Genomic DNA, 144,179 nt, shown 5'->3' with positions numbered 1-144,179 from the left:
TGAAAGTTTGTCATCTAAGAGAGCTTGGAACTCTTGCGCTTCTCTGGACATCCTCTCCTTCTCCTCTGAAAGGCTAGTAACCTCTGATTGAGCCTCGAGTAACTGGATCTTCAAAGAAGAGATCTCATCGCTTTGGGTGGCAACCAGTTGGGTTTAGTGTTCCATTTGCTTAAACAAATCTGCTAGGGTATCTTTAGCAGAAGCTAACTTGGATGTTGCCTTATGCAACTGGTCCTTAGACCGCATGAGTTCTTCATAAAAAGACGCCAGAGGTAGCAGGAATGGGCAGGAATGTCCAATGATCCTTCTCGATGTGCTCTGAACAGGTTATTACAAGTGAGATACCCAGGGAGATCACTGCCAGAGGTAGCAGGAATGGGCACTGAAGGAAGTACTGAAGGAGCTTTATCCGCTACCCACTTCAAGCGTTTGCGTTGGATGACCAGGGGAGGCGAAGAATCATCATCCTCTATGTTAATAGGTTCAGACTCATCTGAAGGTGGAGGAGGAGGTACTGGATCTGATGGAGGAGGTGGAGGCACAGTCTTTTGTAAACCTAAATAGGTCAAGAAGGCAGACAAATATGATCCATATGTGACATTGGTAACATTACCCCTGGTGACTTTGACGAAATGTTGATCCATTTTAGTGAGGAGGTAAGTGCTCCAATCAATAGCAACTCCTTTCAACACCATCTGGAAAGCTGTAAAAAGCTCTTTGGACAAATACTGGGATGGCGTTTTGGCAGGCATAAACCTGTCCTGGAGAAATTGACAGATCATCTTTCATACGGGATCAGTGATCATGGAAAAGGAAACTCCTGAAGAGTTGATCACCTTCTTAACATCCAGCATTTCCCTTGTTTGCTTTTGCAACAGCTTCAGAATCTCTTCATTAGAGAAAAACTGACGAGTGGTAACAAAAGGTTCACCTTTGGAGGGAAGAGACAGAGCCTTCCCTAAGCCTCGAGGTGTCAAAGTCATAGAAATCCCCTGGACTAGTCCTGTCTTCTTGCTGTAGGAGGCAAAAAACTCATCACATAATGACGGATCCTCTGGAAGCAATGGAAAAGAAGTAGCCACAAAAGCAGCAAGTCCCGCCTTCGTGAGAGGCTCAAAAGTGAGTAGGGAAGAGTAATCCCTACTAACTAATGGGACGTACTGGATAGGGGGAGGAGCGTGAGAAGGCGCCATTCAGATGGTTACATACACACCACAAACACAGACAATCAAGGAGAATGCCTGCAAAGCAACAAACAAAAAACCAAGGATAAGAGAACAACCAAAACAATAAAACGTGACTCGACCAACTAACCCCAAGCAAACCACAACCTAGAAAAAATTAGACATGACCTCTAGACAAATGCGACCGAAAGCTTCATGCTATGTATCAGACAAACACCGAGAACCCCGTATCAGGCAATAAAAGAAAAAACTACACACCGTACCCTTAACCGTATCAAAGACAGTAAACCAAAACAATACCACATCCGACATATATCAAGACTACATCGTTGATTAGCCAGTGTTTGACCATGGAAATGACGCTAATGATTGCGCATACTCATCCCATGAAACCGGTTCGTTAAAAAGAGAAATTAAGTGCAGTGAGGGGGAATTAATTGAATGAAGGGTTTATTTAAAGAAATTATTAAGAATGGGTGAATTTTTATTAAGTGATAAACCTTAGCAAGAAAACGGCGGTTCCTTCTTAAAAATTTAATTACCAATTATTAGGTGAAAATGGTGCGTTAATTCGAATCTCGGACTTCGATACCCAGACTGGGTCTCTAAATGCAAGTTCATTGATTACAAATTAAAGTGATGTGGAGGGATTTTTTGCCAGCGCGTGCTCTTGTGACGGCTGGTTTATTTTAATTAAAAATTAAAGTGCCTCTGTAGCGCACGTAACGCGTGCTAAGTGAACGACGGGTTTATTTTAATTAAAAAAAATTGTGTGTTTAGCGCGAATGCGTGTGAAAATTATGGGTGAATAAATAGATCATTTTAACAATTAATTTCTGATTAAGGGGGAAATGAAAATAAATAAAGTACATAAAATAAATACCTGGAAGGGGTGTGTATGTAATGGCCTAAATGCGCACGGAAGAGGCCGCCAACAGAAGTGAATCCAGTAAAAGAAAAGTAAAGACCACTGACGAAACAACAAAGACAACACACTAGTGGATGTGTTGAGTTTGAGTATGATTGTTAATTTATGTGATGATGTATTAGGATAGTGTTGAGTTTGTTTGTGTTGTTGTGTTGTTAAGTTTATTGTGTGTGGTTGGTATTTTAGGGAGTATTAGGTGTGGGGATTGGAATTATGTGTGTTGGTCTGGAAAATTTTTTTGTTTTTGAATAAATTGTAGGGGGTTGTGTTGTAAGTTAGTGTTTTTTTTTTTCAAAAGGAAGAATAATTACAAATGGAGAGGGGATGAAGGAAAAAGAAAATTTCAGCCAATGAGGAAATATCCACATTTGAGGGTATGAAAATAAGATGGAGATGTTTAAGGTGAAGTGTTGTGTGTTAGTCATATTTGTTTTCATTTGTTTTTGTATTTTTGTTTTGTTTTTGTTTTTTTTTTGTTTATTGTTTTTGTAAATATGGGTGCCATGTAGGAAAATATTTTAAAGTGAAAAATGAAGGAAAAAAGGTCAAGGGGATGGGTGGAAGTTTTTAGAAATTTTTATTATTTTTTAAGAATTTTAAAAATAATTTTAAATGAATTTTTGACATTTGTTGGGAATTTAGGGATAAATTGGGAAATATTGAATTTTCAAAAATTTTGGGGGTGAAAATTTCCAGCTGAAAAATTTCCAAAAATGGGAAAAAAGCGAAGGGAATTTTTAGAATTTTTTTTGAATTTTTATTGAGTGGAAATTAATTTATAAATTAATTAAATCAGTTAAATCAAGAAAATCAGCTTAGTTTGATAAGTAAGGTCAAATTAAGTCAGCTAAGTCCTGTTAGTCTGAGTAAATCATGTAAGTCAGACTAAGTCAAGTCAGGTTAGTCAAAGGAAACTAGGTTAGTCTAGGTGAAGTCAGATAAGTCAGTTAGGGGGACTAAGTCAGATTCTAGCTAACCTAAGGTAGACTAACTAACCTAGGGTGAGTGAGGGTAAGGTGGGGACTAACCTAAGGGGGGTTAGTTAACCTAAGTAGGGTTAGGGTTAGGGTAGGGTTAGGGTTAGGGTTAGGGTTAGGGTTAGGTAACCTAAGTAAGGTTAGTTGGTTAGGGGATGGGGTTAGTTAATTAAGTTCATTAAGTTAAAGCAAGGTAGGTTAACTGAATGCAAGTTAGTGTAACTAACCTAAGGGTTAGTTAGGAGGAGGTGGGAGAAGGGGTGGCGGCGCCTGGCGGCGGGCGGACGGCTTGGTGGCAACGGCGGCGGTGGTTCGGCGTCTGGCTCGGCAGGGACGGTGGCTGTTCGGCGGGGAGACGGCGGCGGTTCGGCGTCTGGCGAGGCGGCGATTCCGACGACGACGTGGCGTCTGACGGCGACGGGATGTGGCGGGGATGGCTTCATCTGCAGGGCGGCGGCTCCGACGACGACGGCGGCGACCCGGCAGCGACGTCAGCGACTCGGCGGCGACCTGGCAGCAACAGCAGCACCGAGGGGGGGAAGGGGGGAGGAGGAAGGAAGAAGGGGAAGGGAAGGCGGGCAGGCGAAAGAAGGCGGGGGAGGAAGGCGGGCTGGAGCAGGGGCTGGAGCAGGAGGCCGGGGGAGCCAGCGACGGGAGGAAGGGGCTGGAGCAGGCGGCCGGGGGAGGGTGGAGGGAGAAGAAGGGGAGAGGGCGATGGAGGCAATGGGGAGGGAGGAAGAGAAGGCGAAGGGAGACGGCGAAGACGGAGGGAGGAAGAAAGAGGGGCAGCAAGTGGGGGAGATGGAGGGGAGGGTTGGGGAGAGAGAAAGAGGGGTAGGAGAGAGAAAGAGGGGAGATGAAGAAGAAGAGAGAGAGAGAAAAGAGAAAGAGGGGGAGGGTGGTTGAGATTCGGGGGGGGAGAGGGTGTCCGTTGGGGGGATGGGTGGGGTCCATGGGCAGGGTGCCCAAAGGGTGGGAAGGGGGGTAGGGGAGGAAGATGGGCAGGGGCCCAAAGGGGGAAAATGGGCAGGGTGTCCCATAAAGGAGAGGCATACCCCCCCGTCCCGTGCGTGTGCGCGGGGCGGGGGTAAAAGAAATTTGCCGTAACGGGAGTGAAAGGGCGCCCGGATGCGGGGACGGAGCACGCGGACACGATCGGGGCGCGTTAAAACGCGTATAATTGAAAAAGGGCGCGTTCACATGCGGGACGGAGCGCGTAAAACTTAGAAAAATAAAGAAAAATTAATAACTCCCAATTCGGACGTCAAAAGAAAATAGCGTAAAAGCAAAAAGTGAACAGGAGGACAGGGGGAAGAGAGGAAAAATATGCAACGGAGATTTTGGGAGGGGTAAAGGGCGGTCACGTGCAAAAAACACAAAAAACGGATCAAAAAACACAATTAAAAATTAATATCGGAAGATCCTTGCATCGGAATGAGGTGTAGGAAAAAGAAAAACTGTGCAGAAAGGCGTGCACGACAATCCTATCTCTTCAAAACATAGTTTTGACTGAGATAAGATGCATTCACGTGGGAAAAACCCAAAAAACAAACCCGAAAATGGGATCGGAAATTAATATCGGACAAACCGTGCACCGGAATGACATGCAGTAAGAAGGAAAAATGTCCGCAGGAAGGAGTTGCACAAGGTTATCATGTTAAACGGCAGTTCTGGTGGAAATAGGAGGGGTTCATATGCAAAAAAACCAAAAATACGCCCAAAAACTCATTTAAAAATTAATAAGTAAAAATACGAAAGTCGAAAGAGGATGGAGGAAAAAGGAAAAAGGTAGGGAAAGGCAAGGAGGACACGGCTATCAAATCAAATTGGAATTCCGATGCAAACAGGGCAGGTTCACATGGAAAAATGTCAAAAAGACGCACGAAAAAGTTTTAAAAAACCAAAAAATTAATATTGGACAAACCGTGTATCGGAATGACTCGGAGTAAAAAGAAAAAATGTCAGGGGAAAAGTGGTTGTCAGGGCTATGACATCAGATCATGGTTCCGAAGCAAGAAAAGCACGTTCACATGGAAAACCGGCTAATTTACGTAAAATGCGTCAAAAATTAATAACTCGAAAATCGTGCACCGGAACAGAGGTAGGTTAAAAAGGAAAAATGGTCAGTTCAAAGGGAGAAACAGGGCTATAAGGTTGGATTGGGACTTTGGTGAACGTAGGGTGCATCCACATGGCATGACCTCAAAAGCAGGGAATGAAGGAAAACTGCAAGGGAACAGCCCCAAGGGTGGGTGGAAAATGAACGATCGGATGGGAAGGGACCCCATCAGGGTAACATCAAGTCATGGCATACATGCATGAGCAGGTTGAGGCATATGCCGAAGGGTATGCAATGTAGACGCGCAGGGACGCGTCCCCACACTTAAGACCTTAACGGATAGGGTTAACCGAGCAACAGGGACCTAGGACCACGCCACAGACCATCCACTAACGTCCCCATACTTAAAACATGAACGTCACTGAGAAATAGAAGTTGTAAGGTTAGAAAAACTCGGCCCATTTTGTTGAGGATCAAGGTTGATTGTCAATGGCACATCCGGTGTCGTTGTCGGCTGCTGGAGGTACCGAGGCATCTTTACAGCACACGTCCTTCATGGCAGGGACCACGCAGTAGCACCCAAGGAGGTGGCTGATGGAAGGAATCGCAGGAAATTCATCGATGATGAGGAATACTACACTCAACTCACAGTCACTCAAATGAAATGAAAGAACAGTCACTCGCCCCATGACTAATAGCACTCGAGGAAAAATTATTAAAACCCATATCACATACCCGATTTAGAAATCAACAGGGGAATGGTGCAGAAGGAGTATGCCAGGGTGCACAGTTGATAGTGCATTAGTGCATCCAACCCGTCTGGCATAAGTGCAAGGAGGAAGGCAAGGGAGCCTTACAATGCAGTGTACAGAATAGGGTGACGTGTCCTGTGATGACAATAGAGACCCATCCCGTGGATGCATAGGGAAACGGGAACATACCTAACTCCAAGTGTTGTAACGTCCCTCAATCTCACCTCTCGGTAATTGATTGAAGAAACTCCAGTCACACTCAGCCCACCCTTTGTCTCACGCTCTGTTGATAGATACAGGAGGGCAACCATGTCCTGAAACCCATTAATGTAATCCTCACAGTCACGTGTGCAAAGGTTGTATACCTTGTGCGCATTTGATGGTGCAACTGTGCGTCCTGCCCTGTGCTGGCATACAGTGCGAGAAGGAAGGCCAGGGAGCCTTATAATGCAGTGCACAGAAACAAATTGTGCTTTGTGCATTGAGAGGCCCATCCCATGCGTGCAACACTTCATTCACACTTCTCACCTCTCATTTGATTTGAAGGGAAAAGACTGGTCTCTCGGCCCACCCTCTGTCTCACACTCTGTTGATAATTACAGAGGGCAACCCATACTCACGTCCCCATCCGGTTAGGATGAAAGCTCACGTCACTCGATTGTGTGTCGATGAAGATTGCGTCGTCAGTTGAGTTGAAGAGGCGTACCCAGGGAGATAGCCATCAAATCGAATGTTGTGTTGGATAGGACATGTCATCTGCTAGAGGACAGTTAGACACTCTGCAGAGAGACCCAGGACATAGCGTACCAAGGGAGGTAGCTTCGGAATTGGATCCTGGAAATTTCAAGTGATGAATCCACTTTCTGGACTGCTGGGTATTACCACCTTTTCCACAGCCAGCTTCTCGCCCAAGGGTGTGTGCCACCTTTTCTTGGAACGAGGCCTGCTATGACAAGGAATTGCTTCCTTTTCTCTCATAACAGATTTGTTTTTCTTATTATTATTATTTTTTTCCTTTTTTTTCTTCTTTTTTTTAATTTTTTTGTTTGTTTTCCCCTATTCCCGAGGATGTTTCCACCTTTTCTCGAAGAATAGGTCGGCATGACAGGGACCTAAGTCCTTTTCTCCCATGACCGATATGTATAATTTTTCCTTTTTTTTAAAATTCTCTTCGAATTAAACAAGGGAATGGTAGAAAGACCATTTGTCAGAACCCACCTCGCCACTGTCGCGCTGGTGGAAAATAGAGGATAAGAGATCAAGGCTGGAAGGGGGGTTTGAGGGGACAGAGGGTTGCGTCCACTTCATCAGGAGTGGCTAAAGAACGGCTATCAGAAGTAGCATCATAAGAGTGATAGTGCCACGCCAACGGGGGAAAGGATCAAGTGACCATGATTGTCAAGATCTCCAAGGAGGGAAGTACTTCTTCAGGCGATATCCATTGATCTGGAAGGGATCATTAGAGGCATCAACGGTCTGCACTTGGACACAGCCATTAGGGTTGACTGCAAGTACCTTATATGGGCCCATCCACCGTTGTTGGAGCTTGCCAAGAAACTTGCCAAATTGTGAATCATAGGCTAGGACCAAATCACCTTCTTTGAGCTCCTTGTGCTTGATGAAGCTGTCATGGTAAGCCTTATGTCGAGCTTGCGTGGCTTCCATGCACTGTAGAGCCATCCTGCAAGTTTCGTCCAAACATTCTAGGTGCAGGAGACGGCGTTGCAGTGAATCATCGTCCCCCAAACGCTCTTTGATAGCCACTCTCAAAGAGGGTAATTCCAGTTCAACAGGGAAAACAACTTCTGTACCATACACCAGCTGGAAGGGTGTCTATCCTGTTGCTGCTTTATGGGAGGTTCTGTATGCCCAGAGGGCCTCTGTAAGTCGATCGTCCCAATCACGACGATGTGCGGCAATTGTTCTTGTCAGAATCGAGCAAAGGATGCGATTGGTGACTTCGACTTGGCCGTTGGCTCTGGGGTAATAAGGAGTGGACTTGCGATGGCGGATCTTATACAACTCTGTCAACTCTTCCATGACTTTGTTAAGGAAATGAGTACCTCTGTCACTTACAAGCTCTAAGGGACTGCCAAAACGGGTGATGATATTCTCGTACATGAACAGGGCCATGCTGTTACCATCGTCCCGCTTTAGGGCTTCAGCTTCACACCACTTTGTAACATAATCCGTACATACGAGGATGTATCTGTTTTGCTTCCTTCTGGTGGGAGGATCGATTGGGCCTATGAAGTCGATGCCCCACTTCTCAAACGGCTTCAAAGGAAGAATAGGCTGCAGTGGCATGGCACTTGTCTTGGTGGGTTTTCCCATTCTCTGACAAGCATCACATCTTTTACAGTAATTATAGGCATCCTTATGAATGGTAGGCCACCAGTAACCTGCTAGCATAGCTTTCCTGGCTGTAGCTTCTCCTGCAAAGTGGCCTCCACATGGCTCGTCATGGCAAGACTTCAGAACAATCCCAATCTCATCTCTTGTAACACATCTTCGAAGCGTATAGTTCCGTTCCCTATCAGTGACTTTTCGGCTTGCATAATAGATCGGTTGATCCAGCTTTGAGGAACCCTTCTGGCATAGGACTACGCCTAAGCCTTCAATCAGTGTGTACATGGAACTCTTTCGTCCAATCAGGAGGTTGCAGAATGGGTGCCTCAATCAGACATTGCTTCAGAGTGTGGAAGGCTTTGTCACATTCTTCCGTCCAAGTAAACTCTGCATCTTTCCTCAGAAGCTTGTGCAAGGAGGTTGCCTTTGTTGCAAAATGGGCTACGAACCTTCTGTAGTAACCCACATGGCCTAAGAATCCCCTCAACTGTTTGAGGTTGGTGGGTGCTGCCAGAGCTGCAATCTTTTCGATCTTTGCAAGATCCATTGATATCCCTTGTGCAGAGACAATGTGGCCCAACAGGACTCCAGAAGAGACCCCAAAGATGCATTTGTCAGGGTTGAGGGAAATCCCATACTCCCGGCATCGGTCAAAGCATTGTTCCAGGTGTTCCCAGTGTTCACGGATCAAACAATAGACACAGAAGTCATCCAAATATACCTCAATAAAGTCGTGCAGATGATTTTGAAATGCGGCCATCATGACTCGCTGGAAAGTAGCAGGGGCATTGCAAAGTCCAAACAGCATCACTCGATAAGCGTAGGTCCCCCATTCTGTGGTGAAGGTTGTTTTGGATTGGTCCTCTTCTGCTATCTGCACTTGGTTGTATCCGCTGAATCCATCCAGAAGGGAATAAAGCTCATGTCCTGCCACTGTGTCCAACAGTTGGTCTGTGAAAGGGATAGGAAAGTGATCCTTCTTCGTCTTGGAATTCAACTTGCGGAAATCCACACATATTCGAAGCTTGCCATTCTTCTTGGGTACAACCACGATAGGTGAAACCCGTTCACTATTTGCCATTGGATAGATGAACTTGGCTTCCAGAAGCTTCAGCAGCTCCGCTTTCACCAATGTGGAATAATTCGGATTCATACGCCTCTATCGTTGTCGTACTGGCTTGGCATCAGGCTCCAAGTCAATATGATGTTGACATATTGTGGGATCAATCCCCTTTAGGTCTTTGTAGGACCATGCAAACACGTCCAAATTTTCTTTCAACAAGTTATACAAGGTTGACAACTCCTCTTCTGGGAGGCTGCTACCCACCTTCAAGTGGCGTTCAGTGCCTTCTGCATCCACAAAGGTTAACTGCCTTTCACCTTCTACTTCACGAATGAAGGTCCCACGGACTGCTTCTGGATACAGATTCGACTCCTTCAAGGGGGTGGTGTCGTCTTCTGATGTCCCACTAAAACCAACTTCTTCTTTTGGTGGAGAGTTAATTTGCTCCTTGAGATGTTGGAATGGGATTAGAGCCGTTTCGAGTTTGGTTTCAAAATTAATTACCTCTTGGCTTGAAGACTCCTCTTCTGAAGATGACACATCCAGGAACGTCACATAACAGGGACCCTCTGATTTCTGTTGGGTTTGTGGGACTGGTGCTTGTTGGCACGGTGCATCATCATCATCTTTCTTTGGCAAGGATGGGTTAGGACGGCATGAGCCACTGTTGAAAGATGGCTTGGTCTTCTTAACCCATGTCTTATAAGGATTTTGCATATGAGAAGATCCATTTACCAAACCAAATGGTACCATCGTCATTCTATCCCATAGCACGAGCTCGTCTGCTTCTGATGCTTCTGGAACTTCTTCTTCAAATGTATCCTCTTTGGGTGGAATAGACTCTTTTGGCTCACTTTCATAACCTTCTTCGTCCATATCATATTCATCCTCTTCTGTCTCTATCTCTGGCTCTGCTTCTGCTTCTGCTTCTGTCTCTGCTTCTGTCTCTGTAGGAGCTCTGTAACAGAAGAACAGATTCTCTGTTTCCTCTTCTGCCTTTGTCTCTTTCTATGCTATGGCCATGTAACAAGGAGAGTAGTACATCCATGCTTCTATCTCACTGTCAGAAGTGATTTCGGAAATTGTTCCTGGTTCAGGCAGAAAGTATTCACCCATTGATAATGGCTTTGCATCTTTTGGAAGTCGGCTTACAGTATCCACTGTTAAGGAACGTGCCACTGTTTTCTTGGGAAGGATCTGTTTGACAGCATCTTCATCTGCTGATGTTCCATCTGTAGCCTCATTAGGGGAGTCAGAAGATAATTCCAAGGAGGTGGATCCATGTCCTTTTTGAGAACCATACAGTTTCAGCACCACTTTATTGGGTCCTCTACCTAAGGTCAAGGTTCCTTTGAACCAGTCCGTCCTTGCTCTGGCTTCAAAAAGCCATGGTCTGCCCAGTAACAGAGGATAGGATGTACCATAAGAATTTGGCTTCACCACCAGATAGGTTACCCAATAATCTTTTCCAGCCACTGTAGTCTTCACATATGGGAGAATGCCCAAAGGCTTGATTCTGCTCATCCGCCAGTCTGATGAGCCATTGGGTGGGTTGCACACCTTGTAGGCCTAGATCCTTCATTGTTACATCCGTCATAATGTTTACTGATGAGCCTCCATCAATCAGTGCATTTGCAATGAAACAGCCTTCTATCCACGCGCCAGTCTCGGGGGTACCCAGATCTAGGAAGGCGTTAGCCACGTCCACTTCTTTGACAGGCTCTGGAGCTTTGTTGGACTTTGTTGCTGTTGAGGGAGCAATCCTTAATCCACGTCTTCTTGTCAGTATACTTTTAAACCGCTTTCGGCAACTAGGAGACAACATCAATAATTGTCGGAATGTGAGGTTTGGTTTAAAGGTATCTAGATCTCTAACCAGATCGTATTCCTTAATAGGATCCACTGGCTTCTCTAACCGGTTAGGGAATGGGGCAACACCCATTTTCATTTTCCCTCTTTCTTCCAACAGGGGAATCATGGGAACTTCTTCTGCCACTTGTGGCACTTCCTCCTCTTCTGTCTCCTGGACCTCTGGTCCTGTCTCTGTAACTGTCTCTATAACTCTCTGTGGCACTGTAGTGCTCTGTACGGCACTGTCAGGCTCTGTTATGTTATTTTCTTCTGGTGGAAGATTGAACGTCACTGTTCTGGAAGGAGGGTTATTTTCTTTCTGGATAGGTGGTTTCTTCTTATTTGCACGCGTGATGGCAGCAACTTCCAATTCCACTAAATTGGAGGTAGGCTCTTGGGCCTTGGCCGGACTATCAGTAGCACTGCTTTTCACTTGGGCTGGGCTTGGACAGTCTTTTGCAGTGTGGCCTTCTCCTTTGCATCGACTGCATAAGGGCTTGTAATCCACTGACCTTCTGGGATTTGGACAATTTGGTGAGATGTGTCCCTTTTCTCCACATCTATAACACTCCACTTCTGATCTCTGACCACGCCAGACTGTCTTCCTCTGTAACTTTGAGAAGGAAATCTTCTGGGTCCGAAATTAGGGCCAAACTCTCTAGGCTTGGGTCCAATATCCTGTGTTGTCATTTTGGATTCCAGCAAGTTGAATCTTGCGTCTTCTTCCTTCCTTCTCCTATCATGCATCTCCTTCAGAGAGCAAATGTCCTCTGTATGGTTCTTCCGCAAACAGTAGGAACAGAAGGCTCCAGGAATGGTTGGTTTTCGTATACATTCAGTGGCTAAATGGCCTGCTTGATGACACTTACCACACCAAGTATTTGACCGCATCACATCTCTTCCTGCTCCTGTAACGTTGGATATGCGAGCGGTATTCACTTTCAGCGTCTGTAGCTGCTCTGTAATCACATCCATCAACTCCTTTTTTATGTTTGCAACTGAGTTGGATAAGTAATCCTTCAAGCTTTCTCCTCCGGAGGTACTGGCAGGAGGGTTTTGAGGAGTCTCTGTAATCATTGCATAAACAGGTTGGGATGGTGCAGAGGGATCCCTGTTCTGGTTCTGGTTCTGATTCAGAGCTCCTGTTTGAACTGTTGGTTGTTGACCCCAGTTGGTAGGATTCCATTGTTGCTACTGATTTGGCATTGAAGAAATTGGTTGGGACCATTGTTGTTGTGGTTGAACCATCATTTGAGGCATGGATTGTGGCCACTGTGGATTTGGTGCACTGTACTGTGATACTGGGGACATCTGTTGGTAAGGGTAGGGGACAGTCCCTGGGACTGCATTTGTTGGGTACATCATTCTTGGCATCAGAGGAGGTAGGACTCCTCTTCCTGGATTCATCGCCAATCTAGCTTCCACTTCATCGTACAGTTTTGCACCTTCTGTTGCAGCTTGCAGTGTGGCTGGTCTTTGCAGCTCCACAAACTTACGGACTTCTGGTTGTAATCCTCTGAGAAACACCCCCTTCTGAATACCATCATCTAAATTATGGTTAGTCCATCTCTTCAGGATGGATTCCATTCGTGAGACATAAGCTTCTACTCTTTCTCCAGAAGACTGACTTAGGTTCATAAATTCCTCTCGTATCTGCTCTTCAAAACCTTCACGCCTGAATTTAGTGAGGAAGGCCAACTTCAGGTCGTTCCATGTGCCAAAAGTTCCTACTGCTTGTCTCTCATACCATTGAAACACCGCGCCCTTGAAAGTGGCGGGGAATATTGCCAACCAATGCTCAGGGGTTCTGGCATTGTTAGCCACACATGCTACCATAAACTCTGCTACATGAAGATTGGGGTCTTCATTGTACTCTCCCTTCAAAACTAGCAATGGGACTACATTCGCTGGCCTGTCATCAATATTTCCAGGACGGATTTGGCTTGGAAGTGGACCTCCAGCAGGAGAAGGAAGGGCTTGATGTGCCATTGGGACTTCTGTAAAGAGTTCCGCAAGGGCGTCAAAGGCGGCTTCTACTGCGAGCTCGTTCTCAATCTTGATTTTTGCTTTCTCTCTTCTCACGTACCTCTGGACTCGTTCTAACGCTTGCCTCTTTATTGCATCATTCATCAGGGGGTTGGCTTCACTAGGTTGTTAGTGCTCCACAGAGGGTTAACAGAAGGCTTCAGTCTCTGGAGGATTCTTTTGCCAACATTTCTTCTACTTCTTTCTTTTCAACGTCCCTGAATTTTGCTTTCATTCCACTGCACAGAGGAAGGTATTCGGTTCTGAAGGTGTCAAAATGCATTCATCTAAGCATTGTGGTGGTTCCATCATAATAGTAATGCCAACTTCTGATGGTTTTAACAGTGTAGGTTGTGAAAAACACTCTGTCTACCAACTTCCAGTGGGTTGCCAATTGAACAAACAGAAGGTTATCAGTGCACCAAGCATCCCATGTATCTTGCTGTTGAGCATCCATGAACAAATTCCAACTCTTTTCCTTCTTGTCTTTGTGAATCTCCACAGACCAAGACTCCTGAAGCTTCTTCACAATCTTCCACTTGATGTTGTCTGGAAACTTCTCAATGAATGACAAATCTTCCATGGATGGTCATTCTCTCTGTTTCTGCTCTTCAGTTTATTCCCAAATAGTTTGCCACCAAGATGCAAGTTTCTGCTGCTTCAACAGGAAGAGGAAACTGTCCACCACATAGAGCATGCATCATGATGGTGATGTGTTTCCGCCATTGTGGGATGAACTTCTTGTGGAAAGTGGCTTTGATTATGAGGAATTCCAACTCTTCAGTGGAAGAAGGAACTTTACAAACATCCATTGAATTCTTCTCTTCTTGGCAATGCCATTTCCTTCATTTTCAGCCACTTCTGGTCCTTGTTGATGGCAAGCTTCCACGGCGGCTGCGCACCAAAAACATGGAGCCCCAAGAGGAACACCAAGGAAAAGGGAATTCTCTTGCAAGAAAATCTATCTTGTAACATCAACAAGCTTGTTTATCATGTTTCATATGACCACAATGAAGAAAAGAACACCAGGCACAACAAATCTTCATACAGCATCATGTAGATCTCCCACGGATTTGATAGAATCAACCATATTCTTCATATCTTCACAAAATCCATCAATAGAACAAAGAAAGTAAAGGAATACACCATCTTTGAATGGAAATACATCACATAGTATTCATCTTCAATATCTTCATAGTCTTCTCTCTCAATCTCTCATATACAATCACTCTGTTTTTGTAGAATTGGCTATCTCCGACTCTCTCTCTCTCTCTCCATCAATAATACATCATATCCTCACTACAATCTCTCAAAATCACTCTCAATAATCTTTCTTAGGTCGTGGATACCCCTCCCAAGAGGTATGTCTAATATGAAGGGTCACCAGAGCCACTACAGTGTCTTTTCATAACTCACTACTGTCACTTTACTCTAGTCTTCACTTGAGTCTTCAGTAGCTACTTCTTCCACTTCTTTCAGCTCTTTTGCACTTGTATTCACCTCTTTTCAAGGCTAGAAAACTTTCCCAAGCTACACTCTCATCCATCAAAACACATACAGAAGCATACAGAATAGTCATAGAACAGTACCAGAATAGCTACAGTACAGTACAGAACAGAACAGAGACAGAGGCTCTACAGAAGACCTACAGAAGATTACAGAAGGTCATCAAAACCACATAACTCATACTCAAACCATTACATACTCTCACAAACCATTCAATAAGCTTTCACAATATCTCAATCTTCATCAATCAATACTCCATCCCTCCTTACAGAAGACAATCACAACAAAACAGAACAAAACAGAAGGTATACAGAACCAATCAGAACCTATTAGAACATCACAGAACCACATATCTCCACTGATAAACATCATGAACTTCCAAATCACAATCAATATCATCCAAAACACTCTCAAACCACTTCCAAACCAATCAATCATCTCATAAAATCAACCATTCAACTCTCAAAAATAACAAAAATCAGCCAAAAAACAAGTCATTTCAACACTCAACAAACCAGGTGCAAGTGCATCCTATAGACAGGCATAAGGCCGCCTTTGCCACGGAGTGGGGCGTCTTTGCATACATAGTCATGCCCTTCGAGTTGACCAATGCCCCCACCACCTTTCAACGTCTCATGTGCACCATCTTTAAGGACATGCTTCTCAAGGAGTTAGAGGTCTTTGTCGACGACCTGTGTGTCCGTTCGATCTGGATCGAACACTTAGACAAAATCCGTGCAGTCTTTGAACGGTGCTGTGGCTTATATCGTCTCTCCTTGAACCCCTTGAAGTGTCAGTTTTGGATGAAGCACAGATGCATCTTAGGACACGTGGTATCGAAGAACAGCATTGCCACTGACTTTTGGAAGGTCAAGGTTATTGTTGACCTTCCACCCCCAATTAATTACAAGGGAGTTCAATGCTTCTTAGGTCATACAGGATACTATCGACGGTTTGTACTGAACTACGCGCTGATCACCAGACCATTGTACAAGCTACTGATTGTCTTCGAGGCATGCCAACGGGCATACAAAGAATTGAAAAAGGCTCTAACAACAGCACCAATTCTACAAGTCCCAGATTGGACCATTACCTTCCACGTGCACATCGATGCTTCTAAGTTTGCCGTGGGGGTAGTGTTGTGCCAACCTGGTGAGCATAACTTAGATTACCTAGTCAACTTTGCTATAGCAGACAACTCACTAAGATGGAGATGAATTACTCGACAATAGAAAGGGAGGGATTAGCCATGGTGTTTGCTGTGAAAAAATTCAGGCATTATCTATTGGCCACACCCTTCATCTTTTTCGTGGACCATTAAGCCCTTCTCTATTTAGTGAACAAACCTTGTGCTACAGGGCGCATAGCTCGATGGCTTCTCCTACTCCTAGAGTTTGATTTCTCTGTGGTGGTACGAAAGGGAAAACAACATTACATGGCTGATCACATGTCCCGTATACCCACAAGAGAAGCCGCTGGACAAGGCATCATTGATGAGTTACCTGATGCCCACTTATTCCACCTATCCAGCGAGAGAGATCTATTTAAGGCTGATCTAACGCCATACTGGGCAGACGACATAGTCCAAGTGCTCGAGCACGGACTACTTGAGCAACCAATAGAAAAGGCACGACTTAGATGCTTGATCCTGAAGATTCAGTCCTACCAGTTGATTGCAAGCCAACTCTATAGGCTGGGGCAAGACGGATTGCTGCGTAGGTGCGTGTGTGAGCATGAGATGCACAATGTGCTCTCGGAGGCGCAGAATGGCATCGCAGGAGGACACTTTAGCGGAGACACGACAGCACGGAAGGTGCTGCAGTCTCAACTATGGTGGCCCACACTTTTTCGCGATGCCAAGTGATTCGTCAAGCATTGTGACGAGTGCCAACGGACAAAAGTCCCGATTCGTAAGGATCAAATGGAGTTAACCCCAATTATTGCTCACCAACCCTTTGAAAAATGGGGAATTGACTTCATAAGACCCATCAGCCTTGCGGTGCAGTACTCACAAGCCAAGTACATCGTGGTGGCCACGGATTACCTCACGAAATGGGCAGAGGCAAGAGCCACATGAAAAAACGACGCTAGGACGACTGCCAAGTTCTTGTGGGAGCAAGTGATCTCGCGCTTCGGTTGCTCCATCAAACTGGTAGCGACCAAGCCACACACTTCATCAACGAAGTGATAGCACATCTCCTATCCACCTTTCTCATCATCCATCGCAACTCCTCACCATACTACCCTCAGGCTAATGGCCATACAGAATCAAATAACAAAATTCTTATCAACGTCCTGACTAAAGTAATCTCAGCCTCATGAAGCGACTGGGACAACAAGTTGATGGGTGGCAGTCTTGTGGGCCTATCGCACAGCTTATAAAACGGTCGTCGCGGCCAAACCCTCTTTAGGCTGACCTATGGATATGAGGCAATTCTACCGTTAGAATTCTTCGTCCCTAGCCTAAGAATAGCACTCTAAGAATGATGGGAAGGGAAGGAAGCATGGACGCAACGCCTGGTCGAGCTAGAACGCCTATCAGAGACTCGTCTTCTGGCCACCCACGCGCTTATCTGCGAGAAATCCTGACGCAAGAGCTGGTTTGACAAGCATGTCAAGCAACGCGAGTTTGAACAGGGTGACTTAGTGCTCCTCTACTCAGTTAAAGGACATAAGCAAAATATGAAATTCAAAGGTCTCGGACCCTTCAAGGTTCGGGCAATCTGCTGAACCGGCAATGTCGAGCTTGAGACCCTAGACGGTGAAGGAATAGGCTTCTTCAATGGCAGTCGTGTCAAGAAGTACTTCCCTCCCACTCATCCTTTGCATGAGCCACCAATGTTAGAACCGCGGTCAAAATACGAGCAACCACAATCACTGAAATCAATGAAGAGGATGAGGAAGCTATAGAACCCGCTTACCTCCGTGTCACGGTCACTGCCAAGCAAACATGCGCTTTCAATGCCTTGATCGATGAGGGAGCAGACTTCAATGTCTTAACCCACAAGCATTGGATCCAACTTGGCAAACCATTACTTCAACCCACAACTGCCAAATTGAGCCCATATGGGGCTCAATCTTACGCACTTCTCGGCAAGTGCAGAGTCACCATTTCTATCGAGTCTGAGACTGTTCCAATGCTTTTTTTACGTGTTGCCCAGTGCTACAGACTCTGGCATGGAGTCACTGCTCGGGCGAACCTTCAAAAAGCAGACTCACTGCAATGTTGATTATGAGTTGCAGTGCATCCACTTAGCAATCGACAACGTGCGCATTGTCACAGCTTTCAGCAAGGGCTGCACGACACCATCACCGTCCGCAGGGCCACCGATAGAAATATCCATAGGCAAGACTAAGGAGGGGAGTAGTGCGCGGCTGCCACTCCCCGACTTCCATAAACTGCAGCCCGCAGCGATCAAAGCAAAGACCCAACAGCCTCGCTTTCAATTGGTGCCTAAACAGCCCCGACAATCACCTAGGAGTCGACGCACCTATCCGCATAAGACCCAGAACTCTAAACCTAAGAGGCCAAGATGCAATCACAGGAAGAGCCACGTGATTAAGCAAAGATGGGTGCCTAAAGCCCTCTTGCATGCGTAAGGCTACTATGAGGGAAATGCCTCACTGTGGATCCCTAAGGCCCCCATAGCCAAAGGCACTAGTCACATGCCACCCTCAAGTTGGATTAGTCCACGTCCCCCAACACCTCAAAACCATAGACTGCAGTGCTCTCCAGAGCCCCAGCCATCCAACTTATATACGCTTCATCCCAAGAGAGTCGCATAAACCTATCGGCCCAAGCAACATCTACCGTCACAGGTGGCATCATCTGACCAAGTCAATCCGACCCTCCGCAGCAAAGCTGACTGCGGCAGCCCAGCTGCTGTGACTGAGCCTAACCCGCCCATCTTCCAAACAGCCCAACTGCAGGCTCAAGGAAACTCTCAACTGTAACTATGTATTGTTAAGGCCTCTAGTTCTAGCAAACCTCGACCACCCGTTGGCCTTACGCCCTCCTATGAACGAAAATCATTTCTAGCACTAGTCGCTAACCTTGTCGAGGACACCGGCGATGATGTGGTGGACTGCATTAAACGACTCGATGCCACCTTCCTGTCGCTCGCCCTGAGCTATGACCTCTTGGACTTGGGTCTATTAGAAGAACCCTTTGCGATGGAAGTGCGCAATATGCCTTGCTCTTGGGAGACTTTTGAATTCGCATTTGCAAAAGCTTCTTGCTCTGCTGCTGCTGATTTGCTCAGCAGTGAGATCTCCAAAGAGCAAGCCATTAAACAACGTCTCATCACATCCTATGATCAGCGAACCACTTCGGCTATCACTGATCAGGAAATCACCGAGTTATCCAAGCTCGCTGATATAGACTCCACGTTTTTGAAGCGTTGATACACTCTTCGGCTGCAATGGGAAGTTGAGGGGTGCCGCATAATGACCAACGCTGAGCAGCGCCGCATAATAAAAACAGCAGAATACGACCCCACCTATGTTGCGCTAACCTCTTATCGAGTATTAACCACTCTCCGTGGCCAACCCATGGACGAGCACATCAAAGGGCACCCCTACCTTGACTGCCTCTTAATAGAGGAAGAGCTCCACATTGCAAGTTGGGTCGATTCTGGCAATCTCCTAACTGATGTTCTGACATACATCACGCATGTCGGTATTCGCCCATTCGAATTAGACATGGAAGCTCAGCTAGAATATAACCCCAACTTCTATGCATGGCTCCTACACAAATAGACTGACACCCTTTATGCTGAACGCCCTTGGCCTCTCAACCTCCAATCCTGGGATGGATTCTTCTTGTTCCAAAGGGAGAAGGGGCAATAAGGTGGAATGTAAAAAATAAACAAGGTGGAATCTAAAAAGTAAACCAAGTATGAAACGCCAGTTAAATTTGAAATGCAAGGGTAAGATGTAATGGTAAAAGGCTGAAAAGAAAAGTTAAGGCTATGTTCAATAAAAGTTGCTATGCTTTTATTCTTCCAACAAATTAGTTGTCAAAAAGCACTAAAAGTGGAAATGGCTGAACTTGCAGGTAGCGATCATGGCAAGCCAGGACAAAGTGGGCAAGCTCCCCTTCTCGGAGGAGGAGCAAGCGAAGTACGGACTCACGGTGGAGACGAGAGCCTTCAACCAGTTGAAGTTCCGTCACATCTTCAACCTTGAAGACGTGGCCATCGAAGAGCCGGCAGTGCGCCAGCTCATAGATCAGTGCCACCTGTAGAAGTACCTAGACGCAGTGGGCCGAAGGGTGGACTACACCCAGTGCGCAGACTTCTTGCGCACCTTCAATAGGAACAGAGGCACCATCACGGTGTGTGACAATGAAGCCACCAGACAAGTGCAAATCGAGCTAACCCATGAGTTGGTGGAAAGGGCACTAAGGCTACCGAATAAGGTGGAAAGAAAGCCAAAAAGAGACATCTACACCATGTTGGGAATGGACAAGGTAAAGGTCCATAACAATGATGGGATTAGCCTGGCAGAAGTGTTGATGTCCAAATTGCACAGCATTCAACCTGCATATACATAAAATGACCAAATGCTGCACAAATTTTGCCCAAATCGCAAAAGCCCCAAATTGCACGGGGTCCAATGTGCCTCAATGTCGAGAAATTGGGTTAATTTCAGCCCAATTTGTGCATGTACATGAAAAGCCCCAAATGTCGGGGACAAAATGTCACAAATTCCTGCAATTTCTGAGACAAATTTACTTGTCCTGCATCAAATTTCCCAAATCTGGGAAAAGCCCCAAATTTCTGGGCTAAATATTAAGAAATTTCACTCAGATAAGCAAAATTTCAACAATTTTGGCGAAATCCCAATTCAAATGCGCACAACGTCTACAATTCTGACGCAGATGCCTCAATTTTTCACGAACAATGCTCAGTCTGGCAAAGCCCCAGCTTTCTAGGCCGAAATTTTTGTGTGGTGCATTGTGTGTATGCTAGTGGGATGGAGCTTAGGGTGACAGGTCTAACCACAGGGGAGTGTTACCATCCTGGGTGTGTCCTGCCCTTGATGTGCCCTAAGCGTGACATGGGGGGTCAAAATGAGGCTAGGGGGTTAGGGACAGAGCCGGCCAATTGAAGCCACCGAACGCACCTAGCTTGAGGACCCCTAAGGTGCAGTGGCCGTGGTGGATGTGCAACTTGCAGTGGCGACACGTGATATTTTTTTCTTTTTTTAATAATATTCTTTTCTTATTTTCTATTTTTATTTCTTTTTAAAATAATAATAATAATAATGTTACATAGTCGTGACAGAAGTTTAATCTTCGTCATCGGAGTGAGGTGGAGAAGGGGGCTTAATAGATTTACTAAGGAATCAATAACTTTGGAGATATCCCTTGAGGTTTAGGCGGACTTGAAGGGTGGTGGTGGAGAGGAATGGATGATTGCGATGGGCGAAGCGGCTATCATTCATGTCCTCTAGTAGAGTTAAGCAAAATGAAGGCAATAGAGTGGCTCATATCATTAGCCGAGCCATCACACAACTATCTATAGCATTAAGATCAAAATGGAGCACTGGGAGGCCGCGCTCCTGGGGGGTGGGGTCTTGCCTAAGGAGTATCCTAAGCAATCTAAGGTAATTGCAAGTGATAATAAAGGCGAGGTCAGGGCATGAAGAGAATTGGTTAGTAAATTGGATTTGAGTATCATACAAGTTTTCTGATGTGAAGACGAGGGCATCTTCATATGTAGTACAGTGAGGATTATAGATTACAGGGAACCCATGACAGCCGTGGACACTGGAGTCAAAATCAACTCCCACCCTTCGAGGGTAAGGCATAAAGGTTGGGTCATTCCGCTCGAAGGATTAAGTGTTGCAAAAGGCCATCCAAGTGTCCAGGTTGGTGTCGCATACCCTTCTTCTCCATGTAGATTGGCATTTGTAGTCGGACACTGACCGTACTGGTACTTCATAAACTTTATTTTGCCAAAATTCAACATCTTCTATGGCCCATAATGTGGGATTCTACTCTCTCTCTCCTCCAACCATCTATGTTTGAATCTGCTTCTGATGTTGATTACCTCCTCCACCACCTTGATAGGTAACACTCTACATAGGGTGGTGGGGAATTGGAAGTTGTGGTCAAAGGGGATCCTAGCCATTTCTTGCCTCTCCCAGATTATGAGCTCAGTGTGAAATCTTTATCGCGTGTCATCCACACATGGTGGGATAGGTGCCTGGGGTGCCCTCACTCCCCTGGCATTCCATTTTCTCCTTGTCTCCTCCACCATTTGCTTTCTTCTTTCTCTTAGTGCCACCTTTCTTTTTGCTAAGGTGTCTGCATGTTGTTGCTCTTCAGGCCCGGGGGAAGGAGGCGATGGGACAAGCTCGTCTTCGTGTGGTCCCATTTCAAAGTTCACGTCACCTCCCTTTTCTGGCTTGGCTCTTGCTACTCCTCTTCAAGGAACCCGAGTGCGTTCACTTCCTGTGAGGTTAGCCCTGCCAATAGGAGATAATGGCTTTGTTCTTCCAGTTCTGGGCCAACTCCACTAGGTTGTGGCGGCATCTACAGTCCAAGCCTTCAGTGCCCTGCGAGCCATTTTGAGTTTCTTTTTCATTGCCTCCATGTACTCTCCCTCCTTTGCCTGGGTGACGTCCAATAGGGTTTTTAGGAAGGTGCATTGTTGGGTGTGGAAGCGTGGCCATGATCATGCTCTTGTTATATGACGTGATGAGACGTTGTTTGGTTGCTTGTTCCTTGGTTACCTTGATTGCAATTAACTCCGCAACTACTTCGAAAGCTTTAATGAATACGAATTTCGACTCCCCACAAGAGCAAGGGAGCATTTGCACTTCCATTGTTGTAGGATCTTCCAAGAGTCCTAGATCTAGTCCATCATAGCTTTTAGCCAATGTCATAAAAGTAGCGTCCAAGCATCGAAGGCAAGCAACCAAGTCATCCCAGTATTTTCAGCTAAATCTACGTTCAAGGTAAGAATTGAGCACTGCTCATAAGAGGGTCTAAGCCTGGCAGGTGGTTGAGGTTTGACAGCGCTAGAGAGGTCAGTAGCTAATGGTTGTCGCTTGGTTTGCTCATGAGTTTGTAGCTTGGTCTTATGTTCGATGGGCATGGTTGTGGCTGTAGGGGACGCACTACTTGGTGCATTTGAGGATTGAGGGGGGGGCATCACTGGGACTAGATAGGGTCAGTTTATTAGTAAAACAGGTTGCAGTTTTGGCCGATATATTAGTTTATGCCCTGTTGAGCTAGGCTTTAGCGGTTCCATGGGTTTAATGGCTTGAGTCGCTTGTGGTTTGAGTGGTTCTAACAGGACGTTTCGTGTGGGAAAACTTGAGGATGGTGTTTCAGTAGCGCCTTTGGATGTTTGGGCTAAAGGCAATCAAATCAGGTGTTACCCACATAGTACCCTTGTGTTTGCAACAAGGCCTTGGGGACCCATTGTGGCTTAATCATATGTGGATGTTTATAGTTTCGTCTCCGCCTCCTAGGTTTCAAGTACGAATCCTTAGCCCTTTGAGGCCATGGGTTTCTATTCCTAGGTTGCGCTCTCTGTTTAGGTACCCATTTAAACTGGCTTTCTATTCCTAGGTTGCGCTCTCTATTTAGGTACCCATTTAAACTGGGGTTCATGGGCTTCAGTGTGGATTCTAGTGGGTTTTTGGCCTCAAGGCTGGGTAGGTTGTGAGAAGTCCCGACCCCCCTCCTAAGACTTAGTGATGGGTTTCTCTCTACCGGTGGCTCTATGGACCTGGAAAGAGTCACACTACCCTTTTTGAAAGTTATAACTATGCGGACGTTACCCCATGGCTAGGTGATACACTGTGATTCATAGTCTACATGGCAAGAGGCTTCCTTCTTGAAAGTTCATCGTAACAACGATTCCATACCTGCATTCTTAGTGTTGGGCAACACATAGAAGAGGGTGCTAGCATTGGGGACTCATGCAATGGGTGCATGGAAGGGAAATACTTCTTTATGTGGCTACCATTAAAGAAGCCTATGCCCTCACCCTCTAGGGTTTTCAGCTCGATGTTGCTAGTTTGGCTGACTGTTCGAACCTTAAAAGGTTCTAGCCCTTGAAATTTCAACTTTTGCTTATGTCCCTTGGCTGAGTACAACAGTACTACGTCACCCCGTTCAAAGCTGCACTGCTTGACATGCTTGTCAAACTAGCTTTTGTGTCTTGCCTTCTTGCATATGAGCGCATTGGTGGCTAGAAGCTGGGTTTCCATTAAAAGTGCTCAAGTGCAATCAAGCATTCCATCCATGCCCCCTTCCCATCCCATCTTTCTTGAATGGGGATCCTGAGGCTTGGTACGAAGAATTCCAAGGGAAGGATTGCCTTTGTATCATTTGTCAATCTAAAGGGGGTTTGTCCTACTTCCATCTTGTAAGCCATGCGGTAGGCCCACAAGGCCACCATCAATTTGTTATCCCAATCACTGGTGATGCAGAGACGACCTTGGTCAAGACGTTTACCAGGATTTTATTTATTGAATCGGCTTGACGTTTACCTAAGGGTAGTAATGTGAGGATTTCCAATGGATGATTAGGAAGAAGAAAAAGAGGTGAGCTATCACTTCATTGATGAAGTGTGTGCCTTAGTCGCTAACTAATTCGATGAGGCAGCCCCCGAATCATGAGATCATTTGCTTCCATAGGAACTTAGCGATGGTCCTAGCATCATTCTTTCTCGTAGCTCGTGCTTCTGCCCATTTGGTTACATAGTCGGTGGCCACAATGATATACTTAGCTTGTGAATATTGTGCCGCAGGACTAATGGATCCGATGAAGTCAATCCCCCATTTCTCGAAGGGTTGTCGTGCAATAATTGGGGTTAGCTCCATGCGATCTTTACAGATAGGGACTTTAGTTCGTTGGCACTCATCACAATGCTTCACAAATCGCATCGCATCTCGGAAGAGGGTAGGCCACCACAACTGGGACTGCAGCACCTTGAGGGCTATCACATCTCCACTGAAATGTCCTCCTACAATTCCACTGTGTGCGGAATATGTCATGCATCTCATTCTCACACACGCCGCATCTGTGTAGCAACTCGTCTTGCCCCAACTTGTAAAGTTGGTTAGCTATCAACAGATAGGATTAGATTTTTAGGATAAGTCACCTAAGGTGGGCCTTTTCTATCGGTCGTTCTGGTAGTCCGTGCTGAAGCACTTGAACTATGTCGTCTGCCCAATACGGCGTCAAGTCAACTTTCAACAAATCTTTTTCGTTGGATAAGCGGAATAGGTTTGCATTCAGCAGTTCATCCTCAATGCCTTGTCCAGATACTATTCCCGTGGGGATATGAGGTAGATGGTCAGCCATGCAATACTACTTTCCTTTACGCACTACCAGGGAGAAGTCAATTTTCAAAAGCAAAAGAATCCATCTAGCAATGCATCTTGTGGCACATGGTTTATTAACCAGATACAGCAAGGCTTGACAGTCAACAAAGAAAGTAAAAGGCGTAGCTAAAAGATAATGTCAGAATTTCTTCATGGCAAATACCATGGCCAAGCCCTCTCTTTCTATTGTTGAGTAATTCATTTCAATCTCAGTGAGTTGTCTGCTAGCAAAGCTCACTGGATAATTCTAGTTGTGTTCATCAGGTTGACACAACACAGCTCCTACGGCGAATTTCGAAGGATCACATGTAACGTGAGTGTCCAATCTCGAGCTCATAGTATTGGAGTGGTGGTTAGAGCCTTTTTTAATTCCGCATACACACGTTGGCACTCCGTGGTCCATTTGAATACAATCAACAGCTTATATAGAGGTCTAGCAATCAATGCGTAGTTTAATATAAACCGTTGATAGTACCCGATATGTCCTTAGAAGCACTGAACACCCTTGTAATCAGCTAGGGGTGGAAGATCGACAATGACCTTTATCTTCAAGAAATTTGTGGCAATGCCATTGTTTGACACCACGTCCTAGGATACATCCATGCTTCACCCAGAACTAGCATTTCAAGGGGTTCAATGAGAGGCGGTACAGCTGATATCATTCAAAGACTACTCGGAGCCTACCTAAGTGTTCTTGCCAAGTAGCAGAGTGAACGCACAAGTTGTCCACGAAGACTTCTAACTCCTTCTTCAGCATATCTTTGAATATTGTGCACATAAGTCATTAGAAAGTGATTGGTGCATTGGTCAATCCAAAAGGAATGACTATGTAGCAAAGACTCTCCCATTCAGTGGCAAATGACATCTTATGCCTATCGTTAGGATGCACTTGCACCTGATTGTATCTCGAGAAGCCATCCATGAAACTATAGGCCTCTTTGCCAATCACTCTCATTGAAGGTGTGTCCGTGAATTGATCAATCGCCTTGATGGCTTGTTCGTACTCCTCAGTATCTGAGAACGGTAGGTCGATGGTAGCCAGAATGTGCATCCAGTCTCGCTTGTCCTTAGGGCACGTGATATACTTGGTAAGGGCTCCATAGGATCCCCTAGTCTGTCCATCACCCTTCAGCATGGTGAAAATGGTGTCTAGGTCGACTAGGATAGTCTTCCAAGTGTGCATCTCCACTCTCACAACTTTTGTTGGATTGCCCAAGCACTTCCTTCATGACAATGAAGTCAACAGAGAACTGGATCGCTGCAATCTTTACTGGACAGTTTTTTAACACTCCGAATGGCTTCACCTTCCTTCCATTTTCCAGTGTGACGTTAAATCTAGTAGTCTCGACCAGCGGGTTACTCCAAGTTTGGAGTATCGTATGGCTTAGTACACTCATTCTTGCCCTTGTGTCCACAATCCCCTTTTTGGTGGCGTCTCCCAGTGCTAGGACTGGTAGGACTACATGCATTTCTGTGCCTTCCCAAAAGGCACTAATGTGCATGGATTTAGGTATGAAGTGCAGAGTCAGGCTCGGTATTTGGGTTTTTGCATCATTCTTAGGCAAGTCTATGGCAATTGGATCATTTGGTTCTTCAACCCACTTCTTAAGCTCTCGCCATACCATTGGGTGCTGCCTAAGCATGTTGCTTAAGCTTAGAGTTACTAGAGTGGGCGGTTCAACTTGTGGTTCCATTGCCTCCCTTGGTTTGGGTTATGGGGGAGAGATTGGGGCGCCTATGCTTGAGAGATCCTCAATCTTATTCTCCAATATGGGCTCAGCATCCTTTAGGTGCTCCTGAGCCTCCCTTACCCATTTTTTCACCTTCTTGATGGCTTCGAGTTGGCGCTTTGAGTTGGGGTGCTCCCCAACCTTAGCATTTTCCTTTTCATTCGTCAAAGGCACCGATTTCTCTTCTATTGTGTCAATGGCTTTCGCTCCAACTGGCAGAGTCATGGCACTTTCGATTTTGAGGGTGACCTTAGCGTCTGGTCTTCTCTTTCTTCGTCTTGGGCTCCTCTTTCCAATTGAGGTTGCGTCAAGGTTGCTATGCCCTAGCAATGATATGCCAACCTGCTTCATTTGCACATTGGTCATGACACACAAGAGGATAGGTGTGGCCTCCCCGTCGATTGTCTCAACACCGAACAACCCCAATGGAACCGACAGCTCATTTGCCGAACTAGAGGATGGTCTCTGCCTAGGGCAGTCGACAAAGAGATGAGTGATTCCACACTCAACACATCTCAGGTCAATCTTATATATGTTTGCTTGTTCCCTCTCGAGGCAACGTGAATAAAAATGTCCTGGGTGACTGCAACTCCAACACACGATTAGTTCTTGGGTTTTCCCTCCTAGGTCTCTGACCTCTTCCTCTACACAATGCCATCACGGGTATTGGTCGATAGTCCATGAGGATAGTGTTGCCTTCCTCATCGTACGACATGTATGGGTTTACATAAGGCTCATCGTTGCTAGGCTCGTCCACATAGTGGACTGGAGTGTCACTCGGTGGAAGGGTCATATAGGGTCCATGTGGTCTAGGGATGCCTGTAGGATTTATTTCATTCCTAGGGATGGTCAATTTAGCATCATTTGGTGCCAGAAGAGCCAATGGGGCTCCCATTCCAAATATGTTTGGTGGCTTGTTCGCAAGGTGGGGTTGCCCATGAAGCTATGGGTATGGGAGCCTCTAAGGTGATTGACAATGCATGGTGTCATGGCCGAACCTACCACAAGTAGCACAAGGTCATGAGCTAGGGTCCTGACACTCAGCTGGCAAGTGGTTTCAACCTCAATGCACACATTGGCAAGTGGATGCATTGGTCGTCTCATCATCCCCTGTAGTTTGGCTATGTCCATTCTAATCTCTACTAACTCTTGTCATGACTCAATTCCCTTCCCTTTGTCTTGAGTGCTTGAGTCTATTCTCTCACTCAGTGTTGACTCTCTCTCAAAACTTTTGGTGTTAGACTCTTCCTAATTCAAGCCTCCTGAGCCTCTTTCCTTGAGTTAGTCATCCACTCTAATAGCTTCTTCAAAGACCCTTGCTAGTGCATCTCACTACAAGCTTTGTAGAGATCCTCGCCCCATATTCCGTTGATGAATATCATGGAAACTGCCCTTTCAGTTGATCTCTCACCCAGGGGAATTCTCTTGAAGAGGCTCCTTACGTGGGTCACATAATCTTAAATGTCCTCTCTCTCTTTCTGCTTGACATTCATAAGACACACTAAGAGGTAAACGGAGTATCTAGGATCGGAAAATCTCTTAATGAAGACATTTTTTAAGCCATTGAAATCGGTATGCTCTGCAGCATCCAGACTTGTGTACTAGGTCTGACTCTTGTTGCCTAAGCATAGTCCAAAGTCTTGGGAGTGTTGAGAAGGATTAGTGAGGCCATTGGCTTCACAGACCTGCTCAAACTGCTCCATGAAGCTGTATGGGTCATCGGTAGCTTGGTATTTGTCTAGCTGCTTTGCTACCACAGTGATTTTTGATTGACTCTTAGAGCCTTGGTTGACTCCCAACCCCGTCAGTAGCAATGTTGCCAATGTTGCAGCGCTTTGTTCTGCAGCAGTGTTATCTAGTAGTCGCTTTGTCAGGAGCTTGCTTAGTGTGAGATCTCCTTCCAACGCTCTCTCACTCTCTGACCGATTCCTACCTGCTAAGGCTAGTCCTCTCTAGATCTCTCACATTTCTAAGCTCTAGTACAAGTTCCTGGTTTGCTGATCCTAGTTGTATGCATGCAGGCCTTGTAGAGCCCTACGGACCAGTTTTCTCTCTTCCTCTAGGTCTTCTATGATGTCCTCTACTGGCCTACCATGGTGTTCTAGCCGGATTTGAGCATCGTAGTGGTTCACTAAATATTGGATAACCTCAGGAAAGTCTCCTAGGTTAAGCTCCTCATTGCCTCTACGGCCTGAGCTTCCTCCTTCCATGTCTAGGACTTCATATTCTGCCAAGTTATTGACCAAGTTGATAAGGCCAGGTAGATCCACTTCTACGATATTGTCTGTCCTTGTTGTGTTCAGATTTTGGCTGTGTTCTCCGCTTGGTCCTACCTTTGGGGATTCGATATCCCTTTTATGTCTTTGAGTCTTCTCTTATTGGTGGGTTTCTTCAAGTCCTTAGGTCCAGGTGTATTCCTTGTTACTTACAATCAGCCCTCAACCTACCCTCACTTTGTGCGTGTGTGTGCTCTTTTCTATACACTGTGTGAAATTAGGCTTTTATCTTTCCTTAATTGAGCTTCGAGTGGTGGAATTTAGAGTGAGTGAAAAGAAAAAAAACAAAGTGTGCGTAGCTCCAATTCTCTTGTCCACGGGTTGGCTTGACATGGTCATGTGTTTAGTTCCTGCGCTATCTCGTTCGACGGTCTGTTTCGAGTTGGGCTCTTGTCCATAGGTTGGCTTGACAAGGTCGTGTGTTTAATTCCTACACTATCTCGTTTAGCTTGGTTTGGGTCGAGTTGGGGTCTTGCAATCAGCCCACAACACCAAACACCCTTTTAAACGGTTCAACCACAATCTCTAGGTTTGTAACTATGTGTGAGGCATTCGGTGGGTTCTTTCAGTGTGGGTCATGCTTCTCGTTAGCCGAGGTGTTGTCAATTTTCTAGATTCTCTCACTCAGGCTATGTCTGATCCACTAGTGTCCAATTTTGAAAATTGGACATCTGATTTATAGGTGTCCAATTCTGGCGATTGGACAGGCTCGGATCCGATTATCACAATCGGGCAGTTGTGTGTCTGATCGGACAACTGAAGCTGGTCTGATTCTGCCTAGTTCGATTATGGAATCGGACAAGATGGGTTGGTACGATCGTCACGATCAAGCGGTGCGAGTCCATGTGGTTTGATTTTCGTGCGTCCGATTTGACAAGTGTCCAATTTGGGAATGGTCCGATTTTGAAAATCAGAGCGAGTATGTCCAATCGGACAAGGCTGCTAGTTCGATTCTGTCATTCGAGCATTGCAATCAGATGGGTCGAGTGTTCGATCGGACAGGTTGTGTGTCCATTTATGAGTTGTCTGATTTTCAAAATTAGAGAGGGTGTCCGATCGGACCAGGTAGGGTTGTCTAAGTGATCCGACTTTGGGAATCAAATAGGTCACTCAGTCCGACTTTGGGAATTGGACACTGTGGGGGGCGTCCGATTCTACCGGCTGAAACATGTGTCGATCACTTATTTTTGTCCAAAAATCTAAATGTAGATGTTGCTAGTAGCTACCAGAACTTCCAGGAATCAAGGAGGAGTGTAGGCCAAGGGCCTTCCATACCTGAATGTCACTGAAAGTCCCGATATGCTCCAATCAATCTGACGCAAACCTGAACCTGCAAGCTCTCTCTCTATCTCTCTCTCATACACACCTCACACACACACACACACACACACACACACACACACACACACACACACACACACACACACACACACACACACACACACACACACAAAGCCAGAACTGTAAATGAGGTTTTCCCTGGTCACCCAGGACCTTAAGCTCTCACTGGCCTGCACCTTAGCCTTCCCAATCACTCGACCTTTGACTCCGACACATTTGAGTACTCTTTTGTTTTCATTTTTCCCTGTTATTGCCATGTTCAGGACTATTTTACGGCAGTGAAATTCAAGCTTCCCTCTTTGATTTCTCCTACCTATCCTACTCTAAATGCGACAAAAATCAAAAGCAAGGTACTGAATGGATTTCTCCTACTCAACCAATCATCAAAAACCATAAATACTTACCCAAAACCTCCTATCTATCTCAAGCTCTAGTTCGGGGGTGAAACCCTTACTTCAATGCTCAATTTGAAGCGCGCAAGTGCTCAAGCTTGAATTCGTTGGTCCCGACAAGGGAGCCAAAATGAAGGGAGACCCCCGAGACCTACAGACCACTTATTGTTCAAGCGTTCCAAGCAAGCACTAATGGCTACCTTTCACATAACCGACACACTATCCCTCTCTATGAGTGTAGCGAGCTTACCTTGATGCCCGATTGAGTTGCTTCCTCTCTCAAGCACTTCGATAACTCCAAGATTCTTGATGCAAGCTCAAGCATCCTCAAGCCTCCACCTCCAAGCTCCATCCTCCATAGCCACATACGAAACTGAGAAGAGAAGAGAAAGGATGGTGGAGAGCTTCATCTCCTTGATCCCTCACCCTCACACACTCACACTCTCGCACTCCCTCCCTCAAGCACACACAACCAAGCAAAGAGAAGAGAAGGAGAGAAGAAGAAGAGTCCACTTTGCCACACACCAAAGAATGAGCTCTCATTCCTCTTTTGAACTTTATATACAAAGTCCTAAATCCCATCTGGGCAATCATCCCCTTTTTACATGGCTAGCCATAGCCTAGGTCCTTCTTTCCATTGTTCTCCTATCTTCATGGTTTCCTTTCTACCGCCCATCTATATTTACAATTTGCACAGGTCAGAGCCCGATGCTCTTAAAATAAATCACGGTGCGCCTTGCACTCTTTTACAACAGTATTGACTTGCGCTTTTTCTTGACCGCCTGTCCTTGATTGAGGACTTTTTCACACTTCTTGTGTTTCTCGATTTTTCTTGGCATGCCTTCGTTCTCCAATCCGCATTTGCCTTGGCTCTGTCTTCTGCTTTAGATTTTCTCGATTGTCCACCTTGTTCATTTGAGGGTTAGCAACCACAAACATTGCATGACATCATAGTGGTTCATCTCCCCAGTAATAGTATCGCACATGGATTGGGGGGTTTAAAATCCATCATAGAACTCCCACATTGAGATGGAGTCAGTTGACATCATGCGTCTAGTTGATCTGAAGACATAGGGATGTGATTTTCATTGCTATAGTGCCCTCCATGGTGGAGCCTATTGTGCAGGTTGTGGAGGATAGGCATCGATGGATAGAGTGAGGGTGGAGATGTTGGGCCTTACGCATGACACAAGTTGTTCATATTGAGATTTCTATTTGTGTTGTTAAGGTAGAGAAGTGAGTGGTATTAAGTTACAATATTGCCATACGTGTTTCTTTAATACATCAAACATGTTAATATTTTTGCTTGAAATGCAAATACATGCATACATGTGTACATATGTCAATTACGAGGCAATTATTGCTTTGAAATTGATGAAAAATGATATAACTATGGATCAATGGATGCAAGATAAAACAAGAGCCTCAATGGGGTTGATATGAGTTCCATTGTTCTTAAACTAATGGAGAGCTATTGTTTGGGCTTCTAGTAAACTCCTAATATCTTAGTACAAATACCATGCGCTGTAAATAACATGCAATACGGTAAGATTTTTTGGAGTTCATTTTTGCTAACATACACAAAGGAAGGGGATGCTAAATTAGATTGCAATGTAGGGTGTGGTGACCTTGCATCAACAACGCTTGATCCTCAAAGATAGCTTATATACTTCTATTGCTCTACCAAAGAGGGGAGATTTTCAAGAGCGAAGGTAACATGTTTACATAAACCTCTATAATATCAAAATCACTTTTTTTCATACTTTAGCCCTACTACAATACTATTTGTGGATAATAGCATAAAGAAGATGCAAAGTAACCCACCTACCTCCTCTATATGCCTACCTATATTTAAGAAAAATCCCATGGATGCCATCCTCTTAAAACATATGCTTCCCTATTTGAGTGAGCTAGCAAGTTTTTATGGGGGAGTTTATGAATTCATTAGAGAACACCTATTCTACCCTCCAATAATGGAGGTATATTGACATTTGATGTTTGCAATAAATATGTTCATTTGCTTTTCTACAGTGATTCACTATCTTACAAACATAGTTGTGGATTTAGTGTAATTTTTTGTAGCAAGTTCATGTAATATAATGTGAAATATATTAGTGTATCAGAATATTTTATTATTGGAGTTTATATAGTCTTGGAAGGAATAATTGATATATGCAATGATACAATATGGAGCTACATTTTATAGATATTGTAAAGTAATTGCAATGATTATTATAAATGGATGCATAGCTTCAATCATGAGTAAGTCTAATCAAGTGAGGATGGGAGAGCACAAGAGAAAGAGGGGGACCAATGTTTGTGTAAGTGTATTTTATATGTGTATATGGTTTTGTTAATGTGTACACAATTAAAGTACTTAAACATCAAGATGTACATATAAAATACATGCAAATAATTTAGAGAGGAGGTGTGATACTAACATTTGATAATATTATAAAAAATAAGCACGTAAGCTTGATCTAGTGATGTGAAGAAGTTAAGAAGAGAGAACTAACTAACTAACTAACTAACTAACTAACTAACTAACTATATATATATATGGGGGGGGAGAGAGAGAGAGAGAGAGAGAGAGAGAGAGAGAGAGAGAGAGAGAGAGAGAGAGAGAGAGAGAGAGAGAGAGAGAGAGAGAGAGAGAGAGAGAGAGAGAGAGAGAGAGAGAGAGAGAGATGTAGGTATATGTGGTTTCGCTTATGTATGCACGATTGAAGTACTAAAACATCATGATGTAATTATAAAAATATGTGCAAACAATTGAGCGAGGGGGGCTGTGAATGCATATGTGAGTGTGATGTCACTTTTGTATGCACAATTGAACCACTAGCATTGTGATAGTATTATCCAAAATAACCACATAAGCTTAAATTAGTGATGTGAGAAAGTTAAAGAGAGAGAACTCAAATGCTCTATGCGTGTGTGTGTGTGTGTGTGTGTGTGTGTGTGTGTGTGTGTGTGTGTGTTGATAAACAAGAGAGTTGGGGGTGAAAAAGAGAAAGAGAGAGGGTGTTATTGAGGTGGAGGAGGAGAGGGAGATGCATGTCGTGGGTCCCCAATGTGTGTGTGTGTGTGTGTGTGTGTGTGTGTGTGTGAGGGGGGAAAGAGATGCTATTGAGGGGGATATCAAAGGTTGGTCCCCAATATATGAGAGAGAGAGAGAGAGAGAGAGAGAGAGAGAGAGAGAGAGAGAGAGAGAGAGAGAGAGAGAGAGAGAGAGAGAGAGAGAGAGAGAGAGAGAGAGAGAGAGAGAGAGAGAGAGAGTTGATACTTGAGGTAGTTAAAAGGGGGAGAAAGAGACAAAGTATTGGTGGTGTTTTTAGTTGTGAAACTGATGTGAGAAGGGGATAAGGTATGGTAGTGGTGGTGGCAGTGGAGGAGAAACAATGGAGACGATGGTGGTGGGGGGGATTGTGGTACAAGTTGTGCTTGTGGAGGAGGTGGTGATGGTGGTAGTGGTTGAGGAGGAGCAACATTGGTGTTTGATATATACCCACAAGAAAAAGATGTAATCGCCCCGAACAACGTAGTATGCTTAACAATTATGATATTCGCTTGTTTTCGAGATTTAATATAAAAGAGAATGAACACTTAAAGCTGAAAATGAAAATTACTCACAAAATTACAGCCATGAAAATGTAAAAGTAATGGAGACAAGATTGAGGGTTGAAGATGGGCAACCCCCCCCCCCCCCCCCCCGAAGGAATGTATTTCTGCTCAACCCAAGTCCCTTAGGGAAGAGCTCAGTTACAATCAACCTGAGAGTGAGGAGAAGTAATTCTCACTCTCACAAGATCATGCAAAGATGTACAAACACACATGCATTATCTATTATGCAATGATAAGAACTGATTTCTTTACAGTATGAGAGAAGAAAGAGGGAAAATCATCCTTTCTCCATCGTTGATTAGCAGTACATGGATAGGGCTTGCTTCTTGTTGCTAAAATGGAAGAAAGAGCTCGAGAAGGAGGTGCTGTAATGAATTTACAAGCTTGCTGTCCTGTAAAACAGCAGTGATAGAAGAGGGAATATGGAGGAATTTGATAATGGAGAAGTGGGGGATGATAATGGGGATGGATGGGGCCAGTTTCTAGCTATTTGTGGGTGTTGTACATGAGTTTACAGCAAAGAAAAATGATGTTGAATGAAGAAAAACGAGCTCTTATTTATAGGAGAGGGGAGAGCTAGTACAAAAGGGGAAAGTGGAGTAGCACAAGACAAGTGTCCAGCCACATGTCATGAGATGTGACAAGTGGTGGGACACTTGGAAACTTGTGTGACAAGTGTCTTGACACTTATCTCTTCTCTATGGCCTTCCTTTTTGGGTTGAATACTGTCAAGGATAGAAACAACCAAATTTAGTAAGCACAGTCAGAGTACAGAACTTACTATTTTTAGAATGACATCCCTGTTTTTTAGGACTAGCATTTTTAGGCTAATTCGAGGCTCCTAAAATTTAGGGATCTCCTAAAATTTTAGGGACCCCCCAATATGGGTGTCATATGAAAGATTTTTCCGTGTACATCGCAAAAATGGTATCCGAATCTTCATGTGACTTTCCTATACAAAGAAATGTGCATTTCAAGCTTTCAGCCCACACATGCACATTATACAAGCATTTCATGATCATGCCATCTTGTTGATTGTAACTGTATGTTCTGGTGGATCTAGCCCACACTTCAAGGCATCAATCCTTTCTGTGTGCGAGTCTAACCCTGATATGCGTGAGTTCTAGTCACAGGCGCCCAATCGGGCCATATAGGTGGAAGTGTGAACTATCTTTTCTCTAACCCACCGCGTGGGTCCACCATAACCTGTGACCACTCATCAGTGGCCAGCTCCAATGCACTTTTCTTTATATCTAATTAGTGCAAAGGAAATAAATTTAATAAATCATTATATAGACAAATTAATGAAAAAGGATACAAATTCTGTTTCTATAGAGTTGTGACAAAAGAGGACCAAGTAGACTATGTGGAATAGGATAGGAGGTTGTCAAAAAAAGCTCACTCCAAAAGCTTGCTTCTTGCACGCACCCCTCATACCAAGCCCGATATTCTTGCTTTAGATCATACAAAGCCTTTTCAAATTGCACACCTTGTTTTCTTGCCCCTTGTACACAGAATCACAAGGCTTAAAAAAATATAGTTCTCATGTAAATCACCATTTATAAATGTTGTCTTGGTGTCCAACTTATGTACCAACCATTATGAGTTATTAATGCAAAAATGCTACAAACACTTGTCACAAGACAAGTGGGAGCAAATGTGTCCACAAAATCAATGTGTTTTTGCTAAGCATAATCCTTTACCACAAGTCCATCTTTGTAGTAATCAATAATACTATTTGGCTTGTGCTCTAATACCTTGCATTCCACCAATGCTTTCCTTGCATTGGTGTCCATAATCAATGTGTTTTTGCTAAACATAATCCTTTACCACAAAATCAATGTGTTTTTGCTAAGCATAATCCTTTACCACAAGTTCATCTTTGTAGTAATCAATAATACTATTTGGCTTGTGTTTTTGCTAAGCATTGGTGGAATGAACCTACTCGGTGTCGATGGCCTTCTTGTGTCGAGAGATAGATCACTTAAGAATCGAGTACCATATTTGAAATAGCCTCATACTTATCTTGCATAGCAGCCATCCAAGTTTCTAAATTTAGTGCCTCTTCAAAATGCACAAGGTCATCCTCATCACACAAACTAGAAACAACCAATGCATAACAATGTGATACGTAAGAGGTACTACAAGAGCCCGAATGAGTACGACTAGCCAATAGTGCATCTAACTTACTATCATGTAATGTTTGCATCAACTATTTTGGTATAGTCCTAGACTACTCAATCTCTACTCTCTCATCAACAAGTTCATCATTCACATTTCCATAAAAAATAGGCCAATTTATGTTATCATCATGAGAAAGTTGTGTAGGTTTAAAAACTACCTCATTTGGTACTACATGTGACTACACACCATTCAAAAGAGGCAACAAAGTATCATGGATAACTTTTGAGCATATATTTGTCTCTTTTATACATGAGAGTAAAGATTGGACAGCATCTTCCGAGAAGACAACATATGGCTAACCAATATATGTTTACTTTATAGATAAAATAACTTATGCTTTCATAATTGTACCCAACTAACATACATTTTATAGCTATGTCATCCAACTTCTTGCATTGTTAAACTAATACCAAACCATAAACCAAGCAACCAAAAACATTCAAGTGATCTATAGATGGCTCTATACCATGCAAAGCCTTATACAAAGTGATAGATTACAAAGCCTTAGTGAGACACCTATTAAATACATAGGCTACACACAAAAAAGCTTCATGCTAGAAACTATGTAGCAAAGTTTGACACATAATAATGCATTATGCCATCTTCATAAGTGATTTATTTTTCCTCTTAGATATACCATTTTGTTGTAGTAGATATGGCATTGTATGTGACTGTTTTATCCCACGTTATGTCGAATATGCATTAAATTCCTCAGGCATACACTCCATCCCTCAATCAAAGCAAAGAGTGTCCACTTAACATTCGATAAATTTCAACCATATCAACGAACTAGTTGAAGCACAAAATACACTTTAGACATACCTTTTAAATCATGTATCATGCATGCTTGGAGTAGTCATCAATGAAAGTCATGAAGTATAAGTAGTTGCCAATATATATTGTTTGCATCAAACTAGAAACATAAATGTGTAAAAGTTGCAATTTATGAACATCTCTTACCGAACCATCTTTTGGAAATGAAGTATGTTGCATTGCATTTACCCAATATGAAGCCTTCACAAATGTGTCTTCCAAGTGCCTTTAGGGTGGATAATGAAAACATTATATCGAATTTCTATAGACATAATAAACTAGCAAAATCCAGATGACAATAAATGGATATAAAACTTTTGCATCTAAAACTAGCAGTGAATCTACAATAGCACATGATATGTCTTCAAGACATTTCCCATCATTATTGAGTTTATATAGCCCATGGCATAGTAAATCACATGCAATAATTGTATCAGCACAATAGAGATCATGAATTGTATGTTTGTTATCAATAAACTTCACAATGAAACCAATCTTAGCAAGTGCAAAAACTAACAACAAATTCTTTTTTATCTATGATACATACAAAGAATCCATATTTTGAAAGCACTATTGCTAATAGTAGGCAACAACGTTTTTCCAAACCTTTGATGGGATAAAATGAGTTATTTGCACAAGTCATAATATTGCCCTTAGGGATAGGCTTAAGAGAAGTAAATAGACTTCTTAGAAGTAATATACTTTGTGGCACAACTATTAAAGTACCATATATCTGAAACCATAATAGACATGCAAGCATCATGCAAAGAAGATCATAAGTACATTGGATACTAAATGCCCACTGTGTAACCTACAAAAGATTAGTAGGTTCTAACTTAAAAGGAGAGGTATCTCCAACAGCCATACTAGTATTTTCTTCTTAGCCTATTTCACTGCTAGTTTAGGATAGTCCTTAAAGATATGATCTTTTGTCTTATGATACCTAACTCTTTTTTTTCTTCTCATCCTTGTTAGCCTTCTTTGTCTAAGCAACATTCATAGATTTATGCTTACTAATAGAAGAGAAAGTTCTACCTTTACCTTTTTGACTAGCTACAAAATCTTGGTTTACAACAACATAATGGACATGTTTTGCCTAGATTGTTCTTCTTGCAACAAAATAGAAATCAACTCATCAAATGACAAATTACTGGGATTGCCTTTCATCATTAAATGAAGAGTAGATACAAAACTTTGATAAGAATTTGGAAGACTATTAAGAACAATCTGCATGAGTGAGATGTCTGGTAAAATCTCATATGCAACAATCAACTACCACTTAAGATCTTTAATCTTTGTCAAAAAAGTGCCCATGGAGTCACCTTCATACATCCATATATTCAATCTTGAACTTTTTATGTAGGTAGGCAACATGGGCCTCATTTCTTCCTTGATATGTTTGGTAAAATCTCATATGAAACAATCAAATGACACTTAAGATCTTTGATCATTGTCCAAAAAAGTGTCCATGGAGTCACCTTCATCCACATATACACTCTTTGACTTCTTAGGTGGGCAAGCAACATGGACCTCATTTCTTCCTTGATACAAACGTGCAAGAGTATCCCAAGCATCCTTAGCTATCTTACATGAGCAAATATGTAGGATCATGATACATTTAATAAACAATGTAATCAAAGCACAAACCTTGTCATCTCTATCATTCCAATGAATCTATTTAGGAGTAGGTTATGATGGTGCTCTAGCATCAACTAGAGTAAAATTAAGAGTTGTAGCATCTTGAATAACGCATGCTTCTACTACTTGTAATTGTAGCTTCTGAAACACCACTAAGATGTATTTCAAATTGATATGCAATGTTTCAAAGCCCCTTTGCAACTAATGCATGACCCATCATATAAGCCCATGGCAAATAGTTGGTTCCATCCAACTTGCCCTCAATAGCCAACATATAGAATGCATCATTATTTCCAATCATGGCCTTAGACTATACTTGATGCAAAAGTTGCCTATATAGAGAAAAATATGCACAAAACCAACACGTGCTATGCAACACAATATAAAGGAGATTGTAAGGGTTCTTACTGGTAGAAATAGTTAATGTTAAAAATTTTGTATAAAAGGACAAAATAGCATGTGTACTATTATCAATACTGTAAATGGAGACCCTAGTGAATCCAAATAAAAAATCTAATGACAACAAGCCCTTATGGGTTTCTCCCATAGGGTTTGTCGAGTTACAAACTCTTGTCAAATCTCATCCCAACCTAAGGAAATCAAGGAATAGTGTTGATGACTGTACCCAAGAGATCAAAGCCTACTCTACAGAATTTACAATTTTCTAGGAATACAAGTATGCAACTTGGAGAAGATGAGTCTAAAGTGAGCACAACTCAAAGTATATTGAGAGGTATCAATAAAGAAGATTTACAAGACTAAATATGTATATGTATATATATATATATATATATATATATATATATATATATATATATATATATATATATATATATATCTCTCTCAACCAATGTCTATGGCTTCAATCTCTTTCCAAAAGTGAGAACAAAATAAGAGGAGGACAATAGAAACAAAATAATGGGATAGAGAAGCCTCACCAATGTGAAGAAGATAAAGAAGCAAGGTTTTACAAAGTTGCACACACAAATTTGATCGTTCTATCCATCTTTAACATTGCAAGCATAGGATTTCTTTTTGAGTGGAAATCCTAAACCCTTCTATCCATCCCTTGTCCAGCTACAAGGACCAATCTTTAGTAGGCCTTTGTGACTTGCTTTTTACAAGATTTTACGCTGCACCATAGGATTATTCTATTTTGAGGGTTAAAAAAACTAAAGAATGCATACAAAATTTTAGTCCAAAGTTTACAAAATTTTAGTCCAAAGTTTACAAAATTATGAGTTTTTGCCTCTTACAAACCCCTAAGCATAGAGAAGTCCAATCTATGTGCTATACAAGTTTCTAAGAGGGACTTTACCAAACTAACAACAACAACCTATAATCAAGGCTATGGATGAGCTGTGGTTAAAGTCTAGTCTTGATACTAGTTATTAGCCTAAAAACCTAAATTTTTTCTCCTAAATTCCTCCAAGTTTTGATGGAGATCGAAAAAAAATTCAAATTATGTACTAATAGTCCCAAACTACCTCCTTGACGGGTCCATGGAGTCCATAGATGGAAACATAGCCATTATCAAATAAACTTCAATGTACTTAGCCCAAAGATAAGTAAATTTTAGTAAAAAAACTTGTGCATCATGAATGGATAACTCTAATCAATGTAGCTCTTTCAAACCCCAACAATCTAAGTAGTGTTGGCAATATGTGAGCTGGTCAAGCTCTATCAATATATCGTAATTGCCCAATAAGACATCACACAACCCTTATGCACAAAACTCTATCAAACCCTAAATATAGTGTATGATTTGGCTATAAAATTTGTTCACATACAAAGATTCACATGATAAGAGTAGCATTGGTCTATAATAGACTAGCTAATTTTATGATTTCATCTAGCTAGTTTAATGTTGTACCTAATGTTGTACCTATTCAGCACTTATGCTTATGTCAACAATAAACTAGTAAAAATAAAGGAATATTCAATAAATACAATTTTTAAAAAGTAATTATTGTCCTTAATTACTTTGTCTAAGGGCAAACATGAATTACCATGTAAGGGGGTCTACAAGTTGAAGGTGTCTCCACGTGATGCATTGCCTAAATACAAGGCAAGCTGGGTGGCCAATGGATTTAAGCAAGAGAAGGGGATTGAATTCGATGAGATCTTTTCACTAATAGTCAAGATGACCACCCTTTATATGGTTCTTTCTTTGGCTTCTAAGGAGGACATAGAGTTGGTTCAAATGAATGTAAATACCACTTTCTTGCATGGGACTTGCATGAGGACATTTGCATGCAATAGTCTAAGGAGTTTGTCATGGAAGGCAAAGAGCAGTTGGTGTGTAAGCTACATAAGAGCTTATATGGTTAGAAGTAGGCTCGTAGGGAGTAGTATCATAAGTTCAATGTCTTTATGTAGTCTTAGGGATACACTAGGAGTGAGACTAATTATTGCTTATATACGAGGAAAGATAGGGATGGTAGCCTTATGATATTCATTCTATATGGGTTCTATATGTGGATGACATGATGATTGTTGAAAAGTCCATTATGGATGTGAATTCTTTAAAGAAAAGGTTATATGAAATTATTGATAGAAAGGACTTGGGGAATGCTAGTTACATTTTTAGCATGCGCAAACTATGCAAATTTGAGACAAAAAGGTACTCTATTTATCCCAAAAGGAATAGCATTTCAATATGGAGATGGAGAAGGATATTAATGTTCAATTGCCTCCATGTTTGAAACTTAGCTAAAAGGACAAAGGGATAGAAGGATGAAATTTCAAAGATTTGTACACATCTACAATTGGTATCTTGATATATGCCATGGTTGTTGCACACCCAAACATTGCCTATGAAATGGGAGTAGTTAGTGGGTATATGGCAAACCTTAACAATAAGCATTGCAAGGTAGTAAAGAGTATCATGAGATACTTGAATGGCACTAGGTCAATGTGCATATGCTTCAAAATAAAGGATGTATCTATTCTTCGATATGTAGATGTTGATTTTGTAGGGTATAGACTCTAGGAGGTCTATTACATGTTTTGTCTTCACTTTCACAAGTGGTGTAATCTCTTGGATCTCTTAATTGCAGCCATGTATGGATTTATCTACTATCAAGGCAAACTATACTCCAATCAAAGACCTACAAGCTGGAAGTTATATGGCTTACTTATCTAGTGGGAGACTTGGGTAATGCAAGAGAGGTACCTATATTGCATTGTAATAGTTAGAGCGCCATTCATTTAACACAAAATAGTGTCTTTCATGCAAAAACAAAGCACATTGAGGTGAACTATTACTTCATTAGGGAGCTGCTTGAGGACAAGCACATTAAGCTTGTCAAGATCCATATAGATAGCAATCTTGCAAATCTCTCACAAAGACTTTACCTTCTAAGTACTTTACATGCTACAGAGTGCTAATGGGAATTGGATAGCATCTTCACTTTCCTCTTATATACCCATAAAGGCACATTGGCCTTTAAGTGGGAGGTCATAGGGGCAAAGGCCACTGGCCAATAGCTGGGTGGGCACCCCTTGTATATATACATGTTGTACAATCATATATAAGTGAAAATAACAAAGAATAAGGATACCATTCATTTTATACCCACATAACTTTCTTGTGCTTTTTTCTCTCTCAACCCTCTTGCACTCCATAGCTTCTATCTTGCATCCCACCGTTGCACCCTCTCGCACATTGGCATATGTGGATGTTAAACACTCTCTCTCTCTCTCTCTCTCTCTTCGTAAAAGGTAATTGTATTAATTACGAAAAAAGTACAAGTTTACTTGATTACAAGGTACATGATGGCACTAAGCCATCATGTAAAAAGGTTCCAGTACTAAGAGTTACAAAGTCATGGCAAAGATGTAGATGAAATTGCCATATGCCAGGGATGCAAGTCCTCCCGGGAGAGTAAGTCAAAATGCTGAAGAAGATCTATCTGCCAATACAAGAGACCCTTAAGCCTAGCAATATGCCGCTGAACATTACAAGCGGAATAAAAAAGAAACGCATTCCGAATGGTCCAGTTATGCCAACAGCCCCAATATCGAAGAAAGTGAAACATGAGCTTCATATGTGGCTGTGCCGGTGTTGGGTATTTGGGCTGCACAAAGACCCAATCAAAGGGCCTTAGCGAGAAACCAACCACCACTCTCCAAACAGCTGATAAGAACGACCATGTTTTCTTAGCAATAGGGCAAGAAATAAATCGGTGGCGGGCAGATTCAACACTGGTGGTGCAAAAGAAACAGTTGCCGTTGGATATTCGTCGCTTGGAAAGTGAGTTAATTGCTCGCAAGAATGAGAGCTTAGTTACACAAGAGAACATTGCCCTTGATGTGCAACTTACTTCATTAAAAGTTTATCTTAATAGGCTTTTGACAATGTTAACAAGTGGAGAAATGATGTCGCACTTGAAAAGTGAACTCAATGTTTGCAATTGCATTTGTTGTTGAAAAATGATACTCTTAAACTCTACCACTACATCGTCGAATTATGTATTGCTGTGTTACTCATGTTCTTCTACAAGGATCATAAAATGCTACAAAGGGAAAATAGTTTAAATACAAGTCTTTAGGTATTCGAGAAGTAGGTAATGACACACATGAGTTTGCAGCATTCCCACTTTGAAGCTTATAACAATAAAGAGTTTCATTAAGTCAATCATGTTGCACTTGAAAATTGAAGTTAAGGTTTGCGATTGCATTTATTGTTGAAAAGTCATATTCTTAAACTCTACCACTCCATTCTCAAATTATGTATTGCTATGTCACTCATGATGGATACAACTTTACTAAGGTGCTTTCATAACTTGGATTAGATACACAAAATAGTTGAAGCTTAAAAGTGTCGAGATACAAAAATGACTTGATAATGTGTTTTACTGTAATCCAATAAAACAAAAAAGGAATGTTGCAAGGTCTCACCTTAATCTACCTCATGATTAGCTAGCATTCTATTTGCTACCAAGATTAGCTAACGTATCAAGTGTGATACAGATGATAATGGTGGAATCTCTCACCTTAAGTCACCTCACGATGATCGTATTTAGGTTAAGCTTTTGCTTTAGAGAGGATGCTTTAGATTAAGCTTTTGCTTTAGAGAAAGAAAGTTATTCAGCACTGATAAACATTCATATTTCTCGACTATATTTAAATTTAAAGATTAGATGGATATATATAGTCGAGAAATATGAATGTTTATCAGTGCTGAATAACTTTCTTTCACATTACTAGGTATGCATGGTTATGCGAGAACTAATGTATTGCTATTCTTTCACTTTCAAGTCTCACACACCTCTCTATCTACTAAGACACATTTTTTCTTTCGAGAAAAGTGCTATGTACAAATGTAGATGAATGAACATCTGTAATTTTTGAGATAAATATTGTTGTATAAATAAGTTGAATATTTCATCAAGGCTCGAGCTCCCTCACATGAAAGTGTATTAAATTAAGCAACACCATAAGACTAGGATGCGAACTAATTAATATTTCAAGTAAAATTAAGGTCACTTGTGGTAGAAGCTTAAGGGAAATTGAGTGTTTTATTACCTTATGTGATTGAGCTCTCAATGTTTACATCATGGTTGTATAGGCCTCCATTAGCTTTGAATCTTCCTATTCTCCTTACTACCCATCAAATTTTGGTAGCTTATGCATGTCCATTGGGGTGTCATGATAATGGATGGCTCTAGGGTGATGGGAGAGGTTGACATGGGCGTGTTTGGCTATGACCTATGGCTTTTAGCTTGTGTTCCTCATATCCGTTCTTTCTTAGGCGGTGAAGTAGATCTTCATTAGTCTACTCTTCATTCATTAGAGTAATCTCCTTGATTCCTCCATGCTTTTGAGATCAACCCTAGCTAAGCTTTGAGTTCTTCTAAATCATCTATGTGTGGGGTATAGGCCATTAATGTTACTTCTTTAAAGAGCTCTTGATGTTTGGTCATTACAAACTTACAAGCCTCCAACTACACTATTTGCTAATTTTCACTAAAAAGTGCTATATCTAGATTATTGGAGAGATTCAAGGTTGTTTTGTATAGTCTTTATGTTTCATTCTCTACATGGCCAATAGCTCATATCAAGTTAGCAGAGATTGCCTCCTATAATCTTTCATTATGTACCCTTCCATTTGTCGTATGCCTGTTGATGCTCTATTGTCTACTTTTCATGTTACCTCATTTTTAGCTCTTTCTCGGTTCTCAACTCAAGGGAAGTCTTTGTCCATTTGTGGTTTATGTCCAATATCTGCTTGCATAGTTTCTCTCTATCTTCCACCTTGATTTTGAGTGCTTGATCTTCTTATCAAATCTTAAAGTCCTTCTCTTGTAGCTATGAGTCCTTTTCCTTGCTTTGGGATCAGAGGTGTGTCACTTGTTCTTCTAACACAACTAGAAACTTTGTGTAAGTTTCTTGAGTTTCATCCAATATTTTTTTTCAAATTCTAGCTACTATGGATTTATCTTGATCTCTTTTGAGCTCCTCACATAATAGTTCCAAAGCTTGCACCCTACTTGTTGCACTCTATCCTCCTATAGTAGGTGGTTCATGGGTGCTTGGAATGATTCTTTTGAGTGTGTTCTATGATGTAGACTTGTCATTGTGGTTTCCTTTGCTTTTGTGAGCTCATCAATTTGTGCTTTTGCCCTCTCCAAAAAGCGAGTCATTAACTCACAAAGAGTCCTTGACTCAAATGACGATGATTCTTTTGAGACTTTTCAAGATATGTGATACTTTTGCTAGGAGATTGATTAATCATTTTTGCATAAGACCTCCTCAAGGGAAGCTTTAATCGCACTCTTGTATCCGTCTTGGCTCTGTTTAATTCTAACTTCTAGCTTATTTAACTCTTTCTTTGATCTCCTCTTTGCAGCTCTTATGATTATCTATTGTTCTTTTGTTTCTCCTTCACTTCATTCTCTTGATGAAGATAATGAGCTAAGCTCAATCTTTTCTCTTTGATTCTTCTTTCTTTTTTTTGGCTCATCAACAAGATTTGGATTTTTAGCTTCCTTTCTCTATCTCTTATCCTTTTCCTATGTGCTACATTCACATGTGAGTCATCCCATCTTTGTATAATTTGTGGTTTTTTTTATGCCCTATTGTGTTTGCCTAACTTTTTTGTACTAAGAGTCTCTTCCATCAATTATGGACTATGCTAAAACTTTACTATCCTCTCCACATACTTATCATGTTGCTTTACAACATAGGAGAACATGTTGGATTTAGTTTCTGGATGACAAATTTTTAGAAAAGTTGAGCATGCCATAAAGGGAACATTGGTATTCATGGCCTCAAACATAGTTGGCTAAGCCACACTTGGCTATCAACTCCCTTGTAGTTTGATATGTGTTCATTAATCTTTCCAAACTGATTAAGATCTAGAACCTTATTAGTCATACTCTCCACATGCTTACTTGCATGACAAGATCCATCCTTTTTTTGTGTAGCGAACACTAAATTGCCTTCATTGAGGGGGTCTTTGATTGGTACTAGGCATGGAATGGGCAACATAAGAGGGAGAGGGTGTGCTGAGCTACCATATGCAACAAAGTACAATTCACTTACCAATTTTTACATGGTTAATCTTTTGCCACAAAAATCGATTGTAGATTGGTTCCTTCATGGTCAATTTTCTTGTCAGAGGAGTTCGTCATAGGATAACAGCTTGAAGCTCTTCCCCTATAGAAAATAATATAAGCTTTCAATATTTGAACTCAAGTCTAGTGTGTGTAAAATCTTTTGAGTTGTTTTGTAGCCAATAGTCATTCATATGTACCTCAGGAATGGTTTCATTTATTTACAACAAGAGCTTTGAGGATCCACCAATCGTAATAATCTAAGTTATAGGTGAGCTTGACTAATGCATCCAAGTCGACATGTTCAAAATGTTATGCTCACAGGTATCGATAGGACAGACTTGCAAGGGCAAACCATCTGTCAAAAAGTTCTTAGACACTTTTTACTTATACTGCGTATACATCACATGTTTCATATGTCAGGCTTGGCGAGCTTAACAATGTGGGATGCGCATAATAGATCCATAGATGGAGTCCATGAATGTGAGCATATTCATGTGCATGGAGCTACTTTGACTCTACGTTTTTAGGCTTTACACAAGAGCCAAGGAATCTTCGGCTCAGTCTTGCTTTGGATAGCATGAATCCATTTGGTCTCCGCTCAACTTCTTACACTGTGTGGCCAATAATCCTTGTTACCTACAACATTCTGCCATGGATTTCTACGAAGAAAGGAAACTTGATCCTTAGCTTGCTCATTCCTAGGAGCTACAAAGTCAAGGATATGGACATCTATCTCTGTCCATTAGTTGATGAGCTCAAGATTTTGTGGGAGAAGGGGGTCGTTGTGGAAGATATGAGTAAGCGTGATGGTCAATGGTCCCTGCCAATATACGAGCCATTCTCATGGTCAACAGTCCACCAATATACGAGTAAGCGCGATTGGTCAACGGTCCGCCAATATACAAGCAAGCGCAATGGTCAACGTTTTGCCAATATACGAGCCATTCTCATGTGGACTATGCATGACTTTTCGGGATTTGGGAAGTGCTCAGGTAAGTAGGCTTCCATTCTCGTTTGTGATATCTAACATAGCTCATTCAAGTTTGTGTTGACTAAATAGGGGTGTTGGCATATGTTTGGTTACCTCAGGTTATCATGCATGTCCATTGTGTGGTGGGTCATAATTAGATTCCCAAAGGTTAGGAACCATGAAGAAGATGGTATATTAAGGGCACGCCTCTTTCTTGCTAGAGGGTCATGAACCGAGGGAAGGTTTTCTTGGACAACCTTCAATATGAATGAATGCCCAAAGCTAGTATGAGTTGAAAATGGTCCTCCATATGGAGTCACATCCAAATGGAATGCAGCGGTTCTCGATTTTCTACAAGTTGTCGTCTTGGACCCGCTTAACAAATCAACCAATTGTTGGATCCCATGTATATTTTCAAGAAGGTGGGCAGCTTATTATGGGATCACATCACAAGAAAGACTACCTCGCACTCCTTGGGTTCTATCTATTAAAGAAGAGCATATTGTGAGGCAAATTATCATGTCTATCCGCATCCCGACGGGTATGATGAGTTCCCTCAGATCCACTTTTTCTAAAGACGACCAACTATCACGGCTAAAATCCCATGATTGGCATAAGATATGTCAGGTTTGTACTGGCCTCGATTGTAAGTGGCTTGCATATTTTTCTATTTAGTATGTAGTCAATGTTTGTAATGCTTCTTCATTTGTGGCATTTTATACTGCTGATCGCGATCGTGGGATGCCTCACTCCAAAAATACGTTGGGCGATTTACAGGTTGTCAAATTTAGTGCAGTGGATCTCACGAAAGGAGATTGAGACATCCTCTATTGAATCCACAAGGCGGAGAGCGATGGAGATGATCTGTCTCGTTGAGAAGTACCTTCCCACTAACATGCTTACGATACAAACCCACCTCCTAGTGCATCTTGTAGATGAAGTGGAGATTGCGAGACCCGTCCATATGCAATGGATGTTCTTCTTGGAGTGCTTTATGAAAACCCTGAAAGGCTTTGTGCAATAATGAGCTCAGCCAGAAGGTAGCATGGCTAAACGTTGGCTAATTTTGGAGGTGCTAGTGTATATTTCATACTAGCTACTAATGGTGGATTGAGACGACAATATGCTATAGTCGTTGAAGGATGATGATAGAATGACTGGAGATGTGGTGGTTAGAAATGGGGTAGAAGAAAGGATGGATGCTACAATGGAGGAGAAAGTGAATCATTTTTGTATCTTGCATCATGCATCCATGGAGATGCGCCTCGCTAGGTACGAGCAGGCTAGGAATGATCGAAAAGAAGCGCAATCAAAATTTCGACGCAATACGCACCATCGACCAATTTGATATCTTAAGGGCATGGAGAAGATGCCATAGTTTATGTCTATGCAATGGTTACATGGAGCTTTGATTGTAGCTTCTCACAAAGGGGTGGAGGTCTCTACTAAGGAGTGGGAATTCTCAAGGGGATGTAGTCCAAAGGTGACCGCATGTTTTATAAGCTATCGTATCTAGATTTTATATGTGACAACTAATCTAACTATTTCAATGTATAGTACAAAATCTAGAGTGTGACATGGTCACGTGAATAACATTTTCACGTTGAGCGCATGGACAAAATGCACTCCATAATGGATTGTGGTAACATGCCAAAGTTCGAGTAGGAGAGCCGATGGCGAGTCACGGATCCAAACACCATTATAAATTAGCTAGAGTATATTTGGGGACTTGCAAAGTGTTATCTCAGTGGATTACTGTAGCTTCTCCATGATCATATTCTATGTACATTGGTTTAAAGTGGTATTGGAAGGAGTTGAGACAACCGATCGATGAGGTCCATCTAGATTTTTAGAAATAGATTTCAAGAAAAGATGAACGGATCTGCATGACACATTTGTCTTGTCGGCCCAGTGTGAACATGTGCATGAACTGTTTTTTTTTTTTAATTTTCACCACACAAAACAATCACAAATGCTGGTGTGGGAGCTTTCGCTCAACCACCAAGACCCACGGATCGCTTATTGTTCAAGCGTTCCAAGCGAGCTCTAATGGCTATCTCTCGCCTAGCCGACGCGCCGTCGATCCTACGAGTGTAGTGAGCTTACCTTGATGCTTAATCGAGTACCCTCCTCTCCCGTGCACTCCGGTAGCTCCACGATTCTTGATGCTAGCTCAAGCATCCTCAAGCCTCCTCCATCTCCAAGCTCCATCCTCCATAGCCGCGCGCGCAAGAGAAGAGAAGAGAAGAGAAGAAAAGAGAAGAAGAGAAGAGGAGATGGTGAAGATCTTCACCCTCTTCATCCCTCACTCCCACACACACTCACTCCCTCACGCTCTCACACTCCCTCTCTCAAGAGCACACGCAAGCAAGAAGGAGAGAAGAAGAGAGGAAGAAGGAGACTCTTCTTGCCACACACCAAAGAATGAGCTTCTCATTCACTTTTCAACTTTATATACAAAGCCCTAAATCCTTTTTGGGCGGTCATCCCCTTTTCCCTCTTTTACATGGCCAGCCGTAGCCTAGGCCCTTTTTCCCATTTCCCACCATTCTAATTTATCCTATTCCCAACTAATGCGTACACTTTGCACAGGAGCGAGCCTGGCACTCTTTTACAAAGATTCAGGGGCACTCCCACATTTTCATGGTGTGCCCTTTTACTCTTTTGTTGTATCGGGGCGACACCGAGGCTTTCTGAGGGTCGTGCCTGAACATTTAAATTTTTCGGGGTCTGGTTACCGGTCAAGGCGCCTTTTTTTGCTTTTATCCTACGCCTTTTTTGCTATTTCCTTTTTTTTTGTTTTCCGCTCCTCTGTGCTGTGGGAAACACGGTAACATTACCCCCCTCCTAGCTAAGTGCCAATCCCATGGCACTACGGTGGGACGCAGTGGCTAGTTAGGTCGGCTGTTAGGCGGAATAGGTAGGTGGATGACACTGCTTCCAAGGTGGTTGGGTGAATGATAGGTGATGGAGTTTAAGAACGATGACCAGGAAAGATTCTGGCATGCTTTAGGCTCCATGAAGATACTCGGCATCTTTCACACTGTTGTGGCGCCCCTTATGTAGCCGGTCGTCCTTTGAGTATCAGAAACGCTTGAAGCAATAAATAATCCCTTAGGAGGATGGTATTGAAGGGATATATTCTGGAGAAACCCCCTGAACGTTGTTTGCCTTGAAAATTCGTGGCTTTGATTGAAGATCCTTGTCTTTGAGTTGAAGGTCTTCAAGCTTGTGGAATCAATAAGTGATCCGTGGATCTTGAGGCGTTGAACATGCATCTTTGGAAGATGAGGTTCCAAGATCTATGTCAATGGCAAATCTATCCTGGCTTGGTTCAATCATGGTAGCCATCACTAGGCAGATCGCTGGACACCGGTACGGGGAAAAAGTTTTGGTCATTAAAGGATGCCGTGGATGATCCTCTTCAGCGGAGTAGCCATTTCTTGAGACTTGATCATAATGTGTAAGAAAAGTTGTGCACTCCCTAGGAGGTGTGTCTACCTCGCCGTGGAGTGCGTGGTGTTCGTGGCACTGGAACTGGGAGATGGGTCTAACCTTGGGCAAGCCCTTGGTAATGTCCCACACTTGAGGACCCAGTTTGTGCGTCATTGGAGGTGCGGTGCAAGTCTTAGGGTGACAGGTCTGAAAGTCCTGCCCTTGATGTGCCCTAAGTGTGAAGTGGGGAGGGGGCTAGGGAGAACCCTAGGTGCGGTGACTGTGGTGCTTTTTTTTTTTTGAAATGATAAATAGGCCTAATTGTCTTCATCGAAATGAGGAGGAGAAGGGGGTCGGATAGATTTGCTCAAAAACTGGCGACTTTGCATGTAATCTTTCAGATTCATGCGGACATGAAGAGAAGTGGTGGAGAGGAAGGGGTGGTTGCACCTAGTGAATTGGCTATCGTTCATGTCTTCTAGGAGGGCTAGGCAAAAAGAGGGAAGGAGACTAGCCCTCATAATGAGACGAGCCATGGCGCAGTTGTCTATAGCATTAGGGTCAAAGAATAGGGGAGGTAGGCCGCGCTCTTATAGAGTCGGGTCCTGCTTAAGAAGTAGCCTAAGTAACCTAAGATAATTACAAGTTGTTACAAAAGCGGGGTCAGGACATGAGGAGAAATCCGCAAGAAAGTGCATCATCGACTCATCTAGGCTTTCTGTGGTAAAAAGAAGGGCATGCTCAAAGGATACTACAGTGGAGCTATAAATAATGGGAAAGTCATACCGCTCGTGGAGGGTGGCATCAAAATCTACCCCTACCCTTCGAGGGTACGCCATGTAGGTAGGGTTGTTCCGCTCGAATGGCAGGGTGTTACAAAACACCATCCACGCGAGCATGCTGATGTCGCATACTCGCCTCCTCCATAGGGGTTGGCTTATGTAGTTTTGTATAGTGTGTGGGATTTCAAAAACCTTATCTTGCCAGTAGTCGGCCGCTTCTGTGCCCCAAGAGGTCGGGGTCTTTTCCCGCTCTTCTAGCCATTTTTGCCCCAACCGACCACCGATCGCGATTACCTAGTCCATCACCTTGAGCGGCAAGACCCTCCGCAGACTGTTGGGTAGGACGAAACTGAAGGGGAATGGATCCTTCCCTAGTTCCTGTATCTCCCACAACACCAGTTCTGCATGGAATCCTGTGGAAAGATCATCAGGGCACGGTGGGAGAGGTGCCGACGATAGCATGGCTAGCTTGGCTCTCAGTTTTTTTCTGGCTTGTTCCACCAGCTTTTTGCGTATTTCCCTAGAGACGGCTCTTGAGACTGTGGCGAGGGGGGTTGTGGGACTACATCCTCCCTAAATCGATTCATATCGATTTCTAGTTCTGCTTCTTTCCCCCGTCATTTTGCGTGTGCTACTTCTTCCTTGAATCCGAGGGCGTCGATCTCCTGGGGGGTTAGGCCGGCCAACATTAGGTATTTTCGTTGTTCATCCAAGCTCAGCCTAACCTCCGCAGGTAATGGTGGCATCTGCAGTCCAGCATGTAGGGCTCTTCGTGCCATGCCAAGCTTTCTTTGCATCACCTCCAATGGCTCTCCTTGCGCTGCGTGGGTGGCGTCCAGGATGGTGTCGAGGAAGGCCTTCTATTGAGTGTGCTGAAGGCCACTTGGGCTGCCTTTGCCTTGCTCTCTGCGATGATTTTCTCCTTTTCTGTCAAAGCAAGGCGCCGCACTAGTGTCTTCACCCTCTTTTCATTGTGCGCAGCCCACTCCTCTCCTCTTTTGTTCATCACTTCCAAGCCCTCTCCCTGTTTTAGGGTTAGCATCATAAGTTTCAGCTCATAGTCTTCCAATTCCCTGACTAACCTCTCTTGTTCCTCTCTTTCAGAGGTCAGCTGGTAGGTCAGGCGCTAGAGTTCCTCCTGCTGTTCCTCCATGCCTCGTTTTCTTTCTTAGTCCCTGGCATTCAGCTCCACCACGAGTGCATCAATATGAGCAGATTTCGCAACAAGCTCCTAGTACTGCACTATTAGGAGCTTGTGCTCTCTTTGCATTTTTACTAACTCCTGTGTCTCGTTTTCGAGCAACTGCCTCCAGTGTTCCTCCCTCTCATCCCTAGCCTTCATTTCTTGTTTGAGATCTGCAATCTCCCGCTGCTGCAAGGCTATCATTCTTGTTTTGTCCATCTGGAAGGCAGCCACTGATTCGTTCTCGGCTACCAACTCAGCCACCATGGCTATCTTGCGTTCCTCCTTAGCTTTCTCCAATTGGGAGAGCAGCTCGGTGACATATTCATCGTAATTAGTCGATGGTGTCATCGTTGTGTGAATGGGTGAGGTTGAGGCTTCGACTTTTTGCTTTTTGGGCTCTTGCCTGGACTCTGCATCCGTAGCTGGCCTCTTCTGTCCTATGGTCGTGGTCTCTGTGCTCTGTCCCTGGCCCATGTCTTTGTTGATGAAATATGCATCCACGCCATGAAGTTTGACACATCTGCACTGGTTGGGATGCTGTGGGTGATGGTGGTGAGTTCCAGTGGAAGGCACCAGGAGGGTAGGAATCAGATGGAGCGGGGCCTTACCCTTGCCTTTAGGGACTAGAGGTGGCACAAACTCTGGCACCTATGTGCTAGACCCTGGCCCCTCTTCTCTACGAGGGCTCAGGCTCCTCAGTTCATCTGCTCGGCTCTGTTGTTCGATGGACCCGGCGGGTGGCTTCCGCCAGGTCCTCTTCCTCCTTCCTTCGTAGCTCTTCCTCTTCCTCGTCTGCATTTCTCTTCCTTTCCTCCTCCGCTTCTCTCTGCTCTTCCTTCTTTTTCTCTTTCTGTTCTTTTTCCCTCCTTTTCTTCTCTTCTGCTTCTTGTTTTGATGCCTCCTCTGCTTTCTGTAACTCCTCTTTTTCCCTCTCCTCCTCCTATCTCTTTGTCCTCTCTCTCTCTCCTTTGCTTCTTTTAGGGATTCTTTCTTCGCCCTTTCCAAGTCTTCTCTCTGCTTCTTCCTGCCTTCGTCGTTCTTCTTATTCCTCTGCGTCGTCTTCTTCTTGGTTTTCCTGATTGTCTTTTTGCTAGTCTGTCCCTCCCCTTCTTCTTCTATTTCAGTTCTGTCGGTGGACCTGTCTTTGTCCTGGTGAGGAGGCGACCTCTTTGGTGTTTCTCCTTCTCCCTCTTCCGCCTCCTGTGCTTCCTTTACTGCCTCCTGGATGAATGGAGTCAAGACTCCTCCATACCCAATGAAGGAGGCTTTGGAGGAGGCTTTCTTCCTTTCTGTAACTTTAGAAGCCAGAGATTCTCCTCCTATTGGTGCACTTCCTAGGGCTAGCGCTTTGGCCGCTTGATCAATCGTTTTTCGCACATACCCATTCCAATCTACTTTGTCTAGGGTATGGGCTGCTACATTTTCCACCACTGGTATGCTAATTCGATGCATTAAGGAATTGTAACGCTGGCTGGAGAAGAGCACATGTACCAACTTGGCCTACAACCTGGCTTCTGTGTCAGGGATCTCTTGGATGCTTATGCCGTCATTCGTGAGCACCTCTTCCTTCTTCATTTTCAGCATGGCATAAACATCCCTTTTTTGTTTCCTTTCTATCCTTGGTACCAATCCCAAAGCCTTCTTCACCAAGGCTGGATCCAACCGGACTTGTACCTGCTTTGCACCCTCTCCTCGGCCCACTGTTACAATACCACCTTCTTGGTATGGGTTGTATGTTCTGAGGAATTCTATGCACTTTAGGTGATCTGGCTCCTGCGAGAATTTTTCAATATACTTTGTGAGGTTGCATTATTCCATCACCCTCCTGGTTGCTTCCTCCTTGGCCACCATGACTTCTATGTTGTGGATGGTTCGGAACTTGAGCTGGCCGAAGGCGCGGTTCTCTAGATGGATGCGATACTGCTCCCTTTCCTTGTCTGTGAACGAGAGTCGATGGACATGGTCTTGCTGCAACATTTTATGCTCCTGCCATAATTCGTAACTTTTGTTAGCATTTTCCACATATCACTTCGCTGGTTGCGTGAGAATAAAAACTCTTGAATGAATTTCTTAGGAAGCCATTTTTTCATACTATATGCTTATGCTTTTCACTACCTTTACTTTATTATATCCCTTTTGATTCATTTCCCATCTGATTCCTTTCACCTTCACCACATACCCCCTCCCCTTCCATCTTAGAAAAGAATCCTTCCTAGGATTTGGGGTCAAAAGGTTAGGGGCTTTGGGCCTATTGGGGTAGGAGTTACTTGTGAAGGAGCCAAGTGTAGAAATTTGGATTGTATTCTAGTTGAGCGACGTGGTCCAGATCAAAGGGTCGAATTCCTACGTGTGTGACTTATGTGAGGACATATGTGAGGAACTCACCAGAGTCGACCCGACTTGCGATGTGGAGCTCTTCCTCTATTAAGAGGCGGTCAAGATAGGGATGCCCCTTGATATGCTCGTCCATAGGTCGGCCTTGAAGAGTAGTTAACACTCTATACGAGGTAGGCGTGACGTAGGTGGGATCATCCCCTGCCGTTTTGATGGCTTGGCGTTGCTCGGCGTTGGTCATTATGCGACATCCATCAACCTCCCATTACAACCTAAGAGCGTGCCATTGCCTCAAAAAGGGTGATCCAGTATCAGCAAGGTGGGATAACCTTGCGATCTCTTGGTCAGTGATAGCAGAAGTGGTCCGTGGATTGTATGACGTGATGAGACGTTGCTTAATGGCTTGCTCTTTGGAGACCTCGCTACCGAGCAACTCAGCAGCAGCAGAGTGAGAAGCCTGTGCAAAGGCGAATTCAAAAGTATCCCAAGAGCAAGGCATATTGCGCACTTCCGTTGCAAAGGGTTCCTCTAATAGACCCAAGTCCAAGCAGTCATAACTGAGGGCTAGCGACACGAAGGTGGCATCGAGCTATTTAATGCAGTCCACCACATCATCTCCAGTGTAGAAGTGTAGATGAGTCGGATGGCTGGGGCTCTGGAGAGCACTGCAGCCTATGGTCTTGAGGTGTTGGGGGATGTGGGTTGATCAAGCTTGAGGGTGGCGTATGACTAGTGCCTTTGGCCGTAGGGGCCTTAGGGATCCACAGTGAGGCATTTCCCTCATAGTAGCCTTGAGCATGCAAGAGGGCTTTAGGGACCCACCTTTGCTTAATCACGCGGCTCTTCCTATGATTGCGTCTTGGCCTCCTGGGTTTAGAGTTCTGGGTCTTATGTAGACAGGCGCATCTAGTCCTAGGTGGTTCTTCTCGAGGCTATTTAGGCACCCATTGAAAGTGAGGCTGTTGGGCCCTTGCTTTGGTTGCTGCGGTCTGTGGTTTATGGAAGTCGGGGAGCGGCAGACGCGCACTACCCCCTCCTTAATCTTGCCTACGAATGTTTCTATCAATGGCCCTGCGGACGGTGATGGTGTCGTGCAGCCCTTGCTGAAAGCTGTGACAATGCACACGTTGCCGATTGCTAGGTGGATGCGCTGCGACTCATAATCAACATTGCAGTGAGTCTGCTTTTTGAAGGTTCGCCCGAGCAGTGACTCCATGTTGAGAATCAGCAATCACACTCACTAAACAGCCTCTTTGTATAGAGCTTCAGGGCCAATGACATGCAGGCTAACCTATCCCATATGCACAATGGTGCCTACTGCAGTTTCCTACTTTCCTATAAAGCATTGTACTTGCTTCCTTTTCTTAGTGCAATGAGAGTACTCTTTTCTTTTCAGTGAAGTGTCAATGTCATTGTCCACATACACAAGATTGTGTTTATGAGTCCAAGTCTCAATCTTGGAACCTAATTCACTTGTGTAACAAACAGTGTCTTTATCTTCTTCATCATGAGTCCACACTTCTCCTTTCATCCACCATAACTCACTGCCATGCTCTAGATCCCGCATTTCTCACATGGTATCAGAGCACAGTTGGGCATGGCTCAGCTCGGCTTAGCTCTCCTCTGCTCTCTCTCAGCTCATGATAATCTCTGGTCAGCTTAGTTCCATCCCATGACTTCATCTCCCAACTCTACCCTCATTGAAGCTTCCATGGCAGCCATAGCCAGCAGTACCCTATCAGATTGAGCTGCTTATATCTCACTCCACAGGTCAAATCTCTTGGAGCTTCCTTCTGGAAAAGTATTTCCCAACTCACAAAGCTTCCCTGTATCACATCAATCCATGACATTTGGCTATTTGAAGCTCAGCATTGTGAAAATTCTCAATCTCTGCTCTGTGTCTGCCATAGCCAGACAGGACCTACCTCACTTGGAGCTTCCATAACTTCTCAATCAGGCCACTTCAGCTCATGATTCCTTCTAGGGGATTGTTCTCCTACTCAAGGCACTTCACCCTGGCATATCAATCGACCAGATTGTTGTGCCCTGACCCTGGCATTATGGAAATTCGTCATCGCTGTCCTGAATCGCGCCGTGTCTGATCGAGCTGTCTACGCGCGCCGTACTGCCTGCAATCTAATCGATTATCATGGGGCTTTGATAGACCATGAAGTAAGCTTCCTAGACATGTAAATTTTTTTGAAAATGATCAAGTATAGCTCCTGCAATCTGAGAAAAACCAGGCCCCTGTCTCAGAAACCCTAATTCCACCATAGCCAAAATCTCCCAAAAATCATTTTTCTTTCATTTTCTCTCTCCTGACACTCAACTCAACTCTTTGTCACTCTAATCCATTGACCCAGCATCAAATCAAGAAGGGGAAGGACCTGAGAAGATTGAAGAACAACCAAACGATCCCGAACAAGAAGAATCAAGCTCAACATCAACACTGACATAGTGTGTTTTCACATTGGCACTAACTTTGTCTCTTGACACTGCATTCTGCTCTTCTACTGATAAAATCTCATAATTCTGGTGTTGATTTGCTGCTGATCTTGCAACCTCAACATGGGAAAAGACTCTCCAAATGCTCGATTCAAAGGAGTTGGGTTTCACACCTGGCAAACCCGCATCAAGCTCATCTTGATGAAAAAGGGTCTCTGGGCCATCACAAATGGCAAAGAGAAGAAACCTCGGGACGCGGACCTTGCAACTACTTGGCAAAAGAATGATGTCAGAGCCCAGGCCATTATCAAACTGGAGCTAGACGACAGTTATATCCACCATGTGGATAACTGTGAGACCTCATAGGATACATGGAAAAGACTTGACACCTTGTTCGGTGCACAATCTAAATCATCAAAGTATGGTCTCCTGATTGAGTTCTTCAAGCTTGAAATGAAGTCCAGCACATCACTTGCCACACATCTCAATTACATGGAAGGACTCCTAACCCAACTTGCAGGAATCAACATTAAAATGGATGAAGATGTTTGCATCAGTGTTCTACTTAAGAGTTTGCCTCCTGAATATAATAATGTATCAACAACTTTAATCAACATGCCAAATCCTGAACTTGTTGATATCCAGGCATCACTGTTAGAAGAGGAAAAGAAGCTAAAAACTAAGGAAGAACCAAGTACCTCTAGAGATGAGCATGCATTATATGTTGGCAACAGGTACAAAGGCAAGAAGGATCAGCTCTTCTGTGACTTCTGCAAAAGGACCGGACACACCAAGAAGTTCTGCCACGCAAGAAAGAGATCCCAAAAGGCCTATCTAGTCACAGTCAAAGAAAAAGAAGAAAATGGAGCAAAGGAAGAAGAAGATGAAGATGAAGACCACCAGGATCGGAAGGACAAGACTCATTAGTCCTTCTACTCTCATAACTCTGATAGACTGTTTTAAAAGCCTTGTATTTCCTTGCCCTAATGCTTCCTGCCATAAGCTTTACAAACTCCTTATGTAACTTGGCATTACAGTCCGTGTACACTTTGTGAGGCCCCTGTTACAGCCTCTGGATGTCCATCATGTTTTGGTGCCCACACTTAGCCTTTTCTGCAACAACCTCTGGTGTCTACCATGTTTGTGGTGTGCCCACACTTTGCAAGAGGTTCTCATTACAGCCTCTACACACTTTGTGCCTTTTTAGTTGTGATTGAGGAGGGGTGTTGAGAATCAGCAATCACACTCACTAAACAGCCTCTTTGTATGGAGCTTCAGGGCCAAGGACATGCAGGCTAACCTATCCCATATGCACAATGGTGCCTATTGCAGTTTCCTACTTTCCTATAAAGCATTGTGCTTGCTTCCTTTTCTTAATGCAGTGAGAGTACTCTTTTCTTTTCAGTGAAGTGTCAATGTCATTGTCCACATACACAAGATTGTGTTTATGAGTCCAAGTCTCAATCTTGGAACCTAATTCACTTGTGTAACAAACAATGTCTTTATCTTCTTCATCATGAGTCCACACTTCTCCTTTCATCCACCATAACTCACTGCCATGCTCTAGATCCCGCATTTCTCACACTCCATGCTTGCGTCTGTAGCACTGGCCAACATGTAAAATAGCATTGGAACAGTCTGAGACTCGATAGAAACGGCGACTCTGCACTTGCCGAGAAGTGCATAAGATTGAGCCCCATATGGGCTCAACTTGGCAGTTGTGGGTTGAAGTAATGGTTTGCCAAGTTGGATCCAATGCTTGTGCATTAAGACATTGAAGTCTGCTCCCTCATCGATCAAGGCATTGAAAGCGCATGTTTGCTTGGCAGTAACCGTGACACGGAGGTAAGCGGATTCTACAGTTTCCTCATCATCATCGTTGATTTCAGTGATTGTGGCTACTCGGTATTTTGACCGGCGGTTCTAGTATTGGTGGCTCATGTAAAGGATGACTGGGAGGGAAGTAGTTCTTGACACGATTGCCATTGAAGAAGCCTATTCCTTCACCGTCTAGGGTCTCGAGCTCGACATTGCCGGTTCGGCTGATTGCCCGAACCTTAAAGGGTCCGAGACCTCTGAATTTCATCTTTTTCTTATGTCCTTTAACTGAGTAGAGGAGCACTAAGTCACCCTGTTCAAAGTCATGCTGCTTGACATGCTTGTCAAACCAACTATTGCATCGGGCTTTCTCGCAGATAAGCGCGTGGGTGGCTAGAAGACGAGTCTCTGATAGGCGTTCCAGCTCGACCAGGCATTGCGTCCATACTTTCTTCCCTTCCTATCGTTCTTGGAGTGCTATTCTCAGGCTAGGGACGAAGAATTCTAATGGTAGAATTGCTTCAGTCCCATAGGTCAGCCTAAAGCGACAGCCGTTTTATAAGCTATGCGGTAGGCTCACAAGGCTGCCATCAATTTGTTGTCCCAGTCGCTTCGTGAGGCTGAGACTACTTTATTCAGGACGTTGATAAGAATTTTGTTAGTTGATTCTGCTTGGCCATTAGCTTGAGGGTAGTAGGGTGAGGATTTGCGATGGATGATGAGAAAGGTGGATAAGAGATGTGCTATCACTTCATTGATGAAGTGTGTGCCTTGGTTGCTAACCAATTCGATGGAGCAACCGAAACGCGAGATCACTTGCTCCCATAAGAACTTGGCAGTCGTCCTAGCGTCATTTTTTCGTGTGGCTCTTGCCTCTGCCCATTTCGTGAGGTAATCCGTGGCCACCACGATGTACTTGGCTTGTGAGTACTGCGTAGCAGGCCTGATGGGTCCTATGAAGTCAATTCCCCATTTTTCAAAGGGTTGGCGAGCAATAATTGGGGTTAACTCCATTTGATCCTTACAAATCGGGACTTTTGTCCATTGGCACTCGTCACAATGCTTGACGAATCACTTGGCATTGCGGAAAAGTGTGGGCCACCATAGTTGAGACTGCACCACCTTCCGTGCTGTCGTGTCTTCGCTAAAGTGTCCTCGTGCGATGCCGTTCTGCGCCTCCGAGAGCACATCGTGCATCTCATGCTCACACACGCACCTACGCAGCAATCCGTCTTGCCCCAATCTATAGAGTTGGCATGCAATCAGGGTAGGGCTGAATCCTCAGGATCAAGCGCATAAGTCGTGCCTTTTCTATCAGTCGCTGAGGTAGTCCGTGCTCGAGCACTTGGACTATGTCGTCGGCCTAATATGGCGTTAGATCAGCATTGAATAGATCTCTCTCGCTGGACAGGTGGAATAAGTGGGCGTCAGGTAACTCATCAATGAGGCCTTGTCCAGCGCCTTCTCCTGTGGGTATGCGGGACATGTGATCGGCCATGTAATGCTGTTTTCCCTTTCGTACCACCACGGAGAAATCGAACTCTAGGAGCAGAAGGAGCCATCGAGCTATGTGTCCTGTAGCACAAGGTTTGTTTACCAAATAGAGGAGGGCTTGATGGTCCACAAAGGAGATGAAGGGTGTGGCTAATAGATAATGCCGGAATTTCTTCACGGCGAACACCATGGCTAATCCCTCCCTTTCTGTTGTCGAGTAATTCATCTCCGTTTCAGTGAGTTGTCTGCTAGCAAAGCTCACTGGGTAATCTAAGTTATGCTCACCAGGTTGGCACAACACTGCCCCCACGGCAAACTTAGAAGCATCGATGTGTACGTGGAAGGTAATGGTCCAATCTGGGGCTCGCAAAATTGGTGCTGTTGTTAGAGCCTTCTTCAATTCTTCATATGCTTGTTGGCATGCCTCGGTCCACTCGAAGACAATCAGCAGCTTGTACAATGGTCTGGTGATCAGCACGTAGTTTAGTACAAATCGCTGATAGTATCTTATATGACCTAAAAAGCATTGAACTCCCTTGTAATTAATTGGGGGTGGAAGGTTAACAATAACCTTGACCTTCCATAAGTCAGTGGCAATGCCATTCTTTGACACCACGTGTCCTAAGATGCATCCGTGCTTTACCCAAAACCAACATTTCAAGGGGTTCAAGGAGAGACGATATAAGCGGCACAGTTCAAAGACTGCATGGAGTTTGTCTAAGTGTTCGATCATGGTCGAATGGACACACAAGTCTTCGACAAAGACCTCTAACTCCTTGCGCAACATGTCCTTAAAGATGGTGCACATGAGAATGTGGCGGGGGCATTGGTCAACCCGAAGAACATGACTATGTATGCAAAGACGCCCCACTCGGCTGCAAAGGCGGTCTTGTGCCTGTCGACAGAATGCACTTGCACCTGGTTGTACCCTGAGAAGCCATCCAGAAAACTGTAGGCTTCCTTGCCTGCCACCCTCTCAAGCATGTGCTCGGTGTACGACAATGGATAGTTGTCTCTCTTCGTAGCAGCGTTCACCTTTTTGTAATTGACGCACACTCGGATTTTGCCGTTCTTCTTCATCACGATGACTATGGGTGATACCGAGTCTGTGTGCTCAATTTCGTAAATGAATCCAGCTCTCATCAACTTGTCAATTTCATCCTTGACAGCATGAGCGTGTTTTGGATTCATGGGGTACGGTCGCTACTTGACCAGCATTGCATCCGACGTCATGGGTATGTTGCGAGTCACAACACTCAGATCTACCCCCTGCAGCTCTTCTATAGACCAGGAAAATACGTCTATGTACTCCCGCAAGAGAGCGACAAGACTCAATTCTTCCTTACCAGTCAAGTCATCGGCAATGAGCACTGGTTGGGGTGTCTCCCCTTCCAGGGCTAGGTCTACCTCTTTGACCTTGGCTAGTCCTTCGATTGGTTCGCTTGTCTACCCTTGACGTTTGGCACCTAACAGAACCACTACCCTATCCCCTTTTTTGAATTTCGTGAAGTGTTTAGGGAGGTCCTGCGGCTTCCGCTATTCTTCTGATCGTGTATCCCTGGGGTGCTTTGCCTTATCTTGCCTTAACCGTCTGCTCCTTAGGTGGACGGGTAAGTCCCCCTTGGTGCGTCTGATCATGGGCGGCCTAGGGATCTCTGGGTCACTATTCGAAGTAACTTCCGATTCAGAGTCAAACCCTCCATCTTCGCTAAAAGAGGTGGTCTCCCCTGGTGGCCGCAGCTCAGATGGCGATTCGGTTCTAAGTATTGATGTCGTTCCTGGTTGGGCTAGGCATGCTTGCTCAAGGTCTATGGCTCCTATGCATTCCAACCAAGCACGATCACATTTCATGCGCATGACTCCTTGCTCCATTCTAAGGGCCTGCCTTTTCTGTGGCTTGGCGTCTGCTTGTATCTGCTCAATTTCTCGTCCTTCAGTGTCGTATTCTATGGTATCTACTTCACCCTCGCTCTCCATTGAAGGATTGGCAGTCTTCGTATTCGTCGCAGGAATCTCTCTTATTCGACTGCTCTCGTCTCCTAGGGCTTGGTATGCCTCGTGTCGTTGGTCAGGAACCAGGGCCTAGTTATACCTAAGGTTCAACTCGTGCACCCTAGTCCATTGCCACTTGGAACCCCCTAAGAGATCCTAGAGTGGTTTGAAGTTGGCAGCTGGGTTGCTAGCTAGCTGGTCCGTTAGGTATTCTAGTACCCCTTGGAATTCCCTTTTGTTGGATGGTACTTGGAAGGTGACAAGCTTAGGCTTTCCATGGAGGCTTGCTGCCATCATGCAGACTGGTGTAGAGAGTGCTTCGTTGGTCTTGCCGATCATTTTGATGGCATGGTCATACACCTCATGGTCTGAGAATGGCATGTCGATCGTAGCGAGAACGTGCATCCAATCCCGCTCATCCTCTGGGCATGGGATATACTTGGTCAAGGACCCATAGGGCTTCTTGACCTGAGTGTTCCCCTTGAGCATAGCAGAGATGGCGTCTAGGTCGACTGGTGAGGTCTTCCAAGTGTCCATCTCTATTCTTACGGCGTCCGTTCTATTGCCAAGGAAAATCAAGCCGTTACCCCAATCTTCGATGACTCTAGCGTTGCGCATCCAAGGTCAGCCTAATAGGACATCATAGTCCACTCCCTTCATGACTATAAAGTCGACAGAGAACTGGACACCTGCGATCTTCACTGGCCAATTCTTCAATACCCCGAATGGCTTCACTCTCATACCATTTGCTAGCGTGACATTAAACCTAGCAGCTTCGACAAGCGGGTTTCCCCAAGTCTGAAGCACTGCGTGGCTAAGCACATTCACCCCAGCTCTCGTGTCTACGATTCTGTTTCTTGTTGTGTCACCCAGGGCTAGGACCGGCAGGACCGCGTGCATCTCAGAGCCTTCTCAAAAGGCGTTGATGTGCAAGGATTTAGGCACGGAGTGCAGCGTCAAACTGGGCAATTGCATTTCTACATCCTGATCTCAAGGGTCTACCGCGACCTGCTCTTGTGACCCTTCGACCCACTGCTTAAGGTCTTGCCATAGGGTAGGGTGCTGCTTAAGCAAATCTCCTAGGCTAAGTGTTACAGGGGTAGTCACTAGCGTGGTTAGAAGATTGTTAGATACTCATTCTTCCCTCAGCCTAGATTGCCCGGGCCAATGGCCGCGGCTGATCTGCGGCTCTGTTGTGTCTAGGCTTGGTCTTAGCGGCACTGCTTGCGGCACAGTTGCTTTTGTCGGCCTAGGTTGAGGCGGTGATATTGGCGTGCTTACGCTGGAGAGATCATCGATCTTGTCCTCTATGATGGGCTCAGCGTCTTTGAGATGCTGTTGAGCCTCCCTCACCCATTCCTTCACCTTTTCTATGGCCTCTAATTGTCGCTTTGGATGTGGGTATTCCCCTACCTTTGCGCTTCCCTTTTCGACTGTCTTAGGGGCTGAAGTCTCTGCCTCCGCGTCTGAGACCTTCTTCCCCGTAGGTAGAGTTGTAGTACTCTCGGTCTTTAGTGCAACCTTAGCTTCCGATCTCTTCTTTTTTCGCTTGCGGCTTTTCTTTCCTATTGAGGTTGCGTCAAGATTGCTAGGTCCTGGCAGAGAGATGCCGGCCTGCTTCGTTTGGGCTCGGGTCATAACCCGTAAGGGAATAGGTGTGGCCTCCCCATCGGGGATTTCAACACCAAACAGCCCCAATGGGATGGATGGCAAGTTGGCTGAGCTAGTGGATGGCTTTCGCTTTGGGCAGTCTATGAAAAGATGGGTGATTCCGCACTCTGCGTACCTTTGGTCAGCCTTGTCCCTGTTTTGCTGCTCTCTTTCAGGGTAGCGTGATGAGACATGATCGGGGTGTCCGCAAGTCCAACAAGTGACTAGATCCTGCGACTGCCCTCCTAGGCCTCTACCTCGTCCTCGTCCTAACGCCATCACTGGCACGTGTCTATAATCCATGAGGACCACATTGCCCTCGTCGTCATGCAAGACGCAAGGGTATATGTAGGTCTCTTCATCATTAGGCTTCTCCACGTAGTGGACTGGAGCGTCGCTCGGTGGGTGGGTCACGTACGAACTAGGCGGTCTAGGAATGCCTGTAGGATTTATGTCCATTCTAGGGACGGCTGGTCTCATATCGTTAGGTGCGGGAAGAGCCAATGGGGCTCCCCTTCCGAAGAATGGCTGCGGCCTGTTAGCTAGATAAGGCTGGCCGTAGGGTTGCGGGTATGGAAGTTTTCTTGGTAGTCTACAATGTGCGACATCATAGCCGAACCTACCGCAGTTAGTGCAAGGTCTTGACCTAGGGTCTTGACACTCGACCGGCAAGTGGTTTCCGCCACAGTACATGCATTGGACATGCGGGCGCGTTGGTTGTCTCAACATGTCTTGTAGCTTGGCTAATTCCATCTTGACCTCAGCCAAGCCTTGGTCTGTCTCGGTGGCCTTCCCCTTATCTCTGGATGGTGGGATTGACTACTCACTAGAGGTCGACGTTCTCTCTAAGCTTCGCGGGTTAGTCTCTTCTAGATTTGAGCTCCCAAAGCTCCGCTCTTTCAGCTGGTCATTGACTCTAATGGCCTCCTCAAAAACTCTAGCCACCACGTCCCGCTGCAAGCGTGAATTGCCTCCCAATGCCTTATATAACTTCTCATCTCTAATTCTGCTGATGAATACAGTCGAAACTACTCTGTCAGTCGGTCACTCGCCTAGAGGGATTCTCTTAAAGAGACTCCTCACATGGGTCACGTAGTTGCGGATGTCCTCCTTCTCTTTCTGCTTGACGTTCATCAAGCGTACTAGCAGGTTATCGGAGTATCCGGGCTCGGCGAATCTCTTGACGAAGAGATCCTTGAGATTATCGAAGTTGGCTCGTTCCACGGCATCCAAGCTTGTATACCACGTCCTACCCTTGTCGCCGAGGCAAAGCCCGAATGCTTGCGAACGTTGAGTCCGGTCATTGAGGCTGTTGGCTTCGCAGACTTGCTCAAACTGCTCAACAAAGCTGTATGAATCGTCATGCGGTTGGTACTTATCAAGTTGCTTGGCAACAATCGATATTTTGGCCTGGCTCTTTCAGCCTTGGTTTGCCCCTAATCCTACAAGCAGAGACGTAGCTAGTGCGGTGGCACTCTACTCTACTGCGGTGTTATCGAGCAGCCGTTTCATGAGGAGCTCGCTCAATGTCAAGTCTCCCTCTAGTGCTCTCTCATGGTCCGTTCAGTTTCGGCCAGCCAAGTTCAGCACTCGCTGCACCTCATGCAGCTCCATGCTTTGCCTTTGGTTCCTAGCCTGCTGATCCCTATTATACTCAACTATTCCCTGCAGTGCCTTGCGGGCTAGCCTTCTCTTCTCCTCTAGGTCTGCAACAATGATTGTGTCTGTTGTCCTGCCGCAGTGCTCATATCGGGCGTGCGCGTCGTAACTGCTCACCATCTACTGGATAGCATCTGGGAATACACTCAAATCGAGCTCCTCATTAGACCGATGGTCTGAGCTTTCTTCCGTCATGGTCGAATTCTTGCGCCCCACCACTGCGCTATCGATCAGGTGGAATAGTCTTGACAGATCCTCGTCGTTGGCGCTCCTTGCTTGATCCTACCCTGCACTTCAATTGTTTGTCTATGTCTTGGGTCCTCTCCTATTGGTGGGTTCCTTGAGTGGTTTATCTAAGTAAGTTCCTTTGGTTATTGAATACAGACCTCAATTTATGGTCACTTGGTGAGTGTATCGTTCCTCGTGCACTTGTGCCCAATCAGGCTTTCAGCTTTCTTAAGTGTACTTCAAGTGCGGAAATTCAATGTGAGTGCCGCAAGCAATTCCTCAGCGTCTTACACACTCTCGCTTGTTTAGGCCTGATAGGCTTGTAGGTCCATTTTCTGGCTATTTTGTCAGGGTTTAGGGTTTCCTTGTATGTTGCCTTGTTCGCTTTCAGTCGATCAGGTTTCACGGCTCAGCGGCTCGCATCTACGTCCTGGGGTCTCGCAACTGCCCACTTCTAGCCGCTAAGCGGCTGCGCACTATAATTTCTCTTATCACGTGTGCCAGAATCAAGTTTTGAGCGCCCAAATGGTTTCGACACTTTGCGCTAATGCGTAATTGCCGGGTTAGGTCAACTTTTTGACAGATTTGACAAAAAATTGCACTCGGACTACTAGTTCGAATTGCAGGGTCCGAGTAGGTCACTAGGACGGGCCGAGGCACGGGGTCGAGGGCCGAATTTCCAGATTTGACTCAGACATTTTTTATTCGGACGGGCCGAATGGCGGGTTCGGATAGGGTAATTCGGACGAGCCTTGGCCGAGGGCCGAATTTGAGGCTCGAATGGGTCACTCGGGAATGTGCCACATGGCAAAGAGCTTTGACTCGGACGACCGAGTGGGTTGACTCGGACAGTTGTCTCGGACGGTCTGAGGGCCGACTAGGGTTTGGCCAAGTGGCAAGGGCCGAGGGTCGATTCTGGGACTCGGCCCAGGAGAGGCCACTCAGACGGGCCGAATGCGATGCACGTAACCCGCGGGAATGCGATTTCGATCGTTTCACCCAATGTAGGTCGGCGCCATGGTCATGCACTTCCAGATCCTTTCTAGGGAAGTAGAGGGAGATGTTTGTATACCTGAACGGGCCGGTAAGTGTGTCGGTGATGCGATTGAATCAACACGTGCTGGAGCTCTCTCTCTCTCTCTCTCTCTCTCTCTCTCTCTCTTTGAAATGGCACAAATGAGCTCTCTTTTGGCCTCCTGGCTCTTATATGCCTTCCCAAATGTGGTGTTGATGCCCCCAATCACTCATTTGCCGATCTTAGGCCTCATTAGCGAGCATTTTACACATTTTGCATGATTTTTCCCTGTTTTGCCCTGTTTTGAAACAGTAAACCCTACCCTTTTCCAGTTCGATTTCCTAACTCTAACCTACGCTAAATGCAACAAAGAACGAAGGCAAAAAACTGAAATAGATTCTCCATCCTTTCCAATCATCAAACAACCAAAATATCCCAAAATACTTACTTGTTTTGAAGATTAAAAACACCCAACTTCCTACATATCTCAAGCTCCGTTTCGGGGATGAGCACCCCACTTCGATGCTCGATATGAGGCGCGCAAGTGCTCAAGCTTGAATCCGTTGGTCCCGGCAATAGAACCAAAATGTGGGAGCTTTCGCTCAACCGCCAAGACCCATGGACCGCTTATTGTTCAAGTGTTCCAAGTGAGCCCTAATGGCTATCTCTCACCTAGCCGACGCGCCGTCGATCCTACGAGTGTAGTGAGCTTACCTTGATGCTTGATCGAGTACCCTCCTCTCCCTTGCACTCCGGTAGCTCCACGATTCTTGATGCTAGCTCAAGCATCCTCAAGCCTCCTCCATCCTTCATAGCCGCGCGCGCAAGAGAAGAGAAGAGAAGAAAAGAGAAGAAGAGAAGAGGAGATGGTGAAGAGCTTCACCCTCTTAATCCCTCACTCCCACACACACTCACTCCCTCACACTCTCACACTCCCTCTCTCAAGAGCACACGCAAGCAAGAAGGAGAGAAGAAGAGAGGAAGAAGGAGACTCTTCTTGCCACACACCAAAGAATGAGCTTCTCATTTACTTTTCAACTTTATATACAAAGCCCTAAATCCTTTTTGGGCGATCATCCCCTTTTCCCTCTTTTACATGGCCAGCCGTAGCCTAGGCCCTTTTTCCCATTTCCCACCATTCTAATTTATCCTATTCCCAACTAATGTGTACACTTTGCACAGGAGCGAGCCTGGCACTCTTTTACAAAGATTCAGGGGCACTCCCACATTTTAATGGTGCGCCCTTTTACTCTTTTGTTGTATCGGGGCGACACCGAAGCTTTTTGAGGGTCGTGCCCGAACATTTAAATTTTTCGGGGTGTGGTTACCGGTCAAGGTGTCTTTTTTTGCTTTTATCCTGCGCCTTTTTTGCTTATTATTCTTTTCCATTTTTCACTCCTCTGTGCTGCGAGAAATACGGTAAACAGCTGGATGATTTTTACATGTGATTTTGAACATGTAATTTTCTATCCAAACTCCAAATAACCTCGATGGTGGTATGTTGTGTCGTCAACTCCTCGAAGTGCGAGAGTGTATGGTGAAAGCAATGTTCCTAGCATAGATGAGGAGAGTATGCAAGTGGAGGGGTCAATATTTCACAAGGTGGAGGTCGAATAGGGCTTGGAGCATGTAGAGAAGGCAGATTTGGGTAACAATGATGGAAAGATAGGAGGCCAGGAATTCTTCGAGAACAAAGTGGACTCCTCCTTCTATGGTGACCTATCTATAGACCTTCCAATGTAGGCATAGTTATGCCAGGAGATTGACATGGGACCATAGGCTAGGTCATACTTGTTGCATCCGCCTACTCAATTCGTTGATGAATCACTTTTAAGGGTACTTTAGAATATGCATTTTAAATAGTATCATTTTTTTCAGAGTTATATTACTGTGAGATTAACGTGCTTTACTTAAATCTTTATATTGATTATGCTAATATCATTTTCTGTTTGTACAAGTTTCCTTTGACAGTATTTGGAGAGCAAGATGAGTTGAGGGATGAGCGACGAGGAGTTGCAGGAAATATTCACACGTGTATGTTAACCCTCAGACGAACAAGGTGGAAAATTCAGAAAATCTAAAGCAAAAGATAAGGGCAAGGTAAAAGTGAAACGAAAGACGAAGGCGCACCAAGAAGAATATGAAAACACATGAAGTGCAAGAAAGTCCTAAATCAAGAAGAAAGGTGCATAAGAAAAAGCGCATGTCAACACTTTTGTAAAAGAGCGCAAGGTGCACCATGATTTATTTTAAGAGTACCAGGTTCTCACTCGTGCATCTTGAGCTTGTGCTTGAGAGAGGAAGTGTGAGAGTGTGAGGGAGTGAGTGTGTAAGGGCGAGGGACCGTGGTGGAGAAGCTCTCCATCTTCTCCTCTCTTCTTCTCTTCTCTTGCTCGCAACAATGGAGATTTCTTGAAGCTTGCACTTGGATGGTGGAGCTACCGGAGTGCTCGGGAGAGCAAGCAACTCGATCAGGCATGGAGGTAAGTTCACTATACTCGTAGAGATGGATAGCACATCAGCTATGTGAGAGGTAGCCATTAATGCTCGGCTTGGAACAATTAAAACAATAAGGGGATAAGGGGATGACCACCCAAAAGAGGATAAGGGGATGACCATCCAAAAGGGATTTAGGGTTTTGTATATAAAGTTGAAAAGTGAATGAGAAGCTTATTTTTGTATGTGACCAAAAGTAGCTCTCTTATTATTATTATTATTATTATTCTTCTTCTTCTTCTTCTTCTTCTTGCTTGCTTGCTTGAGCTTGTGCTTGAGAGAGGAAGTGTGAGAGTGTGAGGGAGTGAGTGTGTAAGGGTGAGGAACCGTAGTGGAGAAGCTCTCCATCTTCTCCTCTCTTCTTCTCTTCTCTTGCTCGCGACAATGGAGCTTTCTTGAAGCTTGCACTTGGATCGTGGAGCTACCGGAGTGCTCGGGAGAGCAAGCAACTTGATCAGGCATGGAGGTAAGTTCACTATACTCGTAGAGATGGATAGCGCATTGACTATGTGAGAGGTAGCCATTAATGCTCAGCTTGGAACAATTAAAACAATAAGCAATCCGTGGATCTTGGCAGTAGAGCTTATGCTCGCCTCTACATTATGTCTCTAGATCAGATGGCACTATCTCAGACACCATTGGATTGTTCTGTGTGATCTACTTCGGCACGCTTTGATGCTTTGGTTTCTAGTAAACGAGGTCGATGCTCTGGACTAGACTTGGACAGAGGGAGTGGTTATCGGGGGTGCTACAAAGATGTGGATGCTGTGAGCCCACGATTAGCTTCAAATAGGAGTGCTACTCCTCGCTCTCATACAGGTTCTAGAGAGGGTGGCTCACGTGCGTGTTGTGTGGAGCACCAATGCAATGTCTCCGTCTTGTCATTGTGGTGGAGGCATGTCACCTCCAGGATTTGTCACGCCTATGGGAACATCTACTCCAGTGAATCCGGTTTTTGCTTAGCTGTCCCCAGGTGGCACCTGTATAGGTGTTACTCCGAGAGATACTACCCTATAGGTGGCACGCCTATGGGAACATCTACTCCAGTGAATCTGGCTTTTGCTTAGCTGTCCCCAGGTGGCACCCATATAGGTGTTACTCCGAGAGATACTACCCTATAGGTGGCACCCCTATAGGTGGGAGAGGACACACCTTAGAGGTACCCCAGAGGTACCCCAGAGGGGTATGAATACCTCATAGATGACAAGACAAGTATTGTGATCATGAACGATGAGGGGAGAAGGGTAATGTCTTGCATGAGAGAGTTGTGCCAATAAGTTTTTTTTGTACGTCTTGGACCATTGGAAGAATATACTCAAGGGAAGCAAGGACTATATAGTGGCATCCTTGCACGAGGAGTTTCCAATACCTATTGTGGAAGATAGGTTTCCACTAGGTAGATAATGGAGTATATGCGTGGATACATGTCGCATAGACGATCGGCACATGTAAGGCACTCAATAGTGGTGCCTCAAAGCTCGAGTGGCTAGATACAAATGATTGGTAGAGACTCAGGGAGGAGGCAGCAAGGGCACGATTGGAAGCATGTGTCATGCTTCATCTGGGGAGTGGCAGCCACAAGACTTATCTCAAGGACTTTATAAGTTGTTCTTTTGTTATTATTGCTTTCTTATTTGCAATATCACTTATACTTACAATCATGTTTCTAACTGTTGTATTATGTTTTCTTTGCAGTACTCCGTCACAAACCGCGATCCCACCGACTTGGAGACTCGATATGCAGAGAGAGGGTCTCACTACACTCATCGATAGACTATACGCATGCAATGGCCCAGTAAGTCAATCATTTTTCTTGTTTGTAGTTACTATTTTTTATTTTTAATGCATTGTGTATGGTGGACTCATGTGTAGTTGTTCATTTTGTAGAGTTTGTTCGATGCTCCTTTACATCAGGATGAGCTTTCTGATAGCAATGATCTATAGCTCGTGCTTGGATTTGTGGAGCACACACCCTCTTCTTTTTTGGTCCTGTGATCTGTGCAGACATCTTCCATGTACTATTCCTTAGATGTACTTATTATCCTTTGTATCTTGCGATAATTACACATAGAATTTTATGCTAGTTTTGGCTCTCCTCTCTCTCCATGGTTCCATGTAATGTCATGAGTTTTCATCAACGGTCTTGTACTTATTCTATGTATCAGTCTTGTGGGTTCAAGTGCATTTTGCACTCATCTTGACGACCATTGCGTACCCAATATGTAATTCATTTTTAGAATATTATATAGCACATGGTGCTATATGTCGCAGGGCAGCTTGCTGCCTTGGCACAATTATTTTTTTCTCTGTAACCGTCGCTAATTTCATGCATGCATTGCTATTTCCATCTTCGCTATATGCATCGCAAAAGCGACAAAAATAGTGATGCATATAATGACAATTTTTTAGAGACGCTTATATTGACGACGGGGATAATTTTTTGTATGAACATTTGCGTCTCTTTGAACATCGGTATGAAGCATGTATCTTATAGTGAAAATATATAATTGCTAATCCTTTATGTTCTATTACGGAGTAATTTATTTCAACTTTAGTGAGGTGTTTGTACTAGCAAAGCTCATTATACATGGAATGTTATTGTCCAAGTTAGGGCTCATCAAAGGGTGTAGTTCTAAGAGTCTTTTTTAAAGCTTCGTATGAAGCTTTGCATTCCTTTGTCCATTCCCAAACAATCAATATTTTGTAGATAGACCATGCTATAGAAGCATAGTTTAACACAAAGTAAGGAATATACCCAATATGGCCAAGGAAACATTGGATGCCTTTATGTGGCTAATGGGTAGTGGTAGATCCATTATCATCTTAATCTTGGTTGTATTCATTACAATGCCATTTTGAGATACCACATGGCCCAAAATGATGTCATGTTTAACCCATAATCAGCATTTCAAGGGATTCTGAGATCGGTGATAGTGTTGACATTGTTTGAAGACTAGACAAATCTCTTTGAGGTGTTCCTTCAGTTGGAGTGGACACAAAGGTTGTGCATAAATACTTTGAGTGAGCCAATGTTGGATATCCTTGAAAATAGTACACATAAGTTTGTGAAAGCTAGCTAGTACATTTGTCAAGCCAAAGGGCATGATAACATAGGCAAATACTCCCCATTTGATGGCAAAAGCGGTTGTGGGCCAATCATTTGGTTGTACTTATACTTGATTGTAGCACAAAAATCCATCCAATAATTTGTTCGCTTCCTTTCCCCCCACACTTTCAACCATGTGGTCCGCGTATGATAGTGGATAATGATGTCTTTTGGTTGCATCATTTAGTTTCTTGTAGTTAATGCATACTTGGGGTTTTCCATGCTTTTTCAATACCATGATGATGAGTGATACTTGGTTTTTATGCTCAATCTTGTAAATGAATTGTGCTTTTTGAATTTTTCTCAAGCCCTTATAGCATGTGGTGTGTGGCAAGGATTCATAGAATAGGGCTATTGTTTAATGGGCTTGGCATATTAATTTCAAAGGAATAGTATATGTCAATACTTGTGGTGGAATACCCATGAGATCAAAGTAATTCCAAGAGAACATATCATGATACTCCTTGACTAGATCAACTACTTGTTGTCATCTTCAACATTGAGATCCTTAGCTATATAGAATCATTTAGGGGCTTCCCTTAGTTCAATAAGGTTGACATATCATGATACTCCTTGAGTAGATCAACTACTTGTTGTCATCTTCAACATTGAGATCCTACGTAGATTGGTTTAGGGGCTCCCCTTAGTTCAATAAGGTTGACATATCATGATACTCCTTGAGTAGATCAACTACTTGTTGTCATCTTCAACACTGAGATCCTCAACTACGTAGATTGGTTTAGGGCCTTCCCTTGGTCTAGCAAGGTTGACCTTCTTGACTTTTGTTGGGCCCTCACTAGGTTTGCTAGTTTGTCCTTCCCTTTTTGCACCAAGCGACAAAATGACTATCACATAAATCAGTTAGGGAAATCATGTGGCTTCTTTAGGCTCTTAGTTTCTACAATCTTCCTAATGTGTCTACCATGTGTCTACACCTAAAATGAATTGCAAGTTTTGTTTAGGCCTTGCAAGTCTTGAATGGTGGTGGTATTTTAGAATCTCAATCATCACTCCCATTTGTTTCTAAGTCGATATTCTCTATTGGTGGAGCATCAAAGACTAGGTCCTTTTCATTATCAGTAAGAGTTGGCCAAGAGTATTTTGAAAGTGAGAACTCATTTGATGGGTTGGTATCCCATTCACTCATAGTTTAGTACCTCTAAGTGATCTAGCCATTCAATTTCAAATTGAAATTTGACTACACATCAATAAGCAAACCCTCTATTTGCGAGGGCTTTAGGTTAGTCAAGATTTGCTTTATCATTCGGCCATTGATATCACTTCCAGATGTGGAATTGTCAATTTCATCCTCAATGTCAACCCCCTACTTGCGCATTAGGGAGATGAAGAGGGCATTGTGATAATTACAAAATAATTGAGGGAGGTTTAAGTAGGGCTATTGTTGAGCAACTATTCAAAGATTAGGAGATTTGCTTCTAGTTTGCCATGGAAGCATGGCCACCACTAGCTCAACAACTTGTGTAGTTCAAGTCTATTCATTGAAATAGGATAAACCTTCATAAGAAATTGTGGTATTGAGTGATGGGCCATCGTAAAGAAAGGCACTAAGACACAATCTAATTGAGGATTAATTGTTTGGACAATGGGGTCTCGCACTCCTTATTATGACACATGTATTCATGAGCTTCTCAATATTTAAGTTTCTTCATGAGCAAAAAGTCTAGAGCAGCAAGTATATGCATCCAATCGTACTCGTCTTTGGGGGATTGAATGTAGTTTATGAGAGACTATTGGGCGGGAGGACAACTAGTATCTCCTCGTAGCATACCAAAGATTGCATCTAGGTCCATTGAATATGTTTTTCAAGTCTTCATTTCTATTCATGTTGTGTTCTTCTTATTCTCAAAGAAGACTAGACCATTGCCCCAATCCTCTATGAGTTGTGCATTTCACATCCAAGGTCATTCGAGAAATAGATCATAGTTGACCCCTTTCATGACAAAAAAGTTAATTGAGAACTATACCTTGGCTATTTTGACTAGCCAATCCTTCAATGTGCCTTGTGGATGGACTTAAATTCATTGATGAATAGATTTGGTTGGCACGAAGCACATTCTCGTTAACAATACTAGCTTTGATCCCATTGTCAAATATTCCTTTCATGGTAGTCTCTAAGCACTTCCACTTGAAGTACTATGTGATGTTTTGCCCCTTCCCAGGATACGCACAACTGGATAGTTGGATTGTGGATCCTAGTTTCATGGAGAAAAATTGGTACCATCCATCCAACTTTTGAATGCTTGCCATATGGTAGGCCTTCCTTTTAGAGTGAAATTAAAATGTTGGTGGATGTGACGATTGAGATTACACTTCACTCTATTTCTTGATAGTGAAATCTACATTATTCTCTATCACTTTGGAACTAGGGCTCTTGTTAGTGCATTCGTTGGCCAAGATAGAGTGAATCATGATGGAGTTCCCAAGGTTCAGGGGTTAAGCAAGTAGAGAGTTATATGAAGAGTTAGAGAGGCTGGGAATGCTCATGGTTTTCAAAATAGTATCTGATGATAATTCTTTCTATGTTACTTTCATCCATTCCTTGACCATATTGATCATAGTAGCCAATTGCACCAATTGCTGCTTAAGCTTAGGATATTCACCCACCTTCATTGTAGTGGCTTTCTCCATTTGAGATGTGGTCATTGCACTCTCTATGCTCCGTAGATGAGATGTGCCCTACTAAATGGTTAAGCCTTCACTTTTGAACTTGAGTTCAACATGCTTTTGCCTCCTCTTAGCATTCTTCTTGTTGTCGATTGTTCTGATCCATTTACTATGGTCAGTTCCTCGATGGTTATTCCAACTTTCTTACTTTGAAGTCTAGTAATAGCATTGTTTGGAATGGGGAGGACATCTTCATCCTTGATTATTTGAACAATGAAGAGACTCAAGGGCATAGAGGGTATGATTGCCTTGCCACTACTAGCTTTCCATATTGGAAAATCTTGATACATGTGAGATATTTCATATTCAAGGCATCATTGGTCTGCTTCATTCTCTTTAGGTTTTTTTTGCCTTTGTGGACAACATAAGGACATGTGTCCTAGTTATCCACAATTCCAATAAGCTATCACTTCTCTAGGTTGGTCATCCTCTTCCTTGTCCTGGCATCATGATAGGCACATGCCTATAATCTATCAAGATAGGGTGACCTTCTTCATCGTAGCAAACAAAGAGGTTGGTGTACTCCTTGTCCTTTGTCGATTCCTTAACATAATGGATGAGTAATGGCTAGGCATGGTGATCTAGGAATTCTCGAAGGGTTGATTCCAGCTTTGTTGTGTCATTTGTCTTTGGTCCTAGGGAGTTGATAGGGCTAGAGGTTGTGGTTGTCTTAGATAACTCGAAACCTCGCTTATATTGGGAATAGTCGAAGGTAGGATTAGGAATTGGAAGTCTTCACGAAGCTCTATGATAAGGAACTTCAAACCCAAAGTGTTCACAATTAGTGTATGTGCATACCGGCTTTGAGTACTCTGAAGGGAGGTGGTCTCCACCACAATGAATGCACTACATGTATAGATGGTAAGGTTAGGACAACTCCAAGTTCTCTACCATTTTTAAGATCTCTTATTGTTGTTTTTTCACAACAGCCATAAGATCACATGTGTCATTCACTTCACCTTTACCATGGCTTAGTCTAGGATATTGACAATTACCTCTTATCTCTACTTCTCTCTTAGTATAGATCATGAATGCTAATTGCTTCATCAAGTAAATTATTGATGCTAGAGAAATTGAGATGTGAGTTGCCATAGTTTCATAAATATTTTCATCATGGATTCTGTTGATGAATGCTTTGGTCACAACCTTGGCTGTGGATCATTGTGGGTCTTTTAGCAATTAGTATGCATTTAAAGAGGCTTCTTACTTTGGAGATGCACTCAATGCATCCTTCTTCTGCTCAATGTTCACTAGGCAAATGGTGAGGTTATCACCATAATTTGCCTTTGCCGAGCATTTGATAAATAGATCCTTAAGCATGATGAATTATGATTTTTTAATTGCATCCAACTTAGTAAACTAGGTTCATCTCTTCTCCCCAAATCTGCAAGTGGGTGTATAAAGACATATGTTGATGATCTCATCCTAACACTTATTCATAGAGAGAGAGAGAGAGAGAGAGAGAGAGAGAGAGAGAGAGAGAGAGAGAGAGAGAGAGAGAGAGAGAGTGTGTGTGTGTGTGTGTGTGTGTGCATGTGCACACATGAGAAGGATCGACAGAGAGAGTGAGAATGTGTGTGTGTGAGTCAGGGAACATGGGAAAAACCTCCACTCCATACTTGTCTTCTTCTTCTTCTTCTTTTATCAATGGAGCTTGCATAGATTGGCATGGAGGCAATGGAGTAATGATGTGTTAGAAGGTGCATTGCTTGAATCATGGAGTCATTGACAAGTCTGCAGGCTATACTACGAAGTTTAGACGGTGAGCTCACTACATCTTGTCTTTGATCTATCATTCTTGCTTCGTGGGAATGATGGAGAGCAGATGGATCAAAGAGAGAGACAATGCATCGATTATGTGAGATGTAGCTTGTCTGAGATGATGATCTTGAACTAATAAGAGTTCTATCCAACCTCCCACCATTGCAATTGCAAGACATGACGAGAAAAAGAGGAGAAAGCAAAGAAATAAAGAAAAGGAAAAATGTGATAGATGGAAGATTCACATGGAGAGAGAGAGAGAGAGAGAGAGAGAGAGAGAGAGAGAGAGAGAGAGAGAGAGAGTTTGGATAGAGCAAAAGATAAGGAATAATTCTAAGATTTCAAATTGCGAGATGTGGGTTGTAAAGCAACCTAGCAATCCTACTAATAAAAATTATTCAACCTGAGATAAAAATTTTAGCGCGACTCACCTCTTGGGAGGGTGGGGCAAACTAACAATTTAGATCACCCTGAACACCTTGAGCTCTTGCCAAGGTGTTCTCATACACAATGCCTATCTCTCCATTTTCCCACTGATGATTTGTAATTTGATAAGACTCTTGCATACCCCAGGCTCAAGGGTGAGCTAGTTTGACTCTATGGCCAGGAGGTAAGTTTGATGTTCAATTCCTTTATGTTTTGGATATAGCTTATAGCATGTGTCACATACATATTGAATCCTAGGTGGGTGCTTCATTGGTATTAAAGCATCAATCTACTACTTGGCATGATGCAATGATGTGCAAAAAACCACTTTTGCTCATGGCAATGTGTGGGTTCATGCATTAGAGATATGCTTTTATCTTGTTTAGAGTGGTATGGGACAATGCTGGAAGGAGAGGCCTACAAGGGGTGCATGTGTTGCATGTGGTGGGTACAACAAGATACACTTCTTGTCTAATACTCATGCTCAAGACTTGTGGTGAGGAGATGCCTTAGGCAAGTGTTTTCTGTTGTATTAACAACTGGGGACTAGGAAGCTACCACTTCGAGGCTATAGCAAATTGACATTGGTAGCTTAAGTCCTGTGATCAAAATGGTATCAATAAGTAGTTTGTACACGAGCATTTAGTATTAACAATAGCATTAAACTTGATGTTAATGTTATGTTCAAAATTTAGTAGATGTTTTTGTGATTAAGATGTCCTTACTTATGTTCATTTTATTGAAAAATTTCAATCATCTATGCTACAATGTAGATCAATATTTAAAAAATAATAATGTTGATACTAATTCAAATGTAAATAATAAATATTTGAAACCCATTCTACATGAATATTGGTTTAGCCCAAAAGAGAAAAATGCGATAGCTAGGCAACTTCACAATTACCTAGCCAAGGGTAGACTATAAGGGTTGTCCCAAAAGGTGTGTTTTGAATATGGTATGGACATTATTGATTTTTTATCCTACCTTTTGGATTAAATGATGCTCTTACAACTTTTCAATAGATGATGAATTGTTTATTTTGTCTCTATCTTGGAAAGTGGATGGACATTTTTTTCCAGGACATACTCATTTATAGTAAGTCATGAGCAAAGGAGCATAGGGATCACTTGCATATCATCTTATATCTCTATTTTTTGCAAAACTATCCAAGTGTAAAGTTTTATGTATGTAGCTTTTATGTCTTGAACATGTCATCTCGATTGATGACATCATTATTAATTCCAAACTTGATTCTGAATAGGTCCAAGTAGTGCTTGATTGGCCTATTCAAAGGACTATGAGGCAAGTAAAATCTTTTTTGGATTTTAATGGAGTCTTTCAAAATTTCATTGACTATGCTCATATTGTTGAACCCTTAACACATTTGCTTAAGGATATCCGAAGCAAGAAAATGCACATTAGTCTACTAATTGTTTGGATTAGCAAACTTGATCAATGTTTTCAAACATTGAAGTGGTTGGTTACTATTGCATCAATGTTGCTGACTATTGATTTGGATAAACCTTTTGAGGTCCATATATAGATGTGAGTGATTATGCTAGGGGTGTTGTCCTTTGTTAGGATGGTTGACTAGTTGCATTTGAGAGTCTTATCCTTATAGACACCTAAACACATTACACCACTCCAAAAGAAATAATTGTTGGTGGCCATTTGTGCACTTAAAATTTGGTACCATTATTTATATAGTGGTTGGTTCATTATTTGGATTGACCACCATTTGTTGAAATACTTCTACGAGATTAGCCAAATATCCATGTCCATGAGGTAACATGGACACAACTCATGCAATAATCTAACTTTGATATTCATTACTGAAAGCACACAACTAATATGGTTGCCAATGCCCTTAGCTAGATGCTAGAAGTTAATGCCTTATCCTTCTCTGAGATTTCAATTGATTCCTAACTTTCCCTTAAAGGGCATTCCCAAAACGATCATTACTTTGGCGAGATCTTGCAATTAGTCCAAGATGGATCTAGTACCCTAGGAAGCTTTGGTAGTTCAGATGCCCGAAAGCTAGCTATCAAGAGAAAGATGGCATAGTTGTATTCCATTCACAATGGACTACTTTTTAAACAAGGCAAAGTATGTGCACTTGATGATCAAGATACCCCCCAAAAAAATTTGTATGAGCATCATGACACGCTAGGTGTGGGATAATCCACCACACATTGGACTTTAGCCTTGGTTAGTCACTAGTTTTATTGGTCACACATGAAGACATTGGTTGTTATATTATTTACAAATTCTTGATAAGAAGTGGAGATAGGATCTCTATGGATCTTGTAGTTAGGATTATCTCGCATGAATTGAGGTCACGAAGCAAATTGGGTCATGATCAAGTGATTAATAACAATGGATCCATTCATTCCCAAAAAAACGACTGTGAAAAGGCACGGATTATTTGATCTCTTTTGTTGAGCATCTTTATAGACTTTATGGCTCAACCCATGAAACAATTAGTGACTGAGACCTTAAATTCACTAGCCATCTTTATAGACTTTATGGCATGACCCATGAAACAATTAGTGATCGAGACCCTAAATTCACTAGCCATCTTTAGCAAATGGTTTTCAAAAATGTGAAAACTCAATTGTCCATGCCATCCCTCCTCGAAGAATCTAGAGATCAATTTATAGACTGAGAGGACAATCAAACCATGGAGGATATGCTGCACATATATGTCTCCCATAGACAATTTGATTGAGAGCATCTTCTTCCTTAGATTGAGTTTGCTTATAATAATGCTAAGCATTTGGCTACTAGAGCTATAACCTGTTCGTGCTTATGTATGATTATGAGCCGAAACCACCAATTGTTGTTAGGCTCAAAGGGGTAAAAATACAATCAGTGGTCAACTTTCTACATGATATGTAGGAGATATTGATGATTTGTAAGAGAAAGTATTAAAATAGCATAGGATCGTGACACATTTTACGCTAACCATCATCCTACTCCTTGAGATCTTTAAGAAGGTATATAAATTTACCTTAAACTACCTAAGGACTTTGATTTAATGAGTACTAGCAAGTGTTATAAGCTATCTTCTTCGAGGTTTTGTGGTCCTTTTTAGATTACCAAGAAGATAGTAGCACATTATATGAGCTTGGTTTACCTTTAGAGTTTCGAGTTCATATTGTGCTCCATGCGAGTCATTTAAAAGAATGACCGAGACAAGGTGAATTGATAGTTTTGATTGAGGAAGTCTCATAGCTCGAGGACAATGCTTGATATATTCCACATTTGAATTTGAATTGGTTTTTGACCATAAGACTAAATGATCCCATCGGACCACTTATCTCGAATATTTGGCCAAATGGAGAAGGCATATGGAGTCAAGGCTACTTGGGAGTGGATACATTTATCAAAGAGTTGTTTTCCTCTCTTCCTTCATGATAATGTTGTTGAGGACAACAATCATTCATAAGGGGGGAACTGTTACATCCTTGGACATCCAGACTGGTGCTAGTAGCATTGGTCACAATGTTTATGAAGTGATTTAGTGCGAATGCATGAAGGATACTTCAAGGTTAGGGCGAACGAGTTCTATTTATAAGACTCAAGGCCCTATTGTGCATATCATTGTGTGATCACCACTCTTGGACTCTTGGCTTGTAGGGTGATGTGTTCGTACACCGGATAGATTGGTGGTCTAGGATGCTAGTCCTTGGGATGTGGCCATGACTTGGAGTGTTGCTAGTCCTCTAAGCTCGAGGGTGAGCCCCCATTTGGTATATTGCTAGGAGGTGAGTCTAATGTATAGTCTCGTTATGCTTTGTGAATATAGCTTGTGTCATGTCTGATGTGTAGGTTGGATCTTAGGTGGGCATTTTAATTTCCCAATAGAGATTGCAAACCACCTTGTTGTTAGTAAAATTGAAAAACTTGTATTCACATGTTTTTTTGTGGGGGCATAATTTTCTCTTGAAGGCGATAGATTGTATTTCAGACATTTAGAATACGATTGTAGTTGCAAACCGGCCCCACCAAATGATGCTATATATGTGTAAAAAACCAAACAAATAAATTTTACATTACAACCAACCAAATAATACTCTACATGTGTAAAAAATCCATGAAATGGGGACTTAAAAAGACTAATCCGTGTGTGTCTTAACGAGTTTGGCTGAGATGGAAGCATTGGAGTGGACCAAATCAAATCACCAAGGTCTTCCCTAATTCAAAAATTCAAAAATGTATAAACCCTATAAGCCCTTTCGATCCTTGCAGAGACGTACGACCATGGCTCGTTTTCTGACCAGGTCATGGAAGCAGAAGCTCCTCTCATCGGCGCCGGAACAGTCGCCATGGCCGCCATCCCGCTCCATCTCCACAGCCCTCGTCCAGAGGAAGAAAGACGCTGCCCTGGCTCCCAGAAATGCCCCCAGGCCGCCGGCACGGCTCAGGCAGCCCGATTTCAAGTCCCAGTTCAGAATGCCCCCGCTGGACCAAACCCTAGATCCATCCGTTGACCCTGACACTTTGCTTCTCTCGTTGCTTAAGCAAGACCTCAAGGCAGCATCCAAACTCATTCAGAAGTTCTACGTAAGTAATTCCTTTCCGACCATTTGTTTGGCTTTCTGCCGATCTTCCCATTTCGGGAAATCTGCAAATGCATAATAATTTTTCCTCTTGACTGAATTATGCATCCCACATAAATGTTCTGATGATCTTTTTCAGACCATTCGTTTTCTTAAGGCCGCTTATTTGATTATTCCTTTTCTGCGCAATTTGCAAATGCACCTTGTGTGTGCATGTGTTCGTGTGCATGTCCATGCATGTGTGTGTGTATGCTTTACTTACACAATCTGCAAATGCACAATAAATTTATCTCATGCCTGTATTCCACAATAATTTAGAATGCCATACATGTTCAGGACTTGTGTGCATGCATGTGCGCATGTGTGTGTGCTCATCTGTATTGCTCACATACAGACATGTTATATCATCCTTGCACTAGTGTCAATCACACATCAAGATTCACATTTCATGTGGTTTCTAACAGATTGACTTGGAAGGCACATACAAGCCTTTTGAATTCATTTCTGAAGAGGGTTGCAGTAATGTTGTTCTTCGCCGGCGAATAGGTAATGAAGAAATTACTGTCCAGTGTGTGCTGGTGATAGAGGAACCAGATGAGTCTCAGCTTGAGGAGCCCCAAGATGAGATCGAGATCACGGAGTCATTGAGTTTGAATGTTCGCATATCCAAACAAATAAAAGGCGTAGATGATCAAAATGATGGGTTGAGCACAACTGCTCCTTATCTGCAGCTCATGGGTTTTTACGTCAATGATAAAATCGTCATCCAAGAAGTTGCCTATGTTGACAAATCTGCTACAAATGGGGGAAGCTTTCCCTATTATGGCCCTGCTTTTGAGTAAGTATTTTGTGAAACATGGTGTGTGGGTTATGCAAAATGTTAGTAATTGATAGAGCAAAGCGGACATCTCTTAATCTGCTGTGCACAAGTTTTTTTACCTGTGGTGATCAGCCTAGATAGAATATACATGCATAGGTCACAAAGTAACTCCAGAACAAAAAGGAGCAATTCTGACCTTTCAGATTTTTTTGACCAATTTACATTGACTATTTAGGGTGTAGGTTACAAGGCATTCTATATGACAATTTGAGAGGTTTATATGACTTGGCAATTCTGTAAGCCCTTAGCCTTTGTTCAAGACATTTTTTAAGAAGGTATCAAATGTGTAGGAGCACTTTGAGTGAGAGAGTGCCTTTGGAAATAAGGTTCATGTTGTCATTTTCTTCAACCTCTTTGTTAGACTCAAAGAGTACAATGAAACCTTTTACTTGACTTTCTTTCCTTTCTTCTTATTTTTCTGTCCTTTCCTAGATGAATAAGCCACAACAGCACAAGTAATTGACATTGTGGGACCGATTCCTTGTCTTGGTCTTCTTTCTCCAAGATCACACGGACCAATCTCTCCCAAGTGATGGTGTTCTGTACACAAGAGGTGGGAAGATTGGATAGAATATGCCATACTTGGCCGAGGGAAGATGTAACAATAAAGTTACATCCATTTGCTTTGACGAAGTGGTCTTGCTAGGGGATGCCAACTCATAGTGAATCTCCTCCATCTTATTGATGTGATCCTTAATGGTGGAAGAATCAGAGACAAAAAGTTGTCTTTACTTCATCTCCAAGGTGACCCAATGCGCATATGTCTTCACCTAGTAGAGCTTTAACAAGTGGATCCATATCTCAAAGGCCTTTTGGATACATGAATGTGTGGGAAACCCACTTCTTTGCAGTTCAATGACCAAGAAGAAGGATCAAGTATGTGCTAGATAGAGGAGATAGCACCAGTGACAACAAGAGCACACACACGAGGGATAGAGCCAGAAGCAGCCTAGAGGCAAGACATGTAGAGGGACGGTGGAGAGTGGTGAGGGACCTTAGACCACCAGCCCATACGGTGCAACCCCTACCTGCTATGGCTTCCACAATCACTCCCTCGGTCATCTAGGAGCTAGAGATTCCTAGATTACAATACCACCACAGATAGATGCGACGCAACCCACAAAGGTAGTGATACCGACAACGACTCACCAGATGTAGCAGGTTGCAGATGCACCATCATCTCCTAGAGTTCTACCTTGCCAACAAGTTGCAATCCTAGAGCTGATCCGTCTTAGTTACTTGACACCCAGTAGGGTGAGGAGGGTGAGGAGACATAGGGGAGCGGGCAAGAGGTAGAGGACTTGGACATGTACTCTGAGGACTTTTCCCCATTCCACCCTATAGTAGAGATAGCATAGAGGACACATGAGAGGTTATATACTAGAGTCTAGGAGATAACAACGACAGGTGTGGGTGGTGGAGCCATACTCTCATTGAACGTATGAGGCTTCGAAGGATGACACTTCATGTAGGGCCAAAGCCCCGTGAGGCGCAGGATTTGCATAGCATTAGTAGGAGCAATTGATTTTCTCATGTTGTAGGAGCACAACCTCTCAGTAGAGAGGATATATATAGGTTGGAGTTTGCATATGTGTTGGGAAGCGGTGGACCTAGTTTGTATAGGATTGGGGTATTGTGATTCAAGGGAGAGCTATGTAGATCTCAGTGAGAGTGGAGGAGTAACTTATTGGTTTGTTGGTCAATTATGCCTTGAATGGCCAATGAGATAGGAAATAGTTTTGGACTACCCTTAGTTAGTCCCTTCCACAAGTGGATCATTGGATAGTGGGGGGTGACTCTAATATGGTGGAGGCTCTTCATGACAAGGACATGAAGATACACGGAAACTATTAGAGGAGGAGAGCAGGTTGCTTGGGAGGAGTTACTATTTTAGATCAAAGGCCAATACCCATGATTCACAATAGATTTTGGTAGGTCCATAGGCTCACTCGAGCTCTCTTGGAAAGAGAGGGTAGTGGGAGCCATGACTTTCTCCAAGATTGATTGATTTTATGTGGACGATTGGACTTGCAATAGGGGCGGCCTAACGGTAGGCATTATACCTAGCATGACCCTATCGGACCACTCACCTATTCAACTACTTCTCTTGGGAGAGCCGGAGGATCCCACTCTCAGGGTCAAATTCCAGAGCACTCATTCTATGACGACGATCTTAGAGGGTTAGTCAGATAGATATGGAGATCTAGATCCTTCTCAGTTGGATGAGCAGATAGCGACTTGGATGAGAGCTTACAGGAGATTAATTCCTTCTTCAGAAGAGGATGCACATCGCTAGAGCAGAGATCGATGTAATGAAGGAAATTAATCTACAATATTGATGCATCCACTTTCAAAGTTCTCTTCTCTCTCTGTTTGTATTTGTGTTTTTGCATTTTGAGCTTGTGTTTTGAGTTTTGTGTTTATTGCATTATTGTTTGAGTTATTGTGTTTTAGTCTTGGTTAGACATTTTGTGTTTTCTATACGCAAACCCTAGCATATCTTCACAACCCCTTGGTCTCTTGAGTCCTTCGTAGCAGCATCAGCTCATTGTTATTCCTTGGCGGTTTAGATAGCTTATTTGGTAAACAAGCCAATGACAATGGGCTGCAAAAGCCAAGATAGCTCGAATAGTAGACACGTAGACCATCAAAGCAAAGGTCTCTAAATAATCCAATCCTGCCCACTGTTGTGCAAATCCCTTGGCAACAAGCCTAGCCTTGTGCTAGTCCAAGGTGCCATCAGCCAAGTATTTGGCCTTGTAGACCCACTTTACACTTGTCACCTACCAACTCCCAAGTCCCATTATGCTCAACGGACTCAAGCTCCTCTTGCACAGCATAGCTCAAAACATCTTGTGTTAGAGCCTCTCAATCCATGGTAGTAGCTTTTCAATCTTCTAAAATCCATGGTATAAGGACATAGGTAACACTACGTGAACTACCCTACTTGGCCTATAGCTTAGCTAATCTACATGGGCCCATCAGTGTCTCAAGAAATATGAAGTCCACCTTCTTGCATGATGTCTTACAAGAGAAGGTATATAAAGATTAATCTCCAAGCTTATGTATGCTTGGAAAGGAGGACTGTGCCTACTATTTGCGAAAGGCACTTTATGACCTGAAACAAGCCCAGGGCTTGATATGAGTGTATCGATTAGTTCTTCTTTCAGAGTGGCTTACATTGATTAGACTATGACCCCAACTTTACCATTAGTGTGAGGGCTAGCTTTGTGTCTTGGTTATCCTTTGTGGATGATTTGATTGTTTACATGGAGGTCCATGGGATAGCTTCCCATCCAAGGAACAAGGCAAAACTTGTCAATATCTCTAGCCCAATTCGAGTCACTCCATCCTACTAGAGTGGGTCCCTCTCCATATATGATCTTGTAGGATCTAGTCCCTTGTAGATAGCTTAAAAGGCGCAAAGGTGTCTTCATAAAAGAAAACAAAAGTGCCACAACACAGATGTTTGGCCTAGTATGAACTACCCGTATCAACAAGGCACCTATATTGATGCCCTCTAGAAGGGGATCACTAGTGATAGAAAGTTTGGACTTTGTCTCCATGGGAATTAGTCATGTCAAGCTCCTAGTAAAGTATTTCCTGCGTTCGATCCCCCTTTTGTGAGTGACTCCTTGTGAATTCTTCATTTGTTGAATTTGGGACCATCAACTGCTCCAATTGTGATTTGCCCCAACCTTCACGCCATACGTCACCCCATGTTGGTGACCTCCCCTTGAAGTTGGGAGATTGTCAAATTGGAAGAAGTCATTAGGCTTGGGAGAATATGAGCTCTTGGTGAAGTGATACTACCTCCAAGCATGTTGGGTTTTGTGTCGTTTGTGCTGCTTGCACTTCCATCATGGGGTTTGTGCACAGAGCATCTTTGTACAAAGCATCCTTTGGTATGAGACCTACTTGCACAATTCTACAGACGATGAGAGACCCAAAGAGGCGGAAGAGACCAATTTGTAAAAGTCCTAAATATGTTCATCTAAAACTGCATTCAGTGCTCAATTGGTAAAAGTCCTTCTAAAGATGTTCCTCTAACTCGGGGACTTTATTGATAAAAAAATTGACAAGGCGAAGTCATCTTTTTGGCATCGGAAAAGTCTAGTAAGATTTCATTCGAATGTTGAGGAACATTTGAGTGTCTAGGCTTTGTGGGTTCTTGGCAAATACTTTGGGTCTTTAGGCTAATTGCTTTTGGCCAGGTTTTTAGCCCACTTCTCTTGGCTCATTACATGGCATTTGTTACTTGGATGATGGTGTGCTGGTGGCTACTGATGCCCCTACTCCACTTGTTCAGACTTTAGCTGCTGTGCTTGCCTCATGTCTGGTTTTAGAGGACTGCACCAGTGGGTGCTGCTCTTTTGCATGACGTCTCTAACTTTACTATGTGTAATGAACAGATTGCTGTTCTTGCTTCTTTCAGTTGGTATGTGGCTGGTGGACTGCATAGGCTTAAGAAGATTAACTAGTATGGAAAGGTTGATGAAGTTTTGTTGATTCATAGGCTTGGGAATCAATTGCTGCCACCTACTGAGCACTTTACTGCAAATTCAACCTTACAATGGCCTTGAGCTACAGGCATCAGCTCAAACAGACTGGCTACAAATACGGCTAACTATCTATGCTTTCTTGCATTCCTGCTCCTTTCAAACAAAATAGGGGTGCCTTTGAATGGTATAGTCATAGGGACAGTGCAATGAAAATTTTCAGTAATAAGGTATTACATATTAATGAGACACAATCAGCTGTTTCCTTGTTGTATAATGAAACACACAATCAGCTGTTACCTTCTTATATAAATGAGACACACAATCAGCTGTACAGAGGTGTTTTAATATAGTTGATGCTCAAAATGTTCAAATAGATTGTCTACTATTGAAGTTAATTATCCACATGCCATTGCATTTCTGCTCCTTTCAAACAAAGTGGGTGCCTTGAATGATAAAGTTGGAAGACAGTGAATTGACTTTTGTCAATAAGAAGGTATTGCATATGAATGAGACACACAATCAGCTGTACACAGATGCTTATACCCAGTGAATACTCAAAATTTAGTGAAGATATGAGATCTCTCAAACCAGAAACACGTAGATATGAGATGCCTAATATGAATACTCTCAAAGCACAATAGCTGCTTGTAGTTCACCAAATCAGATAATTCTGCTTTCATCGTTCTAGAAAAAGTTCTTGGAGGACACAATAAAAGCTAAATTCTAAATCAACTCTTTGGTTTTCTTCTCTTAAAAAAACAGAGACCTGAATGAGAACATGCAGCATGCTTTTCATGACATACTGAAGACAAGGGGCTTTGATGTGAGGCTAGCAAAGCTTGTTATGGATCATTTATCTTCCAAATATCAATCTGAGTATCTCTTGTGGGTGCAGAAGCTACGCTCATTTCTGAAGAAATAAGGTAAAATTGGATGGTATGCAGTGTCTTCATTTTTGCTTGTTGGCATATGACTAGCCAAGTGTGCTGTAAAAGGAAGCTTTATGAGATTTGAGTTGCACATTTTGATTGAAACATCTGGCAAAGGTGTGTGCATGCATCTAATTTTAATTCATGAGGAGTTGAGTTGTGTGGAATAGCATACATATAAACATGCAGAATCCATGTGCTTGTGTAATGAAATGCATATCGCTTTGTTTGGAGAGTGGAGGGATGGCAAGATTCTCGAGTAGTGTCTCGATGGATTTTATTGTAGGGATACATTGTACAAATCGAGGCCATGATGCAATCTAAGTTCTTGTCGATTGATTGACGAGATGGTTTGATTCATTTGGGTGAAGACGACCATTAACCGACATGAGTTTGCTAGTCTCTTTGTTGAGCATCTCTATAAACTTTATGATTTGCTCGAAGAATTAGTCAATGGATGTGATGCCAAGTTCATTGGCCATTTTTGGAAAATGTTTTCTAGAGGTTGAAAATCCAATCATCCATGTTATCCTCAGAGGATCCTTAGACTTACAGATAGACTGAGGGAACAAATTAGACCATGGAAAATATGTTGCATGCATATATCATACATAAACAATTTGATTGGGAGTGTTATCTTCTGTAGATTGAGCTCTTTTATAAACTATTAGGTATTCGACTATTGGATTTAGCTCATATGTTGCATGCATACATCTTATGTAAACAATTTGATTGGGAGTGTTATCTTCTGCAAATTGAGTTCCTTTAGGTATTTGACTATTGGATATAGGTCGTTTATGTTGATGTATGGTTATGAGATGAAACCACCAATCACCATTGAGCTCAAGGGAGTAAAAATGCAGTTTGTGGTTGACTTCGTGCATTATATACAGGAGATGCTGACAATTACAAAGGAAAGCATTAGAATGGCTTAAGATTGTGCTATGCTTTGCGCTTTGATAGGCTTAGAAGATTGGAGCGGTCTCATTTGCCCAAAGAAGATCTCCTTGATGGCATAAACTACGGCCTTTGGTCGTGTAAAGTGAAGTGTATACTTTATATCTTTGACTTGTGGTCATTTATTATCACCCCAATATTCCATCCAAAGAAGGATCCGTGCATTGATTGTACTATGCACCAAGGTGCTTTTTGGAATTGGCTCAACTTTACAGCCCAATCTTCTCTCTTTATGAGTTCGTAGGATTTTGTCCTTGCGCATGTGTGGATTTTGTCCTTGTACACGTGTGTAGACTTCAAACCGTAGCGGAGGTTTGGACAAAGCTATCTTCTCTCCACCAAATGAAGACCTTTGCCCACTGTATTACCACAGAGAAGAAGCTCGATATTCTTTCTATTGATAATTCTTTTTTCATGAAGGATCACATCATCAAGATGAAGGAGCTATGGAATGGGCTTACATCCCTTGGCAGGACGATGCCATTTGAAGATATGGCAATGATTTTCATTACTCATCTCGCCTCTTTGAAGTTTGATGTCTTCTATATTAGCTTACTCACTTTTAGAGTTTGGGACACCATTTTTTGGAAGGAGTTAGCCTTGCTTGTTTTCGAAGCATGAAGAGCGACTCAAGAAGATTGAAGCTAATGGATCTAGCTCTGCTCCAGCTTTTATTGCAAGTTTGGGAGGGAGAAACAAGAAGAACAAGAAGAAGAAGAAGAAGAAGAAGAAGAAGAAGAAGTAGGTTATGCACTCAAAGACTTTGTTGGGCTTCGATATAGATTGAGAGAGAAAAAGCTTAAATGTCCACATTGTGGGAAGGGCACACATCTTGATGTAACAAACCTTTTGTATATCAATTGTTACTAAGATATATTGACTTAATGATTCTAAATTAATTTGATGCTTATGTGCTTTGAAAGGCGATTTATATTATTTAAGTGTTTGAAATATGATTAAATGTTTATCTTTCTATTTAAGGGTGGTGAATGGCCAAAATGCTCTATAATTACACATGGGTCATCGTTGATGAGATGCCTAACTAAAATTAAAAGATCAATCGGGCGGTTAGATTGACCAAAAAGCTCAGATGACTAAGACTTTTATACTCAAATGGTCACACTGACTAGAGTGAAACCAGAAGCTCATGATCGAAGAAACAAACCATGAATCGGAGAATCTATACAAATGATGCTTTCCAAAAGCTAAATTTGGCAATTCCTAAAATTTAGGAGGTTACTATTTTTGAAAGTTGCTCAAATGGAAATTTTGTTGTATCGAAGGCTTTGGAATTTCACAACGAATAATTTTGTCTTCAACAACTATCTCAAATTTTTAACCATTCGAGAGATTTTTAGAGTAGAAGGTTTGGAAGCTTCTTTCTTTAGAAAAGTGACATGTGGGATCTAGAAGAGGACATGTGTCATTTTTAAGAGACAAGTGTACCTACACTTGCCATTTGTAGCCTTTACTTTCCATTTTTGAGCACCCAAGCCCCATAGCTATATATTGGAGGTTTCTCTCTTCATTTGGAATAAGCTCTCATGCAAAATCTCTCTCTTATCCAAGAAGCACATTCTACTTAGTTTGATCTAATCCAAGCACTAAAGAAGAAAATCAGCTTGTTGCTCGAGTTTGTAGAAATCAAGGTTTTACCCTAATTTTGAGAATTGCAGCAAATTGATATTTTGTATGTGGTTTAGACACTTGGTGTCTATGGTTTTGTTTTAACAAATTCTTATAAAGGGGGAGGGGCCGGTTTCCCTTTCAACACGGTGTTAACTCTTTTCTCTCTCTCTTTTAATTTTCATGGTAATAATTGATCAAGTCGATTAAGTTCAAAATATTGTCATTCTCATGTTTTTCCCCATGCTTACATTGGTATTAGAGCAATGACTATTTATTTGTAAGAACTTTTTTGGATGACAAGATCTTTGGGCCCAACTTTCTCATTATGTTAGGAGGTGAAGAGACGAATTTTGATGAATAATTGGAAGGCTTCTGGTACTCTATATTTGTATGCTTCTCTGATTGCGAGAAGATACAAAGATACAAGGAGTTGCAAGGCAATCCAGAAATTCAAGCTTTGATGGAGAGAAGGGCTAAAGCATGGGCTGAAGTGAAGGTCTTTGAAGATTTACTTGCCGAGAGGGTCTTGAGACAGATGATATTACGGCTGCGAAGGCCTATCTTAGCATAAAAGATATCAATATTATTAATACAACTAAGTCTATGAAAGATAACATGTTACCTATCATTCGAGAATCCATCCAAGTGGTGACTTCAGAGTCTCATCATACACAAGTTGCCTCCTCTTGTCTCAAGAATCCCTCCACGGCGAAGGGAAGAGAAAGTCAAAGAACTGACTATTTCCATGATAGCTAAATCTCCAAAGATGCTTTTAGCGAAGAAAAACGTTGCTAAAAGTAACTTTAAGCGTGGAGAGGAGAGCTTTAAGTTTGTCATTTTCTATGGTAAGGGAGATTCTTATAAAGTTGTCTTTTATTAAACAATTTGATGCTACTTTTAGTGGTGAGCATTATACAGAAAAATAAAAAATTAGGATAGTTAAAATACATTTGAAGGATGCTGCTTTAAGTTGGTGGCTCCAACTTATTCAAGAGGGAAAGGAATCCAAGTCTTAGAAAGAGTATAAGGAAATGTTTAATAAGAAATTTTTTCCTTCATCCTTTGAAGCCGATGTACAACAAGAATGGGATGAGCTGAAGCAAAGCCATGGAGACAATAATGAAACATACATCAACAGTCTTGTAGTTGTTTTTCTTAAATTTATATATCTTAATGAAGTTCCTTCCAATATGGAGACAATAAAGTTTATCCATGGATTACATCCGATAGTACGGCGAGCTGTTAAGATGACAAAGCTAGATACTTTGAAAGCAGCCCAAGATGCGGCCTTAGAAGTTGAAGGATTGTATATGCCATGGATGCTTGGTAAAACCTCAAAAGAAAAATCATAAAGGAAGAAGATTAGGATCTTTAACCAAAAGAAGTCAAGTAAACAAAAACCAAAGTATGAGGATGGAGATAGACCACCTTCGCCATTCAAAAAGAAGCTAACATATCATATCAGCAGTTAGTAGAATGTATGAGAGAAGCACTATGTTTCTTTTGTGAAGAAAAAGGATACATGGTTGGTCAATGTCTAATAAGGCAAAGAAGGAAAACCAGCCCCAAAAGACACCTCAAGCAAATGCTGTGCCTAGGGAATCCTTGCTACAAGATGAAATAAGAGAAAATGAAGTTTTTAATGGCTTGGGGTAAGTTTGCTAATCAACTTGTTCTTATTCATTTTGATATAGAGGCTACATATCGTTATATCCATCCTTGGAGTGTCAAAGCAATATATTCACCAAAGAAGAGGTTTGGAACACTAGAAATGTCAAGTACTGCTTTTCAAGAAATGGAGTTTGAAGTTACTTCAATTCTTGGAAAACTAGGAATTGAGATAGGAGATTATGTAGATCATGAGAGTTTTGTCACGGGAGATCTTGGTCATTGTGATGTTATATTAAGAATACATTGACATAGAAAAATAGATCCAACGATTGATTGGAATCAAAATAAGTTTAGATTCCCTTTCAAGGGTAAAAATGTATCTTTTGATGTGGGAGTGGAAGAAAGCTCTATTCCCATTTGATCCCATGTACAAATTTATAAAGCAATGAAAAAGTCTATTTCCTTGTACTTAATTTTTAACAAAGATTCTAACAAAGAGTCTATCTTAGATATGAACAAGGACTGAATGAGTTTTTTAAAGAAAAATGAAGATTGTTTTATACACTTACTTGACAAGTTACCATGAGAAAGGTGAGAAGATCATCACATTGATCTCATTCTTGAAAGGTCATCTCCAAATAGGCCACCTTGTCGTGTGTGCCCAATTAACAAGAGAAGATTATGAAGCAAGTCAATGAGCTCTTGAAGAAGGGTATAATAAGACCCGATTTCTCATCTTTTTGTTCTCCAGTCCTCTTAGTACAAAATAAAGATGGATCTTGGTCTATGTGTGTGGACTACAGGACCCTCAACAAAATTAGAATTTGGAATAGATTTTCCATTCTAAGAATTGATGATATCTTGGATAGATTAGGTGGATCCAAAGTATTCAACCGGATTGACTTGAAGAGTGGCTACCATTAGATAAGGATTGCTACTCAAGCTATTCATAAAACAACTTTCAGGACAACTTTTGGTTTGTGTGAGTCTCTTGTGCTACCATTCGGTCTCATCAATGCTTCTACAATCTTTAATAGAATGATGGAAAGAATCTTTAGTGCACATTAGAAGTTTACATGTACTTTCTTTGATGATATTTTGGCTCATTCAAAAGATAAAGAAAAGCATAAGCAACACTTGAAAATAGAGTTTCAAGAACTGTGCAAATATAAACTTTATGTGAATGGCAAAAAGGTGGTAAATTTTTTTTAGAAGAGACTTATTACTCGAGCCATATTGTATCCAAAGATGGGATTCAGATAGATTCAGAAACAGTGAAGGCTATTGTAGAATGACTAGAATTGACTAGTGTTCATGAAGTTTGAAGTTTCTTGGGATTATGCTCGTATTACAGGAGATTCATTAAATGGTTTGCAGTGGTTGTTGGACCATTACATGATTTAACCAAGAAAGCAAGGACATTTCGATGGACCAAACTAGAGAAGGAAGCTTTTGAAGCTCTAAAGTTTTATATCAGCAAAAGATTTATTTTGATTATACCTAATTAGTTGAAAACTTTCTTTGTGTAGTGTGATGCTTAGGAGACTGTATTGGTACAGTCTTAAAGTAGGAAAGGCATGCAAGTGCTTATGCAAGCAAAATGTTTCAAAATGCAAAAAGGAATGCTTCTACCTATGAAAAGGAGTTAATGGCCATCATTCAAGCTTTAAAAGATTGGATACACTATCTTTTAGATGGAGAATTTCTCATCAAGACGGAACATGACAATTTTAGACATTTTCTCAATCAACCAAAGATTTTTGAAAAGCATATTTGATGGGTAAATTATTTAGCTCAATTTAACTTTCAAATATTTGCATATTTTTAGGAAGCAAAACAAGGTAGCTGATGCCCTGTTAAGAGGATCTTAAATTCATGCAATGTCCATGATTCATCATACAAATTTCTCTAGTATGAGAGACATGTATGCTTTTAATGAAAAAAATCATTTGGGAGAATTTATAACTTGGTAAAAGGATAAACTTTAATGTTATTAAAGATGGATTTTTTATGATGAAAAATTAGTTATATATTACTAAAGTTTTCAGGCCTAAAGAAATGGAAGGATATCATGTGGCATTTTACATGGCTCATTGTGGTATTTTGGTCACAACCAAGGCACTTGGAATACATTTCTTTTGGCCAAGTCTTGGATAAGACATTGAACAATTTATCAAAGAATAACTTGTGTGTTAAAAGATTAAGTTTGATTGCCAAAAGCCTGCAAGGCTTTTGCAACCATTATCAATTTCGAGTCAACCTTGGAAAAACATTGCTATGGATTTTATTTTTGGCTTGCCAAAATCAGCAGACGGCAATGATGGCATATGGACTATTATTGACAGGTTTAGCAAACATGCTCATTTCATTTTAGTAAAAAAGACTACTGTCTCAAATATAGCTAGAGTATTTAGTCAATAAATCTTTAAGTATCATTTTAGTAAAAAAGACTACCGTCTCAAATATGGCAAGAGTATTTAGTCAACAAATCTTTAAGTATCATGGGGTACTACAATCCATTGTGGGTGATAGAGGTTCATGAATCACTAGTCTCTTTTGGTGAGCTCTTTTTAAAAACTTAGGCACAAAGCTTACCTTTTCTTCTTCTTATCATCCTCAAACAGATAGTCAAAGTGAGATAGCCAATCTCATAATATTGGATATACTGACCATGAAGCTAACCAACAATGGAAAAAATATTTACGTTGGTAGAATATGCCTATAACAATACAATTCATACTTCTATAGGTAAAGCACCATTTGAGATCATATATGAAAAACCACCCTTATTACTTGTTCTTAAAACCAAGGAGGAGATATTTCGGCAAATAAGCATAAAAGATAATTTATTTTACAAGAAGGAGATTGGATATGGTTAAAATTTGACAAAGTTCATCTAAGAAGCTCTAACAAGCTTTCATCCCAAGTCACTAAGCTCACAATAAGAAATTATAGGCTATTTCAAGTCATCGAAAAGATTAATGATGTTTATTACATGTTACAACTTCCAAAGCATTGGAGAATTAACAATGCTTTTCATATCTATCTTTTCTAGTCTTATGAAAGGCTTTTCACCATTGAAATTTGTAACAGAGGATTCGCATGAAGTAGATGAATAAGAAGAGGTACTTGAATCAGAGCAAATAGTCTTTCATATCATCAGGAAACGAGGAAGAAACATTTTTAGAAATTTCCTTTTGAAATTTAAAAATTACTCTCATTTAGATTCTAAGTGAATGCAAAAAGAGTATTTTAAAGACTATTGAGAAATACTTACAGCTTATGAAGAAGTTGTAGGATTAGAAAAACTTAAGGAAACATCTTGAGGATAAGACAGATTTCAAGAGAAAGAGATGTAACAAAGCTTTTGCCTGTCAATTGTTACAAAGATATATTGGTTTAATGATTTTAAATTAATTTGATGCTTGTGTACTTTGAAAGGTAATTTGTATTATTTAAGTATTTCAAAATATGATTAAATGTTCATATTTCTATTTAAGGGTGGCCAATGGTAAAAACACCCTATAATTATACTTGGGTCGTCATTGACAAGATGCCCAAGGGAAATTAAAAGATTAGTCGGGGGGTCAGATTGACCAGCAAGCTTCAATGACTAAGAGTTTTACACTCAGATAGTTATATTGATCAGAAGCCCATATAATGAGTGGTTTCAGAAAGTGAAACCAGATGCCCATGATCAAAGAAACAACCATGAACCGGTGAACCTATATAATGAAGCTCTTTAAAAGCTAAATTTGACGATAACTAAAATTTAGGAGGTTACTATTTTTGAAAGTTGCTCAAATGAAAATTTGTCCGTATCGAAGGCTCTAAAATTTCTTAAGGAATGATTTTATTTTCAATAGCTATCTCAAATTCCTAACTATTTGAGAGATTTTTAAAGTAGAAGGTTTGGAAGCTTCTTTCTATAGAAAAATGACGTGTGGCATCTAAAAGAGGACACGTGTCATTTTGAAGAGACAAGTGTCCATATACTTGTTATTTTCAGCAAACACTTGTTATTCGTAGTCTCTACTTTCAACTTTTGAGCACCCAAGCCCTACACCTATATATTGGAGGTCTTTCTCTTTATTTTGAATAAGCTCTCATGCTGAAATTTCAGCCATGTGCTTTGTATTCTCCTATCTATCTCTCATCCAAGAAGCACTTTCTACTTAGTTCCAAGTACTAAGGAAGAACATTAGCTTGTTGTACGAGTTCGCAAAAATTAGGGTTTTAAAATCCTAATTTTCAGAATTGTAGCAAATCCGCCTTTTGTATATGGTTCAGGCACTTGGTGCTTATGGCTTTGTTTCAATAAATTCTTGTAAAGGGGGAATGGTGAGTTCCTCTCTCAATGTGGTGTCGACTCTTTTTTTTTTTTGTGAAGATAATTGAATTAAGTAGTAAATATTTACATCAGACCACTAGGTCAGCAACTCTCTTCTCTCTCTCTTCTAATTTTCATGGTGATAATTGATCGAGTTGGCTAAGTTCAAAGTATTGTCATTCTCATGTTCTTCCTTGTGCTTACATTGAGGAAAATTGTTGCAAGAAATTGTTAGAAGTGGATGTAGAGATGGAATCATAGAAAAATAGTTGTAATAGATTGTGCAATATGAAAGAATACAAAAGAAAAACATTGCAAGAAAATGAAGAACACTGCATGAGAAACTCGACAAAAAAGAGATGCTGAGAAAATGGAATCTATATACCAAGATAGAAGAGAGTACAGAAACAATGGGAATCATCGATTGTGTGGGCGCTATTACCGGCTCTCTCTTTTTCATGGATTTGTTGTAGGAGCATACAGAGTGGATGATTGGGAGAGGAAATGACCAGCTTATAAATAGGTTCAAACTCATGATCAAGTCGGCCAACATGTGGGGGCCATAAATAAACAGGTCAGCCAGCCATAATGCAGTCGACTATATAAAAAGAAATAAAATAATTTGAGCCCACATAAACAGGAAACATCATGAAATGCCTAGCCCATTGAAATATACACAGATTTACACATGAACTAACAACTTTGCTAATACACTTTCTCAGACCATATTCAATATAATATACAATGATGATAACTCATCACAATATATACAATAATGAGCATCAGAATAGGACCGTGGATAGTGGGTGCACAAGCCACTACTAGGTGCCTTGGAGAGAACCCGATGTGGATGTCGATCATACCTACTCCTAAAAACAAAGAAGAACCATAGTAGCTCTCTATGTTTATTAAGAATGCCTTTAAAGTAGCACATGTGGCCTTCTTGCCACCAATTCCTTAGTGTATAAATGACCATGGATTATTTGTCTTTGGCAAGACCACCAAAGTATCTCCGCATGTGAACTTGTGTTAGGAGCCATACCTGCTCTCTATCAAATAGCTCATTATGAACTTGGATCTCAATTCTAACTCTAGGATTTCTAACTACTAAACTTGGGTTGATGCATTAGGGAAATCCCTCTCTAGATCTTGTACACCTAAATAGAAGTATAGATGAGTGAGTCCTAATTGCCCTACCTTACCACCCTCTCACACTTCCTCTCTGGCAGTGGAGAATTGTGAGGGATGACCTACATTACATGTACTAGCAAGCAGGAAGGGAGGCCTTGCAATCATTGTCGATGTTGCATGCCTGGAGCTTGAACCTAGACCTATAGATGAGGAAGACTCATTGATTGAGTCGTCACCCTTGGTCTTTGTTCATTTCTCCTCTTGCGAGGTTGCTAATGTCCTGGAATTGTGTCGGAGACATCTCTTCTTGCCACAATAATAGCGCTGAGTTTTTTTTTTTTTTTTTTTTTGGTTATGTTGCCCTTGTTTGAAACTAGAACATTTGGAGCACCAAGAGATAGCGTCCTCATGGAAATTTGAATATGAACAAAAACAATTCTCCAACATAATACTCGTAGATGCTCAGCCATTTGTGGCAGAAATTAGTGAGAAGGTGGGCACTAGAGCATTTACTAGCCAGCTTCGGTCATGTGCTCAAATATTGAAGAATCCAAGTCGGCTACTCTTTTTGACGAGGTAAACGGAAAGTGTGCTTACACAATGCAAGGGTTTTTACCTTGGAGGGAGCCCATTCTTGTAGGTTTTTATACCTTCCAAGGGTCCTATTTCACATATGTTATAAACTCAATACCGATGTATAGGAGATGTGAGGGGTAACACAAGGTGTCATGTGAAAATGGGATGCAAAATGCAAGGATGCCACTCAGGTAGTGCCCTCAATGGGGAGTTATTCACTTGCTCAAGCACCCTTTTACAAAGGTGATGATCAAGCTACAAGCAGAAAATGATGGGAATACATGAATACATCAATGGAGTGACCAAAATTTTGTAAGCAGTTTGTGTCAAAAGGTGGAAGAAGAAGTAAGCACCACCTCTCACTCCATAATATCGATGTTGAAAGGGGGAGAAAAAACATTTGATGAAAAAGAGTGAAATACATGTCACTAGAGTTGTCCATCACTAGAGGAGCGAAAGTGCTACCTCTCCCTTCAGCATTAGGTAGTGCTGTAAACCTTTGCTTTGCTGAACCTGAATGAGCGCGGCTCAAATTGAAATGTCTCCAGAGAAAGTTGCAAAAACTAATAGTGGTTTGCCAAGTCACTCTCTTATATCCATTTGGCATTCATTTGTGATTAGTTCTGAAACTTCAGCAAGTACCGCTCGAAAGGCTTACCTCTAATGTTTCTCACTTTGTGTACCAAAATCTGCTTTGGTAATAAAATTTCATTGAGTTCCTCAACCTTTGGTTGAATTTCAGCGAACATCCTCATTCGCATCACCATGAAAAGGCCTCAACAAAGTGACCTAAAAAGCATTATGTATGCACCAATGTGATGGCAATTTCAGCCTAAATGTTGCATCACTAGTCTTTTCCAACGTGTGAAAAGGCCCATAATAGTGCATATTTAGCTTTGGATATATATGCTCTTTGCCTTTTATCTTTTTCGGTCGTGCCTTTTAAAATGGCACTAACACATAATTGCCCTCTGCGAACTTCAAAGCATGTCTACTATGGTAATCAACTGTCCTCTTTTGCTTTTCTTGTGACCTTTGAAGTGCTTGCTTTATCTTTCGATAGGCAACATCCATGCTTTCCACATAGCTATCAACTTGAAAAATCGTGTCCTTCGTATGCAAGATCGGTGAAACTTTTTTTTCAACCTTCACAATGCCAAATGGAGCCTTACCAATGGAACTATGCATTGTGTTGATGTAGGCAAATTTAACCTAGGACAAAAATTGTTCCCCATTCAGCCTTATGGTTTGAAACATAGCACCTCAAAAGGTCCAAGACTATAGAATTAGCCTCTTTGGATTGACGATCTGTCTGTGGATGAAAGAATGAAAAGAATTTTAACGTAGCATCTATATTCTCAAACAACACCTTCCAAAATAAACTGGTCATGCGAGGGTGTTGATCACTCACGATTGACTAAGGCATGCCATGATACTTAAAGATGTGCCGTATAAATAACTGTTCCATATGATTAGCCTTTATGTTCTTCCTCATCGGAATGAAATGGGCTTGTTTCCTTGGAAGATCAAAGATAAAGTCCACAACAATGCTCTAACAAGGTCTGTTTGATGTAGGCAAGGGCTATAATAACCTTGCCATCTTTTGTCTAGCATACATGACCTTTTGACATACCATGCATGTGCAAATAAACTGATCTACATCGTGTCTCAAAGCTAGCAAGTAAAAAAAGTGTTCAATTGCCTTGATTGTAGCATCAATATCTCTATGTCCTAAATAAGCAAGAGCACGGCTTTATATTGTCACTTTTGGCCTTAATTAATTTGGGAGACATAAGCACCCATGGATCATGAGAAAACCCTCTCTCAAGACATAATGTTGATGTCTCTGGCCATTGCAAAGTTGATCATATACATTGCCAAAGTATGGATCAATGGTATACTAATCTTTCATGGCATCTACTCAGTGTGATCTACCATATTAACTACTAAAGTTTGAGGCTTCAATAGTGCATTAGCTACCACATTCTATTTGCCATCAATATGCGTAATCTGAAAATGGAACATGGAGAGAAACTTTGCCCACCTCATGTGCTTGTTAGATAACTTGGTTTGTGTGAAAAAGTAATGCAATGTTTGATGATCTGTTTGAACATTGAAATGACTTCCTAAAAGATAAGTGTTTTCATATAGAGAGGGCATAAATTACAGCAAGTAATCTCTTTTTAAAAAGCTGTAAATTTTTTTAGCGCCATGGTGAACATGACTTTCATCAGCTACCACATGACTATCTTGCATCAAGACAACCCCTATGCTATAACTATATACGTCACATTGCACTACAAAAGACTTCTTGAGATCTTGCAATATAAGCATTAGATTTAAAGTCATCTTTTCCTTTAGTCTTTCAAATGCTGAAATTTCCATCGTTGTCCAAGGGAACACCCTTCTTTTGCAATGTATGCAATGGAAAAGCAATTTCAACATCACATTGTAGTGCAAAAGACTTTTTGAGATCTGGTAATATAAGCACTGAATTTGAAGTAATCTTTTCCTTCAACTTTTGAAGTGCTGAAATTTCCATCATTGTCTATCTAAAAGGAACACCCTTTTTTTGCAAGGCATGCAATGGAGAGGCAAGTTCAGTAAACTCCTAAACATACCTTCTATAGTAGGAACATAGATCTTGAAAGTTGCAAACCACTTGCATGTTTTTCAAGTAGGGCCATGAGCGTATGGATTTAACCTTCGTAGGATCCATGTGCATTTGCCCCAAAAAGTGGGTCTCATGCAAAAAGAGCTCATTCTTTTTGCCATTTATAACTAATTGATACTTATAGAATTCAATGAACACAATGGTCAACTGTTTTCTGGGCTTTACCTCATACTTTGAAAAGACAATCATGTTAATAAGATATACCCACAAAAGCTCTATGTGGTCTAAATATCGTGTTTCCCACTATTGATTAAATGTGGCGGGAGTATTTGTAAGCCCAAATGGTATGACAAGAAATTCATAAAGCCCAAAGATGTCTTGAATGTTGTCTTTGGTACTTCCGTTGGGTTTATGCAAATTTGATAAAACCCGCTCTTCAAATCAATAAGACTGAAAATGAATGCTTCGTGCAACCTATCTTCAAAGTCATCGATCCTGGGGATCAAAAAGTGATTCTTGATCATAATCTTATTTAGTGCATGGTAGTCGATATACATATGTCATGACCCATCTTTCTTTTGCATTAATAGCATGGGTGAATAGTAAGGAGTTGAGCTGAATCAGTCTCTTTTCCAATAGCTGATTAACTTGGCTCATAATCTCCTTGCATTGGATTGCACTAACTTGATATAGTGGCTTATTAGGAGGGTGGTTGCTTGGAATAAAATCTATGGCATGATCCTTTGACCTCTTAGACAGTAACAGTCTTGGGAGTGACTGTGAAAAGGAATCAACATACATTTTGTGAAATGAAACACAATCCTGATCCAATTTAGACAAATTTGTAAAATTTTCATTCTCATCTTTGTACTTAATAAAGACCAAGTACGCTGAAAGATGTATTTTCATTACTTTGATATAACAAAAGCTAATACAATAGGGATAGATTTCCCTTTCACTTTTACCTCTAATGTACGGATTGCGCCTCTCTGATAAAGAGTTACAATTTTATCATAAGTATCAATGCTTGCATGCATGCAATGGCACCAAGGCATGCCAAGCAATATATCACATCCTTTCAAAGATGCAATAATAAATTTTTCGTTGTCCACATAACTTTGGATAGGCAAGCAAAGCTTTGCAATGATAGGAGTGATCGGCTTTACATACCTTTCACATGCCATACCAATCTCGCCCATGGGCCCTATCTCATCCTCTTTGATGCCTAGATAGGCAGCCGTGTTAATGGAGATAAAATTCAAACGTTCACCAAGATCAAACAAGCTCAGTGCATGCTGATCTCTAACCTTGCGCTATAACTCAGTAGCATTATCATTGGGTTGATTTGCCATTACATTAGGGACTAAACCACCTTGGTATCTCCCCTATTTTCTGCTTGCTGTCTATTTTGGTACAGTTCTTTGCCATGCGCCCCTCCTGTTCATATACAAAGTATCTGTTTGCAAGTATCAATTCTTTAAGTTATGCCATTGATTTCCAAGTCTTTCCTTGCTGTTTTTGTCTCTCTTCAGCCCTATTTCTTGATCTGCCACTTTTCTTAGCCTTGGAAGACTTTGTAGATGACTTCTCATCATCATTTTGGAAGCTTGAATCCTTACAACACTGCAAAGCATTGATTGTACTTGTTGTCTCTATAAGTTGTGGCCTGTTGGTCACTGTGGTCTTTATGCAAATATCTCAAATCCCTTTAGGCAGCCCACAACAATACTTCTGCACTTGCTCATGAAGGAGGACAACTCGATAAGAAGTGACAGGTAGCAATGCATCCCAAAACTTCTTATTGTAGTGCTCTAAGTTTTTGCATTGCATTACATCCAGCTTGTTTCAAGGTGTCATAATGTCCACTTCAAAAGTGCTTCGTAACAAATTTAAAGCAAACATTTGCTTAAATTGTACCCATGTTGACAGTTCTCTTCGTTGCATTGAAAGTGTGGACTACCATTGCAAGGCATGGCCTTTTAAGAAAGTGCTTGCCTTTCGAATCAAACATTTTCTTAAACTGTACCCATGTTGACAATGCTTTTCCTTGCATTAAAAGTGTGAACTACCATGACAATGTATTCCTTTTCAAGAAAGTGCTTGCCTTTCGAGTCTTAGAGGACTTTGTGAAATTGCCTCCTGAATATGCTACATCAAACTGATGAATAGAAGTCAAAGCTTTCAACCTATCTTGTGCACCACTAAAGGATTCAAATTTGACCACATTCACTGCCTTCATCATAGTTCTTTACTAGCCCTTTCGGAGTCAAATTATTATAAATTGGTGGCTACAAAAGGGTGCATTTGCTGTATTTGCATTATAACCAGCACCATATGAAGCATTTGTACAACTAGCATTCATTCCTTGAGCCCCATACATACCAGAGGGTGGAGATGTGTTTCTAGACATGTCAGTTTGTGCCTTAGGCATCATGCTAATACTCCGATACATGGGTTTTTGCATTCCACTAGCCATACCTTGATACATCAGGTATACCATGCAATGGCTCCTGCATACCATAAGGAGTTATGCTATACATTCCCATATGTGGTCCTTGGCCCACCACAGCTTGGAATATCATACCATCCCAAAGGGATCCAAATTGTCCCACATTTGCATGCGTGCCTTGTTATGCAAAGTTCATTGGATCAGCACTTCTAGGATGGCCTTGCATTTGCATGTTTTGCCCCATTGACACTAGTTGCTTGCGTTGCTTGTCTACTTTAGGTATATCTTGGGGCTATAGTGGCTCTTGTTTGAAGACATCTTTTTTCGCCCTTGCTTTCCATTGTTGGAGCTTTCAAGAATCTCAAACTGAGGATCCTTGGCCAGTTGAGCAAAGATGCATGCTACTATCCTCAAATGAGCCTTAAATTGATCATCATATTCCTCATCCCCTTGTTGATCCTCATCAGCATTTTGTGGCCTTGAGGGATCCACTTCTTGCCTCAAATCAACATTTTCTCCTTGCTGCCTATGTTATGTGCTTGTTTCAAGATTAGGTATTGCATTTCCTCTAGTACTTTGTGTACCTTCTGATGATGAAACATCATCATGGCTTGAACCACTAAAGGAAGACATGCCTCTTGTAAATGCACTTAGCTGATCATAATTTCAGCAATATGCAACTTCATTGGCATATTGCACACAATTGCCTCAGGGTCACCTACTTAAGGGACCAACTTGCCTTCTTGGCATGCATGTTTTGTCCCTCTGGCAGTAGTTGCTTGTATTGCTCATCAACTTTAGGTACATCTTGGGGTTGTAGTGGCTCTTGTTTGAAGGCTTCTTGCTATCCAAAAGCCTCAAGAGAAGACATCTTCTTTTTGCCCTTGCTGTCCTTTGTTGGAGCATTCAAGAATGTCATAAACCGAGGATCCTTGGGTGGTCAGCTGAGCAAAGATACTCACTGATGTTCTCAAATGAGCCTTAAACTAGTCATCAAATTCCTCATCTCCTTGTTGGTCATCAACATTTTGTGGCCTTGAGAGACCCAATTCTTGCCCCAAATCAACATTTTCTCGTTATTGCCTATTTTGTGTGCCTGTTCCAAGATTAGGCATTGCATTTCCTCGAGTACTTTGTGTAGCTTTAGATGGTGCGATATCATCATGGCTTAAACCACTAAATGAAGACATGCTTGCTGTAAATGCACTTAGCTGATCACAATTTCAGTAATATGCAACTTCACCGACTTGCACACAAGTGCCTTGGGCTCACCTACTCAAGGGAGTTGATGTATCTTGGTAATGAAATTAGCATTGAAGCCATCATTAAATACACAAATCTGAAAATATAAACTTTGCCTCTTTATTATTGAATAGCTAATACCCAATTGGCCCCAACAATTGGCACCCCTTGTGGTATTTCATTAATTGTATTGCTCTAATTTAAAGTGTAAAGAGGTATAGGATGATCCCTTTTCAAATTCAATACAATGGGGTGTCATCGATGACCAACATTACTTGGGCACAATTTGCCCTTTGATAGTATATCAATCCGAGCTTAGATTGGGTTACAATCTCTTGCATGTTGACCACAATAATTTGAGAATGGGCTGCCCATTGGTTCAAGTGCGATTATCTTGCCTTGAGATGCTAAGTTTTGGGTTTTCATGTAATTGGGCACATATGCCAAGGTGTAGAAACCCTAATTTCTATCCTAAATTAGGGTTTTAGTAGCAATTGCTACAATTGCTCTTTAGCCAAAGCTAGAATTGTCTGAAAACCACTCAAGGCTGATTGGTAGATAAAAGAGAAAATAATTTGAAAGGACTATCTTTTGATCGGTAGTTTTGATGGCAATTGTGATAGCAATAAGAACTTCAAAACGGGATAAAACTTTGGTTTACCTAATGCAATTGATAAGCCCTCTTGCTCTACCGTCGCCTATTATGAGGACATGTATTTTTGAAACCTCACTTAACATGTGGATTAATTTTTAATCACATGATTAAGTAAATGTTGCATATCTGAGGTACAACTGGGATTAAAGTAAATTTACGAGCCTAGGACTCGAGGAAATCACTGGATGTCAAAGGTAAAAGTTGCTATAAGTTATGCCGCATAGGTGCTTGCTAGTATCTGGTGACAGTTGTTGACCTAGGTCATTCATTTAGTCATAAGTCTTGGTTTTGGTGACACTAGAGAAGTGGCGTTTAATGGTACCTAATGCCAATCTGATGGTCAAAGATGGCGTAGAGACACTCGGGAATGGAAGTTGCTTAACCAATTTAATTATTGGCCAGTCAGATTATTTTTCAAGGCACCAAAATAATTATTAGATTAAATTTCAGTATTTAAAGATTGAAAATTAATATTTAATTATGGCTAATGTTAGAAAAATCATTTGGAAAGGCTGTCAGCTGTCAAAAATGCCCATGTAAGATTGAAAAACGTCTTTAGAGGTTGGAGAGGGCCATTTTTAGTGTATTTAGCTTGCAAGAGAGAGGGAGGAGATTCTGCTGGTTTGATTTGCAGCCATTGGAGGATCTTTTGAGGCAGCCAACGGCAGGAGAAAACCAATCAACAATAGGTGACAGTATCTACAGGGCAGCAGCAGTAAATGATTGATTTTCTTCAGTTTTTTGTATGTATAAGTTGTTGTGGCAGGGCAGGGGTTGCATTAGACTGATTTTCAGTCATTCTTCGCGACAAAACTGTGAATTTTCTCTCTCTACAGCTTTCTCTCTCATCTCCTAGCTATTTCACAGCCTTGCTCTGAAGATCTCAGCATTTGGACCCTTAGAGGTTGAGAAATTGTAAATTTCTATGTTGTAAACCCTAATTTACAGTAGGAATTAGGGTTTAACAGCAGGCTTGGGAAGTGTGTTAGAAATTGGAAGCTCCAAGATTTGAATTCAACAAGGCTGAAGGTGAATTTCAGCTAATTTTAGGTTGAGGACTAGCCAGCCATTGAATTTGGGGCATTTCCTCATCTATGAAGTGGGTGAAGGCCAATTGAGTGGCTGAATCAAGGGGCAAAATAGATTGAAGACTTGCTGGTCACTTTGGACAGCAAGGAGAGTTTGGATTGCGAAGGGGATCGGGAGAATTCCATTGTAAATCAACTTCTTCAATAAAGCTAAAGAAATACCGAAAGGGGTGCCAATTTTAGGGCCAATCGGACGTGCATTGTCTAAGATCAATAGGTAAATTTGTATTTTCAGATTTGCATTAATTGTTTTCTGCTGTAACTAAGTTGTAATGAGGGATTTACTACCCATCCACGGAAGGAAGGCTGGTTACATGGTTTCATTGCCGAGATACCACTCAATCCCTTGATTAGGTGGGCTTAAGTCACGTGATTGCAAGCCAAAGCTTTGTGCTAGTGCTGATTTTTACTCTTAGCTGAGAAATTACAGCAATATGTCTTCATACAGTGAGATGCATTCAAGCAATGATGATGCCTCTCAGTATGAACGATCACATGGGAATGAAGGAAATGCAATGCTTGACCTTGGACAAGGCTTAGACCATGGACCACAAGCTGAAAATGTTGCTATTGGGAAAGATGTATGGCCTTCAGGGCATAAGGAGCCCGATGACCAGCAAAGTGAAGAGGAATTTGATGACTAGTTCAAGAATCGAATGAGGACAACAACAAATCTCTTTGCTGAATTGGCAAAGGATCCTTAGTTTACCTGATTTTTGAATGCTCCAAAGAAGGACATTAAAAGCAAAGAGAAGAAGACACCTTCTATAGCTTTGGAATAGCCACAAGAACCGAAGGAACTGCCTAAGTCTTTTTCAAAAGAGTCCAAAATGCCTGATGAGCACAAACAGTTGGTATCCGTGGGGCAGCAAGTGCAAATGCATGGCCAACTTGGTAGTGCCAATCCATGGGAACATGGGCATCAAGGCAATTATGCACATACAAGCATGGGACAGTAAGGATACTTTGGTGGTTGTACAATTTTTCATGCTATGATTGGACTGGCACTGTATTCAGGAATGTATGGCACAAATCCCTATGGTATGCAACAACCAATTCATGGCTCACAACACCCAATGTATCCGGGTAATGCAAGTGCAATGCGTAATCCCATGTATGGCAACATAGGCATAATGCCTGGGGCACAAAGTGGGCCGCATATGGATATGTTTTGGCTATCAGAAGATGACGTACCAGCGAGACAGTAGGGTTGGCGGGGAGGAACACAGAGTGAACTCGGCAAACATGGAGAAGAGAAGAGAAGAGAAGAGAGAAGAAACTTTGATGAATGGAATGATAAAGATTTGAATCATGGAGTGAATGTGATACAAGGGAACAAGGGTGCCATAGCACAAGGAAAATGATGAAGACAGCCACGATTTACGAACCATAGTGTCCTCTTGAAGGGGTGTGAGGGTAGTAGAGAGGCTGGAGAGAAGAGGTGACGGACTGAATGAATTGGCCGTGAGGAATGAATGAGAGAGTGGGCTATAAATAGGCATAGTCAGTCTAGGATGGCGCCCCTTTTTGGGGCTGCAAACCCTAAACGCAAAACATAGAAACACAAAAACGCAAACTGCAGGTGAAGGGTTTCTTAACATTGGCACCCCCAGGGATTGTTGGAATACAAGGATTTGGTGTTTGTCATGTAGGTGCTTTAGATAGTGTTGGTTTTTATGCAAATACAGCTTATGCACCCTTTTTGCAGCAAGCCATTTACGATAACGTGACTCCCATAGGTCCGCTGAAGGACTATGATGAAGGTGGCAAAAGCGTGAAGTTTGAGACTTTCAGTGGTGAAGAAGATAGGCTGAAAGCACTTGTTTTTATTCAGCAGTTTGATGCAGCCTATTCTGGAGGAAACTTCAAAGAGGCATCTAAGATACTCAAGGTAGCCACATTTTTGAAGGGAAATGCATTGCAGTGGTGGACTACACTTCTTATTTAAGGAAAGTCATCTACCACTTGGGTCCAGTTCAAGCAAATGTTTGCTTCAAATTGGTTGACAAGTACCTTTGAAGTAGACATTATGACATCTTGGAATGAGTTGAATTCCAAAGATTGCAAGAACTTGGATCAATATAACAAGAAGTTTTGGGATCCATTGTTGGAGTTACTTTTTATCGCACAGTATCCCTCCATGAGGAGGTGGAGAAGTATATTTGTGGTTTACCAAAGAGTGCGCGGGATTTTTGCATTAAGTTGTTTCCAGCATGTCTTAGCTTATAGAAACTGCTACTATAGCTGACACATTGCTGCATGGAAAGGATGCAGAATTCCACGATGATGATGCCAAGTCACATGTCAAAGAGGCAAAGACTGAGAAAAAGGGTAAATCTGAAAATAAAGTTGAAAATCAGGGCAGATCTGAAAAAAAGGATTGGAAAGAGGGACATTTTGTAGAAAAAGAGTGGAAAAAGTGATGCTTTGTCATGTAAACCTCAGTTGTTGGCTCTCAATATGGTTTATCACACTGAGTTGGATGCCATGAAAGAGCAATATGTTGCTGATTCGAACTTTACTAATGTTTATGATCAGCTTTGCAATGGCCAAGGGCATGTACACTTTATGTAAGAGATGGGGATGTATGGACGACCGTGTGTCACAAAGCAGTTAAGGCCTAGAGTTATCACTGAAAGTCATGCTCCTCCTCCTCTGTATACAGGACATAGAGGTATTGATGCCACGGTCAAGGTAGAGGAGCATTTCTTTTATTGGCCAGCTTTGAGATATGATGTAGAACAATTTGTTAAGATTTACATGGTATGCCGGAAGGTGAAGCATGATAGGTAAAAGATGTTGGGTTTGTTGCAGCCCTTGCCTATTTTAGATAGGCTTTGGTGTAGAGCATTGCAATGGACTTTATTTTTTAGCTTCCCAAGACACCTACAAGGAATGATGAGATATGGACTATCATTTGCAAGTTTGGCAAACAAGCCCATTTCATTCGAGTAAGGAAGAAAATTAAGACTGATCATATGGCACGATTGTTTTTGTAGCACATCTTTAAGAATCATGGTATGCCAGAGTTCAACATTAGTGATTGAGACCCTCGGATGACCAATTTATTTTGAAAGGGCTTGTTTGAGAATATGGGTACCATGTTGAAACTCTCATCATCTTTCCATCCGCAGATAGATGGTCAGTTTGAGGAAGCGAATTCCACAGTGTTAGATCTTTTGAGGTGCTATGTTTCAGACCACAAGACACAATGGGAGCATTATTATCCCTTGGTTGAGTTTGCACTACAACATAGTGCATAGTTCTACGGGCAAAGCTCTATTTGAGGTGGTAGAGGGTGGTAAGAAAGTACCCCTATTTTGCACATAAAAGATAAGATCTTTGAGTTTGATCGGTATGTGGAAAGCATGGATGCAGCTTATCACAAGGTTAAGTATGCGCTTCAAAGATCACATGATAAGCAAAAGAGAGCAGTTGATCTCCACAGACGTGCTTTGCAGTTTGGAGAGGGTGATTATGTATTGTCGTGTTTTGAAAAGGCAAGGCTGAAAAAGATGAGAGGAAGAGAAAGATTGTATCCAAAGTTAAGTATGAGATGCTATGGGCCCTTCTAGCTGTTGGAGAAGATAAGCGATGTGGCATATTGGGTGAAATTATCTCCACATTCGTGGATGCACAATGCCTTTCATATCAGTTTATTGAGGCCTTTTCATGGTGATATACCTGAGGATATCTCTGCTGAAATTCAGCCTCAGATTGAGGAGCTAGATGAGATTTTGATACCTGAGCAAATTTTGGTACATAAGGAAAGAAATGTCAAAGGTAAAGTTTCCAAGAGATACTTGGTGAAATTTCAGAATTATTCAGCAATGCATGAAAGAGGATGACTTGGCACACCATCCTCAATTGTTGCAGCTTTACGTAGATGCCTTTCAGTTAGAGCCGACTTTAGTTCGGGCTCCGTCATGTTCAATAGAGCAAGGGTTCGGAGTATTGCTTGATGCTCAAGGGGGAGGTAGCACTTCCCCTTCTCCAATTATGGATAACTCTTGTATATAGTGGATCTCGGATGTATTAAAGCATTCATTCAAGATACTACGTTGTCAGTATGTTTACCATGAGATCACTACTTAGTATACTAGTCAATGTGAGATGTATGTAGATGAGTATGAGTTTCACCTGGGCACTGAAACTATACTTTTGTATCAACTTATGATCAATTTGACATGAATTTTGTCTCAATTTTGAGACAAAAATTCTGATAAGTTTCAAGTCAGTTTTTGATTAGCTTGAGAACCGTTTGTGATCACTTTTTAGATCAGTTTTACATTAGTTTTTACATTGATTATTGGTCAGTTTTTGCAATGAGTTTGTGATCAGTTTGGGGTCACATTTGCAGCAGTTTGTGATCAGTTCTCGGATCAGCAAGGGATCAGTTTATGATCGGATTATGCTCAGTTTTCAATGCTTTACATCTAGTTCCATGGACAACAGCATATGTTATGATGCCATTGGTGTTTTAGCCATGGTTTATGCTTGGGTATGCTATGCTATGGTTTGGTTTTGTCAGATGACTTGAGCTTATGAGAAATAGACATGTCACATGATGATTTGGCAATGTTTTTGAGATTCTTTGTGAGTCACATGTTATATTATGTTGGCTGATAATTTTTAGCATATGTTGAGCGTATGGAATGATTGAACAACAGTGCGTAATATTGTGTTGACTATAATGCCCTATGAAAATTCCAGTGTAGTACTTTGCTTTTGATGCAATCTTTGGGAACTTGCCAGCTCTGAGGGATCGGCCACTCTACTTGGGGACCGAACGGATCGAAGTCTGTGAGAGGTGCACTTACCTTGGCATCGTCTTGGATAGTGAATTCTCAATTGAAATAGTCATTTGGGAGAGGATTGATAAAGACCATAAGACTCTTTATGCCTACAAGGCCTTTCTCTCTCCCGTTCGACCCCCATGTGAACTAGAGTCAACGTCTTCAAGGCATGCGTACTTCTGGTACTTATGTATAGAGCCGAGATTATGGGAGGACATCGTCAGATACTCCTTCAGCTGTTAGAGACAATGGCGGTCATGGGGATGAAGTGGATCCTGGGCAAGGGGGCTAAGTCGATAGCGATTGGCGTAGCTATCTTGCATAAGAAATTTAATATCCCTCCCATTCTAGCGTTTTATAGCTGGCAACGTGCACGTGCCTTTGAGAAGTACTTGGGGCTCAAGATGATAGCGATTGGCGTAGCTACCCTGCATAAGAAATTTAATATCCCCCCCATTCTAGCATTTTATAGCTGGCAACGTGCACGTGCCTTTGAGAAGTACTTGGGGCTCAAGACGTGGATTCGTGAGCTTGCAAAACCATCGTCATGTACTAAGAAAGTGCACAAGTGGACCTGGTCTTCGAGGACCGTGTGTTGGTTGGAAAAGTATATCCTTGAAGCACCTCTACTCGTTGTAAGATATCATGTCTGGAAGAAATGACAACGGCAGCATGAGTCTGTGAGGCTCTCCCCCTATAATAAGAACAAGTTTGAATGCCCAAGGAACTACCTCTTTCGCACAAATCTATCGGAGAACGTCAAGGCTTCAGAGGAGCGGTTTTTATGCTTGGTATGAGTTGGCGGTGTGAAGATGGCGGATAGCTATCGTCACTTTTGGCGACAAATCTGTCCCTTGTGCAGCTCCCATGATGCAGGAACCTCTTATCCACACATCTTGCTCTTCTGTCTTGCGTTGATCGATGAACGGGACAGACACATTTCGGATATTATAAGCGAAGCTCGTGACCTTTTGTCCCGAGGGTGTACCTTAGAGAATGAAGCTATGCTACTCCTTGGTGGGGAGGTTGTCGGGGTGTGTTTACCCAATTGGGTGAGCACTTGTTCACACTCGAGGAATGTGGCTCTAGGGCATCATCTCATGGCAGTGTTCCTCGGCGAGGTACTCGGGAGCATTACATGTGTGATTCCTACCCTTCACGGGTAGGGAAATGACGATATCCTCACTTTGTGAACTTGTGCGTAAGCTCGTAGTCGTACCAATGACGGCATTGCCTTGCCCAAGCAAGCGAATGTTGTCGGGAGGCAGTGTTTACTTGGGTGCAATGGGACATCACCTTTGAGCCGACGCCCAACCTTGGGATATGTCATCCCTTTAAGGGAACCCACCGGGATCGGCGGTTTGAGCTGGTGAGAGTTCAGCACTATTTGGATCCCTGAACCGGGGTGCTAGGTGCCTATCCACACTTCACCCCCTAGGAGGAGTCTTCCAAGGATCTTGATCCTGATGGAAGTAGCGAAATCAGAAGCTAGTGGCACAGGGTTCTGCCTTTGAGTTTGATTAGGCGCGCTGCTTAAAAACAAAAACAAAAAACAATTGCAAGGATTTCAAGGGGAAGGGTTGTCACGAGGACATGTATTTTTGAAACCTCACTTAACATGTGGATTAATTTTTAGTCACATGATTAAGTAAATGTTGCACATGTGAGGTGCAACTGGGATTAAAGTAAATTTACGAGCTCGAGTGTTAACCCTCAAACCAACAAGGTGGAACCCTTTCTTCATCCACACATTTTTTTCCACCCCATTGAATCCTTTCTTCATCCGCACATGGCTACGAGGAACCAGACTAGCAGTCTTCTAACTACGTAATATGTAAATATGCACAGACACTCGCATAATATTTGAACCACAATCTATTTACAGTTTGGGTCTTAAGTGCAAGACATTACTTTCAGCTTGCTTAGAGTTCGACGTGTCTTCCAAACTTATCAAACTATGACTTGTGCACACAATAAGAAGACTAGCACTACCCCTAGAGAGAGACCATATGAGAGGTTTTCAATTGCAGGTATTGACGACTCCAACGAAAGTATCGTCGGCTCTTCATCAACACTGAAGTTTGAACTCTTGTCCTTTATCATCATGCTAGCCCACCAAAGAATCGTCATGTGCAGAATCCCCAAAAACCACACCTGTGCGAGCCATCAATGCAATTCCCAACAAAGAACAGTCTTATCACCAACTCCAACAACCCTACCACCAGCCACCCAGGCCAACAATGTGTCCCCAATGACCTTCATCCGCACCACCACCAAAACTCTTCCAAGACAAACCACAGATGTTTCTTCCACCCACGTCTTCGGTGCATGCCAAAGCGTGCTACCTACGACGGTGAGTGCCATGGGACTGGCACTCGTCTAGGAGGGGGGTATGTTAGCCCTCAAACGAACAAGGTGGAAAATCCGAAAAATATAAAGTAGAAGACAAAGCAAAGGCAAAAGTGGAATGGAAGACGAAGGTACGCCAATAAAAATTTGGAAACACAAGAAGTTCAAAAAAGTCCTAAATCAAGGGAGAAAGGCACACAAGAAAAAGCGCAAGTCAATACATTAATAAAAGAGCGCAAGGTGCATCATGATTTATTTTAAGAGCTCCCCCTCTGGCTCTCACCCGTGCAAATTGTAAAGGTAGATGGGTGGTAGAAAGGAAGCTAGGAAGATAGGAGAACAATTGGAAAAAGGGCCTAGGCTACGACTGGCCATGTAAAAAACGGGATAAGAGGATGACCGCCCAAAAGGGATTTAGGGTTTTGTATATAAAGTTGAAAAGTGAATGAGAAGCTCATTCTTGTGTGTGACCAAAAGGAGGTCTCTTCTTTTTCTTCTTCTTTCTTTTTCTTCTTGCTTGCTGTAACATTTCCGAATCTAAAATACGCATTGTTCATATGAATCTCCTCTTAGGAGGCCAAAAAGGTTAGGTTAATGGCAATTTTTTAAATTATTATTCTCCTTATCCCCCAAGCCGACTGTCATGCTGGAGGGGAGGGGAATAGCAGGTATGATTAAGCTCCTTGATGAAGCTTGCAGGGGGGAAGCTCCCATGCAAAATGACGTGTGGGGGAGGGAGGATTCTCTCCCCTCACCTATTTAAGTCTATGCCATGAAGGGAGAGGCTAGAGGGTTCAGGCTGAGAAGATATACTGCCATCGAGAAGGGAGAGTAGTGGAGACACTACCGTAGTAGCTGCCGATTCACTGTCATGAGCTGAGGGCCGTGAGGTTGCTGATTTACTGCTCTGTTGCTGTCGTGAGAAAAGAATTAGGCGCTGCAGTTGAGGAGAGCCGCCAGTTGCCTTAACTTCGCCGCCGCCATAGAGAAAACGCCCCAGTAGCTGCCTTTGAACTGCCGCTGCAGTCCGTCACAGCCGCTCCCGACAGTCATCACGCTGCCCAGAGGAGTCATCTTCCTCCACGTGCCCCTTTTCGGAAGCGTCTAGAAGCTTCAAAAGGGGGTTGACATAAGCCCTCTTTCATATAACACTCCCCCACCACAAATTCTCCTTGTGGCCTCCCTCCTAGCCCTGGTTCATGTGGGCTTGCTAAAACACCCCCCCTTTCCCCTGGGAATCCAAAGCCCCTTCATGTGCCTCTTCCATACCCTTTGTCCCCCATACAAAATCCACTCTTAAGGGTCTTCTACACCCTTTTCTCCCCTTTCCGAGGGTCTTTAGGAAGCCTTAGCTAAGTGGTTTGGTATTCCCTCCTCCTCGGGATTCAAGAAAAGCCCCCTTCCCGTGGCTTTAATAAGCCTTACCATCGAAAGACTTAAAACCCCCCCCTCGGATCTATAATCCTCCCTATGGGTTTTCCCCAACACCCGGAATTCAAAGGGCTTTAATCCTTGCTTGTGGTCTCCTTCAAAAGACCCTTTCCGTATTGTCCCATCCAAGTTTTTTATAAGCCCCATTAAGTTTTTCCCCTCGCATTCTTTTACAAGGGTTCATCTTAACCTCGGGGTCCCTTAGAACCCCCTTCCTATTGACCTCCGTAAAACACCCTCTTTTTCCCCTTTTTGCATATCACAAAGTTATCTTCTTTTTTCCCCTTTTCGTGTATACAAATTGCACTGGAGCTTCTACGAAAGGAAGGAAAAAAATTCATAAAGGACGGTGGAATTACAAAAGAGAGTTCGCAAAGCCGTATCCAAGACGGAAAGGCCACATTCGCGATGGCTCCTAAGAAAGCACAAGGCGCAACCACAGGAGGATCGTCTCCTAACATCCACGTGGACATCTTACCACAAGTCCAGGTTTTTCTTCCTAATTTTTGTTTTTCGTCGTTATAATTCAATCGTGTGTGGATGATTTTTTTTTGAGATAGGATGCATTTTTCATCTTAAATACTTTGGTTAATTTAAAAGAAATAGCTCACGATGGAAGAGTTCGGCCATTAGTATTTCAATAAAACGAACAAAATAAAGTGAGCAGAAGATTGATATGCATTTCTAGCAAGTAGTTTTTTGTGCATTGCAAAGAATTGAAATTTGATTAATGTCCTTTTTTACAAAACAGAATTATGATAGTACACGTCGAAGAAATAAACCGCATATTGTATTATTGAACATCTTTTTCGAAATAATTCCTAAAGAAATTTGCTAGAAACTGTAGGAAATTGCTAGGGTTGCATGAAGAAGATTTTACTCCAGGCAAGTGGCCTAAAAACTTAAATCAACAAAAGAGTGTGTAAGTTCTGTATACGACAAATTCATTCTGAAATGAAAGTGGAAAAAGGCTGCATGTTTTAGCATGAATCTTGTTCGCATGTTATAGGATGATTAATTGGAATTAGGCTATAACCTAACCTATGCTTGATCTTAAACCGAAAAGTTAGGGTTTGAAAATCAACTTACGCGTAGACAATGAGTCATGTGGTTATGGGAACTTTTCTGAAATCACGATAGACAGCAGGAAGATCGTTCAAAGGACACGAACAGCAAGAGCGTTGACCTAGAGTCTAAGTTATAAATGATCCCGATTTATGGTGTTTTAGGGGAATGGAATGGGACTATGCCTTATGGCAGAGAGGTTGAGCTTTGCATCCCTTTCATTTCCCATTCTCCTTGAACCAAGTGCAGCGTGAATCCGCTTCAGACTTGGCGTTTCTCCGTAAAGTAGTTCGCTCGGGTTCGACGCTAGTTGCCGTTAGGAAATGACTAATAGGGAAAACCTTAATTCAGGTCGGTCCTAGGTGGGAACGGCCGGAGTACTTCCGCTACGTGGCAGACGTGGAAAGTCCTAGATCGCAAACCCCGTAACATTCCATGGGAGTGTTGGGCGGAGCTTTCTAGACATCCTTTCTGATGGACTGCTAAGACGTGTCCTGAAGATAACAAGTGGACACTTTACACTTGCTTGAGCTTGTGCTTGAGAGAGGGAGTGTGAGTGTGAGGGAGTGAGTGTGTGAGGTGAGGGACTGTGGTGGAGAAGCTCTTCATCTTCTCCTCTCTTCTTTTCTTATATTTTCTTGTCTTGTCTTGCTCGCGGCAATGGAGCTTGGAGCGTGGAGCTTGAGGATGGAGCTTGCTTGAAGCTTGCACTTGGATCGTGGAGCTATCAGAGTGCTCGGAAGAGGAGGCAACTTGATCGGGTATGGAGGTAAGCTCACTGCACTCGTAAAGATGGATAGCGCGTCGGCTATATGAGAGGTAGCTATTAGTGTGCTCGGCTTGGAACGCTTGAAATAATAAGCGGTCCATGGGTCTTAGCGGCTGAGCTTGAGCTCGCCTCTACATCAGGACGCGAGGAAATCACAGGATATCAAAGGCAAAAGTTGCTATAAGTTATGTCGCATAGATACTTAGTGGTATCTAGTGCCAATTGTTGGCTTAGGTCATTCATTTGGCCATAAGTGTTAGTTGGTGACACTGGAGAAGTGGCATTTAATGGTACCTAATGCCAATCTGATGGTTAAAGATGGCATAGAGATACTCGGGAATGGAAGTTGCTCAGCCAATTTAATTATTGGTCAGTCAGATTATTTTTTAGAGCATCGAAATAATTATTAGATAAAATTTCAGTATTTAAAAACCGAAAAGTAATATTTAATTATGGCTAATCTTGGAAAAATCATTTGAAAAGATTGCCACTTGTCAAAAATGCCCATGGAAGATTAAAAAACATCTTTAGAGATTTGAGAGAGTCATTTTTAGTGTATTCAGCCTGGCAAGAGAGAGGAAGGAGATGCTGCTGGTCTGATTTGCAGCCATTCGAGAATCTTCTGAGACAACCAACGATAGGAGAAGACCAATCAACAACAGGTGACAGCATCTACAGGCTGTTGAGATAGGGCAGCATCACTAAATGATTGATTTTCTTTAATTCTTTGCATGTACAGACTGTCGTGGTAGGGCATCAGTTGCATTTGACTGATTTTCAGTCATCCTTCACGACAAAACTGTGAATTTTCTCTCTCTATATCTTTCTCTCTCATCTCCTAGCCATTTCACAGCCTTGCTCGGAAGATCTTAGCATTTAGACCCTTGGAGGCTGAGAAATTGCAAATTTCTCTGTTGTAAACCCTAATTTACAGCAGAAATTAGGGTTTAGCAGCAGCCTTGGGAAGGGTGTCAGAAATTGGAAGCTCGAAGACTTGGATTCAACAAGGCTGAAGGTGAATTTCAGCTAAATTCAAGTGGAGGACTAGCCAATCATTGAATTTGGGCCATTTCCATCATCTATAAAGTGGATGAAGGGCCCAAATCAAGGAGCAAAAGAGTTTGAAGACTTGCTGGTCACTTTGGACAACAAGGGGAGTTTGGATTGCGAAGGAGATTGGGAGAATTCCATTGTAAATCAACTTCTTCTTTAAGTAAGCTAAAGAAATACCGAAAGGGGCGCCAATTTTGGGGCCAAACGGGTGTGCATTGTCCAAAATCAGTAGGTAAATTTGTATTTTCAGATTTGCATTAATTGTTTTCTGCTGTAATTAAGTTGTAATGAGGGATTTACCACCCATCCATGGAAGGAAGGCTGGTTACATGGCCTCTCACTGAGGCAAAGACTAAGGCAAAGAAGGAAACATGCTGCCCCTGTTGTATCATGTTGCGTGATCAACATTGTCTCTCTTAGAGCTCATCCGATGGCTCCTTCCTCCCTCAATCTCTAAATGCTAGAATGACTCCCAACCCACTCCCAAACAGCCCTCTTGAACATTCAACTTTGCCCAAGAATTGGCTAGCGCCCATTGGCATTAATTGTGCTAATCCTCATTGGACATTTAATGTCCCAATGTTAATTTTGGCCTTGGACTCTAATGTCATTACTGGACATTTAATGGTCTAGATCCAAATTGACATGTGGCACCCAAAAGTATCTTTATGACACAACTTTGCATAACTTTTACTAATGTCACCCACTAATCATTAGGGTTACTAAGGTCTCACTATCACTTAGCTGACATGTATTTCACATGTGCACATCTTATATATAGAAAAGTTGATAGTACGAAAGCTCATCATTAAAAATACATGTCCTTATGACATATGGAGGATGAATTGTAGGTGCAGTATGAGTTTGGATTTCCTCTTAGTTGCCAATGAGGTGTAGCATTGCTTTCTCTTGGTCGGGCTGATGTCCTAGGAGTAAACAATCCAAATTTGGAATGGTTGTCCTTAGCCTTTGAATGAGATTGGTTGCCAAAATGGCTAGCCCTTTGGCAAGGTTGGCAACACCTATTTTTCTTGGTAATATTTTGCCAACCCTCACTTAAATCTTGACTTGGAGGAACTTTGCTTCTTACTAGGTCTTGGGGTTGCTTCTTATTCTTTCAAACCCTTTGCTTTTCCTTTTGAGAGGTGGAAACAAAGGGCCCTTTTGAAGATGGCAGAGACATTGAGTGTCACGGGGACATGAAATTTTGAGATGCTTTAATCTTGTTGATAACATTTGATTACGTTATTAACCAAATGTGCAAGGTTGTTTAGCACATGTGATGTACATGGCAGTTATTTCATGGTAACAGACCAAGGACCTCGAGGATGTAGTGGTGGGTGTCAAAGGTAGAAGTTGTGATAAGTTATGTATGCTAGGCTTTGGGGATTAGTTGGTGTTAGTTTTGACCCTAAGACAGTTATTTGGCCAATAAGTGTCAATGATGACTCTAGGGACTAGCATTAATTAATTAACTAATGCCAGTCTAAGCATCAACAGAGGTTGGGGATCACTCCAGGTTGCAAATGGCCTAGGCAATTTAATTATGGATGGGCTCATTTAATTTTGGGCAAGGTGGTTGAAATTAACTTTCAGAATTATAATATTTTGAAAATTAATTAAATGGCTGGATGATATTGATAAATGTGTCTAGAAAATTGTCACTTGGCAAAAATGCCTATACAAACTGAGAAAACGTTTTTGGGGGCAGTTTATAGTGTAGAGAGAGAGAGAGAGAGTGTGTGTGTGTGTGCGTGTGTGCGTGTGTGTATGTGTGTGTGTGTGGCTGGTCCATTTTCTGATTAGAGAATAGTAATTTGCTGCAAAAGACAGCCATCTGGGGGCCTCAATAGGCAAGGGATAGCAAGGAGTCACCTTCTAGGGGTTGGCAACAACATTGCTAATCAGGTGACAACATTGATTTACACACCTCGAGTTTTTCGAAGTGTTACGAGAACTAGCTTTAAATAAGGATACAAAGCCATATGTTTTTGAAAATGGGATTTTTCCTTAAGCTTTAAAGCTAACGCGGTGGGTTACTACATTAAATGCAGGTTGGAGTAGACAATAGGCTGAATTTAGGGTTTTCTTGCCAAAAAAATTAGATTTCTCTCTCATCTTGGCTCTCTCTTACGTTCTCCAACCCATTGTCAAGAGATCTTGACATTTCTCAATCATTTTGAGCAGATCTTAGCCAAATTCTGTGGACAGCAGAGAGATCTTTGTTGTAAACCCTAAAATTTTTGGATCAAATTGAAAGACTTGGATGGCAATTTTGCTCATGAACAAGGTTACTTGGTCTTTATTTGACTTCAATGAATAAGTGTTTGCAAGGTGTGGGTTCTCATACCATGTAAAGAAATTCTAGGACAAAACAAGAGAAACCACGAATGTATGATAGCACAAAGAACATAGTTTGTAGAATGCTACAAGTTGTCGGGGCTCAAACCTTCTTTCTTAAAGGGTTGGACATTGCACTAGACTCACTTAGTATTACCTCATCAAAGTATTTCTCTTTTGATAGGGTGAGCTTTGGCTTCATGCTAAATAGGGGAAAATCCATCACATAAGAGATACTCAAACAACATTGTAGAAGGGAGTTGTTAGGTTTAAAGAAGTGGAGAAGGATTAAAGGATGGCTTTGTATTGACAAAAAGTGATGCTAGTAGACAAGTGTTGGCCTTGGAATTAGAACCATAATTCTATATTGCATGTTTGGAGGATTGAGAGAGTATCATCCTTACAAACCATATAAACAAGATTATAGGTTTTCACGAAGATATCGATTTGACAATTGAGTCTATGAAATGCAAGTGGTGTGCTCATATGAGAAAGTATAACATCCTCTTGTCCTATGTGAGATAGCTCATCAATTCTACTTGCAAGGAGTCTACAAAGTCCCATGACTTTGATGGTTCTTTTCTATTTTTTGGGAAAGTAGTGGAAAGAAAAACACCTATCTTGGAGCTTATGTGAAATAGATCTCTTGTGGGGTGCAAGCTTCTAGATATAATGGTCAAATACAAAGTTAGATTGGGTAGGCTTCGTTCGTTTCATCCACGACGATAGTGAAATATATATGCCATAGTGGTGGTATTGTAGCTTGAAAGGACTCTTAAATATGTAGATTAAGAACATGGAAAAAATTTGGTTGCACATGTAAGGTGTTCCATATGTTATTGAATGTTGCAAGGAGGATTTGTTTGATGTTGGGGACGTGCCACCATGTTGCTAAGATGATTGTAAAAAAATAGCAATTACATTTGAAAAATGCCTCTCCATTGGATTGTATCATCTTTAGGTTCTTCATGATCTCAAAAGAATTGCAAACATTATCGTATCAAATATGAAACCTATGTTTTCGTCTTTTAGGCTACATCTTTATCGTCTAAGAGCACTTTGAAAATCAATGCTATTGCTATCTTGTGGGTAAGTTTTCCAAGGATGTTTGAATATTGATGTACTTGGAAACTCTTTGTCTATTACGAGACCAAAGCAAGGTATTCATCGTAATATTGTTCATATTTATGTATTACTGATATTATTACATTAATGTTATAAAGTATTTTAGATTCATATAGATGTTGTATTGTCAACCATATAATCCCCATACAAAAGAGAGTAAGGGTAAGCCATTCATACTATTCAAGGTGAGTAGATGTTAGAAATGAGTAAGATTTTCTCCAAAAATAATACCTGGGCAATTGATAGTACATTTAAGACCAATGTGTCTGGTCTTCCACCTTATACAATCATTTTGTCAATCATGCATGGAATGAATCCGTTTTAAGCATTATTTTATATGTGCTTGAAATGAGTTTTAATAGTGATTTATTTTCATCTTCCCATGAATCAAGGTCCCTTGTGATAAGCTTGATAATGTATGCACATCCTTGTCCAATCGCATGCACTGTCCAACATAGTTACAATATAATGAGATGTTCCAACTAATGGTATAATGTTTTTTATCTTATCTAAATGTGGCGTGTTATATTACTAATGGATAGTGTTGATACACTTGTATTTGGTGTAGAAAGTGGCCAAAGTTTAGTGAGACGTTTTTACATGGTAATGTCGACTCAAGTAACCTCATTGAGAGATTATGACAATACATTATGTATATATTTTTTATACTAAAATCAATAGATTTTATACTTGATCTACTACACATCCTTATGAGAAACTTACTTCGAGGTTTAGAATGCAAAGAACCAGACTTGTTTTTCAAACAAAAGCAAGAGATATTTAATGCTTTCAATTCTAATTTCAATTCCAACACTCTCATCTTGGTAGCTTGGGAGTGGCTGAAATAAGGACCTCGGAACTTCATTCTAAACATTTGCTCAACATGAATTATTTGCAGAAATTTTCTATTGGTAATACCAAGAGTATTTTTTGTGAAAACAATTTCGAGTGACCTTTTGATTTTGGTTGGTCAAGTTTACTATATCTCTCTACGTTTACATTTTATGCTGGGTTTACTTTTGGTTTTGGTTGCAAACCACTAGAATCTTGGTAGTCCACGCTGCTTCATCTAATGTTGTGGTGGATGCCACAATTTTCTGCTGCCGCTTGATGAGTTTAGTGGGGCCCATGCAACATGTAGTGATGAAGAACTGGCAGCCAATCCACTTTTCGATTGGTTGGGCTTACAAACCTGGTTGGGTTTCTTTTGTGGATGGGTTTACTTTTTGAAAAAGTAACGGTCATGATTGCTTACATGTGCTTGCTGAATGGGAGGCCGTAGATCCCAACTCCCTGAGGACTCAAAGACCTTGTGAAAGATAATGTGTAGTGAGGTACACTCCACCCTCCCACAAAAAAAAAAAGCACACAAGAGAGGTGCTCCCTCCAAAGACTAGCCAAGAGAGTGGGCAATGGTTAGAGTTGCATTGTTCCATGTGCATATACAATGGGGTAGCGAGCTGAACAAAAGCAGAGCTTGATTGCATTGGACCCTCGTTGGTGACCCTACCAAGGAGGACCAACTTAAGTGGTCATGAGGACAAGTACCCAAGTACTTCTGGCAAGACTTTAAATAAACCTCACAATTATGAGCCTGAGCTTTGACTGTATTTGGAACTAAATACAAGTATGATTTGTTTATGAGGTCTAAGGGCTAGATGAGATTGGCTGCAAGTCGAAGGAACTTGTAGGACAAATTGACATATACTTTGCAAGCAGATCTGCATTAGGTGCATTTCTTGAGAGAGCAGATGTAGCATGTAGACTACCAGATTGTATGCATTTTGTAAGAGCTTGTGTACAACCACATAGTTTTTCTTGTAGTGAATATTTATAACTTTCCAATTATTTTCATGAAGCTAAGATGTGTTGCTACAATTTGGAGGATTACTCTGACACTCTATTCTTTGGTTCTTGTTTTGTAGACGTGGGGAGAGAAGCTCCTATTTTGGTTGTGTTGCAAGATGGAAAAAAAAAGGAAACTCCAAGGTGTCATAGGACATGGATCATTATGCTAAGGCCTTTTCCATGCACACAGTGCATTTAAACTGTTTTCAGTTGATTGGAGTTCATGGTGGGCAAGAACAGTGCAAGTGTCGTAAGCATTGCAAGCTTCTTGGGTCAGACATTATGCACATGTGTGAGATGGGACTTATGGATCCAGAGCAGTGACAGGATCAGTACGAGCTTGATCACATACTTCATGCTTGGGAGCAGATTATAGTGCTGACTGGCATCCTGAATAAGTCCTGTTGTATGAGCATATACTTGAGCAGATATGATTGGACATTCTTCTTGATCCTCTTACCAATATTGTGGGCAGGATGATGTCCTCATTCTACAGATTCCACAATATGTACACAATTTCGGTGTTTCAAAGCTATACAGAACAAAGTTCAAGGGTAGCAGATTTTAATCCAATAACAAGCTTACAGATCAGATTGTTGAATGCAAACATTTATTGACACAATTGTGGTATTTCTGATAGAAGTTGAGAGTGTGTTAAGGTGAGATACTCTGTGTAGCTCTGTTGTGTTTATTACATATAAGACATCAATATGGCAGTTTCAGAATCATTGAGAACCGATCAAGTGGGATGTGAAAGGATGAAAAACACATGCTACAATATTGTCAACTAGTGGATTTAAATATTTGTCAATAGTTCGATATTTGGGTCACATTGTTTTGTTGTCATATGCATGTAATACTAGATGTATCTTTTTTGTTTTTTTGGGTGGGGAAGTAAAAAAAACATCTTTCTGGTTTTGTCTGGTTTTCATTATTTCATATTGTGGTGTTCTGTAACAAGGTTTGTTCCTCCTGTCAATACTTGCATGCCAAGTTAAGAGTCCTTAACTGCCACTTTGATGTATGGGAGTAAAGCAATTTCTGTTTGCACATATTGAATTGTGAGTGATGTTAGACACATCTTAGCTTTGGGGTGGCCTAATAGGGCCGAAAAACTATACATCTCAATGGGAATGCATAGCCTATGTATCAAAAGTAAAGCCCAAAAATTTTCAGATGCTTAGCACTACAAATCCATTGTTGTTTTTTTTTTTGCAGAAGTGATCTCCATTTTGTCCAAGAGTAACATGACCATTTAGTTGTCAATATAACTAATAATTACTCGCTTTTTAAAGCCCAAAAAAGGTCTAGTTGGCAACTAGTAGTGGTTTAACTTTTTTCTTTTTCTTTTTTTCGCTCCCTAGCTTGCAATGGTTAATTTTGAGCTAGTAGTGGGGGCATCAATGACAATCTAAATGCGCAACCACAAAGGTGTATTCCAAAATTAGAAGCTTCTAAGCGCACACTTGAATGCACTAGAAGGTTTGGCCACCTCATTAACGAGATGTTTGGCCTTGGTTTACCTTCTCATAACCTTTTTTTTAAAAAATTGCAAGGCCATTGGGGACCAAGAACGTTTTTGCTTTCAACCCCAATCTTCTTCTAATAGTTTGTCCGCAAGTGCCCCTCTATCTTACACGAAATAGTGTTGACAGCTTTAATCATCTTAGATCGCTCCTTGTATGCAATAAGATACAAGCATCTTTCTTGACTTGAAGAACCCTACTAAATGCCATCCAATGTTGCAAGCATCCATACAACCTTCCCTAATGGTTTGGGCAATGTTGCAATCTGGCTCTCTAGCAAGTTTTGTAGCAACATTAGATAGAGACCCAATTTGGTGCATTTTGATGATGAGATTCAATTCAAACTTAAGTTGGCCACTTGGGGGAAGCACATGTGCCAAGTTCCCTTTGAACCCACACAGTTGTTGACATTTCATTCCTACTTCCATTGTCAAACCACCAAAGCCAAGGAAACCTTTGACAATAAAGCACAATTGAGTGGTAGCCTTGGTTTTGATTGGAAGGCAAACCATTTTACAACTCATTCTCTTGGGATGGGACTCATTGAGAAAAAGAGGACTACGGGCCTATAATAGAGAACCTAGCATACTTGATTTGGATGTGTGCTATTGAAAGAGCAACCACGGATTTGTAGACTCCTCTATCACTCCCATGGAAAGAAAACCTATGCTTATTGTTGTAAGAATGTGGACCATCGTGTAGCTTGCACAACTTCTATATCAATTTGTTGGCAAGTGATTCATCCATACGCAATCCATGTTGATGCCATTCATCATAGTCTTCTAGGCTTTGGAAGGTCTTCCATGCACCTCATTTGGTTTGCTTAATTTGCACATTGTCTAGGAGGTACTTGACCATGGATTTGCACGTAACAATAGCCACTTCTAAAGTGGAATAGATTTACTAACTACATAATCAAGGAAGAATGCAACTAAAATAAATCAACTATCATAGGAAACTATATCTAACATCATTATCTCCTTCCACATTTGTATTATTCTCATTGCTCTCCTACTTGGTGATGGCCTCATCATTCATTGGTTGTTGTTGCTAGCTAATTGTAACCATGCTACCTAATTGTACATTCCAATTGCCTATAGTTAGTTCCAAGTGTATAGTTGCTTCCCCAAGTTTCCATGCTATTGTTGTTGGCAGAGTTAGAATTTTCTAGTTGATGTTAAACTTGCTGCTAGGCACTTTGCACTTAGGTTATATAAAGCATGTCAATTTCAAAATAAGGAAGTGCACTCTCCATACTTTGTTGTTGTGGCTATACATTGGGGGATGTATAAAAGCAACTTTATTAATTACATCTTTTAGCAAAATGTTCATTTGTGTCACTTAGATAGGGACACAAAAACCCTAAAATCATACCTTTACAAAATAATCTTTTATTTCAGGTAATAATAATACAATTTATTTGGCCTTGAGGTCATCACCACCCTTAAGTGAGTCGAGCCTACCCTTGACCAGTAATTCACCACCAGTCCTCCAAAGTCTCATAGTCTTACAAGGTACTTATTCCTTCTTCTATGTGATTGCTATCACAAGAGCACCATTGGACATCACAATTCTTAGAAATAAAGTTATGACTATGATAACTGGTTCCTAGAGAAGGAACTTGGCAAGAAGCTCAGGGTAGCCATTCCCACCACCAATCTTCCAAAGTCTTCTAGTCTCACAAGGTACTTATTCCTTCTTCAATGTATTTGATATCGTTTCTTTTTAGGAAAACAATCCTTTTTCTTAAAGGGAAAACAATATTTTCATTATCAAGTTTTTTCCTTAACCTACTTAAATTGTTACGAGAGAATCCTCATCATGTAAGGTAATTGATGATTACAATTACACAAACTAGTTTAGCTAGCTATTTTGATCTCGATCAAAAATGTTACTTTATCTCTTTGGTTGGGCATGAGTAGCCTTTGGGTTGTTTGTTGTTTCCTTAATATGATTCTCTATCCCTGTCATTGAGTTGAAGATGTAATCTTTCCTTTCTTAAAATCTAAAGCTTGTATAGAGTCCTTCCTTTGATACAATTTCACAATCCAAGCAATCTTAAAGACATAACTATCTTATTTAAGCAAAGAGAGTTGTTCAAGAGAATGCTCGTAAGATTTCCTTCTAAGAATTAGCTAAGACAATTAGTTCCTAAAGTATCGTTTTCTCAAGTTAAAGGTTTCATTCTAAGAATTTGCTAAAACAATAAGCTCTTCAAGTACTAGTTTTTAAACCTAAAGGTTTCAAGTTAACTACATAGTTAGAATTGACCCTTTTCGCCTGTAATTAAAGAATTTAATTCGATGACACTTCATCTTTCAACTATTTAAGCATTCAGAATCTTAGTCCTAGATGCATCAACATTATGGGTATAAATCGTAATAATAGATTAAATTAACAGTCGGGGGTTATAATGTTTCTTGTCTTTTTATTAATTTGCATTGAATTGAGTTGTTGCTTTCACAAGTTCTAACCCTCGAGAGCACCTAATAGTTTGGAGGAGTGTAGCACTTGTTATCGATTTAGCTTTCTCTCTACTCCCATTGTGTGTCTCTTTGGTGACATCCTGCCTAAAGCTTCTTGTAACAAGCTCCTACTTGTCCAAGGATTCAATGGTCTTGAAAGCATAGTTGTTGATTACTCGTTATGGCTTAATTTGCTACTTTTTGACTAAGGTCAGACCTTGAAGGACTTATGTGGTTTCAGTTGGCTTAGTTATCTCAGTTAGAAAGAGGCTAAGATCAAGTTGAAGTGGATTAGGAAATTATCTTGGTCCTCTTTTGCAGGATCTCCACTATTATTCTAGCCCATGTGCTACAAATCAAGGGTCCATTGAGGCCATGATTCATCTTCTTTAAGCCTTTCTGAAAGGTTGAGCTATAATGTGCTAATGTTTTTTTTTTTGCCGTTCTATGTTACTAAGATTAATTAACACCTTAGTGCTTATATTGGCTTATTTAAGGTTATTGTAGCCATAGACATTTAAGGTATAACTAGGCTTTGTCACTTGAATAATCAATAAAGCAACTAATGGCATAGCTTGTTTAATAATAGATCATCGATTATGGAATCATGCCGAGGTATAGACATTTTAATATTAATGACTTAGTTATGTTATGTTGCTAAAGTGAATTGATTATTTTCGTAATGGTACATCACATCCTTTCCCCCTCGGAGAATTCGAGATATCTTCATCTTAAGAGAAAATGGGGGTGATGCCTATAGAGGGTACTCTCATCTATCTAAGTAGCATCCTCTTCAAGAGAGCCCTTCAATTTTAGAATACGTTCTTCCTCTTTTAGGAGGTCCTTCCTTTGTACAAATTGTTCTTGGGTAGTCTTACATCGAAGGGCTTTCTCTTTGTTACTAAGGATTTGCTCATGTTACATTTTAAGAACTCCTTGCTTGGATATTACAATTTAGCTATTAATTAGGGTTTAATGTATAGGCTTTTAATAATATAACATGGAATATATTTTGTACTTTGAGATGAGGTGGGAGTTGCAACTTGTAGACATGTTTCCATAGACACTAAATGATCTTGTAGGAAATGCAGGATCTTGGGCTAAGCTTTTTGAATTTCCCTTGTGATAGAGAACTCTTCGCAGGCTAAACACACAAGAAGACTGTGTATCTTTCCTTGAAAATTTGCTTAGACCTCTTTGGATCTATGTATGTAAAGTGGTGACCTTGGGTGACCTTAATGTCATATCAAATTACCTTTACTTGCTCTTTCATGTCTTCCAACATTCTCTTGGATGCATCCGTCGTGTAGGATCCAAGCAACTAAGAGGGGATATGCAATCTTGGTAAGGCAATGAGTGACATATCTAAGTACATCACCCTTTACCCCATAACACAAGTAACTTCTTCTTACTACATTTAGTGGTTTCACATAACACGAGTATCTAGCTATGGGGGTATCAATACTTCCCAAAGGATTTTCTTCTTAATTTCCTAGTCCTATGGAACTCATAGCCTATTGTGAAAGTAAAAGTGTTTGCCTTCTACATGGAATCCTTATACTTAACAGTTTCATCCATTCCTTGGATAGCTTGCTTGAATTGCACATATTTTTTATCCTTAGTGATTTGAGTTTGAAACTACTTCCATCCATCGTAGTAAAGAGTGCTTCATTAATCATATATTTTCTAGAGTATGATTAAGACCCTTTTTTATCAAATCAAGTAAATGAGTATCAACCACAATGTTAACATTGAGCTATCGTATCAAAACGAAGTATTCCTGGAAGCAAATCATTGGCTTGACCTTATCTAGTAATCCATTACAAAAAGTGATATGCATCATTTTTGGGGAAGATTTGGGGACCAAAATAATTTTCATTCCATGCAATTGGGTATCTATCACCTATAGCCATTTCTCAAAAAGAAGTTCTTTTGTAGTGGAGTCTCAATATTCCAGAATGATACGTTTCCACTCAAGGCTGTTAGAACCACTATGAGTGTTTGACGTGTGCAGCCCTGACACCAAGATGGTTCTAGTGCCCACATTTTTGGATAGGTATTAGCCTTGTAGACAATGACTCCCTCATGTCATCCCTTGTGAGTTTTCATGGGAGTGGGTAATGTTGTTGATGTTGAATCCTTTGTTATTACTAAAGCATCTTTCGATGAGGTGCACGCCATCCCCTTGTAAGTTGCCCAAAATACTTTGGAGTATTGTGGTTAATCATTTGATTTTTTGTTGCATTAAGAATCATTTCCCTGAAGTAAGCAAGGGCCACAAAGGCCATAATGGCATCATGTGCTTCAGTTGATATCCATTTACAGAACAGAATCATTGATCCTCTCAGAGTTCTGGCTTGGAAGATAGTATCAAGGTTATGCATGATGAACCATAGAGCATAGACAAACCAAAGAATAGAGTTGTTCCTACACTCTATATGTGCCAAGCAATGTCACAATAGCATTTCACAAAGGGCTGCAAATAATTAAACATGCCATAAATAAAATTGGCATTATGCTTATTGTCATTTGGCTTAATGGACTTTGTGGCTACGCATATGCCATAGGGTGAGCTATAGTCATTGTGCCCAAAAAGAGACATGCTTAGGGGCCCATTCAGTATGGTGGTACGTGATAAGGATGATATCCCTTCCTCTGCAAGGGTAGAATATTCCTTTCTTGCCTTCGAGTGATCTTCTTCCCCAAGTAGAAGAAGCCACATCTCAATCAAATTGGGTTGTTGATGTGAATACCCCATATGACTGTGGATGGTGTGAACTTGCTTGTAGATATATTTCCAACGAGTAGGTTGGGATAAACACATCCACAAATGAGCCTTGTTGTTGGCCCTTCATGCATTTCACGTGTTTCGATGTAGTATTAAGAAACTTAGCATCAACATCTGAATATTCTGCTGCATGCAAGTGAGCCTTTTTTTTTCAAGTTTGGTGATGGTATTGCTACCTCCACCATCCTTTTTGGTTTTGGGTTTTCGTCTTGGAATATGATGTTTACATGAGGGAATAGATTTTTTATGATGCCTTTAGAGGTCTCTATCCAAAGATTGAGATTTTGTTCATCCTTCTTGATCATTGTATCGAGATTTTCCACCAATGCCTTAAGCTTGTTGATGGCATTACTAGTATTGTTAGTGGCAATGTGATAAAGCTTCACCTATAGTGAAGTATCCAATTCAAGCAACATTAACTTTTTAGACTCACAATTTTCATAGGCAGCCATTGGCAGTTGTAAAGTCAAATTCAATTATGGTCCGATGGAACTCATATGACTTCATGCAACATAGCAATCCTTACATGAAAATGGAAGGAGGTGGGAAGGGGTCCATGTATCCCAAAGAAATGAGATCCGAGTGGCAAGTTATCAACTACAAAGTATAAAAGATCGATCAATAAAAAATCATTATTACAAGGTAAGGCTACCATAGCACCTTCCCATTTGAGTGTGTTAAGACAAAGCATTGCATAAAACATTGTAAGAAAAAAAGTTTGTAAAATATTTCCAAGTTAACCACATATTCCCAATGTCCTAACATGTATATGCTCGTAGAAGGCTAAAAATATATGAAAAGGAATTGAAAAAGTGTACTCAACACTACCACAAGGGTGTCATCTTCATGTTTGAATGAGAGTACATTAAGAAGCAACCAAATTTACAAAGTATCTTCAAAGAGCTAAATACAAGTCATGTTTTCAACAAAAGCACACAATAGGAGTAGGTGGTAGATATGTTACCTGCATCCATACAACAATATCATATAACAACAAGTTATATTGATGCATTTTGGAGGTGTCAATGACCTACCATAGTTGTCATCCACATCCGCTAATAGTATGGATTACCTTGCTAGAATACCTAACTATTACAAGTTCATGTCGTTGTTGTAGGGAGTTAGTTTTATAAGCTTGGTTGTTGAAGTTTGGATATAAAACAATGGTTTATGGAAAACTACAAAGTTCCCTTCATGAATAATATATTTATATCGATTCTCGACAAGTGTATTAGGTGGCATAATGATGAGAACAAATGTATCTCATGGCCCACTAGCGATAACAAGACATGTTCATGTAGGCTTCCCATAGGTTTATAGCGGCAACATAAGTTAGATTCTAGCCATTCATGTAAATGAAACACATGTTCCATGAATTGCATATGCAAGGTTGTATACATGAATGTGCGAAGTCCATCTTGGCTCATCCCTAGATGTAGGGCTAGTTACATAATTGCACAAATTTGGGAGTTTCGTGCTTAGGGACAGATCTAGCCATAAATGGTGGGCAAGGCATATGGTAGGCTTCACATGGCATGGCATTGAAGAGATTTATAGTTGCTTTCATTAGATGAGTATTTAACATCGAGATATGACTAAGGTAGAAGGGTAATTGATGTCATCCCTCACTAACTTGGATTAATTTCAAGCACTAACAAACCTAGAAATGCAGAAAACAACATCCATGCTACACATTAGTCTTAATAGTGGCTAGTGACTGTGGGCAATGCATCCAAATTTTTGTAGCTATGAATGTTTGTTGAGATGGCAAGCTCAATGCATGGTAATATTGATGATGGACCACCTAGTTAGATGGGTTCGCACTTATCTACACTTAGCACATCGGTGGCCATTATGATCCTCACATGGTCTGACTTATCACTTATTATATTTGGTTTGTTGCACCTACCTACGACTAGCATAATTATAGTTCTAATTTATTAGTATACTCAATTATGCACTATTTGACTTAGTAAGCCACTTTTCATTATGTTGTACCTTATCTATATTTTCTGTACATTGTATTGTGTCTGAAAGAAGAAGATGAAACTAGCAAACAAACGTTTTGGCCTCCATCTCTCTTCTTGTGTTCTTGAATAAGCTTTCTCTTGTGTGTGGTGTGTGTTTTGCGCAACAACTCCAACAAATCCCCCCATCACATCATTTGTGACAATGCTTGGAGGACGCTATGCTATGGAGAAATGATTCAAAGGTAGGATGGGTGATGGGTACATGTCTAATCACAATCCAACTATTAGTAATTTATGCATGCAAAGCAAGTATAATAGCAAGTCAAATAGGAGAGAATAGGGTGTGCCCCACTCATTCATGGTAGGAATGAAGACGAGAGCAATAGTAGCATATGGGAAGCCACAATATGTTTATTTCCTCTATGCCAAGCTATGCATGGTGTGCAAAGGCTAGCATTAGAGTCCAAGCATTATTGATCGTGCAATTAACTCACAACAATTCATGCAACGTTTGCCATTCCTTTGTTGTGGAATGGTAAAAGAGAGAGGAGCCTTGTGGTGTGAATGCAAATGAGGGAGGCTTAATGAGAGTAGGGTGGTTATTTAATATGTTGATGAGGTACGGGAGCATGTAGAACGTGATGAAAAATGGTGCCCTACACCATAGCCTACTTTCGTTGTTAGGGTGTTAAAACACCCTTGTTCACTAGGGTCAACCTACCCATGCGTAGTCTTGCACCCTATCTTTTTATTTATTTATTTTCTTTGTATCTAAGTTGTGCACTAGGACTTTTTAACAATGCTTGTGAGGTATACGCCTTTAAAAAAATTTAACAAATATTTTTATTTTTATGCACCAAGGTGCCTACTAATGAGTACACCATCATGTAAGAGGCCATAAATAGTTCCTTGGACACAATATATTTGCATGATGATTGTGTGATATATGCCTTATGTATGTTCACATAATTTTTGCAAGATATACCCCTTAAATATGTTTATATAATGTTTGTGTGATGTTCGTTTGCATAGTACATTAGCATACATTTGGAGTAAACAACAATGTTTGTGAGATAGAGCCCCTCTTAAAAATTTTATAAGACCAAAGTTTATTTTTATGCACTAAGGTGCTTACTGATGAGTTTACCTTCATGTAAGATGGCAAAAATAGTTCCTTGGGCATAATACACATTATATGGATTGATATATAGTAAACAACCTTTTTTATCAGCACTTTTGTTTTTTAAAGGAATTTGTCTTTCACACTTTTTTTAAAAGGAATTTGCCTTTGTACAAGGGAGAATGGCCACAAGAGGGTAGATTCATCGGTTGGGGACATTATGCTTGTCAAACTATCAATTGTGTTCACCACATGTGCCGATAATAATCCAATGATTGTATTTAATCCAATCAAGCACCAAGCAGTTTAGGGTTCTACACACACACACACACACATGTGTGTGTGTGTGCAAGCTTGTATTTTGTGGTGGAAACATAAGTGTGTAATTAAACATGATGCAAAGTAGAAATGTGTGTGTGTGTGTGTGTGTGTGTGTGTGTGACTAGGAGCACATGACGATCAAAAGTAAAGCACAAAGAGCAATTCTACTTTCCAAGCTTATAAAATTAAAGCTCAACAATATTACTAATGTCATTACACCATATCCACAATACAAAGCAAGCACTATAAGACATGCAATTCTCTCACCATTAAAGAGATAAAGTTTCATTTTTTTCCTAGTAAGAAGAAAATTGTAAATGTTGCTCAAACAAGGAAGTCTAATAAGGGTGAGAAGAAACAAGAGAGTTAGAGGTTTCATAGATATTGTAAGGCAAAAGGTTGTGTCATAAAGAATTAGTTGCAAAAGAGGCTAAGAAGAAAGCGGCTAAGAAGACGGTTGATGCCCAAAACTTGGAAGACAAGGATAGGATTGAATGGTGAAACATAAAAAATCCTTAGAATTGCTCCCCATTTAATGAAACTTTTGGTAATTTAGATGTTTTGGGGCTATTTAAAAGGCTAATTAGTATGTAATGAGTTTTTAGCTCAACATTGAATAGCATTGATGTTCAAAACACTCTTAGACTATAAAGTTGTAGCCTCAAAGAAGAGAATGTTCATTTGTTTCGTATTTAATAGGACAATGTTTGCACTTCTTCTGGAATCATGAAGAACCTAAAGGCCACGCGATCTGATGAAAATCCATTTTTGATATGTGCTCATTTTTTGGACTCATTGTAGCGACGTAGCAGCATGTTCCAGCAACACGTTCTAAAGTTAAACAAATCCTCATCGTATCATTCAATAACATGTGGATGGTTCAGTAAATGATACAAATCAGTAGAAAAACAAGGTATATTTGTCATAAGGACATGTATTTTTGAAACCTCACTTAAAATTTGGATTAATTTTTAATCACATGGTCAAGTAAATGTTGCACATGTGAGGTGTAATTGGGATTAGAATGAAATTTTCAAGCTGGGACTTGAGAAAATCATGGGATGTCAAAGGCAAAAGTTACTATAAGTTATGCTGCAGAGGTACTTCGTGGTATCTGGTGCCAATTGTTGGTTTAGGCCATTCATTTGGTCATAAGTGACAATTAATGACACTAGAGATGTGTCGTGTAAAGGTATCTAATGCCAATCTGATGGTCAAAGACAACGCAAAGATACTCGAGAATGGAAGTTGCCTAGCTAATTTAATTATTGGCCACTCGGATTTTTTTTTGGGCAGCAAAATAATTACAAGATTGATTTTCAGTATTTAAAGGCTCAAAATTAATATTTAATTTTAGATAATGCTAGAAAAACCATTTGGAAAGGTTGCTTGAAATTTTTCTTTAGAGACTGGAGAGAGATATTTTTAGTGCATTCAGCTTGAGATATTGTTGGTCTGATCTGTAGCCATTGAACGACCTTTTGAGGCAAGCAGGGCTAGGAGAATACCAATCAATAGCAAGTTACAACATCTATAGGGTGTTTAGATAGGACAACAACAGTAAATGACTGATTTTCTTCAGTTCTTCGAGGAGAAAGTCTAAATTTTCTCTCTCATTAGCATTTGCTCTCATCTCCCAGCCTTTCTATAGCCTTGCTCTGAAGATTATAGCATTGAGATCACCAAAGGTTGAGAAATTTGAGATTTTTCTGCTTTAAACCCTAATCTGTAGCGTAAACCCTAATATCAATAGTAGAAATTAGGATTTAGTAGAAGCTTCGGCAAGTGTGCCACAAATTGAAAGCTCCAAGACTTGGATTCAATAGGACTAACATTGTTTTCCATCTCTAGCAAAGTGGTTAAAGGCCAATTCACTGTGCAAATCAAGGGGCAAATTGGATTAAAGACTTGCTAGTCATTCTGGACAACAAGGGGAGTTGGAATATCAAAAGAGATAGGGAAAATCCCATTGTACATTAACTTCTTCTTTAGTTAAGTTAGAGATATATTGAAGGGCGCTAGTTTTGGGGCCAACAGGATATCCATTGTTAAAGATTATAAGTTAATTTGCATTGCTTAATTTTGTGTTAAATCTTACTATTGTAACTAGGTTGTAATCAAGGAATTACCGACTATCCATGGAGGGAAGGTTGGTTTCATGGTTCTGTTGCCGGGATACTATTGAATCCCAATCCCTTGATTTGGTGAGCTTGAGGCACTTGATTGCAAGCCAAAGCTTTGTGCTCGTGCTGATTTTATCACTCAGCTAAGAAATTACAGCAATATGTCTTCATAGATTGAGATGGACTCAACTAGTGATGATGCCTCTTGGTATGAACATTCACATGGGAATGAAAGAAATACAATGTCTGACCATGGACCATGGACAAGATTTTGACCATAGACAGCAAGCCGGAAAATTTAAAAATCAAGGAGATTCTAAAGGAAAGAAGCGCAAAACGTCAATGGGATTGGTTCCGATGTTAGTAATCAGCCTAACAATGATGCTATTGAGTTGTGCAAAGCATGGGACAAAATTAGGTGTCAGCATGCATTGATTTTTATTGAGAATGGTGCACAAGTCAACTTCATCTTTATTGACATGGCAGCCCATCTAGGCATTAGAGAGGATGAGATGGGACCCATGGGGGAAGTTGGAATGACATATAAAGGCCATGTAGAGCCTGTCATACTGCTTATTGAAAAGCTTTGGTTGATAATATAGGGATATGTGGACAATGAAGAGTCCTTCATTTCTCCAATTTAGGCTTGCAATGTATTGCTTGGTATGCCATTGTGTCACCGTATGCATGCAATGATTGATTCTCATGCATACTTGGTTTTTAAAAAGGATAAAGATAATAGTGCAAATAAGCCACCTTATAAGCCCACCATATAGAGTTAATGCAACCCAACAGAAGAAGATTATGAGTGAGGTGAATGAGCTGTTAGAAAAAGGGTTGATTAAGCCCAGCTCATCTCCTTATTCTCCAATGCTTTTGGTGCAAAAAAAGGATTTCATGGCATATGTGTATTGACTATCGTACTTTGAACAAGATCACCATAAAGAATTACTTTTTGATTCCTTGGATCGATGATGTTATGGAGAGATTGCAAGGGGTAGTCATATTCAGCCATATAGATTTGAAAAGTGGGTACCATTAGATATGTATTAGACTGGAAGATGTGCCTAAGATATCTTTTAGGACATCTTTTGGATGGTATGAGTTATTTGTTATACCTTTTGAACTTACGAATAATGACATAATTGTCAATTCATGCCATTATTGTATCTCATACCATCCAAAACACTTTATTTAATGACATAATTGTCAATTCAGACAATGAGGTAGATTATACAAGACACTTGGACATTGTGTTCAATAAATTGCATGAGCATATGTTGGTTATCAATTACAAGAAAAGTGAATTCTTCTTGTATGCAATCCACTTTTTGGGATCTATTGTATCGGCTAATGGTATTCGCATGAACCTTGCAATGGTTGAGGCAATACGATCACGGCTACCTTTGAGAAATGTGCATGAGATCCAAAACTTATTGGGTTTATGTTCTTGCTACAAAAAGTACGTATATGGGTTTACTGAAATTGCATCTCCATTGCATGCATTGCAGAAGAAAGATGTGCAATTTAGATGAACGGCAGTGGAAATTTCAGCATTTGAAAAGTTGAAGGAAAAGATTACCTCAGATCCTGTGTTTGTGTTGTCGAATCTAATGAACTCATTTCTAGTTTAGTGTAATGCATGTGGTAATAACATTGAGCTGTTTGTATGCTAAACATCCGAGTTGTGGCTTATAAGAGCCGAATTCTCCACGGCACAGCAGGTCTATGAGAAACAGCTCTTGGCTGTAATTCATACAGTTTCTATGTGGAAACATTATTTGTTGGGGGTTTATTTCAGAGTGTAGACAAGCCATTAAACTTTGAGGTACTTTTTGATGCAAACAAAGTTGTCAGAGAAGTATATGAGATGGAAAATTTTTCTCTCTATGTTTCACTTTAAGGTTTTATATATTAATGGTAAAAAGAATGTTGTGGCTAATGTAGTATCACGTAAGCCACAAATTTTGGCAATCAGCATGGTTTATCACATTGAGTTGGATGCCATGAAAGAGCAATATGTTGCAGATTTGGACTTTGCTAGTGTTAATGATCAGCTTTGCAATGGCCAAAGGCACGAACACTTTGTGCTAAGAGATGGATTTTTTATGATGCATGGATAATTGTGTGTCACAAAGTAGTTAAGGTCCAAAGTTATTATTGAAAGTCATGCTCCTTCATATGCAAGACACAGAGATATTGATACCATAGGCAGTGGAGCATTTCTTTTATTGGCCAGCTTTGAGGTATGATGTAGAACAATTTGTTAAGACATGCATCGTATGCCACAAGGTAAAGCATGATAGACAAAAGATTTTGGGTTTGTTGTAGCTCTCGCCTATTCCAGATTTGTCTTGGCAGAGCATTGCAATGGAGTTTATTTTTTAGCTTCTTAGGACACCTACAGGGAATGATGGGATATTGACTATCATTTGCAGATTTAGCAAACAAGCCCATTTTATTCTGATGAGAAAGAAAATAAAGGTTGATCATATGGCACGATTGTTTTTGGAGCACATCTTTAACTATCATGGTATGCTAGAGTCGATCATTAGTGATCGAGATCCTCCGATGACCTGTTTATTTTGAAGGGGTCATTTGAGAATATGAGTACCACACTGAAATTCTCATCCTCCTTCCATTTGGAGACAAATGGTGCATGTGAGGAAGCAAATTCCACAGTGTTAGATCTTTTGAGGTGCTATATTTCAAACCACAAGACTCAATGGGAGCAATATTTGCCCTTGGTTAAGTTTGCTTACAACACCACAATGCATAGTTCAATGGGGAAAGCCCCATTTGAGGTGGTTGAGGGTGGCAAGAAGATACCACCTATTCTGCAAACTATGAATAAGATCTTTGAGGCTGATCGTTATGTAGAAAACTTAGATGCAACCGATGCAAAGATCAAGCATGCACTTTAGAGATCACAAGAAAAGCAAAAGAGGACAATTGATCGCCACATACGTGCTTTGCAATTTATACAGGGTGATTATGTATTGCCGCGTTTTCAAACCATAAGACATAGTGGGAGGAGTAATTGCTCTTGGTTAAGTTTTCTTACAATAACATAATACATAGTTTAATGGGCAAAGCTCCATTTAAGGTGGTTGAGGGTGGCAAGAAGATACCACCTATTCAGCAAACTAAGGATAAGATCTTTGAGGCTGATTGTTATGTAGAAAACTTAAATGCAACCTATGCAAAGATAAAGTATGTACTTCAGAGATCGCAAGAAAAGCAAAAGAGGGCAATTGATCACCACAGATGTGCTTTGCAATTTGTACACTGATTATGTATTGCTGCATTTTGAAAAGACAAGGTTGAAAAAGATGAAAAGAAGAGAAAGATTGTATCTAAAGTTGAGTATAAGATACTATCGGCCCTCCCAGGTGTTGGAAAATATCAACAATATGACATATCGAATGAAATTACCTTCACATTGGCAAATATACAATGCCTTTCATGTTAGTTTGTTGAGGGCTTTTCATGGTGATGTGCTAGAGGATACCAAATAGATGGAAGAGGATAACTTTGCAAACCATTCTTAGTTGTTGCAACTTTACCTAAATGCCTTTGAGTTAGAGCCGGCTTTAGTTCAAGCTCCGTCAGATTTAGCAGAACAGGGATTTGGAGTATTGCGTGATGCTCAAGGGGGAGGTAATACTTCCACTCCTCTAGTTATGGGCAGCTCTTGTATGTAGTGGATCTCATATGTATTTAGGATGCATCCAAGGTACGGTGTTGAGAGTATGTTTGCCATGAGGTTACTACTTAGTGTACCAGTCATTGTGGAGGGACCAGCAAATCAATGAATTTGGGGCATTTTCCATCTCCATCAAAGCAGGTGAAGGTCAATTGACTACTCAATCAAGGGGCAAATTAAGTTAAAGAACTACCGAAAGGGATGCTAGTTTTGGGGCCAACAAGGTATCCATTGTCCAAGATTGTAAGTTAATTCGCATTTCTCAATTTTGTAATAAATATTGCTACTATAAATAGGTTGTAATCAAGGAATTGCCACCCATCCATGAAAGGAAGGTTGGTTTCAAAATGTCTCTCATGTAGAGTATGTACACACAGAGTAACTTTATGGAGATCTTGTATAAACTTGACCTACACCTTACTGAGGCAACCACATTTTTTCAAGGTTCTCAATTTATGTGTTTGAGAGCCCTTTTGAGCTATGCTACCACCATGATGGCATGCATATTCCACGATCATCGTGGATAGACTATGCTTTTTGGTCGAACAAAGCATGCCAAGTTTAACTTTGTATTTGATCATTCTCTCTTGAAGCTTGCACTTCACAAGAGATCTATCTGACAAGAGCTCCAAGGTAGGTGTTTTTCTCTCCACCACTTTATTAGAAAATAGAAAAGAACTATTAGAGTCATGTTACTTTATGGACACCTTGCAAGTACAAGAATTGATGAGCTCTCACATAGGAAAGACAAATACCATGCTTTCTCATATCAATGCATGAGTTGATTTGATGGAGTCGATTATCACATTCACACCTTCCTAAGAACTATAGTCTTGTTTATATGCTTTTCAAAGTTGATGCTCTCCCAATCCTTGAAACATGCCATATACAATGATGGTTCTGATTTCAAGGCCAATGTGCAAAATTTCTGTTAGTGCAAAGACTTTCTTTGATCCCTTCTCTACTTCTTCAAGTCTAGCAATTTCCTTTTATTGTTAGTTTAAGTACCTCAAATGTGATGGATTTGTCCCTATTTCAATCACTTAGCATCAAGCTGTAGCTCTCTCTATCGAAAGAGAAGTACTTTGATGAGGTAAAATTGAGTGGGATTGGTGCAATGCTATTGCTTTCTCGTGATGTCAAATCATTATCTTCAGCAAAGAATTTTTGCATCTCAGCCTCATCACTTCATGATTCATTTGACATTTCTTCATTTATGTGGAGGTTCTCAATCTCAAGATCACTCTTCTTAGTCTATGCCCATTGACTAAAAAGGCATATATAACCAAAACATCATCATAATGTCACAATTGCATCTATTGCAAAAAGGAGAGCAAGAGAGAGAAATGCACCTTGATGTAAAAGCCATAGATGTTTAATCGCAAAGACTCTCATCTTGGTAGCTTGGGAGTGGTTGAAATAAGGACCTCGGAACTTCATTCTAAACGTTCGCTCAACATGAATTATTTGCAGAAATTTTCTATTGGTAATACCAAGAGTATTTTTTGTGAAAACAATTTCGAGTGACCTTTTGATTTTGGTTGGTCAAGTTTACTATATCTCTCTACGTTTACATTTTATGCTGGGTTTACTTTTGGTTTTGGTTGCAAACCACTAGAATCTTGGTAGTCCACGTTGCTTCATCTAATGTTGTGGTGGATGCCACAATTTTCTGCTGCCGCTTGATGAGTTTAGTGGGGCCCATGCAACATGTAGTGATGAAGAACTGGCAGCCAATCCACTTTTCGATTGGTTGGGCTTACAAACCTGGTTGGGTTTCTTTTGTGGATGGGTTTACTTTTTGAAAAAGTAACGGTCATGATTGCTTACATGTGCTTGCTGAATGGGAGGCCGTAGATCCCAACTCCCTGAGGACTCAAAGACCTTGTGAAAGATAATGTGTAGTGAGGTACACTCCACCCTCCCACAAAAAAAAAAGCACACAAGAGAGGTGCTCCCTCCAAAGACTAGCCAAGAGAGTGGGCAATGGTTAGAGTTGCATTGTTCCATGTGCATATACAATGGGGTAGCGAGCTGAACAAAAGCAGAGCTTGATTGCATTGGACCCTCGTTGGTGACCCTACCAAGGAGGACCAACTTAAGTGGTCATGAGGACAAGTACCCAAGTACTTCTGGCAAGACTTTAAATAAACCTCACAATTATGAGCCTGAGCGTTGACTATACAAGTATGATTTGTTTTTGAGGTCTAAGGGCTAGATGAGATTGGCTGCAAGTCGAAGGAACTTGTTGGACAAATTGACATCTACATTGCAAGCAGATCTGCATTAGGTGCATTTCTTGAGAGAGCAGATGTAGCATGTAGACTACCAAATTGTATGCATTTTGTAAGAGCTTGTGTACAACCACATAGTTTTTCTTGTAGTGAATATTTATAACTTTCCAATTATTTTCATGAAGCTAAGATATGTTGCTACAATTTGGAGGATTACTCTGACACTCTATTCTTTGGTTCGTGTTTTGTAGACATGGGGAGAGAAGCTCCTATTTTGGTTGTGTTGCAAGATGGAAAAAAAAAAAGGAAACTCCAAGGTGTCATAGGACATGGATCATTATGCTAAGGCCTTTTCCATGCACACAGTGCATTTAAACTGTTTTCAGTTGATTGGAGTTCGTGGTGGGCAAGAACAGTGCAAGTGTCATAAGCATTGCAAGCTTCTTGGGTCAGACATTATGCACGTGTGTGAGATGGGACTTACGGATCCAAAGTAGTGACAGGATCAATACGAGCTTGATCACGTACTTCTTGCTTGGGAGCAGTTTATAGTGCTGGGCTGGCATCCTGATTAAGTCCTGTTGTATGAGCATATACTTGAGCAGATATGAGTGGACATTCTTCTTGATCCTCTTACCAATATTGTGGGCAGGATGATGTCCTCATTCTATAGATTCCACAATATGTACACAATTTTCGGTGTTTCAAAGCTATACAGAACAAAGTTCAAGGGTAGCAGATTTTAATCCAATAACAAGCTTACATATCAGATTGTTGAATGCAAAAATTTATTGACACAATTGTGGTATTTCTCATAGAAGTTGAGAGTGTATTAAGGTGAGATATTCTGTGTAGCTCTGTTGTGTTTATTACATATAAGACATCAATATGGCAGTTTCAGAATCATTGAGAACCGATCAAGTGGGATGTGAAAGGATGAAAAACACATGCTATAATATTGTCAACTAGTGGATTTAAATATTTGTCAATAGTTCGATATTTGGGTCACATTGTTTTGTTGTCATATGCATGTAATACTAGATGTATCTTTTTTGTTTTTTTGGGTGGGGAAGTAAAACAACCATCTTTCTGGTTTTGTCTGGTTTTCATTATTTCATATTGTGGTGTTCTGTAACAAGGTTTGTTCCTCCTGTCAATACTTGCATGCCAAGTTAAGAGTCCTTAACTGCCACTTTGATGTATGGGAGTAAAGCAATTTCTGTTTGCACATATTGAATTGTGAGTGATGTTAGACACATCTTAGCTTTGGGGTGCCCTAATAGGGCCGAAAAACTATACATCTTAATGGGAATACGTCTAACATCTTAGCTTTGGGGTGCCCTAATAGGGCCGAAAAACTATACATCTTAATGGGAATACATAGCCTATGTATCAAAAGTAAAGCCCATAAATTTTCAGATGCTTAGCACTACAAATCCATTGTTGTTGGTTTTTTTTTTTTTTTTGCAAAACTGATCTCCATTTTGTCCAAGAGTAACATGATCATTTAGTTGTCAATGTAATTAATAATTACTCGCTTTTTAAAGCTCAAAAAAGGTCTAGTTGGCAAGTAGTAGTGGTTTAACTTTTTCTTTCTTTTTTTCGCTCCCTAGCTTGCAATGGTTAATTTTGAGCTAGTAGTGGGGGCATCAATGACGATCTAGACGAGCAACCACAAAGGAGCATTCCAAAATTAGAAGCTTCTAAGCGCACACTTGAATGCACTAGAAGGCTTGGCCACCTCATTAATGAGATGTTTTCGCCTTGTTTTACCTTCTCATAACCCTTTTTTTTTGGTTGCAAGGCCATTGGCGACCAATAACGTTTTTGCGTTCAACCCCAATCTTCTTCTAATAGTCTCTTTGCAAGTGCCCCTCTACCTTACGCAAAATAGTGTTGACAGCTTTAAGCATC

The 144,179-nt window shown here is 41.5% G+C and overlaps 1 protein-coding gene across 3 annotated transcripts; it reads left to right on the top strand.

The window, feature by feature from the left end:
* Nucleotides 1-82,226: 82,226 nt before the first annotated feature.
* Nucleotides 82,227-143,229, top strand: LOC148039759 (uncharacterized). Of its 3 annotated transcripts, none has more exons than XM_087693673.1 (4): nt 82,227-82,647; nt 83,108-83,481; nt 88,788-88,948; nt 89,241-89,579. In XM_087693673.1, the coding sequence occupies exons 1-3, from the start codon at nt 82,297-82,299 to the stop codon at nt 88,945-88,947; spliced, it is 885 nt and encodes a 294-aa protein (XP_087549799.1). In that variant the 5' UTR covers nt 82,227-82,296; the 3' UTR covers nt 88,948; nt 89,241-89,579. The 3 variants fall into 3 exon arrangements, with proteins under 3 accessions (XP_087549799.1, XP_087549793.1, XP_087549788.1); XM_087693667.1 differs by lacking the exon at nt 89,241-89,579 and adding an exon at nt 142,517-143,229 and having other exon boundaries at nt 82,228-82,647; XM_087693662.1 differs by lacking the exon at nt 89,241-89,579 and adding an exon at nt 124,090-124,833 and having other exon boundaries at nt 82,228-82,647.
* The last annotated feature ends 950 nt before the right edge of the window (nt 143,230-144,179 follow it).

Source organism: Lygodium microphyllum, chromosome 2 (assembly GCF_053477565.2).
Source record: "Lygodium microphyllum isolate KBCC chromosome 2, Lygodium_microphyllum_v1.1.10, whole genome shotgun sequence".
Taxonomy (NCBI): domain Eukaryota; kingdom Viridiplantae; phylum Streptophyta; class Polypodiopsida; order Schizaeales; family Lygodiaceae; genus Lygodium; species Lygodium microphyllum.
This window is presented reverse-complemented; position numbering and strand designations above follow the sequence as displayed.

What these genes read in the sequence shown, in the direction of transcription:
- LOC148039759 (XM_087693667.1), top strand. Translation starts at nt 82,297, where the DNA reads ATGTATAAACCCTATAAGCCCTTTCGATCCTTGCAGAGACGTACGACC. An exon ending in AACTCATTCAGAAGTTCTAC is followed by an intron (nt 82,648 to 83,107) that starts GTAAGTAATTCC and finishes GGTTTCTAACAG; the next exon opens with ATTGACTTGGAAGGCACATA. An exon ending in TATTATGGCCCTGCTTTTGA is followed by an intron (nt 83,482 to 88,787) that starts GTAAGTATTTTG and finishes TTAAAAAAACAG; the next exon opens with AGACCTGAATGAGAACATGC.